Raw genomic sequence first — 144,179 nt, forward strand, 5'->3', positions numbered from 1 at the left:
AATTCAAATTAATAACATTAATCGATAAATTATATACATTTAATTTATGTCTACAATTATTCATTAATTATCTCATACTTTAAATCAACTTGATAATTAATAACAATAAGCAATATTTCAAATCTTGTATTTAATTGTACTCATACCTTATTTCACTATCTCAATTCCATTGGATTTTTCACATCTCATTCTAATAGTTCATTTCAATTCATATACAATTCATTCAATTTATCATTATATTGAATATCAATTCTATTGCAATTTGTACTCATTAATATCATATAACTAAAATTTATTCTTAATCACATCATGAACTTTGGGTTCATATATTCAAATCTCATATCTCGATTTCCTATTCACATATCAATTCACAATTTCACTTTCTCATTTCTTTCCATAGCTCAATCAATCACACTTATTCAAATATTCTCATTTCAATTATTTACCCCTATTAACAAGACTCAGACCTTGGCGGATACACGGATCCAACCAAACACACCAGAATGGCACTTAGTGCCTCATCGGATAGTTCGAAGCAATAAAGTGACACCCAGTGTCTCATCAGCAGAGCCGAAGAAAGTTGGTACCCAATGCCTCATCGAATCTATCCGAAGTAACAGTATGACACCCAGTGTCTCATAAACTAAAAGTCGAAGTATCCCTGAACACTTCCAATCCTATGGCATGCCAACTATATCTGACTCAGCCCGACTAGTTAATAGGGTATTCAAATCATTTTTTTTTCTATTTCAAATTCACTTTCGATTCAATCACAATTCATTTCAAATTCACTTTTCACTTTCTAATCAATATACAATTCAATACCAATACATTTTTCCACTTTCCAATCAATGTACCATCAAATGCTCATATATATTCATACTTCATTTCAATTTCATTCAATTCACAATTTCTCATGTTCACAATTCAAATAAATTTCTCAATCCAATATGCATTTCAATATCACATTAATTCTTTTAATTCAAATCATATTACTAGTATTTTCCATTCAATTCACATACAATTCAATATCATTTAACTCAATATCGATATTCACCTTATTTTTATTTACTAAACATATTATTCAAAATTCAACAATTGCTATTAATAAATTCAATACCAAAACGTATTTATCATTCAATTCAATATTGATACTTACCTCAATTTGCTTATCATGTATATTAATTTAAATTTTAACAGTTAATAATTAAATTTGAATTATGGTAATGCTAACCGAAATTTCTCTCGAGTCACTCATTATTCACCTTCTCCTTTCCTTTCTCAAAAAATGACTCTTACACGACATTAGCTACGTAATTAAACAATTAAAAATCATTAATACACAAGTTCATCAAAATATTTCCATTTATACCTAAACTTTACCTAAATTCTAATTTAATCCCTTATCAATACTAATTTTATTTTCCCCATCTAACTCCATATTCTCTCTTAATTTTTACTATAAACTCATTTTAACTCTTCAATTTCACCATAAATCCTTAATTTCGAGATTCTTTCAATTTAGACCCTACTATTCAAAACTTACACTTTATTTTACAATTAAATCCTTTACTAACTTCTAACTTGAAATTAATTTAATTTAACCCCCAATTCATCATCTTTCCAAACATGAACCATATCTAAAAAAAATCTAATATCTTACAAAATTTCAACAAAAATCCAAAAATACTTTGTTCTAGGATTCTAAAAACATCAAAACTAAGAGAAAAGAGACTCATTTTAAGCTTGAAGCTCAAAAACCCTATTTTTCCTTTTTCTTTTCTTTCTTTCTTTTTCCTTCTTTCCTTTCTTTGTTTCGTTTGCCTATTCTGTTCTATTTCTCTTTTTCTATTGTTTTATTTCTATTATATTTTATATTAAAATAATAATAACATAATAATAATATAATAGTTTTACTTAAATAATAAGTAAATACATAATAATCACAAATATATGTTTTTTATTTATACACTTGGATTTATTTCTACCACACGCTTGTCATAATTTTGGTTTATTTTACATAATATAATATAATATATTTTATAATTAAATAATATATTAATATATTTAAAACATAAAAATTTAAGATTTTTATCATACTTGTGCCGCCTCATTTATGGGACTTGGCATATTTACCTATTTAGTCCTTTTAACTTTTCTTTAATCTATTATTCAACTTTCACCCTTACTTCAATTTAGTCCTTTTTCACAATAACTCCTAATTAAGTCAAATTGACCTAATTAATTACACAACTTACTTCGTAAATATTTATAATAAATATTTATGAGTTCGATTTACCGCAACGGAGTCCCGGGAATACATTTTTCTCAATTTTTATCCTTTTTAATTAATTGACCATCGAAATGTTAAATTTTCTTAACGAAACTTTAATACTACCCTAATGACACTCCATAAATATTTATAAAATCTTTACAGCTCATTTTATAATATCGAGGTCTCAATACCTCGTTTTCGAACAAATTTACCTAATGATTTCTTTTAAATCACAAAATTCACTAATTCAAAAATATTTCTAAAATCACCTTAACTTATATTTATTAATTAATAAATTTTTCTAACTTTTTTCATCGGATTTAGTGATCTCAAATCACTGTTCTGACACTACTGAAAATTGGGCTGTTACATTTTAGTTAAGTTTTTATAGTTTAGTTTAAATCGAATAAAAAAAGTTTATTTGGAGTCTTTTATTGACCTAAGGAGCCGAATGAGGCTTAAAGGTGAGGTAATGTACTTAGTAAGTGTGTAGGAGACCATTAGATGACGTACAAACTTAATAATGGACACTACGTTACAACACAGAAAGTTTGATGTTGCAACATAGGGAGCAAAATGTAAGAATCTCGAAGCTACCTTTGGTGTCGAGACACAGCCATTGGATGTCTCGACACACCTTTGAATCTACCCTGAACCTGAGTATATTGCCTTCGGTTCACGACATAGGCACTAGAGTGTCGCGACATCGGTTATGAACGAGAAACACTTACGTTAGGGGTGTTTTGGTCTGCACAATTAAAAGTTAATATGAGAGCGTCAACTAACCTAGTGTTGAGGACGACGGTAACCCTAACTCTATAAATAGGCTCTTAAACACGTGTTAAAGAACATCTTGTGATATTTAAAGTTTTTTTTTGTAATTTAGTTTTCAATTTTTTTCTTTCTCTCAGGTTTTAGATTTCTTTTCAGTTATTTTCATTCATGTTTTTTGGAGAACTTGATTTGTAGACGCAATCAAACTATTGTGGATTTCTGTGCTTTCACCAATCAAATACAATCATGAATCTCTTAAACCTTATTCTTAATTTATTCTTTATGCATATCTTATTTATCAAGTTTATTATGTTTATGGATTCCATGAGGAACTAATCCTTTTATGGGGGATTAACGAGCGAATGTGTGATTAACTGATTATTATGTAGGGATTTCTTAACGGATAAACTTTTTGGGAAAGGAAAAACTTAAACCCTAGGCTTGACAACCCTAGGAAGTTATTTAGATGGGAATTAACCCAAAATTAGTATGACCTATCCATTTACACCTTAACACCAAACAGATCTGGACTATGAGTTTGAAAGATAGGTAGTTCTTGTCGACTCGTTATTTTAGTAGACGTATCAGAAGATGCTGCTAGGGTAACGACTAGTTGATTGAATAGAAACTTGAAATAAGAATTAATTATGATCACCAAAGCAAGCTAATCACTCATCTCTTCATTTGATTGAGTTTAGAAATTAGTTTTTCGAAGTCCATTTTATTTATGTAGTTTTTAATTCTTTATTTATAAAAACCCCAAAATTCTTTCCTTTATGTTTTATTGTAATATAATTTATTTAAACTACTAATTAATTCTATTTGCATTAGGTTAACTTTAATTTAGTACTCACCTCTTTTGGGTACGATCCTCGAAATACTTACCTACTTCATTCTAAAACTATATTACAACTTGACCCGTATACTTGTGGACACCACCTCAAATATATATATTTAATTAAAATATTCACACTCTAGATGTTAGTCCGGAGGCAGTCAATTCTGTCACTAACTGTTGATATTTGTCATCCTCTTAGACAGCTTTCACTGTATATAGTCTCTAGTTGTATGTTTATCGTTCAGTTGGCCACTGGCAGTAATTCATCGCCATATTTTCTATTAATTCGTACGCATCATCGTACATTTGATTCATTAAGGCACCTCATGTCGCTCAATTTGATCCTGACCTTGAGTATACATCCAACCCATTGTAAAAAAAATTACAGGCGTAACCACTCGGGTAATCAATGATGTAAGCATTTCTAAATCAGTGTCTTAAAACGCTCCCAAGCTTCGTAAAAACTTTCTCCCTTTAACTGTTTAAACATAGAAACCTCCCTTGTTAGCTGGACTTTCTTGCTAATGGGAAAAACTTTTGTAGGAACTTTCCTGCAAGTTCGTACCATGTTGTAATAGATCCTGGTGCCTGCGAATCTAACCAAGAAAAGGCGTTATCAATTAATGAAAATGGGAATAATCAAATACGAATAGCACCATTAGTGACCCCATTATATTTAAAAGTGTCATAAAGTTGGTGGAATCGTTTTAAATGCTAACTCAGATCTTCTATCATTGTTTCTCGAAATTGTGAATTATTCTAAACCATTTGGATTATAACTGGTTTCATCTCAAAGTTATTGGCCATGATAGTTGGCCTCGTTATACTCTTTTGACCCATATCAATATTTGGTAGCGCATACTCCCTCAGAGTCATTTCCTTTCGCTCCATATTAATGTTTGCTGGTAGTTGTGGTGGTAGTGGTGGGTCTTCTAAGTTATTGTTAGCCTCATTGAATATTGAATTTTCTCGTGATGGTAAATTACCTGCAGTAGGTGGTTGGTTCTACATTTGTTGTTGCTATTGTTGTTGTCGACGATTCCTACGAAATATTTCTTTCTGGATTTGTGACTGGCTCTATAGGTGTTCCTTTACTACGAGTCATACACTAAATCCAAAAAGAAGAAATTAGTAAAAATACAAAAATAAAATCATATCTATAATCTAAGAATTTCCTAATTATTCTATCAATATGCAAAAATTAAAATTAAATTAGTGACATTGCCTCTCCAGCAACGGCGCCAACTTAACCGCCTTTGGACGTACCAAAGTTCAGAGTAGAAATCCTATATAAAATATGTGAAAAGCGGTGTCCACAAGTGTATGGGTCAAGTTGTAATATAGTTACAATGGAGGAGATGAGTATTACGAGGATCATACCCAAGAGAGGCAAACACTAAATTAATTCTAATCTAAGCATAAATAGATCTAATCAGTACTTTAGATAAATTATATTACGAGTGAATAAAAAGAAAGGTTTTTAAGATTCTTAATTATAATAAAAAGAAAAAGAAAAGAAATAATGAGAAATCAAATAACAGAATGTGTCAAATCTAAGCATGGGTGATTAGCTTGCTTTGGTAATCGTAACCAACTTCCGCTTCGATTTTTGTTATTCAATCAACTAGTCAATATGCCAGCAAAATCTTTCAAACTTCCACTAGAATAACGTGTCAAAAAGAACTACTTATCTCTCGACCTCACAGACCAGACCGATTCAGGGTTAAGGTGCTCACGAATAGACTATACCAAATTTGGGTTAATTCTCACCTTAATGACTTTCTATGGTGGTCAGGCCTAGGGTTTAGGTTCCTCCTTTTTTGGACAGCTGATCCGTTAAGAGAACCCTACAAAATAGTTAATTAATCATACCTCCACTCGCTAATCTCCCATAGGAGGATTAGTTTCTCATGGATCTTGTAAACAATATAAATTTGATAGAAAGAGTAGACATGAATAGTAATTCAAGAATATAAGGTTTAGAAAAAGCTTGATTTTTATTAATAGAAAATGTTGAATCCTCACAGAATTTGATCATGTATCACAAATCTGATTTCTTTCACAAAGTAAAGAACGAAAACTAAAATAAACCTAAAGTCTAAGAAAAGAGAAAGACTAAAGGACTAAAACAAGAAAGAAAATTATACAATGTAAAAACTATCTATAACATGTGTTAAATTAGCCTATTTATAGACTTTAGAGTAGTCGTCATCCTTAACCCTAAGTCAGTTGTTGTTCTTGTGCTTAAAGTTTGATTGTACGGATAAAAATGCCATTGGCACGTAATTATTTCCCGTATAGAGGTGATGTCATGACACACTAGGTCCTATGTTACGACATCGAAGGCTGTATGCTCATCTTTAACGTGCCTTCAAGGGTGTGTCGCGACATCGTTAGGCTGTGTTGCGACACCGAAGGTAGTCTTGAAATTCTTTTATTCTGCTCTCTATGTTGCGACATTCAGTGCTCCGTGTTGCAACACAGTAATTAGTATCGAGTTAGCATATATTTTAATGGTCTCCTGTACACTCACAAAGTATATTAGCCCTCTAAGGTCAATAAAATATTCAGATTACACACTTTGTTTGATTTATCTAAAATTGCGAAAATGTAATCAAAACTTAACCAAAACGTTTGTGTTCAAGCTCCTAAAGTAAAAAAAACTAGTTTAATCGGCTACATTGAATTATGATAGGTCCTCTGCCAAGATCATTCCTCTCTAAAGGAAAAACTACTGTAAGGGTATTTGTAACATCCTGATTTAGGGCCTAGTCAGAACAGTGGTTTCGGGACCACAAAATCGATGAGGAAAATTTTATTTTTACTATATTTTTATGGCCTACAATTTCACAGAAAGATTTCGTGAAAATTTCGTTCAAAAATTTTGACGTTTGGGCACTCAATTTAGTCAAAAGGACTAAATTGTAAAATGTGTAAAAGTTGAGTTTTATATGTTAAAGGTATTTAATTGTTATGGAAATATAAATTAGGGGTCCTTATAAGGTAATTATACCATTAGTTAGTGATGGAAAAAAATGGACATGAGATAAGTGAAATAAGATTTTTTTTAAGTAAGAGCATTTTAGTCATTTAGTAAATAAATAGAATTAAAAGGGCAAAAGATGTAAAAATTGTGTTCATCATCCTTGCTTGCTGCCAAAACTTTAAGGAAGCCATAGCTAGGGTTTCTTCACTTTCTCAAGCTCATAGTAAGTGATTCCAAGCCCCGTTTTTAATATTTTTTACGTTTTGAAATCTCGGTAGCTTAATTTAGCTTATTTTAGCAATAATTTAACCTAGGGTTCATATTTGGAAAAATACCCATAGGTGAAATATGTTTATTTTGATGTTTTATGGTATAATATGAAGCTAGGAATTATGTTAAACAACTTTTTCTAGTCGATTTTTAGTGAAAACGAGTATTGACATTATCGGTAAAAATACCTAATGTTCATAAGTAAGTGTTAGAGTAAGAATTTGATGTTGTCATAGAAGGAAAAAATGTTAAGCATGTTCTAAAACATAATAATGAGAGATGAAGTTTAATTTACGAGCTTTAGGGCAAAAGTGTAAATATGCACAAGTTTAGGGGCAAAACTATAATTTTGCCAAAATTGAGTCAAGGACTGTTTTGATGAATGTGAGTATTAAATAAGCTAAATTTGCTATTATAGATAAAAAAGAATGTAATTTGAAGCTAGACCGAGGAAAGAAAAAGATTGAGGATTAAAGTGTTAGATTTGATCACATTTTTGCACCGAGATAAGTTTACGGTAAATAAATGCAATATTTTAATAATAATTATTAATTTTGTTATTTTCCAGCAATTATATATTTATTTCATGAATTTATTTAATGTTGACTCAAGTATGAGATGACAGACAATCAGTGTTAAAAAGTCCCGTTGAAACATAAGAAATGTATCGGATACAAATGTCATTACATTTGGGTAAAGAGGTCCCATGTAAGACCATGTCTAGGACATGGCTTTGGCACCGAGATAAGAGGTCCTATGTGAGACCATGTTTGGGACATGGCATTGGCACCGAGATGAGAGGTCCCATGTAAGACCATGTCTGGGACATGGTGTTGGCACCAAGATGAGAGGTCCCCCGTAAGACCATGTCTGGGACATGGCATTGGCACCGATATGAGAACTCCCATGTAAGAATATATTTGGGATATGACATTGGTAGTATAAGAAACATCCTATGTAAGACCATGTCTGGGACTTGGCTTTGGCATGTTATTATCAGAAAAGAGACCCAAGTATCATTATTATTCCAATGTGGCTCAACGGGCTAGAAAACAGATTATGTTCTATGGAAGTTCAAGTAAAAATATAATTAGCAACTTTAGGTGAGTTATAAGAGTTAAGAATATGTTATGATATCAGTGAGGACCAATATTTTAGCAAGAAAATAGTAAGTTGTAATCTTAAGCTATCTAAATAGGCAAGTAAATAAACAAGTAAATGAGAGTAAGTAAAGAGGAAACTTAAGAACATGATACTTGCATATCATTATTTGTGTTAAATGTTGTTATTTATTTACTTGTAAACTTACTAAGCTTTATGCTTACTTCTTTTATTTCTTTTTCTTTCATATAGTATTATCAAGCATAGTCGGGATTTTGAAGACGTCGAAGAGCGTTCACACTATCAACCACCACAACTTGGTATTTTAAGACGATAAATGTTTCGAGCTATGGCATGTATAGGGACTTAGTCATTTCGATTGTATATTCTTAAATTATGACCAAAAGATGATATATAAATATTTGATTATGAATAGTTATTAAAATGGCTAAGTATGAAGGTGCTTTTTGTTATAAATGTCTAGGTGATAAATTATGCATATAAATATTGAAAAAGTACAAATTGGTAGTGAAACAGTTTTGGGACAACAGTAGTGACGTGATTTTGAAAAATCACCAAAGATAGTATAAAATGAATTAGAGAGTGAATGATATATATAATTAAATATTATTGAGTCTATTTTCATAGAAAAATAATAGTGTAGACAAAGGATTTATGTATTTTGAGATATTTTCCTTTTAGTTAGACAAGGTCAAAGTGGTTTTCAGAATCCCCAATTCTGACTTTGGTAAATCATTAAAAAATTTTAAAAAATATTTATGAGTTGAAATTTATATGTATAGATTCCTTATTGAGTCTATTTTCTTTAAAAACAAGTGAGAACACCATATGAAGTCTTTACAATGAGATAATTAAATTTTAGTGATGAGAGGCCAGGACAGTCAATCAGTGAAACAGGGGAGACTTGAACTAATAAACTGTACTAATTGGCTGAACCAAAAATTCTGAAAATTTTATGGTAAAAATATATATGAGTCTGGTTTCAAGGAAAATTTACAAATCTAAATTTCAAGTTTTTTATCTCGAGTTATAATTAATTTAGTAACTTCTGCGCAGGTGGACAACTTTATTGTGAATAGTGAAATTAATTTCAAAAGTAAAATTTTATGCCCCGAACTTTTAAGTTAAGTAAAGTAACACCTCATGCTCGATTCCGGAAATAGTCTTGGGTAAGGGGTGTTACATTTTATTGGTATCAGAGCAGGTTTAGTCGGTTCTCGAAATATTCAGTATGAATAAGAGTCCAGCTATACATGCCAAACTTATATATTTTGATAGTGTGACGACTCCTGACGATTTTGAAATGTTTTCTTTTATAGTTATGGATCCCGAACGAGCTGGTACAGATGAAGTAAAGAGTAATGCGCCCGCTCCTACAGAATGGATGGTGCCACCAGATGTTAATGTTATTGAAAGGCCCATTTCAGTTAGTCAGTGCGGAGGGGCTCGGGAAGCCTTTTTCTAAGCTATGAATGATTGGTTTACCTAGTTCGTTCACACAAATCCAGCTGTTAGACCTCCACCCCCTCATGATTCTCAGGTTCCCCATGTAGCTTCTCCAGCCGTAGGTATAGTTATCAGGGAAAGGCCACCAGTTGATAAGATCAAAAAATAAGGGGTTGAAGAATTTCGGGCTACTAAAAACGATGAAGCAAAGAAAGCAGAATTTTGGCTCCAGAATACTATCATAGTTTTTGATGAATTATCTTGTACACCTGAAGAATGTATGAAGTGTGTTGTCTCACTTTTCAGAGATTCGGCTTATCATTGGTGGAAGACTCTTGTGTTAGTGGTACCGAGTGAGAGAATTATTTGGAATTTCTTTCAGGAGGAGTTCCGTATGAAGTACATCAGTCAGAGATTTATAGATCAGAAAAGAAAAGAGTTCATTGAGTTAAAACAAGGTAAGATGACTGTGACCGAGTATGAACGCCAATTTTGTTAGATTTAGTAAATATGCTTGGGAGCTTGTGTCCACTGAAGCTAACATGTGCAAGAGATTTGAAGACGGGCTCAATGATGACATTCGACTGTCAGTGGGTGTTTTAGAAATCAGAGAGTTTGTTGTTTTGGTTGATAGAGCCTATAAAGCAGAGGATTTGTTAAAAGAAAAAAATGGGCAAAGCTGAAATTGAAGCGCAAGACACGAAGAAAAGGCAGATGAGCAGATCATTTCAGTCTACTTTCAAGAGGCCTAGAGAGTTCCCTAGTGGATCAAATTTTCCAACCAGATATTCTAGCGGAAGTAGAGGCAGAAGATTTGAGGGTTCTAGAGCTCAAACTACTATAGTTGCAAGTATGGGTAGTACTCGACCCACTAGGCCAGAATGTGCCTAATGCGATAGACGTCATCCTGGAGAGTGTAGAGCAAATGCAAATGCCTGTTTCAGATGTGGTGCACCAGACCACTTTATTCGGGCTTGTCCCGAAACAACTAAAAGAGAAGTAATATTGAGTGCGAGATCAGGAAATGCTCCTACTAGAGGCAGATCACAGAGGAACCCAGGAGTTGGAGCAAGTAACAGGGGTATGTTTAGAGACTCAGTAGGTAGATAAGATGTTAGAACACCGGCAAGAACATATGCTATTCGTGCTCGAGAAGAGGTATTCTCCCCTGATGTGATTACGAGTACATTTTCTCTCTATGATACTAATGTTATTGCTTTAATTGATTCAGGTTCGACTCATTTTTATGTTTGTATGAGATTGATGCCTAGTATGAACATGCCTATAGAATCCACTGAATTTGTAATTAAAGTATCAAATCCATTAGGCCAGTATGTGTTAGTAGATAAAGTATGTAAGAGTTGCCATTTGATGATTAGAGGTCACTGTTTTTCGGCCGATCTCATGCTATTGCCGTTTGATGTGATTCTTGGTATAGATTGGTTGACTGCCCATGATGTGATAGTAAATTGCGGAAAGAAATACATTGAGTTGAAATGTGAAAATGGTGATATTATCTGAGTTGATTCAGATGGTTCTCTCTCTATGATTTCTATTATGTCTGCTCAGAAATGTTTGAGAAAAGGGTGTGAAGCTTATCTTGCTTTTGTATTGAACATTAAAGATCCAGAGTTGAAAATTGAATCAGTGCCAGTGGTACGTGAGTATTTAGATGTGTTCCTAGAAAAATTGCCAGGTTTGCCTCCTGTTAGAGAAGTTGAATTTGGTATTGAGTTGATTCCAGGTACAACTCCTATTTCTATTTCTCCTTATAGAATGGCTCCGTTGGAATTGAAAGAATTGAAAGCTCAGTTGCAGGAATTAACTGATAAAGGTTTTGCAAGGCCTAGTTGTTTTCCATGGGGCGTACCAGTGCTTTTTATGAAAAAAAAGATGGTTCAATGAGATTATGCATAGATTACCGGCAGCTTAATAAGGTAACTATAAAGAACAAATATCCACTACCTAGAATTGATGATCTGTTTGACCAATTGAAAGGAGCTATTGTGTTTTCCAATATAGACTTGAGATTCAGTTATTATCAGTTGAGGGTTAAAGAGTTAGATGTTCCGAAGACTGCTTTCCGGACTAGGTATGGTGACTATGAGTTTCTTGTGATGCCATTTGGATTGACTAATGCTCTTAATGTTTTTATGGACTTAATGAATCGAATTTTCAGACCTTACTTAGATAAATTTGTAGTTGTGTTCATTGATGATATTCTGATTTATTATCGTGATGAGATTGAACATGCCGAGCATTTAAGAACCGTTTTACAGATTTTGAGAGATAATAAGCTTTATACCAAGTTTAGTAAAAGTGATTTCTGGCTTCGGGAAGTTGGATTCCTTGGACACATTGTCTCAGGCGATGGTATTAAAGTTGATCCAAGTAAAATTTCAGCAATTGTTAATTGGAAGCCTCCTAAAAATGTATCAGAGGTCAGAAGCTTTCTTGGAATAGTTGGTTATTACCAACGATTTGTAAAGGGATTTTCCATGATAGCTACCCCATTAACAAGGTTGTTGCAGAAAGATTTCAAGTTTGAATGGACTAAAAAGTGTCAGCAGAGTTTTGACAATTTAAAGGCACTATTGACTGAAGCTCCTGTTTTAGTACAGCTAGAACTGGGTAAAGAATTTGTGATTTACAGTTATGCATCCTTGAACGGATTGGGTTGTGGACTTATGCAGGAAGGTAAAGTAATCGCATATGCATCCAGACAGTTAAAGCCACATGAGAAAAACTATCCGACACATGATTTAGAGCTGACTGCATTGTATTTGCGTTGAAGATTTGGAGACATTACTTGTATGGTGAGAAACGTCGAATATTTACTGATCATAAAAGCTTGAAGTACTTGATGTCTCAGAAAGATTTGAACTTGAGGCAAAGAAGATGGCTAGAGTTGAATAAAGATTATAAGTTAGTGATTGACTATCACCCGGGTATCCGGGTAAGGCAAATGTTGTTGCTGATGCCTTAAGTAGAAAATCTTTATTTGCATTGAGAGCTTTGAATACCAGTTTGGCTTTATCAGATGGTGGTTCCATTTTAGCTGAGTTGAGGGCTAAACCGATATTTCTTGAAGAAATCTATGAAGGTAAAAAAAATGACAGTGAGTTGCAAGTTAAAAGAGCTCAATACGAATCGGGTGTAGAGTCAGATTTTTAGATTGGATCTAACGATTGTTTAATGTATAGAGACAGAGTATGTGTGCCAAAGAATGATGATCTTATTCGGAAGATCTTACAGGAAGCAGATAGCCGTTCTTTGTCTATTCATCCAGGTAGTACAAAGATGTATAATGATCTGAAGATAATGTATTGGTGGGCAGGAATGAAAAGAGATATTTTAGAATTTGTTTCTAGATGCTTGATCTGTCAACAGGTAAAGGCCAGGTACCTTCAGGTTTAGTGCAGCCTGTGTTAGTTCCTGAGTGGAAATGGGACCGAGTTACCACGGATTTTGTAGCAGGGTTACCGTTGACACCGAAAAAGAAAGATGCAGTATGGGTTGTAATTGATAAGCTAACGAAGTCAGCTCATTTTATTCCGGTTCGTATGGATTATTCACTTGACAAGTTGGTTGAATTGTATGTTTCAGAGATAGTTAGACTACATGGGGTACCGTTATCGATTATCTCAAACAGAGATCCGATATTTACATCGCGGTTTTGGAGGAAATTGTAGGAAGCTTTGGGTACAAAGTTGAATTTTAGTATACCTTTCCATTCTCAAACCAATGGTCATTCAGAGAGAGTTATTCAACTACTTGAAGTTATGCTCAAACGTTGTGTTTTAGAATTTCAAAGAAGTTGGGAGAAATATTTGTCATTGGTAGAGTTTGCCTATAATAATAGTTATCAGTCGAGTTTGAAGATGGCTCCTTATGAAGTTGTGTATGGACGTAAGTGTCGTACGCCTTTTTATTGGATAGAGCTTAAGGAAAATCAGATTTACGGGGTTGATTTAGTCAAAGAAACGGAAGAGAAAGTAAAAGTTATCAGAGATTGTGTAAAAGCAGCTTCAGACAGACAAAAGTCTTATGCAGATTTAAAAAGTATGCAGATTTAAAAAGAAAAGAGATCAAGTATCAAGTTGGTGACAAAATGTTTTTGAAAGTATCCCCGTGGAAGAAAATTTTAAAATTTGGCAAGAAAGGCAAACTAAGTCCACGTTTCATTGGACCGTTCGAGGTGACTGAAAGAATTGGGCCCTTAGTATATCGGTTAGCTTTACCAACTGAGTTAGAGAAGATTCATAATGTATTCCATGTGTCTATGTTACGTCGTTACCGTTCTGATCCGTCACATGTGATCTCACCGACAGAGGTTAAGATTCGACCAGACATGACTTATGTTGAAGAACCGATAAAAATTCTTGATCGAGAGATAAGCAACTGAGGAACAAAAGTATTACACTTGTGAAAGTATTATGGAATAAGCATGGAGTTGATGAGGCTACATGGGAGCCTGAGGAGGCCATGCGAAAATAGTACCCAAATCTCTTCACAGGTAAGATTTTTGGGGACGAAAATCCCTAAAAGGGGGGAGAATAAGCTCATGTAACAAGAATTATACTTACCTAATATTTTTAATACAATGCAATAAACATTCATACACCCATTCAATACATTATTCCCCTATCATGCACAAACTCAAAATTCAAATTAGTCCAACAATTTCCATGTATCAATAATATATACCATGATTGATGAGCTCATCAATTCCATGATTTCCATTCCCTTGTCCCTTTTTATTTTTCCATATTTATCCCGTTGAACTACTTGGAATTTCGATGGATTTTTAGGGGTACACCTAAGTGTACAGATCCGGGTCCGTCAATTCATATTCATGTGCGCACATTTCCATTTCAGATAGCACACTCCCGCGAACCTCATCCTTACAGCGGGATTACCAGTCCCTGCTAAATCCCCTGTAATATAAACTCATAGAGTATTGTCGGGATTACCAGTCCAGGCTAAGTCCCCTGCAATGACAATTACTCTAATGAGCTTGGATCTGAATTACCAGTCCAGGCTAAATTCAGACCCTAATTCGGATTACCCGTCCGGGCTAAATCCATTTTCCACATATTCTTCGAGAGGGCTATATCAGAATAGGATCACCCGTCCGGGCTAGATCCTTTTTACTGTCAATTCCTTTTCAGAGATCCATTGAATTTTCTTTCCATTCAACCGGGATTTATTTTCTCTTTACATCAAGAATATCAATACTTCATCAATTATCATACAATAAACATCCAAATCATATTCACATCAAGAAAAATATATTTCAAGCATTTAAGAATATAATTCAAGTTACACGAACTTACTAAGCACAAAGTGCTTACCCTGTTTCCTTTTCCCCTGTTTTGTAGTGTTAAGAGCTCGGAGGTCAGATTTGGTCGGAGATGCATCACACTATCAACTTCAAGATCTCGGTATATAAAGAAACTTTATTTTGGAAATCAATGACATATATAATCTAGTAAAGTAAATGTTAATGTGAAATGAATGTATGGTTAGCCATTGATATGGCTAACAAATTTTGGTTTTGGTATGTGATGAGGTTATCTTATGAATATATTAAATCTATCTTGAAAATATGTTGAAATGGCTTGGTTGTGTTGGATTAGTCTCGGTTTAAAATTACAGGGAAGGTTAGAAATTTATAAAGGGGTTATATTGAGTTCATAAAAAAAACTTTGAGATTTTGCGAAAAATTTGTTATGGTTTCAATTTAATCCCAGTTTGGTCCCGATGTATGTTTTGGGCTTCGGAGGCCCAACCAAAGGACGTCATAACATGTTTCGAGAAATGAATAGTATTTAATTCGTAATAATGGAAAATTAATTCGGTAAATCTGGTAATGCCTCATACCCTATTCCGGTGACGAATACGGGTAGGGGGTATTACAGTATCAGCCAAATTGCTTGTTCCATAGGAACCAGAGGGTAAGGAAGAGAACTCGAGAACCTAGATGGTCACTTAGTGACAGTGACTAAGTATTTTAGGCTATGGTGGTTTGTAATAGAAGGTTATACTATGCTTAAGAGGAAGGTAACACGATTAATACGGATTACAATTTAGTAATCTGGCCACGAATTAAATCAAGTAAGGTGTGGTCTGCCAGAATGGCATGGAACCTGGTTAGTCATACCAATGAAAGAAAGGTGAATAAGTCATACAAGGTTAAGATGAAGACGGAGTCTGCCACGGACTAAATAGATTGAGAATACTCACCAAAAGCCTTTGGAATGGTAAGCTGGAATGCCACATTAATAAGGCATGAAGGTGGAAAGAAAAAAATCACATTAGGAATAAATGGAAGAAGAATTTAAGTAAAGAAAAGAATAGAGTCCGCAGAGATGGAGAGACGTTAATAATGATTGTCAAGGCCAAATGAAGGATGATAACATGGTGGGATGGAAATTTTCTCAATGAGCTATTCACTCGTGGATAGGATTGAGATTAAGATGGTCCGCTACAACGGGTTCAAGAGACATGTTTTAAGATTAGGGGGTTTTTTGTTTCTATTATCATTTATTTAATTGAACCCCGATATGGTGGGGTATGTATCTATTAATGAAGAAACTCATTAAGTTCATTTGTACTTACAAACGATTTGACATGTGGATGCAAGATTTGCAGAACAAAAAACTTAAGGAGGGATCGAGCTATATCGTGATAAGTCAAGGGGCATCACAGAGAAATGTCATACACATAGGGTAGGGGTCACCTTTAAGGACTTCGTCAAGTGGGTGAGCGATAATGTTGTATTTATTTAGATTCTTAAAAGTCTAGAGATTGGATAATAAACTTTGCCATTAAGATTTAGACATGGTTGTAAATTTATTAATAGGTAACACAACTCCTTTTAAATTAGTAAGATCATAGAATAAACGATAACCAAGTCCCATTTTGATGCCTGCACTCGGATCCAGTGAACGGGTTGGACGAGGGTGTTACATTCCTTATTTTCAAGCATCTAGCTCAATCATTCCTACTTTTTCCCAAGGGTTAGCCAAAAAGAAGTGAAGACACCATTGAGGCGACAAACCCACTTGGCGAATAATAATGCTTATTTCCTGTTGTATATTTACTTTAATGAATTTTTTCCCCAAAAACTTGTACTTCCAATCACTATATTGCTTAAGTACACTCTCTTTGTATCTTTTTCTGATTTGCCTGTTTCGAGTATCATCTCCATCTGCCAATTTAGGTGAATATATCTACATTCAGCACATAGTAACTTTACATCATAGGGACTCGAGGGGCTTAGCTAGATCGAATGTCATGCACCTAAGGGGTACTATTTCCAATTCCTAGGTCCAAAGGACCAACTAAACCGTGCTCTAATACCATAAAATTTGTAACACCCTTACCCGACTCAATGCCGAATGCGGGTATAGAGTGTCACAACTGAATCAGGTTGGTTCTTACCATAAATTTAAAACCTAACTATTTTAGGGATAGATTTTATTACTTTTATTATTATTTCTTACAACAAAGCCTTAAATTGAAATAAGAGTTTACTAACTCAAAAATCTCTAACTCTGAGGAATTATTTAGTTACAATATTTTGACCCTAAAGCAAGGCCTTAGATGGTACCCCCTTCTTATGTGCATGCCACTATACTAATAATGATCCTTGATCTAACTCAATCTGGCTTGGTCCCTCCTTGCAAGGCCCTTATTCCGTGAACCATGCAAGACACAAACCAAACTTTGGTAAGTTCAATAAACTTAGTAAGTTTCTTTGAATACATACATAAATCATAACTAAACCCTATCTTGCTAAGGATTTCAACTAAAAGGGAATAAATATGCTATTCCTTGTTTGGTTTAGATGTTCATGTTACATCCAGAATGGCAAACTCTAAGAAAATTCTCATATTTCCTTTTTGACAGATCGATCGATTAATGATTTTTACATAATTAAGCCTATGACAAGCTGTCATGCTATGGTGCATCCCAAACCTTTTGTCATACTAGTGGATTCTCCGCATTTCTATTTATTTCGCATTCCTAATTGAATTCCCATTTCGTGGCATATGTTCTGCTGGTTCCTTCATATCATGGTATTTTGGCATATTCGCGGTCAGTCCCCTACTGAGACTACTAAAACAAATCTACGTCCCTTAGGTGGACTTAACACCCTTCTATCTTCCCATATTTACCCTTTATTCGATTTGAATTATCGTTGGATTACTTCCTTGTAATCTGTTTTATTTGCGTTCCTTGCTTTTAGGATATACCTTGTATGTTTGCTTTGAATCACTTGAGCCTCCAGTCTCCAGTAGACTTTTATTTGAACCATCGTTCGAGTTTATAATTTCTTTACGTGATAGTTTTCCTATAGAACTAACTCTAGGATAATTATACTTGTGACATACTTTTGTAACTTTAACAAGCAAAGCCTCGTTTGGAACTATTTGTAACTTATCAAGTAATTAATTAACCACTATCAATGTTAGGGAGGTGATGCGATTCCACTCACATCATGTTACGAAGCCATTCAGAGATATCGAGATTGGCCCAAACACAAGAGGCCTAAGTGCAAAATGAAACATCTCACATGCTTGATTGATTATTGGGCTAACTATTTCAAGGACTTTTTTTTATTTTAATAAGTTGCATTTTAATTTAATCCACAAATTTTATCTTGCACTATATTTAATATGTTGTATGAGTTATTTATGTTTATGCATAAGTTTGAGTCATATGTCCATATTATATGTGTGTGGTAGCATGTTGCATGTTAAGATATATATATGTTGGTAGCATATTTAAGTCATTACTCGTAAATGTTAGATGTATGCGTGTGTGTTTTGTGTTCATATGATATAAGCGTATGAGTCAAGTGTCTAATCATTTAGTTATTTGTCTTTGTCGAATATGCTTGTGAGAGATGCAAGTGATTGATGCCTATTTATACTTGTGCAGGTATCTATTCGTACGGCCCTTAAGTGACTACCTATTTCCAAATACATGCACATAAGAAACTTCTAGAATATTCAAGATTCAAGCTTTCAATGCTGGTACATGTGACCATTCACATAGAGAGACCACATTCATGATACATACACTTGCTAGGTGAATGAACATAAAAATGCATGCAACTATCCATGCATATGCAAAGTATTAATGCAAGATTTAATAAAGAATGCATGATCCTTACTAGTTCATGTACGGCTAGGGGGAAAGCTTGCATTAATGTGGCAGCATTAAAAGTGATCACACATGCATATACATAAAGGGAATGAATTTGCTCATACATGTACTTGCAAAGAGGGACGAAGTAGCTTCTTCATGCATCTAAGACATTCATGAACGTCCATGGAAGATGAATATGACCTTAAGGTCATTCCATGCATCCAACCATCCATGTATTCCTTATACATTGTACGACACATATTCATGTATGCTTTAATGGCTGAATGTGGCCCTCTAAGTACCTTGTCCTATAAATAGCTTGTAATTGAACATTTGAGGTTAGACATTTTTTAATCAAAAACTTATTTTGTGAGAATTGCTTCTCTCTTAGTTCTTAACAGAACTTACCGAACTTATCAAACTTAGTTAACTTTATGGCATTCTTCGTCTTATCACTTCGATTTCTTATCCCGAAGTGTGGCAACTTCCTTATTCCAAGTTTCAAGTAATTCATCAAATTTAAGCGGGTCGGGTTCCATTATAACTAAGGTTCCTTAAAGCATTCGAGTATTTCGGGTCAAGGTTTCCACCCCGATTTGAACCTATTCAAGACGATCTATCCTTCAAGCAATTTTTTGAACATTCCAAGTCTCGGGAAATTGCATCAGAATTATTTTGATTATGTTTGATCGTATTAAGTGCAGATTCGATCTAGGGTAATCTAGATCTATAGTGGGGAAGTGCAGACTTTTTTCATATTAATGCTACGGATTTGCGGTTTTAAGGTGTGAGACTTAATTATTTGTAAACCCTATATGTGTGACTTAAATAATGTTATTTGTGTATGTCCTAACCATGATGCTTGTGGTAGCCAAAAATAGGATGGCTATTTTAGGGCATAACCGAATGTAAAGGTGGTTGTCTAATTAGCCAATTGTGAAATGTTGGTTGTGTTTACTTACATGGCCACCTTTTTGCCTCATTGTATGCCTAATAAGCCTGTTGTTATTTTCTTTATCTTTTGTTTACATGATTGTAAAACATGCCACTGTTCTGAATTATTGATTGCATGATATAAGGTATTTTTGTACTACACCATATTTGATTATGCTATTATGATAAAAAAAAAGACATTATGCATTGCATCGGGATTGGGTTAATCAAATATATAAGAGATCTGTGGAGTTCTGAAGGTATATCCATAATTTATTGGAGTTATTACGGTAAATTCGTAATTTTAGACTTTTATTCAGAGTTTTGGCGATTCGTCTGCATATTGTTTTGGCAGTTTGTCCGCAACATTGTTCTGGTGGTTTAACCACAAAATCTAATTAGTAGTATAACTGCAATTATTTTTTTTATTACTGGTGGTTTAACCATAATGAGCTAAGGCTCATTCTGATATGGTGTGTAGCGGATTAATGGGTAGGAAAACTTCATTGAAATTCATGTACATGTGCATAAATTTTGGGATATGGTATACTCTGATAATATGGTGATTGGTGGTATTGTTGTATCTAATATTTTTGTGTTCATAAATGATTTTATGGTCTTTGGTTTCATTGATTTCACACTGAGCTTAGTAGCTCACCCTGTTAGTTTAACATCTTTCAGGTAATCCGCAATGTTAGGGCTCGGACTCAGCATTCGGAGGTCTCATATTGGTTTTTGCTAAATAAAATATCTTTAATTTTATAATTTTATATTTGTTTGGGACTGTAATTATTTTTATATGAATTGTGGCATGTGATTTGATTTTGGGATATTTTTAGTATTTGCATGCATGAATGTTAAACAACTGGACTGATTTAATAACAGGTCATGTTTAAATTATAAATTATCGATTTACTAACAAATTAAACATGGCAATTTTTTCACTGCAAAACTGGTTTTCGAAACTTGGAATGTTCTTGGAAGAGAAAGATGAAGACTTTCTCATCTTTTCTTCCTTATTCTACACTTTTCTTAATAAAAATCTCATGATTTTTACTAAAAAATGGCTAAATTGCTACCTAATCCTTCAACCTCTCATCTTTACAATTTACCCCAAATCATTTTCCATAAAAATATTACTTTTTCTAATTACTATTTTAACCTCTATCGTCTTTACAATTCCCATGCATGAATCACATTTTATTTGGTAAAATTTCTTCCTAATCCTTCATTGTTTTCCATCTACTCCTATGTTATTAACTTAACTTTTAATTTTTACACTTTTGCCCCACTACTTTTCATTTTCCTACAATTTAGTCATTAACTCAAATCAAATTTTCCTATTCCGAAAATATTTCTAATTTCTATCAGCTCTAATTACTTTCTATACTTTTACTCTCAAATTCCTTTTTAATCTATTTTCGAAAATTCTCTAATTTTCCTGACCCGACATGTCACTGAACCATACCCTCTATACTTTGAGGATGTTACAAAGGACTTGGTTTATTTGGTGACAAAGATTATGTTTCTACAGTGAAGAATATGAGAACAGAGAAAAATAAAGGGGAAGAAGAAAAGGAAAATAAAAAAAATAAATTGTTCAAAAAAAAGTATAAAGACTAGTTTGAACAAATAGAAAACATAGAAAAACTACGTTAAAAGAAATTGATAAAGGAGAAAAACAGAGGAAGAAGGAGAAGAATGGAAAATAAAGAAAAAAAAAGGAAAGTTCAAAGAACATAAAAGAAAAAATTAAATTGTTCAAAACGAAAAAAATATAAGGACCAATTGTATAATTTAACCTACAATTTTCGCTTAAAATGATGATTTAACGTGTCATGTCAACTTACCGTTACATTGTTAACGACAAATAACGCTCAGTGATTAAAATGTTGCAACACAATAACGTAAGTGACTAAAACATAACATTTCAAACATAAGTAACTAAAATGTAACCTGAGACAAAAAAAATGACTATTTTAATAGTATACCAAAAAAGAATACCTAAAAAATAAGGGGACAATGTTGAAGACAATGTTGAAAAATCTAAAGGAGAGAAAAATTAAAACAGAGAAAGCCGAAGACAATGTTGAAGCAAAGATTCATACCTGAAATCGGCCTCCGATGAAGACAATGTTGAGGATTTGTTATGAAAGCAGAAGAAATGAGGACAGATCTGCAATACCGATGGAAGAAGAAGCAGAAATCTATGAGGGCGGAAAAAGGAAACGAAAATAAGAAATGGATAAGGATTCTCTAATCGACGCTGGATGGGGGGAATACTTATTACGGGACCGGGTGTAATAGGGAAAGAACAAATTTGGGACGTAATGGCAATACAACCAACCAAACAACGGATTAAAAGGGGATTAAGTGGGGCCCACCGATTAGGAGCCAATACACCAAACCAAATATGGTGTTAATGTTTAGGCTAATTTACATGGTAATTATCCAAAGCTGTCATTTTTATAAAGTTCTATTAAAAGAAATTTCTATATTTTAAAATTCAAAACAAAAACAAACGGGAGCGTCTTGCTTTCCCTCCCTCTTTTTATAAAGTTTGAAATTCAAACGAAGGGCCAGACCAAAGCAGATCAGATCCCTTCTCTTTTTCCTCTCTGAAACAACGTATCGATTTGTGGATTGCGGTTCAGTGGTTTTAACCCTAAAATCAACACCAAAACTCAAAATGGAAAAGTACGAGAAGCTGGAGAAGGTAGGGGAGGGTACCTACGGCAAGGTTTACAAGGCCAAAGACAAGGCAAGCGGCCAGTTGGTGGCCCTCAAGAAGACTCGTCTTGAGATGGACGAGGAAGGCGTCCCTCCCACTGCTCTCCGTGAGGTCTCCCTCCTCCAAATGCTTTCCCAGTCTCTCTACATTGTTCGTCTCCTTTGCGTCGAGCACGTCGACACCAACAAGAACGGCGGCTCTAAGGCCAATCTCTACTTGGTTTTTGAGTACCTTGATACCGATCTCAAGAAGTTCATGGATTCCCATCGCAAGGGTCCTAACCCCAGGCCCCTTCCTCCTTCCCTCATTCAGTCCTTTCTCTTCCAGCTTTGCAAAGGTGTCGCCCACTGCCACAGCCACGGCGTCCTCCATCGCGATCTCAAGCCCCAGAATCTTCTCCTCGACAAGGAAAAGGGTATCCTCAAAATTGCAGATCTGGGTCTTGGCCGTGCTTTCACTGTTCCTCTCAAAAGCTATACTCATGAGATCGTAACGCTCTGGTACAGGGCCCCTGAGGTTCTGCTTGGCTCTACTCACTACTCCACCGCCGTCGACATGTGGTCTGTTGGATGCATCTTCGCCGAAATGGTTAGAAGGCAAGCATTGTTCCCGGGGGATTCTGAATTCCAGCAATTGCTCCACATTTTCAGGTATATTTGTTTCTTCCCAATGTATCTCTTCCTAGCAACCACCCTTTTTCTCGTTCTTTTTTCTTAATTGGGTGAAAATTGAAAAGGTTACTGGGCACCCCAACTGAGAAGCAATGGCCTGGGGTTACCTCTCTAAGGGATTGGCACGTGTACCCACGGTGGGAGCCTCAGAACTTGGAACGCGCTGTTCCTTCCCTTTCTCCTGAAGGGGTTGATCTCCTCTCTGTAAGTCCTCATTCTTTTACTAAACATTAACAAACTGTTCAAATCAAAGCATCATAATATAGTCATGTTTTCTAATGTAGATTTATTCTTCCTTTGTTTCAAACAAATACCCGTTGATATAGTCTCATTTCAGCATCAACCATTCTACATATTATAGTTTAAGAAGAAAATTAAGTACCGTTAATTTTTTTTGTACTTCTATTAAGCTGCCAACAAGCAAACTCCCAAAATGTTCAAATTATAGTCATGGATTAATTAAAAAAATCCAAAATGATTGTCAAAAGATTTGTTGGTTTACAATCATGGTAAATTAAATACATTACAATAGTATGAATAATTCATATGTTTCTCAAAATGCATGAAAGAAATTTAGGAAAAAAAAAACTAAGCATATTTGAGTCGGACAATACTTGTATTCGACACTTATCCAAGTGCAGGTCGTCTTCAACTCACAATTGCAGTCTTGGCACGGGGAAGAATTTTGAGAGAAAAAAAAAATAAAGTCTAGCATGATTAACATTTAGGCCATGTGAATAGGACCAAGAGGGTAGAGAATACAGATAGAAAAAGCATCGAAGCTATTTAGAATTCACTTGGAATTTCGTTGCATGTTATACTAGGATTATAGCAATGGTCAGAGTGATTCAAGTCATTAAAAGCTTTTTAATCTATGATCATATGTTCAAAGTCAAATATTTAAAGAATAGAAAGGAACAAGTAGCGATATACATGAAATTTATCAGTTCTATATGTCCACTAATCTTTATGCATAGGTATATGCACAGCAAAGAAGGAACTGAAAATAGTCTGTTTGGTGCCTTTTACTCTTTTAATTCCTATTTCCTTAGCCTTTTTGCAAGGATGCCAATTTCAAGTCATACACCATGATCATTGCCAAATAATTTCGTAACGATATAACACATAAAAAGTGTTTACCGTCTGTGACAATGACAGCATTTAGTTCCTGCTCATGATTTACTGATTTACTTTTCTATTACTTGCACATTTTGGAGGCTAATAGCTCTTGTTTTTGGTTATTGCAGAAGATGCTTAAATATGACCCTGCAGAGAGGATATCAGCAAAAGCAGCTATGGATCATCCTTATTTTGACAGCCTTGATAAGTCCCAATTCTGAATTTGCATTGTATGGTTATAGTATTATATGGATTTTTTTCTTTTCTCGCTTAGAATGGTATATTGCTTTTCATTAGGTGCTCGCTTCCTTGAGCCTAAACTCTAAAGCACCAACTTCTGAGCTTCAAAATATGTGTCGGGAGATTAGTTGTCATCAACTAGGTGATCCAGACAGTCTCTGACAAGTTGCTTTTTTATTCGTGTGTAACCTTTTATAAGTTTGTAATGATACAGATATCAACCAGTTCACTTTGAAACTTCTCTTGATATCTAATTTAATGCGGTTTTAATTTTTTCATTGAGCATCTTTGGGTAACTTCAAATGTCTTTCAGGCAGTGAATTGCTTTTATTCACTTTTGTTGCAGTGACTCAGTAAAAGTTTTGGTTCGATTGCATGTGTAGATGTCTAATTGATTAATACTAGCAAAATAGTGGCAATGGTAAAGAACTGCCTTGTATTTCCAACTGTCTGAATGTGTTGCAGTTGCCGATGGAGTAATTAATTGTGCAATTGCAGGCCATAGGACACCAGGTAGGTAGATTAGTTGATCTGAAGCTTGTTCTGTGGCATAATAACATATATGCCTTAAATGGCATGTTCAGTTTTGTTTGCTAGTAAATTTAAGACGAAACCTTCAAATTAAGTCGAGATAAATCTTTTTTGTATTTTTTTAGGTGGTGGATCTTAAATTTCAGAGAAGAATTGGTGTCGGATTCAAGTCTATAAAATACTGTATTGTTATGTGTCAATGTCTTGGTAATGGGTTACATGTATCCTTGTCCTAGTGAGTCCATTGTTGTGAGATCATTGGCGTTTCAACTTCAACATGAATGCTTATTGTAAAATCTTTACTCTGTTACTAGGTCTTTGCCACTTTGGGGCGTTAGAACTAGTTTGGTGTTAAAATGGGGAAAAATTAGTGATATATGCTAAATTTAAAATAAAATTAGGGATATAAATCATTTTTGTCGAAAGCTAGGGTTCAAACCCTAGTTGCAAATTGATCCCAATGCGGTTAGGTGAAGTTTTAAAATTGAGCAAAACGGAGCTTTGGACTTCAAATTGGGATTAAAATGATTAGGCTATGGTAAATGTGGACTAGCAAAATAATAAAAAAACATGGGCTCCTTTTCTGTAACATAAAAATGGGTTGCACACTAAAATGGGCTCAAAGTTTGAAACATTGATTTCAGGCCTTATATTTAAAAAAAATTTGGGTTTAATCAACAGAATTTTAAAAATTTTAATACGGTGGATTGAGTTGGGCTTGTGTTTAGTATTTTTAATTTGGATCGGGTTCTTACAGAATTTTAAGTTTATATTTTGGGTCGATTAGGTTCGGACCTTAAATTTTGTATTGGCTCAGCTCAAACCCATGATTAGGTTTAGTCAAGATCAATCTTTTCTGACATTTTGAAATTATGTTTCATACTCGAAGGTAGAGTCTTTTATAAAATGAGATTGATATAAAGATGTTTTCTTAATTAAATTTTGACCAGAAAAATTTCATAAGGAGAATATAGTTTGATGTTGAAAATTTGAAGTTCAAAAACCGATACAATAAAGTAAATTAGTTCAAGTATCATTTGAATTTGGTTAATTAGTGCTTACTTTTTGTATAATGTTTTTGTTTTTAACATGTGAAATCGTTTTTTTTTACGAAAATGAGTAGATGAATTAGAGTCGTTATTTATTACGACCTTTAAATTTGTGAAACTGAAATTAGGACCGTTTTTGTATCAACCCAAGCTATAGAATTGACTTTCAACTGGAGCATAAAATTGAACGAGCTTTGATCAAGAATGAGAAGGAAAGCTTCGACTTCAAGCTAGAGGAGAATTTCGAGCTTGAAATATAGTTAATTAACGTCAATAAACCTTGTTAGATATGATACATTTGAGCTCAAAAGCGACATGGATGTCGAAGCAATGCTCGATATGCATACGTCTAGTGGAATTGTTATACTAGAGTTAAATGCCCAATTTGTCGATGTCGAGGAAGGTGGTCCGAGTTCAGCAACAGTTCTATCGGGAACAGGAAGCAGAAAGTCCAATCACAAGGTTGTGTGATTGTTTCATGGCTTTGTTATAAAGCATATACCAGGAAATGTCAGAATCATCAGTGGAAAGGCATTCCTTGGTTATAACCCTCGATTTCAACTTTGGCTTACAATCGGGGTTAGTTAGCAACCCGAACTTGGAGACCTTGGCACGACATTTTATGAGTGTTTTTTTATTTTAACTTCGGAGCATCGATGTTCTATGTTGGAAATATTTGTGTGGGCATGTCATCAAGTTACACCGGTTGGCAATCGACAAGTAATATTGGCTTTAACGTAGGTTGGCGAGAACGAATGATGTACTCTACAACCTACATCGGCGAAGGGACATCCAACCTTGGACATGCAATTGGGGTTGAGAATGAAGAGGAAGCTAAAACCAATAATGATCCAATCTGGGGGTCTAGGTCAGATGGTTTAGAAATTGTATTATTTTCTAAACTAAAGGTTGTTACTACTTAACTACAATGGAGTGGTTTTAAAAATGAAGGTTCGGATAATGTTGGAGGAACCCATCTAGATTTTACGACATATAAACCTCCACCTCACATGTTTAATGTAGACCTTGATGATGAAGATAGGTTAGAATTTTTAGAACTTCCTTCTAAAATATCGAGATATACGAGTTCTTTTACAAATTTCAATGATTTACAAGTTGGGATAGAGTTTTCCTCCAAATATGTTGTTGCTGCTGCAGTAAAGCAATTAGCATAAAGTATGGGGTCAACTTTCATGTTACAAAATCGTGAGCAGTTAATATGAGGCAAAGTGCGCATTGCTTGATAGCAAATGTCCATGAAAAATCATGGCATCTGTAAGAAAGAAAATGAGATTTTGGACAATTAATAAATATGAAGATCTACATACTTGTATTGTTGTAGGCATGTTACAAGATCATTCGAAATTGGATTATGACCTTATATCTAATAATATCTTATGTACGGTGAAATACTTATGTTGTTGCAGGTATGTCACAAGACCATCCAAAATTGGATTCTGACCTAATCTCTGACATTGTCTTATGGTTAGAATTTTCATTGTTGATATTTATAGTGAGTACGATTACACCGTTTCGTACCTCAAGGCATGAGTTGCAAAATAGAAGACAATAGAAAATGTGCATAACGGGTAGGGTAAATCATATAATGATTTGTGTAATGGTTGAAGGTACTAAATTATTATGTCCTAGGTATCGTCTGTCGAAACCAACTTTTATTTTGGAAAAAAACAAAAATTAGTTGTCGACTTTAAAAAAACAAAAATTGGGAGTTGCCACCAATCTTTTATTGAGGTGTGATTGGATCACCTAAAAAATAGCTTTGGTCTACGAGTTTTAGAAAAATGGATCCGGGAGTCGGTTACGTACGAGGAAGGATTAGCACCCTCGTAACGCCCAAAATTGGTACCTAGTTAATTAATTAGTGTCTTAATGTCAAAAATTTAAAAATATGATCCTTAATAAAAACTTAAAAAAACGTTACTTATTAATACTCTTATCATTTCGGAGAAAGAAAATGTCACACCCAATGCGTTAGGGCACGGCATTCTAATTCCTAAAAAATGAATTAGTCCAAAATACTCGTGTAATAAAATTTAAAAGAATATTCATTTGTTTAAGATTTATAAAGAAATCGCGGCCCAATACGTTAGGACACAATTTCTCAAAATCCTAAACTTGGAATATTTTCTTTGTTATTATTATTTTTTTAAAATCTTTGTCTCGAGAAATCAATACGTCACATTCAATACGTTAGGATACAACATATTAAATTCCCGACAACAAGCTTTTCATTTTATTTTTTGATTAATGAGTAATTCTCGATTGTTAGATTTAACGAAGAAAATTGGAACCCAATACGTTAGGGCTCAATTTCCTTGAAAATCCTAAATATGAGTATTATCTCAATTTTGAAAATTTTAAAATCGAGTAAAAAAATGATGTAATGCTACATTAAGTGTAAAATACAATAATAAATACAACAATGGCATAGAAATAAGCGAAATTAATGTACATAAAAAACAACGACATGTAAAGTATCAAATGAACAAAATATAAATGAAAACATAAATCAATAAGCAAATGAAGGAAATAAACAAAAAAATATAAAGAGAAAAACAGGTACAAAATATATACATGAAATTATAAAGAATAAAAGACATACACATGAGTTTACATATAAAATTTTGGACTATAGAATTTATAACAATATATATATAATGTATTTATGAAAATAAAGAAAAATATATAAATATACATATATATATTATAACATATGTGTTGAAAATATAAGTTTGTATTTAAGCAAATAAAAAACATAGACATGTGTGTATATATATATATAAAATATTCATTAGAAAAATATATAAATACATACATGTACATATATACAAAAGTAAAAAAAAATTGAAACTAAATATAAAAGTATATATATGTATATAAAAGTTAGGAAGTAAAATAAAAATAAAAACATATGTATAAAATATATATAAGCATACGTATACTATATATAAAACAATATATATTACATAAAAACGATGCATGCGCATGAATATAAAAATAATAATAATAAATAATAATGATACAAGATTAATGATGCCACATAATAGTATTAATAATATTAAAATAATTAATTTAATAATAAAAAAACTAAAATAACAAATAGAGGATTAAATAGCATCAATAATCAAAGACCAATGAATTTAAAACAAAGAGTATAAAATAAAAAAATATAAGGCCAAATAAAATGTAAACAAATTTGAAAATAATGAATTTGAAAATGAATAATAAGGGAAAAAGAGATTTGAAATCAACAATATACAAATCAATAAATAAATTATACACAAATCAACAAAATAAGAACGTAAGAGAGAGAGAGAAATTTGAGTAAATACTCTTAAGAATTATTATTACTCCCCACTTCCGCCCTTTACAATGAAGGGAGAGGCATCTATTTATAGTTGAGCCTCCCCAAATCCAACGGTACAGATTAATTACATCAACGGCTAAGATTAAAAGGTATCTACAAATTAAATCTCTAAGATTACAAAATCATATCTTTTAAGATTGCATATCATATCTAAGATTACATATCATATCTAAGATTGCATATCGTACCTAAGATTACATATCATATATAAGATTGCATATCATTGAAGATTATGTTTCCATATGCATCAAGCTTGTAGATAGACCTTCAACCTTTTCAAGTAATGGGCCATCCCGATCGGGCCAAATGATATAATTTTGGACTTTGTTTTATTATTCTAGGTTTATTATTTTTTTATGAGCCCGGGCTAAATTGGCCTATTACATCGTCATCGTGCTAAACCATAATCTTTTTTGGACATTCAAGCCATGCATTGAAGCATTTTAGTACTGTAAACCAGTAGTCAAAATTGACGGCACGTTCATGTACGGGAGATATGAACATCACTTGTTGTTGATTGTTGTATAGAATAATAATCGAAAAATCCTGCGAATAATTTTTACAATTGTTGAACAAGAAATTGTTGATGCTTGAGACTTCTTCTTAACTAACTTGAAAAGGCATGTTGTGTCGCAACCTGAGATATGTATCATTTTTTAAAAGGCACCCGGAATACAGGCTAGAAATGATCAATGTGGAAGCTTATGGGACCATGCACACTATAGATGTTGTATACATCATATTGGGTCAAATTACATAGCCTGATTTCACAAGGATTATGAGAAACGATATGTTATTAACTTGGGTATGTAGTAAATATTATTTTTTTGTATAACTCTTTAACACATTATTTACATTCATGGATATACTATTTATTATTTTTCGAAAGGGTATGAGCTCCTCCAGCATCAATTCTATGAATGTTAGAGAATTTGAGAGCAATAAACAAATTTGGTGTTGAATACCTTGATGAGATATCCAAGGAACAATGGACTCAATCTTATGATGGAGCTTTACGGTACGGGCACATGACAACGAATCTAGCGGAATGTATAAATTTCATATTGAATGGGATGCGTTATTTACCGATAGCATCGGTGGTCAAAGAAACATATTTATATTTATTAGCCTTGTTTCCGAAGCATACAGAAAAATATGTTGGAAAGATAACGAGTAGACACATTTGGTGCGAAGAATTGATTAAAGATATTATAGAAAATGCACAAAGAGAGAACTCTATGTTTGCAATGTGTCACTCGTGTCCAAAGAAAATGTTTTGGGTTACGGAGTTTTATAGACTCAAAGAAGGTATTATTAGGGGACCTTGTCGTCTATACTTGAGATAAGAGACCTCAAATGTTGAAGATATGAAGCACTTCGTTTTTCATGTGTACATGCAATTGCTACATGTGCCTCGGCACATTTGGATCGCATGAAGTATGTTAATGAAGTGTACAAACTAAAATGGATATATAAAGTGTAGAAGTCTTATAACGCCCCAAACCCAACTCGATTCACCAAGTCTGGATTTCGGGTGTTACTACACAATGTTAAACCATTCACAAAAACAATTTACAATTTCTTATTTCTTTAAGCATGTTATTTGACATTTTAATTAGAAACTTATTGTTTGAAAAAAAGTGAAGTAATTTAAAATACTCTTATTACAACATACTCGATACAAATCCTTACCAAATATAAGTTTATTTAATATAGACTTAAAAGGCGTATTCCTAGACTAAGCCATATCTCTATTGTATGCATAATAGCCCACTCTGCCACCAACTTGGCGTACTCCTAACGTCGTCCCTCTAGGAGAAGTCTCTTCTCAAGTACCTGAAAAGAAATAACAAATATTGTAAGTACAAGAGTACTTAGTGAGCTCATTATAATAATACCTTGATGGATACTATGCAATCTCGTAGGAACTACTATGTGCCAATTATTCTGTATCATTTATTTTGGCGGATACCACCCCAGTTTACCATTCTCTTATATACCAGCTATCATTCTCTTGTCATACTCAGTCTTCCTTATGTAATTAATTGAGGAATCATTCTAAACATTTCATATGTCCCACAACAATTTCTTAACATTACATACCCTCAGAAATCACTTCCAACAATCCATGCCTTAACTTATACTCTTATTTCAAATAGTTATTTATTGACATTTATCATGTGCGGATACATATATGTTTGACAAATACTTATGCAAAATTTAAAACCATCAATTCGTAAACATATCTACCCTGATTCAATACCACACATGTCCATACTGTTAAATCACTGTATAGACCATTTTGGCAAATTCCATATCATGTTATATTAGACTCCCATAACTTAGTATCACATTAACTCAGATTCAGAATAATTTTAAAAGACGACACAATACCAGTCACTTTCCATTTTTATAGATCATTATGATGGATACCCTTCTTAACATACAAATACACATATATTTTTCACGGAAACCCTTAAGATTTATTCACTCTATGCCCAGAACATATCCATACCTCATCTTAGCCTTACTTAATATAAAAATAAAAGACTTTACTCGTATTTTACAATAAAGATAGACATTCAGATTCAACCTTTACTAGACATTCCTAATAGTTTACATCACGTAGACCTAATAGAGCACTCCATGCAGGCAATCATATAGAATCTCTTATTTACTGTCACGACAGGCTTCACAGAACACATCAGAGGCCAACAAATGATATATCGGATGTGCCATAATTCCTTATTATAGAATGCACTCTAAAGCAATCTAATTAGAATACGCCACAAAGGCGATCCATAAAGAGTATGTCACAAAGGCGATACATTAATAGTACACCACAAAGGCTGACAAGATGTCACATAGGTATCCCAAAACTATCATGTTTGCAATATAGATTTTCCTAAACTCACATTGAGTGAGGTTTGCCCATCATCGCCCAGGGACACACTGAGAACCCCGTTAGATAAAATGTTATTCATTAGTTCTTTTTTAGAGTATGCCATGGGCATGGAATTTTTCCTTCAAAGTTTCATATTAGAGTTCATGTTTACAGTCCCAACGGACTTCCTTATTTACCACCGCGGTGACCCGACTCACTTTACAAACTCTACGAACTAGATACATTCTAGACCCAAGATTTTGTAATTCCATAACACTTTTCATATATCCCATAGAACTTATTTTCAAGTAGGCTAACTTATATCTTAATCTAATCATAACTTTATTCTTATAGTTGTATAAGTATCATATTCATGCTATACTATCCATGATTTCAGTTTCCATTTTGATCACTTTCATATAGATATACTTCAGTATGAACAATATACATGCAAGAGTCAAATTAGAGACTCACTTGATTCTCACTCACTATAGTTCAAAATTCCAGATCCAAATATTCATCTCAAACCATCAGCAACCACTGCTTAGATACATAACGTCACTATTACTACTCTTATACATACAAATTACTTATCATATTTATCGCTGACAATCTCTTGCAGAAATCTTATACCTATAGTCTTACTGTCCAATCACCACATACAGATTTACTCATTCAGAACTTATCATGCAAAGCTGAAATACTCACATTGATGCGAAGTAACCACTGATCATAAAAGAACCATAGCTTCTAGATCATCGATGTAAGATACATTCAGGTTTAAAGAAGGTATCAGTAAATACCACTTAAGGAAGAGGAAGAAGAAAGAATAACCCTTTCAGAAATCGTCTCTCACATATAAATATGACTCAACTTACTTAAATAATTTAACAAGTGTATACATTTCAGAACTTGCCTTCCTAATGGCCTACAATTTTTTAGATAAATATCAATAAATACCTTGTGATCACAATTATCCAGTTTGGTTGTTTAGTTGATTTCTAACCAAATTGCTTAAAATCTAACTAGTACAGTATTCCAGACGAATCAGGTGTACTATACCTTTGGCGAATACACATTTCATACTTACCATTTATCTCTTAATACGAACATCTCCTTAATATATGAGAATATCATGAAGTTAAATTCTTACTAACTCACGTGGTAGTTACTATACGCCTACACGTATACGCCAAAATAATCTTTTGGATGGACAACATTACTCCAAATAGACTATTTATTGCTATACGCCCAAGTCTTTAGACTCGCTAGATCTGGGGTGTTATAACTATGAATTCCAACCGGTCCCCAATGAAAGTATATGGTCGCCTATTTTGAGCACTCCATTTGAATTGCTACCGAATACTGAGTTGCGTTGCAAGCCAAAAGGTCGATCAAAACCTAGTCGGATACGTGAAAATATAGATATTTAGGAAAAGATAGACCAACGAGGTTATACAGTTATTGTAAGAACTCAAGACATATTAAGACAATATGTCCACATTTTGGGGCAACATTGAGGCGAGGATCAAATTTAAAAAATTTATTCATTTTTTATAAACATACAAAAAAAAGAATTTATTCATTTTTTGATAAAATATAAATAAGTCTATTATTCATGTAAAAATACAATACAGTACAATACAAACAATTTATTCACTTTTTTATAAATTGTAAATAAGTAAATTATTAATGTGAAAATACAATAAAATACAATTTATTCATTTTTGGTAAATTATAAATAAGCTGATTATTAATGTCAAATTACAATACAATACAAAGAATTTTTTTCATTTTTTTTATAAACATACAAAAAAAAACAAATGTGAATAAGTAGATTAGAGATGTAAAAATTTAATACAATACAACTTAAAAATTAACAAACTAAATGATAATGTACATGACAAAAATTTAAAATAAAAAAATCATCTCCGTCGTTAGTGCGAATGTGTGTCATAGCCCGATGGGTGCCAATGACAAAGAGACTTTCGTCGTTGTTGGGATTCTAACTTTTTATCTTCATCTTCTTCATTTTCATCTCCAAAATTATCTTTATTTTCATCTTATTCTTCCGTGCTAGGCTACATTTGCATCTTAGATTGTCGTTGTATATCGTCGGTTGTATTAATAAGTGGTTGCAAAGATGACCTACCTCTGAAGAATAGTGATTCTGGAGTGTTTGGGACATTATCAGTCAAGAAGTATAAGGTGTCAAATAACTGAATTGTGCATAGAATGTTGGAATTGTAGGCGATGGTGGATACATTGGTGTTGTTGATGACGGTGGCGTGTAATATGCTCCTACAGATAGAGGTGATGCAAAAAATATTCCTAAAGAAGGTGTTGATGCATGGTATGATGGTGCATAATGTGGTGCTTGTGTGAAATGTTGGATTTGGTGCCCTAAGTGTAGTATTTTTGTCTATGTACACTTTTAACTTTTTTCGAATAGATTGGTTAATAAAATAAATCGTAGATTACATTAATATACTTTTTACAGTGACCTCATCTTGTTTTTTATAATTGTATTAATAAGTGTGTTGGGTATACGATTTCTGCAGTATGTAGCACCATTCAAAATAGTGGAATTCAAAGCCCAATACATGGGTAAATTATATTCTCTCAATGGCATTACATGATAGATGAAAAGTAAACATGACCATGGGTAGTTAGCCTTTGTGATGAATGACGTGATTTATCCCAAAGATGTAATGACTACCATGAGATAAAATATGATCATAATAGGAGAGCGGATTTGTCCCAAAGAGATTAAGGATATCCTATGAGGGTAACTCACTTATGATAAGGTCATTGGAAGAGTACTAATCGAATTGCTTTTGCAATGGTATGTCATTAAGGAGAGATCAGTCACGAGACAATAGTGTAATGACTTAATGATTAAATGAGTTTATAATTAATAGGCAAAAAGTTTGAACTTAATCATAAATCATTTGAGCCATAATCACATATGTCTAATCGGTCTCTCCTTTAGCTCGTTGAAACCGTAAATGAATTGCATGTTGAATCAAATGAATAGAAATGGTAAACTTGGAGAAATGAGAAACATTTGGAAATGAATGTGGTTTTATCACTAACTGAAAATGACTTAGAAAATTAATTTCTGGTTTTTCAAATTATTATATAATTAATTAAATAATTGAAGTTAAAAATGAGATTAAATTAATTTATCATAGTGAATCCGTTGAATGTAAAAACATTAAACATCTATTTTTATAGATTCTTTTACGGTAAAGTCCTCATGAATACAATGAAATTAAAATCGGGCTAAGAAAATTATTTACTTAGAAAATTAATTAATTAAAATTAATTTATGATGTTTATTTTGGAAAATAGAAAAACATGTATTGGGTTGAATTGAATTATAAAGTATTGAGTTAAAAGTTCAAGAAGTACTTGTAATTGAACCCGATACAAGAGAGACCCAAATGGCCCTCATACTAATACATGAAACGGTAAACCCTAGTATATTTAACTAGGGTTGTCGGCCCTCTCAATCCTTGTTAGACTAGGATTTTATTTCTCTATTGAAATAGACTTCTATTAATTCAACAAGGGTTTTACTTCTTCTTATTATAAATAGATGGCATCGATAGGGCTAAAAACACAACTTTGTTATTCTGCTGAAAAGTAGTGATGATTTATCTTCTAAGTATAAATTCTATTTTTGAGAATAACAATTTTACCTGTTTTTATTAAAGAGAGATTTGTTTTCCCACTGAAAGTAAACTAAATAGTTTCTAGTTCTGTATTTGATTCAAGTTCGTTCGAGCCCACACTTGAAACAATTCATGATACGAGAATAACGTAGAAGGCGGTTTGATGTCGGGAACGACAATGATCCGTCTAATCGAAAACACATGTGTGATTTGGGTAAAGGGTTTATTGTTATAAATATCATAAACTAACTCAAAATTAAATATTTTAATTTTTTGTTGTGCAAAAAAACTATTTTTGAATCAGATTTTTTTCAACAATTGGCATTAGAGCAAAGTTATGCTATGTTTATAGTATAAACCGATATCAAATTTTTTTTTGTCTTCTTCATGTGTTATTAATTTTGATAAGATGTGGTATTCTTGTAATTATATGCATGTTTAGGGGAATGTATACAATTAAATGTATGTTATTATTTTATTATTGTGTATGATAAAGTAATTTTGCCAAAATTGTGATTCCTAGAAAATTAAATGTAATTATTATTAATTTTTGGGAATGTATAATTAGATCGTGGACTATCATCTCCACGCAGTTTTTTTAATTTTATTATTTTAGAATAAATTATGTGAGCGGGAAATGGATATAGGATCTTTGTAAACCTACACTTTTTGGCGGAACCCGATGAACCGAGACACATCCAGGCTGATCGAGATGGCGCAAACTTGACCTAGCCAAACCGTAAAAACATCAACGATTTTTCAGTAGCAAGAGGTTGTTGGTGGTTCAACGATGATGGTCGTTGACGTTGGCCAATGACGGTGGATGGTGGTGGTCAGCGATGGTTAGCGGTAGAGATTTATTCGAAAATCAAGTTTGAAAAATGTAGTGAAAAATAGGTTTAAGGGAAAACCAAAAAAAGGGCTAGGTTGTGTTATCTAAAGTAATAAATCTTAATCAAAATCGTACCTTTATGATTTGTCTAGGATGAATGCTTCGTCCAAGTAGTCTTCGTCGCCATCCTCAAGCTCATGTCTGCTGAGTATAGACTCACTTCTAATCACTAGTGGGGTAATTTCATAATTTCTCTAAATTTTTTGGGGTCATTTTGTAAATAACAAGAATATCTCTAGAAATTTTCTAAAATAATTTCTTCAGAGAATTTTCTTTCTACAACTTTTCTTGAATTCAAGTGTATGAGAACAATGACTCATGCTCTCTTTATATAAAGAGAGTTTACAAAGAGTTCAAAATTGGATTAGAATTAATCACATTAATATTAAATTAATAAAATATTATCTTGATAAATATTAAATTAAATTTCATATTAAATTCATTAAAACAATATTACCTTTAGAAAAGTTAATTTGAAATCAAGTTACTCGGTAGAATCCCACTAGGAGTTTAATTTTTCCATTGCTCTACCACCAAAAAATCACCATCGCCGACCATTCATTAGTCGTTGGATCGTCGACCATCTGATCATCGACCGCCGAAAAATCACCATTCGATCACGGGTTTTGGTTCTTACGTTCAATTTTTTTTTATTTTGGGTCCAATTTTCAAATTCAATTACTCATCGAGCCAATTGTCTGACTTGAAAATTAATATAAAAAATATCATTTTTATTTTAATTAATTTGATTAATTTAATTTTACTTGATTAAAATTAATTTCCCCAAAAATAATTTAGATTTTCAAATTAATTTTTCAAGAAAATTCTTTAATCAAATTTCCTAATTGAACAATTCTCATGATCACTTAATTTAATTCCACATCGAATAAATTGACTCAATTAAATTATTTCTAAAGTCGTAGAATTTTTGTAACACCCCTAACCCGTGTCCGTCACCGAATTAGGGTTGTGAGGCATTACCAATCAAAATACAACTCAGAACAGACATTCATTTCAATTCAAGTACCAAATAATATAATCATTTCAATTTTATTCATATAGTGTAATTTTAAACCAAACTAACGTGCTTCGATTCTATAATTCATACTCTACCCAAATTAATATTCAAACATTATAACAAATGAATCATGGCAATCGAATACTTAACTTATAACCAAGTATAAATATTTTTCTTTCATATACCGATCATATATGAAGATATCCATTCATATAAATCTATTTCATTAACTACTTTCCAAAAATGCTATTTATAATTATGCACTTCTTCACATTTTACTAAGTCAAGCCAAACCACATGATTTATTAAACGTTAATATATATATACACGACATTAACAACTTCACATAATGGTCAAGTATAAAATTTGGTTTTACCATATTATGAACATTTTACCAAAATAATAACTACCAATTTTATATATAAAAGAGCCAAATCAAATCACACCATAATTACAATACCCCTTGACTAATAAATATCCAAAATACCTATGTATCATTTGCCAAATTCATAAATCACATATATGGCACATTGTAAACTGAAGCATTTAACTTAACAACTTAACCATTAATTACCAAAATCACGAACAAAACATATCATAGGCATGGATAAGTATATTTTTCCTATTGTTACCCAAATATAAATACACACCTTTTACCATTTCCAAAATACATATGCACAATCGATCTTTTAACCATATATTCAGTCATAAAATTTATCCTCCGATAATCTAACCAATTTCACAATTCGAATCAAAGCTAATTGTACCATTTATAACCGTACCTAAATGACCATCAAATAAATTACAATATATGTTCATATTTTTACTATCACGAACTGTACTTTAACAATCAATATGCAAACTATCACACATACATAACTTAACTTATGTGAGCATGTGTATTATGTCAAAAACACATCATTTACCACTTTCAAACTTTTACACAAGACAAATTATACATCCAAAATGAGCTACTTTCATGGCCGATTATACATCATCATTAACATTTCTCATTGCCGAATCATATAACCAACATCACAATCATATTTAACATGAAACATACCTCCAAATTAAGCTTATAACATGACCAAATATATATATACCAACATTAGTATCATGATCAAGCCATTTTCGCATGGTTATATACATATATACAAATTTCAAAACCAAACATATCAAAACTAGCCTATACATGCCACATAACCAAAAACTCAAAGCTTATATTTACCGAAGCGATAAATGGATAGTGTGATGAGGTCTCCTATGACTTTCAACCCGAGCAAGTCTCTGAAACTCTATAAACATAGAAAGAAAACACACAAAGTAAGCTTAGAAAGCTTAGTAAGCCATAAGCAAATAAATCATCTCAATGATATTTATAATTCAATTTAACTAGGCCGAATTTAGAAAATCTCAACCACATATACATCCATCATACTCGTAAATTCTTATGACCACATTAAGTAACTTCACTTATCTTATTATCAATGAACATATAAACCATGCTTTCAAATTCGAATAGCAACCGTTAGCTTAATCATATAAATTAAATTTGCACATATTAATTACATAACCAACCAGAACAAGTCATGTTTTACTAGCCATTTCACATATATGTTAACCATGCATCATAACACCACCATCTCGATATCAATTATCTAATCCAAATTTCAAACCAAATTAGCATACCTCAACACCATGTTTCATGTTTCATAATTCCCATGTTCGAACATATGACCACAATTTCATATAACGAGCATATGTAACACAATGTTTATTTGTATACATTCATTTCATTCATTGTCATATATTTCACATATCGTCATTTTAAACATACTCACCTTTCAATTTTTGAATAACATATACACTTCGTATGTACCTGAATCAGATATACTTTCACATAGTCATCCATTTCTCGATATTGCCCGTTGAACCATTCGAAATCAATAAGGATACTCGGATAGCTCAAAAAGCTCATACAACGCCATATCCTAGATATGGTCTTACATGTTATCACATATCGATGCCACTGTCCCACACAGGGTCTTACACGAAATCATATACGATGCCGATGTCCCAGACATGGTCTTACACGTACATCACAAATCGATGCCAATATCCCAAACGTGGTCTTACACGATAACACATCTCGAAATCCTATGTCATGACATATGTATCATATAATATTCCTATAGTTCGTACGGGGCTTTCGGACATCATCATTCAATCAATTCCAGCTCGAAACACGTCATTCCATGCTCAATTCAATTCGGTAATATGTATATAAATACAATTCAATTTGGTAATATATAAAACATATACATTTGAATTCAAGAATATTTATTCACTTATGAACTTACCTCGTACGGACACGAATGAACTGGAACGATTATTCAATAACTTTCAACTTCTCCCGATCCAATTCTGATTTCTTCCTTTCTTGATCTTGATCAAAGATACAAGTGCCGAATGCATGAGAGCTCAAAAATGGTGTTTTCTTTCTTTAGAAATTTGGCATTCACCAAAAGGATGGACTAAAGTCATGTTTTGGTTTATTTAATTAACCATTATTTATTTAATTACCAAAATGTCCATTAATAAAACATAAATAAAACACTTAATGGTTGTCCATCTTTGTCCACCCAATTATTCAATGGTCAAATCACAACATAAGGACCACACCTTTAATTAACTAAAGCAAATAAGCACTTTAACTTATAGCATGCTACTTTTCAATTTTACGCGATTACGTCCTTTTTATCGAATTAACCACTCAAATGGTAAAATTTCTTTACAAAATTTTCACATAAACATCCTATCATACTATAAACATTAATAAAATAATAAAATAATTATTTTTACCTCAGATTGTGGTCTCAAAACCACTGTTTTGACTAACCCTAAAAGCAGGCTGTTACAATTTTCTTATGATTCAAATGCAGTCCGATTGAGCTTTTGTTGAGCTAGCGGAGGCACCAATCGGACATATACAATTAGGCTCAAGTAAATTACAATTATGTCTAGAAGCATCATTCCGATAATTCGCAATTACTTAATCATGAAGCCAGTCCATAAGAAGTACCATGATTGAAAATTCCTTATTGTATACTCTTTACGAAAGCAATTCATCTAACTGTTTTGTCAAGTAACCTTGTCATGTGTGTGTTGTCCTCATATGATATCCTTAATTCCTTTGAGTTAAATACGTTCACTCAATACAATCCTATTTTATCTCATTGTCACCATTGTGTCTTCTTAATGATTAATATGATCACTGTCAACTAATGACTTTGATAAATTGCTCGTTTGAGAATAAGCAACCTGTGACCACATTCCATATTTATCAATCCACATACTACCAATGAGAGGATATCATTAACTCTTTAATCAAGATATTTATCCTATTTTTTCTAGTAAAACCATGCCATACACAAGTCATGTACCCAACATACCAGCTATCGGCTCAATCATATTTAGAGCATAAGCCTCCATTTATATCAAAGCACATGAGTTACATATTAGATCATGGTCAGTGACTAACTCAGGATTTAGGTAAGTTACACCATGAAAGTCACAAGTGAATTAGTTCACAAGCGGATTCAGAATTAATTCAACTTGGGTCCAGTCTAATGTATCATCCTTCTAATGAATACATCTATGTCTCTACCCATGGAGTCAATTGCTCCGATAGCCAAGACTAGTCATCTCCCTAATTAGAATTGTAGACGACATAATAATTCTTCTGAGTATTTTAATCAAATGCTTACTTTGATTATTTTATGACATTACAGACTTGATTAGGTCATCTACTGAAGTAAGTTGACTTTCTCTCAATGTAAATGTTCTTAGAATGCCACTTATCATCAGTTTGAACTTAGACAATCAACGAGCTAACATTTGTTTGTCACAATTTTGCTATGTATGTAAAACATGAAAGACAGAAACACAAAAGATATAATAGTGAAATGTGAAATTAACTTTATTTATTTATTCATCATTCAAATACATAGAAATAGTTACATATTTACTAAAATATGGGCACATTTCCCAATAATTTAACGGTGGATAGGCAACAGTGACAATGACACAAAAATTGCAGAGAAAAAACGGTGATGATAGTAGCGTGAACCAATTCCGCAGTGAAAGTCCGTAGTGGCAAAATAGAAGACTCAAAGTATGTTTTAGGGTGAAATTTGTAATTTTATGTTTTTATATGTGATAGCATGATGATATTTATTTGACTACGAATGTATATTCATGTATATGTATGATAAGCATGCCATATAGTTTAGCGAAAGAATGTCACATGTACTTATACATATATTGATCATTCATGATTGAAACCAGACATTAAAAATCTTGCATGTATTTTAAAATATTGAGTGAGAGCATGTCCCTAAACAAGACCTACAACCTCCATCAATGGTCTTTTACAATGGCATGAAAATTAAACTACCCCACTGTAAGATTGTCATGTGGACCTTACTGAGGAGATTTCCTAAAAATAAGAAAAATTATCTTGTAATCATATGATGGTTGGCTAACCCAGTTGTAGGTATTATCATGCAATATAACAAGAAGTTTCTCTTCAAGGAAGACAACTAGTCACAACATGTTACTAGGTGGGATTGTCCCATGATGACTCATTTGTGGTATATAATTTGATAGGTGTTGAGTTGATGTTTATACACTTAAGATCTTACTTAACTTCCCACGAAGCTCTACTTAAGTTAGAATGATTGTCAAACGTTACACAATTATTAGTACCTGTGAAGGCCTGAGGAATTAGGTTCTTGTACTAATTGGATTGAAATTCATGTTCTTACTAGTTGGTTAAGATTGCCCCAAGGTGTCTTGATTCAATGAGTGTAGGAATTATCGTTGCCACGGCTTACAAATGCTTTCAAGGTTTAATGTAAGACACAAGCATCATCTTAATGCATATTGTAAGTTGTAAAATATTTTCAAATATTTGTTTGACATAAAGATATTAATGAATGAATATTTTAGTTTCAGTTCGAAAATGACATCTACTCCTTTATTAAATATACTCACTAAGAACAAACTAAATGAAAACAACTATAAGGAATAGAAAAGGAATCTGATGATTATCCTAAGTTGTAAGAAACTAAAGACAGCCCTTGATAATAAATGCCCTCCTGCCACTCAAGTTGAGGCTAGAAAACGCTAAGAGGAGTCTAAGAAGATGGCTCGTTGCTATATGTTGACAAGCTTGACCAACTCCCTTTATAAGCAACTGGAAAGCTGTAAGATTGTCAAAGCGATTTTAGACAAACTAGAAGATATGTTTGAAGACCAAGTTGTCTTGGCTCGACAATCTGTTATTACTAGTTCGATGAATGTCCAGCAAAATCTCGGTACTCCAGTCAAAGACCATGTAATCTCTTTTATGAGATACTTTGTTGAGATCGCAGATAATGAGGTCAATCTAGACCAAAACACACAGATTAAGATGGTGTTCAAAAGCTTTTCCAATGGTTTTGCAGACTTTCGAACCGCATATAACCTTGGGAACAAGAATCTGACACTTATGAAACTTATGAAGGAATTACAATCCTATGAGATGATATTGAATGACAATTAGCCAGTCCAAAAAATAGAAGCTAACTTAGCTATTACTTCTTCCTTTAAAGGGAAGGGAAAGAACGCTAAGAGAAGCAAGACTCAGTTCTCTAGGCCACCTTAAGTGGAAAGGAAGAGAACCAAGAGACCTAAAAACTTATCTACGTCTAAGTGTTTCTTCTGCAGTAAGAAATGACATTTCAAGGCGAACTGCAAAGAGTGGAAGGATTTCTTGGCCACTAAAGGAAAAGGTATAGAACTCTTTATGATAGAAGCTTGTTTAGTGGAAGATTCAATAAACCACTAGGTTATTAATTTGATAGCCACTAATAATGTGTGTGTTTCGCTAAAGGGGTTCAAGGAGACGAAAGATCTTAAAGATAAGAGTCTATCGTTTTGGATCGAAAATAGGATAATTGTGGCAACTGAAGTTGTGGGAGAGAGATTTACATCTTTATTTTGATAATTTTAGGAAGATTATTTTGAAAGACGTTTTCTATGTACCAAGTTTCAAAAGGTTATACTCAGAAATAATATATTGATTTCTATGTGGTTTTCTCACTAAATGGAAATGACCTAGAAAATCAATTTATGGTTTTTCGAATTATTATTTAATTAATTAAATTTTAAAAATTTGATTAAATTAATTGGTCATAGTGAATTCGTTGAATATAGAAATATTAAATATATTTTCTCATAAATTCTTTTATGGTAAAGTCGTCATGATTTTAACGAAATTAGCATCGAGTTGAGAAAATTATTTAATTGAGAAATTAATTAATTTAAATTAATTTATGATGTTTATTTTTGGAAAATAGAAAAAAGTATGGAGTTGGATTGAATTATAAATTACTAGGTTAAAAGTCCAAAAAGTACTTATAATTGGACTCGATATTGGAGAGGCCCAAAAGGCCTCTCATGCTAGTGTACGGGATGGCAAACCCTAGTATATTTAACTAGGGTTGCCACTCCTCTCAATCCTAGTTAGAGTAGGATTTTGTTTTTCTATTGAAATAAACTTCTATTAATTCAACAAGGGTTTTACTTCTTCTCCCTATAAATAGATGGCACCAGTAGGGCTAAAAACACAATTTTGAGTGTTGGAAAAGGTTTGGAAAATGCAGCAGAATATTAAATTTAGGAAAAAACCAAAGTTTTAATTTTTTTTCCAAAACAAAAACTTGGTTGTGATATCTAAAGTAGTAAACATTTAATCAAAATTTTACATTTTCAATTCGTCTAGGATGAATGCTTCGAACGAGTAATCTTCTCCGCTATCCTTAAGCTCATGTCTGCCGAGTGTGAACTCACTTCGAATCAGAAAATTTTTCACAAAAATTATCAGTGGGATAATTTCGCAATTTCTCTAAACTTTTGGGCCAAATTAAAAATAAGAAAAATATCTCTAAAAATTTTCTGAAATAATTTCTTCCGAGAATTTTCTCTTTACGACTTTCTCTTGAATTCAAGTGTGTGTAAATAATGACCCAATGCTCTCTTTATATAATGAGAGTTTAGAGAGTTTAAAGAGTTCAACTATAATTAAACTTAATTACTTTAATATTAAATTAATAAAATACTATTAAGATAAGAATTTAATTTAATTTAATATTAAAACAATTAAAATAATATTATTTTTGGAATAGTTAATCTAAAATCAAATTCTCTAGTAGAGTCTTAATATGAGTGTAATTCTTCCACTGCTCAACCACCGAAGACCCACCGCCACCGACCATTTTTCAGTCACCGGAATGCCACCGTCACAGCTGCCAGCACCCTGAGCTGGTCCAATTTCTACCGGTTTGGTCTGGGCCAATGACGGTCCGACAAGTTCAATCCAACCATCGTTTGGATCGTTGGCCCAATTTCACATGCCAAGTCCGGTTCAACTAGTTTTTGGGTCTTGGTCTCGATTTTGGGCTCTCGAGCCTAATTTACAATCTCAAGTTAATTTTCAAGTTCAATTACCCATTGGACCAATTGTCTTACTTAAAAACTAATTTCCAAAAATATCATATTAATTTTTATTAATTTGATTAATTTAATTTTACTTGATCAAAATTAATTTTCCCAAAAATCACTTAGATTTTTAAAATTAATTTTTCAAGAAAATTCTTTAATCAAATTATCTAGTTGAACAATTCTTACGACTATCAAATTTAATTTCACATCGAATAAACTGAGTCAATTAAATTATTTTCAAAGTCGTAGAATTTTCTTCTGATTCAAATGCAGTCCAATCAAGTTTTTGTTAAGCTAGCGGAGGGACCAATCAGACATATACAATTAGGCTTGAGTAAATTACAAATATGTCCAGAAGCATCGTTCTGATAATTCGCAATTACTTAATCATGAAGCCAGTCCATAAGAAGTACCATGATTGAAAATTCCTTATTGTATACTCTTTACGAAAGTAATTCGTCCAACTGTTTTGTTCAATAACCTCCTTAGGTGTGTATTACCCTTATATGATATCATTAATTTCTTTGAGTTAAATTCGTTCACTTAATACAGTCCTATTTTATCTCATTGTCACCATTGTATCTTCTTAATGATTAATATGATCATTGTCAACTAATGACTGTGTTAAATTGCTCGTTTGAGAACGAGCAACCCGTGGTCATGTTCCATATTTATCAATCTACACAATGCCAATGAAAGGATATCGTTAACTCTTTAATCGAGCTATGAATCTCATTGTTTCTAGTAAAACCATGTCATACACAAGTCATGTACCCAACATACCAGTTATCAGCTCGATCATCTTTAGAGCATAAGCCTCCATTTATATCAAAGCACATGAGTTACATACGCATGGTCAATGACTAACTCAGGATTTACGTAAGTCACACCATGAACGTCATAAGTGAATTAATTCACAAACGAGGTCAAAACTAATTCAACTTGGGTTCGGTCCAATGTATCATCCTTGCAATGAATACATCTATGTCTCTACCCATGGAGTCAATTGATCCGATATCCAAGACTAGCCATCTCCTTAATTGGAATTTTAGACGACATAATAATCCTTCTAAGTATTCTTCTAAGTATTTAAATCAAATGTTCACTTTGATTCTTTTATGGGATTACGGGCTCATTTAGATCATCTACTGAAGTAAGTTATCTTTCTCGCAATGTAAACGTTCTTACAATGCCACTTATCATCAATTTTAACTTAGACAATCAATGAGGTAATATTTGTTTGTCACAATTTCGCTATACATACAAAATATGAAAGACAGAAATACAAAAGATATAATAGTAAACTATGAAATTTATTTATTCATTGTTCAAATGCATAGAAAACAATTACATGTTTACTACAATATGGGCACATTTCCCAATATTAAGATATTGTTATTCTGCTCGAAAATAGTGAGAATTCATTTTCCAAGTATAAATTCTATTTTTCGGAAAAAATAATTTATCGATTTCTATTGGAAAGAGATTTTTTTCATTGAAAGTAAAGTAAGTAGTTTTTGGTTCTGTGTTTGATTCAAATTCGTTAGAGGCCACACTCAAAATAGTTTGTGGTACAAGAATAACAGAGAAGGTTGTTTAGTTGAAAGCCAGAAACGAAAAGGATCCATCTAGATGAAAACATAGGTGCGATTTTGGTAAAAGGTTTATTGCTATAAATATCACAAACCGACTCGATTTTCAAAATTTTAATTTTCTGCTGTGCAAAAAAATCGTTTTTGAATCAGATTTTTTCCAACATGAAAAACATGAGGTTAGTAAAAGCACCAAATGTAACAGCCCAATATTAGTGGTGTCGAAAATAGTGGTTTTGGGACCACAATTCTGACGAGTGAGTAAATGTTTTAATATTTATTTAATGTCTATAGGGTTAATTTAAGGTAGTTTTAATTTTTTGTTTAGAAATTTTGAAGTTTAAATGGTTAATTAGGTAAAAAGGACTAAATTGAAAAAGGTGCAAAAGTTGAATTCTATTAGTTAAAAGGACTAAATGGCTATGGAAAGGAAAGCTAATGGACTTAGATGGTATTTATTCTATATAAAAAGTTAATGGACAATTTTAGTTTATTTTTGTCATTTTGTAAACTAATAAACTAAGGGTAAATTAGTAATTTAATAAATAAATCTTAAATTAAAATAAAACAAACTAGTATCATCTTTATTAGTTTTCTTCTCCACCAAAAATTGAAGAGATAAAATACCATTTTTATAGCTTTAAGGTTCGGCCAATTCAAGAGCTTGCATGGTAAAATTTTGTGACCTGTTATTTTTATGTTTTTGAGCTCATTTTAGCTTAAACTACTTAGCCCAATGGTTAATTTTCAAAATTGTTAAAGGTTGAATGACTTGCCATGATTGTTTTTGAATGTGTTTTGATGTTTGTTGATAGATTATTAAACTTGGTTGTTAAACAAACTTGTTTTGTTAAGTGATTTTTAGTGAATTTAGGGTTTAAAGATTAAATTGTTTAAATGGTAAATTCCTCGAATTTTGAGTGAAATGAGTAAAAATGTGGTCGATATAAGTATAGGAAAGAATCGGGTAACATGTATAGGACCTTTTTATAATGAATTTCTTTGAGTATGATAATGATCATTTTGGGATGAATATGACTTTAGAGTATGTATTTTGGTATGTTAGACCTATAATGCTTAGCCAAGTTTAAGTTTTTTGGACATTTTTAAGTGCTTGTAATATATGGACCTTATGTTGTGTTTATGATAATATGTGAATGGTTGAAATTGATGTCATTAGGTAGTTAAATGAAATAGGTTTTTTGTTTAAAGAATGGCAATATAGCCTTGTATGATTGAAGTGGTTTTGGTATAAATGTGGTGCCTTTGAATGGCATATTGGTTAGATGAAACAAGTTGTTTGAATTGGTATGTTAAATGTGTTTTGAAAGATGTTTAGGTCTATTAAATGTATGCACAAATGGTATGGATGATTGGATTTGTTTTGGTCTTCAAATGGCTTGTTTTTAGGGTCAAATTATGAAGCATATAGCATGGTATACGAGCTGTCGCACGGCCGTGTGTCACAAGTCAGAGAGTTACACGGTCTAACACACGGCCTGCGACACGGCCGTGTGACCTAACTTAGTGAGTTACACGACTTAAGGCACGGGCTAGGACACGGTCGTGTGTCCCTTTGTTCAACTGTTACACGATCTGGACTAGGTCACACGACCTGGCCACACGGCCGTGTGACCCCTGTTTTCAAAATTTTAACTTTTTCCCAAATTTTCTAATTTGTTTTAATTTAGTCCCAGATTGATCCCGAACTATTTTTAGGGCCTCGAAGGCCCGATTTAAGGCTCAAATGTATAAATTTTTGCTAGGTTTGAGATGAATTTTTAAGTAATTATGTTTTGAAGTTAATTGTTCGGATTTGCATAGTAAGGATTTGTAACCCTAATTCGACGACTAAGACGGGTTAAGGGTGTTACACCAAAAAAAATATAAACCATACTGATCAAGAGGTGGTGCATCCATCGATATAGAATCCGGGGTTGGAGTTTATGATGAACTTAATTCAAATACTCCCGATTGCAGCCTCAAGTGGGGTATTGTTGGCCTTCTATGACAAATTTTTCTACTCTTTTCCTTTTCCGACAATGGATATAACTTACCATGAAGTCTAAACTGTGTCATGTAATCCGAAGATGTCGTCAAATCCAGTTTTCATTGGTGCTCCCCCACAAGTCAATCTTGTGAAGTTCATCGAGCTCTTGGGGTGAGGACAGAATATTTTGCACAAACCCAAACTAGCGCATCACTCGGTAAGATTCGTTCATCTCAACCATTGCAAAAACTATCAATGGCTATTCAACATACCAAATATTGTGATTCGTCAAAAATTCAGCCAAGATGCATTCTAGAATTCTCGAATTAGAGTATGACATCCATTCAAACTACAGTACAAAATTATAAATTTTATTACATAACTAATATTAAATTTCAAATCCTTATGTAATTATTATATAATTGAATATTTCAAAAACTAACCTCGACTTCTAACCATTGATCTAACGATAACTGGATATCTTCAAACTCATTCGGTATATCCACATAACTCACGTCATTGTTCTACCTATTCAAATAATATGTTATTCCAAAAATATAATAATGAAAATAAATAATATGATAAGTATATTATTAAATGAATATTACCTTATTACGAGTGAGAATTGATAAAGGAATTTTATTCATAGATGTAAAAAATGGTAAATTTACCATGCTCAAGACTGAAAAATGAGTATACAACCACCGATTTTAATTTTCTATACTTTAGTTCCTCAACACATCTCTTGGTATAATGTAGCTAAGACAACTGATCCCCAACTAAGTCGTTTGACTTCTTTTAAGTCAATTAGTTATAGGAACCACCTTAAATGTACCAGATTTTGAGATTTATCTGGTATTAGAAGACCCCCGATCAACCTCAGTATGAATGCTCAAGCGAATTGTTATCTTTAAACCGCATTAAAAGAGTTATTGAGATGTTAAAATTTATCTTCTAGCCATTTCATATCTATCCAGCTATCACTAAACTTGTTTAGCACCTTGCCTAATAGTTGGTGGCAAATTGCACTCTAATCACCAACGTGCACTACTCTTATAACAATTGACCCATCAATCGGTAAACTGACTTGTAATGCCGCATCCTCGATTGTAATCGTACACTCACCGCATGGAAGATAGAATGTGTGTGTCTCAGGTCTCCATCTTTCCAGCAAAGCACTGATAAATGCAGACTCCAAGTTTGTCTTGCCAATCATACGAAACACATGCAAGAATCCAGCCTCTTCCAAGTGTTATTCAATAATACGAGCTACTCTCACACTTAAATTATGTATATAAGCTTCAATAATCTGATATTCGTCCTAGTTATATAAATATAAAAAAATATTAACAACTTAATAATTATATTAATTAAAATAAAAATATATATAATAACATTTTCTTACCATTTGTAATTGGACGTCGAAAATGTGTTTATGATCCAAATGAGTTAGAGGCATTGACATTTTTAAAAAAATTTAAAATGATTAAAATCGAATAAATGAGAAGAAAATTTTGAGAGATTAGAATAAAAATTAAGAACAAAAAAGTTGAGAGAATAGATGAATAGGATTGAATGAAAAAATTTGAAAATGAACGGGGTATATATAGGGAAAAAAGGCACCATTGGGTTGAAAAAATATGGTTATTGGTCTCAACAGTTTATATATATTATTTTTATTTAAAAAAAAGTTTTGGCACGGGGTAGGCCACGTGGCGCTACCCCGTCCCAAAATCAACCTATTTCCCTAATTTTCAACAAAAATGGTTTAAATTCCTGATTTTGTTTTAAAATTGGCATATTTGCCTAATTTTACCATTAAAATGAGTATTATTATCTTTTTTAAGGTTGTTAGGAAAAGGTTAAACATACATTTTGGTATTTAAATGTGGTTTCAAGGTTCAAATTGGCATTTGAGGGGTTTTTTTTGTCCAATTAGGTACTTGAGCTTGGCTATAAAATTCAACTTGGTACTTAAAGTTTATTTTGGTTCAATTAGGTACATAAACTTAGTTTCTTAGTTCAAATTGGTATTTGAACTTGACTTTTTTTATCCAAATTAGTACTTACGGTAAATGAATCATTTGAACCAATTTGAATTATGACGCCAAGTTCAGATATTAATTTAAACCAAAAAAGTTAAGTTTAGGCACCTAATTGGACAAAAAAAAGATTAGGTACCAAATTGAACATCGAGGCCAAGTTTAGAAACCTAATTGGACAAAAAAAAGCTTTAGATACCAATTTGAACCTCGAAGCCAAATTCAAGTACCAAAATATATATTTACCCTAAGGAAAATAAAGTGCGAAAAGCAACATATATATAACCACGTTTAAGGAAATGATGAGTTATAGGAAGCTAACATGATTGACATATTAGGCGGATACCAAGATCATGAAGACAGCGTAGGTGTGTCTTCAAGGGCTAGTTGCTTGAGGATTCTTAGTTGCATTTGCAGCCATAAACAAGAGCAACTTCTTAAATAATTATAATTATTTATCCAATGAATTGAATATATATTATGGTATTAATAGGCGTATAATCAATTAAAGAAAACATTAAATCAGTTAAATGAAGAAAAAGATTATCTACCTACCTCTCTATATTACATTCGTGCATGGTCACATCGCATGTTTTGCAGGTCCACACATATTTTTCTTCAACATGTATTCTTAAATTATAATTATAAAACATATAAAAGGAAGTGAAATATTTCAATAAGCAAACAGAATTCCTAGGCCAATTTCACTGAAAAAGCTGTTCACTTCTTAACAGGGTAACTAGTATCCATTGCAATACCACAAAGACCCCTTTTATCAGAGACTCCACGTTCCATCCTTACATAGCCAGCTTCACCCCATTCAGTACCCCATGAATTTTTCACTATCCAGTACTTTTTATTAAGAACTTCTCCATAGCCAACTATTGCAACTCCATGGTTGAGTTCATTTCCACAATCTCCAGTGAACACACCTCCGAAATAGAATTGAAATTGGAGCCCTGCTGCATCGATGGCGACCGATACAGGTTGCTGGGAAACTGCTATTTGCAGAGCTGTCTCATTGTTGGTAGGTAATCTCTTATACCCACTAATTGTTACTGCATGGTTTTTAGCTTGTGTCCGCTTGCAGGTGTCATCTCTTCCCGTGTATGGATAGTCTTTCTCAGTGGTGATTCCACCGTTCTTTATAATAAATTCATACGCTTGGACCATGTGTCCACCGTTGCAGCCTTGGTCGATAGAGTCGGTGTCGCAATCGATGAGCTCTTGTTCCGAAAGAGATGTCAAGTTCCCTGTTTTAATTTGATTGATCCCTTCTATGGCTGCCACTGCTGAGAATGCCCAACAACTCCCTGTATATCATTAAAAGGTAAGTGATGTTAAATTCATGCTTGATTAAAGAGAACAATTCATTAACTACGCAAGTGAGGCATACCACATTGGCCTTGATTCTTGATTGGAGCGACAGCACCTTTCTTTCTCCAATCTATGCTTTTTGGCAAATTGTGATATTTGTCATATGCGAAGCCTTTGCTGTTGCTCTCACATGGAGATCTTATGCTTTGGTAACCCAAATACATAGCTCTGAACTCATCATTTGTCATGTCTGCGAATTCGTTATCGGTCAACTTGAATGATAGGTTCTGTGAATTGACACAATCAATGAACTGAGAATTGGATTTGTATATCCCGAACCGCAATGCCCATTCGTTCTTGCTCTTGTACTTTCGGCCATGTCGGGCCACCCATCGTTGGTATCGTTCTTGCATATCATGGGGATCGTACTTTTCGGGGCAGTTGTATTTGCATTGTACCACTGAGGACATGCACAAGGCACAGACAAGTAAAAGAGTGAAACTAGGATTCTCCATCACCACTGCAGTTTGCCAACTTTGATCCCAAAGCTGGATATTCAAGATAGAGAAGAGGAATTTCTTTTGTGCTTATAAATAAACAAAATTTATAATTGTTTTCGATACGCATTTGGGTTCATTTATTATGTGCTTATAAGAATATATATGCTTTTGCTTCACGAATTTCAGTTACGTTTTTTTGCTGTTTATTCATGTTTTTTGCGCTTGTGGATTTCAATGGGGCAAGTCTTGTATGGATTTACCGTCAAGCAATTCCGGATGGATTGCATAGTATAGTAGTCCACTTAGTTATACAGATTTTTATGTTTGTTTGTATTATTGGGTTAACGTTTCTGTTAAGTTGCAACTTCTTTGGAAAGAATACAAATTTAAATTTTAGAGATAATATTACTACATAAACTAAAATACTATTATGAAAATACCAACATGAAAGATAAAAAGTGATTTTAGACGTAATAGAAATTCAACCGCTTCTTAACAATAGGTAAGGGAGAACCTTTTGCATCAGAGACTATTCCATCATGGTTAGGATTAGTGATTACTCCTTTTTGTTTTTATTTATGAATTTCTTGGCTTCCTTCCAACTCATTACACTATAAATAAATTGGAGACCTTGATCACCATTTTCAAGATGTGCAAAGTTGTTTTCTCACTTTAGTATAATTTTTTTTGAATTTTTTTTAACACAAATCATTAGTTGTGAGAAATAGATCTAATCATAGGTCGGATTATCCGTTCAGTTTCGAAGGTTTGTCCAAAAAGTGAGAGTTTAGACAAAAATATAGACTCAAAACATGAGCTTGAATAAAAAATAAGTCACGTTTCTAAAGGGTTGGGTCACAGGTAAGAATTTTTTAACCTGAGCTCTGCCCAACTCGAATTTGGCTAAAAAAAATTTCCCTACTATCGTTTTGTTGTTGTTTGTTGCTATTTTGTTATTATATTGCTATTATTTTGTTGTTATTGTTTGGATATTGTATAACTCTTATTTTATTGTTAATTTTACCACTATTTTAGAGGCTTTTACTTGCTAAGTTGTAACTATCTTGATGGTATTTAGGTATAAATTTTTTTTAATGTATTTCAATTTGTTGGAAAACATTTATTTTAACATTTTTAATGTATTTGATGTATTATATTTTTTAATTTTGTTTTTATATAATAATAATATAAAAAATTAATACGAGTAGATCTGGCTAGACTCGAGTTTAGCATTTTTTTTATTTGAGCTGGACTTGGACAAAATTTTGGGCCATTTTTTGGATTGGACTGGACACGAACTTAGAAAGCGAGCCTAAAATTTTGTATCAATCCGGCCCAAACTCGACTCATGATCATGTATAACGAGAAATATATTGGATACACTGTGGCGGTGGAAGCTGGTTGGATGCTTAATTGGTATAGGTTATCAAGTTTTGGGATATCTTGTAACTTGTTTGAATGCTTACTTGGTATGGACTTTTTATAAGTTAGAGATGTCAAGAGTCTTAAAATGTAAGATTAAAAATGATTAATTTATTTGAATTAAGTTAACATAACTATGTAATTTTTATTTTAATTTAATTATATTTAGTTTTTCTAAAATTAAGGTTATTGGTCCCAACATCAATTATCAAAGTTGAAGCACTCAATTTGCAAGTATGAACCACGTTATAAAATATTTTTATTATAAGAGTAAAAAATATAAGTAAACAAGGAGTACCGCACTTCTGTTTCTTTCAATAAGTAAAATAAAAATTTCATAATTTATGTCAATTTTTTACGTAATCAAATTGTTGGAATCTTGTCAAAGCACAAATATATTAAGTTATGCTATAAAAAAAAATAATAATAATAATAGCCATTGTTGTTTCTTTGGCAATTACACAGACAAAACATGAACTCCTCTTTGCCCCTTATTATTGTCATAAAAAAGATAATGTCGTTCATATTCTATAAATAAATTGTGGGGACAAATATTGAACCCAACCCCGCCTATAGTTACAAAATTATAGTATGTTAGGAGAAGACTCAATTTTTGGCCTTTTTACTCATGGCTTTGCGCTTGTTTACATCCAGATATCTCTTCCTTAATCGGATGGCCTTTGGTGTAACCTGCATCTCAATTAACCATTATTATATCAGATATCAGATATCAAAAGCTTTCATGACCAGCATGCTTTAGCTATGGAAACCACTAGCAATGGCAATCAATGCATTTAGCCCCACATAAACACTTTCTCTCTCTGTGTATACATATAATATAAATCTTTTCTGTTTCGAAATCCTGAAAATTTTTGAAATCTGTAATAACTCTAAGAATTCCAGAAAGAAGCACATTATTTGATGTAGGGATCGATAACTCAAGAATTAGAATAATACAAGACTAGAGAAATATTCTATGATGAATCCAAAAATGGAAAGCACAAATCAACAGTAACTTACCTCTATAAGCTCATCAGAAGCAACATAACCAATAGCTTCTTCAAGAGTCATCTGCACACAAGCACAATTAGTTCTCACGAGTCAAATGCAAAGTTGAAATGATGTTTGATTTATCTAGTTCCAAATGCTTTTAAATTGCTCATTTTCAATATTTGGTCCTTAAAATCTTCCTTGCAAGTATAGTGTAGTGTGATGTGTCAACAATCAACACATTAAAAGCTGAAACAAACTTAAAGAGGAAATAAACCAAGTATTTTTTATGGTATAGAAAGACATACAAGTTTTGGCGGAGATAGTTTCACATTTTCATCTTTGCCAGCTGCACGCATATTTGACAGTTCTTTACTCCTTACTGGATTCACCTGCGATAAGAAAGACATTGCACAAAGGTCAGCCATACTTGAAAAAAATAAGGCCTGCTTGCAGGGGCACTAGATTTTATTCTTACATCAAGATCTGTATCACGTGAATGCTCACCAACTATCATGCCATCGTATGTCTGAGAGCCAACAAATAAACAACAATTAGACTTTTAAAGAGGTAGACCTCGTCTTAACCTGAACAAGACCAGCAAAACTCACACAACCAGAACTTGATTCAACCCATTTTTAATTTAAAAGTTAACCACCCAAATCCAGAACTTAAGCCAAGAGTATATTATTCTATTATTGTACACGTCAATGTCAATAAAAAATAAACAATACAATAGTATAGTATAACTTATTATTTTTAAAATGAGATAAAGCTGATTTGAACTAATTTGAAAAGTAGATGGCCTGAACTAACCAGATTTTATACTTGAAGTAACTAGAACCTAAAATGACTCATACCTGAAGTGACTCTAAACTGAAATGAAATTCATAATCTGACCCAATACACCTAATTGCTACCCCTATACAGACGAAACCAGATTTATTTAATAATTTGGCCAATAAAGCGTGCCTCATTCAATTAACCAAAAAATAATGCATTGGTTGTAGATGTCCTAGTATCACGAAATGATATAGCTAACAGTAGAGACAAAAACTATCGTGGCATCCTTAAATATAAAAGGCAAGTCCTATATTTACCAAGTGCATCACCACCAAGGTATCTCATATCTCATACAAATAATTTTTAAGTGTGTGTTATGGACTTGCCAACTTGAAGATTATTAAACCCACAAGAGTTCATTAAGAATAACATAGCCCGCACCCAAATAGTTACCAGATTCTCAAAATAAATGGTCCTGGCTTCAACCATTGTTATAGAGGGTGAGGGGACTGAATGTTAGTATCATTGGTTGCATAATCCTACCTATTCATTTTTCAGAACATAATATTAAGATTAAGATTAAATAACCCATTTGAAAGCTAAGAACTTAAGAATTAGAGGCATGCATAAGCAAATAAACAAGTAATGAAATTATTAATCTTAACATGGAAACTACCTCCATCCCAGGGGTCACGAAAAGAGTTCCACGAGCTTCCAAACTCATCAATGCATAAGCTGTGATTGTACCATAACCCATTGATACCTGTTCAGAGTAAACGATACGTACATTGTGGCAAGGATTAAGCAGCAATTATATACATTTAGGTGTATAAAATATTCAAAGAAGTAAAAGTTTATGGATCATTATGGAAATTCTACTCATGCCAGAGTGTTCCTTATGAGCAGTGTCATCTATAGCTAGTGCAGAGCAAGGAGTAAGCAAGGTTTGCTGCAACAGCACCCAAGTGTAGTACAAGAGTATACTGCATACCTCTAGTATGTTGAATCTAACTAATCTAAACGTGTTCAAATTGTATCTCAGAACAAGCAAGACTAACATCTATCTCCAATGCTAAAAAAATTTGAAATCTTGAACATGTGAAAGAATGTCTTCATCTTGAACTTTTTGCTTTCACCAATCATTTATATTGATAGAAAAAAATGTCATTTAAAGAAGCTCTCATTTATGTGTCTAAACAAAAAGTACAGGATAATAATTATATTACATGCACAGAAATAACATAGTAATTAAGTCACAAGAAAGCATTAGGCAAGCATACCAACACTCCTTTCCTGACATTTCCAAGAGGGCCTCGATGCTTCTCATACGCTGCAAAAGGAACAGATCCCAGAGAGGGTTAACAAGACTAGGAACATTATCTTGTAAACTGGCTATATAGAGTTTTTAAACTTCACAATCAGTTGATCTCAGAGGAAATTATCTTATACACTGATAAAGAAGTTAAAAGCTCCATAAGTGGTATTAAAAAGTTGACAATTGACACTTATCTCACAAAGTATATTTATAAGAACTAATAAATAAATAAATTATTGAATGGATGCAAAAAACCCATCTAACCCATATCATGGTGCTTGAGAATTCCATCATCAATAGATAGAAGGAAAATTCTAAAAAGAGCTCCTTTATATGAGTTTTTCATCAGCTCCAACGTTCCATAAAACATTGCAAAAGATGTAATGATTTGTGTAATTTGTGCTACCCAAAACATTTCGATAAATAATTTGTAATGTTTTGTGTAATTTGTTGTAATAATCTGTGTAATTGGATAATATTTTGTGTAATTACACACAACATTACGAAAGTTGTAATGTTTTGCATAATTGAGAAACATTGTGTGTCTTAGGTAATGTTTTATGTAGTTAGAGACGATGAGAAGCTTATTTTAGAAAGCTCACCCTAGAACTTCTCTATATGGAATAAGCAGACTACAACAATCATTTTATACACAACCAATGGAGTTTTTAAACTTGACAAGTGAGAGGGTTGACTTATGTCTCATTAGAATACATTTATCAAAATTAATAATTAATCAATCATTAAATGGATATATGAAAACCATCTAACTACCAGTTGCAAGCAAGGTTTTCAGAACCAAACCGGTGGTGAAACTGGTCAGACCACCGGTTTCCAGTCCAACCAATTCAACCGGTTTGTCTGGTTCAATTGAATAAATTACTAAAAAGTCATAAAATTTTGAAAAATAGAGAAATTGGTTCAACCGATTTTTAGCCCGGTTCAACCAGTTTGCGAGTCAACCGGTCCAACCCTTTATTTTGGCTTGGTACCCCGGCCGGTAACCGGTCTGACCGACCAGTCTGGTCCAGTTTTGAAAACAATGCTTGCAAGTTTAAAATTCCACAGTCGATGTATAGTACTATAAAAAACCCATTAATTGTCTCAAAAAGAATTTTTAACATTGTGTGAACCATGGCATGCAGGTTGAAACCTTTTCTTGATTTTTTTTTACAACACAAACCTATAAATAGAGAAAGCACAAGTTCATTCAATATGCTATCATCGATGGAAAAAAACTAAGGAACGGATAATCTCTATTTCCAAGAAACCAAAAGATTCAGCTTCCAGAGGATAATGACCTGACAACAAGATGCAATGCACATGGAAAACAAGACCAAAAAATAAGTATAACAGGTAGAAAAACATACATTGAAAAGCACGATGCATAAATCCAGTTCCACGAGTATCACTGCTGAACACACTTCTGTAACCAACCAGGCCCCTGATATACAAAATAGAAGAATAACTTTCCTCTGATTCTTATAATAAAATCGGCCCAACAAACGAAACAGCATTCTCATAAAATTTTCATGAAAGAAACAACCACATCATTGCTGCACACGCACACGCGCGCGCACACACACACACGTGTATATATATATGCTTCCTTTGAGTGGTTCTTACAATTTGCTCAACTACTCCATACCATCATCTATTAGATAAATTAAGCTAGAATTTAATCACCATCCCCACCTAGTCAATACTAATTTAACAAACGTGCGTTAATGTGCCTTCTCTATGAAATGATATCCAGAAACAAGATCCACCTAGCACCCTAACTATTACAAGTTATTTGTCATTCTGTTATCTTCTGCTGCACATTACAAGGATTAGACCACAAGTTATCACACTGCACCTCTCACAGTGGAGAGTGTCCAATCAAGGGAAAAGCCCAATGGCTAAACTTCTATATCGCATGATGTACTATGAAAGATCATGCAAGTCTCTAACTGCCACAAATGAATTGTTTCGAAACTTCATTATTTAACTTTTGGCTGTAAGAGAAACTGTTACTTTATCATCAGTACAGAAAATCTATAACCATTTTAATCCATTCCACAAGCACAATGGAGAAACTCAGGCTACATGGTAACAATTTTATTCTGGTTTCCAATTATTTATTAATGTCAACTCTTCCTTTGTAGTATTTTCTTTTTTTTTTTTTTTTACACTCGTGTTGATATGGGACAGATTTGGCAAATTCTGCCACTTGGTGTTAAAGCTGCACTAATGTTGAAACATTAGAGCTTTTGGTTTGGGGCTACAGTAGATATTAGGACGGTGGTCCTGGAATCACTAAGGGTTTGCGGAAAAGGAGATTATATCTCAAAAGAACATTGAAACTGAAGAAAAGGTCGACAAAAGTTTTAGGGCAGAAAAAGTATCATAGCATCTTTAGTTAGGAGGAATAGAATAGCCATTCCCCCCATTCAGTGATGAACAGTGGTTCATTGGTTAGGTTGGTAGAATCACCCATTCAATGGAAAGGCCATTTCTTCCCTATCTAGAGCCCTCCTGTAATAGCTATTCTTTAGTGATACCGAGGACGATATATCCCATGCAACACTGAACAACCAAAAAAATAATGCAATTTTCAAATATGCCCTTTAAGGACTGAATTTGGAAGAGACAAGGGGAAGAAGGGAGGGTGGGTGGGTGAGACAGGAAGTCGCATAGTTGCTGGCATGAAAGCCTGCCAGCCAGCCAGCCACTGCAAGACCAGTCGGAAAGAGAATATAAGAAAATAAATAAATACCAGAGGAAATCACAAAAAACAAAACTAAACATAATATCTCTTTTGTATTTAAATATTATTTATTTTTATATCTCAATAAAATTCTAATTAAATATAATTCAATCAAATAATCTATCTAAACCTGATATGATTGGATTTCAAAATCAATAAATTCAAAACGAACCAAATTCGAATTGAGTTTCAAACTTAAATAACCCAAACCAGAGGTACCTAGAATCCAAATAACCCGAACCTGAAATAACCATTAACTCAATACAAAATAACTAGAACACAAAATTGACCCAAAATTTTAAGATCCAAGTTGACCCAACCCGAATAGACCTAACCGAAACTCAAGTTAGGCTGTTACAGTTGCCTTTATAGGCAAGACAAATCATAGGTGTGAAAAATGGTAAGACAAATAAGTTTATTTTAGTAATATTTTTAATTAGAATAACTTATTTTAGGATGTTTCCCATTAGATTAAAAGTCTTAAATTTTTGTATAATTTTAGTTTCCTGTTCTAAAGAATAAACCTATGCAACCTCTATTTAAGGGGGATGATCCTGAGAAGAATTTTTATATAAAAAAAAAGGCTAAAAGATTTGGGTCTCTATTTAATGAGTCTTAAGGTTTCAGACTCCGTTTGATCTGAAAGGTTCCGGTTTCCTTTTAATGAGCTAAACAAATAATCTCAAACATACAATAGTAACATAGGCCTAGAAACTTAGTCAACAAATTAACCAATATAGAAATGGCCTACTCAAATGTCACCTTCAGTTAGACCCAAAGTTCATCTAAGCCTTTCGTTCCCAAAGTGGAAAAACTTCACCTAACCAGCCTATTGATGTGCCATCGTGAATGTGCCAGTTTTCAACATTTTTTAGGGGGAACTAAGTACTAGTACTTTATTCCTCCAATGACTTAATATTCTTTTGATCAATGATTCTCACTTGTATTTAAATCCACAGCCAATTCTTTGCTAATTTATGGTACATATTGATAGAAGTTGCTAAAAGAAATAATTGAGGCCCTGCCATTCCAACTTCGAGCCCAAAAGGAGAAGAAGGCACATGCACAAATTCTAGGCTCATGAAGAAATCATCAATCAAAAGACATTCTGGGTTGAAGAAGAATCTCACTTTCCAAAAGAAAATTCTCCCTTTAGCACTATTTCCACACCCCCTTCTCAAAGAAAAAAAAATCATTTTTGCAGCCAAACGAGAATGTTCACAAGACACAATAAATAAATAAATAAATAAAACAAAACTAACCTACCTTGATGGACAGGTCAATGACAATCTAGTTCTACCAACATTTCCAGGAACAGGACCCATATCAGCAACCTCAGCTCGCCTATGAGATAGAGCTTCCATAACTAATCCTACATGCTCATCATTCACCTGTAGTAACAGATTATTGTGCCAAGTCCACAAGTATATAATGGAAGGAAACAAATTACTATGTCTGAATCTGCAATACTTACCTCAATGGTCACTTCCTCAATAGGCTCCAGCTTTTGACCTTTCTCAACTTTATACCTGATGTTACACAAGAATTTCCAGGAAAAGAATATATTATTTGCAAATAAAAAGTGCATGGAAATAAGTGGATCTAGATAGAACACAGAGAACTTGGAAAGGCATCTATAGAACATGGACTTAAGGTAAAAAGATCCATTCAAGTGAATTTCTTATCATTTTGGCTGTCAGCTGGCCATGAAGGTTCAATCAGTGGCCATGTCTTAAAATCAATAGAGGCATCGTCTCAATTTTGTATGAAAACCAACAAATTATTATCATAAATGTCAATAATTAGTATCATGCCAAACCTTATTTAGCTTTCCAAAATCACAACCTATGAGTAGACCAATCACAGTTTTTAGAAATTGTCACAGAAAAATTGGTTCAAATTTGTATCAAGGCCTTCAAATTTCAATATCATACATGTCAACAGCTAACACCATGCCAAAGCTGTACTAGGCACTGTATCTTAAGCGCCAAACACCAAAAGCACCTCATGACCTTTTGAACAAGGCACGTTTGATCAAAAGCACACTATACGCAACTAGACACGCTTTTCTGAAAGCTGTAGGCATTCTTTTTTTTTTAAATCTCGCATAATTGAAGTTCTCTTTAATTTTTTCATTACCTCAGTTAATGAAAAAACATGGGACAACAATAAGCTCCCTACTTCTTAGTGTTCGAGTATTCATTAACAAAGGGGCCATTAGGAAATCATGCATGTAGGCCAACAAAAGAAATAGAATATTTTGTATATTCTTTTATGATAAACTAGACCACTTTTTAGAGTTTATTATCACAATTATATATCTTACGCATGTTATATTTACACATACACGTATATACATGTATATCTGTTGTGCCTTAGGCAAGTGCTTTTTTTGCCTTACACCTCAAGCACTAAAATGGCTCTAGCCAAAACAGCACAGTGCACCTTCAACAACACTAAGTCTAAGGCTTAGTTCTCTGTTACTTTGGCTTTTGAAAAATGTGACAGGAAAGTGCTGTGAAAAAGTATGATTTGTTAATTTCAAGTGTTCAGTATTGCTGTCAAAGATTACGGTGGAAAGTTAAAATGTCATTTTCAGTCATGATGTTGAAAAGTAAAAAATTAGTTAATTTAAATGATATTTAAATAATTTAATATAATCATATATGATACATAGCTTTTAAATGCTTTTAAGTAATTAATATAAATTATTTGTAAAATTAATGATACAAGATATTTTAAAATTTAAATACAATGATAAATGATATTTAAATAATTTAATATAATGATATTTGTGAATAATATTTAAATAATTTTTTAAATACTTTTAAACAGTTAATATAAATATAAGCATTTTGATAATTTTACTTCAAAATACAAAAATCAAAAGCCAAAATCATCTAAATCCCAGCTTTTGTGATTCAGTGGAAAAGAACTTTTTAACATCACTTTTGTGATTCGGTTGAAAAGTGCTTTTGGAACCCCAAAAGCAACGGAGAACGGGGCCTAAGACTAATAAAACAAAGGCCTCATAGAAGATTTGTAGAAAACTCACATCACTTTCGGTGGTGAAACGGACAGCTCAAATCCTTCACGTCTCATATTCTCAATCAAGATACCTGTTACACATGTCAACAAATAAATCCCACAGGAAAATTAGAAGATGCAGAGCACTCTATGCTAATAGTAATTAAACCATAGGAAACAAAAGCACAGTGCAAAGTTTGGTAAACAAACCCAGCTGCAGTTCTCCCCTCCCCTGAACCTCGAAAGTATCTGCTATGCCTGGAAGCACATTTATGGCGAGATTTGTTTCAGATTCAGCCATTAGTCGATCACCAATTTTTCCTCCGGTCAACTGCAGTATTTATCAGCACACATATCACCTCATGTTGATTGGATATGAGTTGCAGCATAATTCTAAATTTAAGTATAGGTTTCAGTCTAAGCAGAGCATATAGGCATATTGTACTGAGGCAAATGAATTTCAAGGTTCAACAAGAAGGTGGAAACAATAAGCCTTAAAATTGGAAATGCTGCAAAATAACAACATAAATATGATTTCAAACATTAATAGTATCACAGTCACCTTTACATTTCTAACCATGTTCTACAGATATTTTTTCATCTAAAATAATTGAAGTTACAAATATAAGAAAGAACAAAAGTTCTCGATTAATATTATTGTTGTAAGCAAACAAAGATTTGATACCTAAATATGAATTGTCTTTGTAGAATAATTACAGAATAAAGCTGTAAATTAATAAGATTTCAATACTAATAGGTCATTTCATTCTTTTACTGCAAAAATTGAATGGTAATAAGCATTTACAAAAGTTTAACCATAAATTTGAATACCAAACACAAAAGTGATGTTTATTTTCCGGAAAAAAATAGCTTAGCTAACAGAAAATGACTTACTGGTCAACAGAAAATAAGTCTATTTTTTCTGAAAACTTTTCCCTTTTGAAAAGTGCAAGTCATTTTCCGAAACACAGTTCCCTATGAGTAACTTGATCTTTATATAAAATTTAACTTAAATATAACCAAATTACATTAATATTTTAATAATAACTATATATTACAATTTATAATTATTAATATTATTTATTATTTTAATAAAATTATTTAGTATTACAATTTTATTTTAATAATAATTTTAAATTTTAAGTAATATACTTAATATTTTATGGAAAATTTTTATATTAATATTCTAATATAATATATATTACTATTTATAAATATTTAGTAATAAATGTTTTATAATATAAAAAACGAATATGTTAATAATAAAAATAAGAGTATTTGTTTAAATTCTACTTAATTTCCTTTATCTCTTCCAACTACAATGTGCCATCATCCGCTCTCATATATATAACATATGCAACTTCAATTTGAGTTTTAGTTATATATCAGCTATTATTAAGTTTATATAAAATATTATTTATTATAAAATAAATTTCAATTGTCAAAGGAAAATGCTTCTATTATATTTTGCAACAAATATAATTTATGTTGTGTTTGATTAACTGAAAACAAGTTTCAAAAAGAAATTCAAGAAAATTTGTCAAACACTAGAAAATATCAATTTTTCCACAAAATCAATCTATTTTCTAGAAATCATTTTTCGACAGGCTATTTTTAATGAAACAAACACAGCAAAATGGTGTTTATTTTCCAGAAAAACTGAGAAAGGGAGTGTTGCAAATTTTACCAGAACAAAAAATCCATAAAATTAGAAGAACACCAAAAAGCCAATAGCAAAATATATTGACAATGAAGGCAGGCAGGTATACAACTTACATGGGTACCATCACGACCTGCTAAAGGAGAATCATTGACACCAAAAGTCATGGAAATGGTTGGGGGGTCCAACTCAACGGTTGGCAATGCAGCCATAACCTAACAAATGTAAGAACAATCCATTTTATGTATAGATCCAACCTGCCAATTCAATTTATGCATAGATACAATCCAATTAATGCCCAAGAAAAAAACAGTTTCTTTCTTGGGTGTTAATAAAAAACACAGCAAAAGAACCCTGGATCAATGCCTTCGCCCATTCGTGATTAGTTTTAGTTTCCACCATATTCAAATCCATTCACAAACAAAACAATTCATGTCCTTGGGCAAAAGACAAAACCCAAATAAAGCTTAAAGAAGCGTTTGATAACAAATTGGGCAAACTTAAAAACGCACGTTCATGGTTGACTAACAGCAGCTAATTGAGTTAAAGATGACGGTGTTGATCATCATCATCTGTTGCTCAGAACCAATAACACTATAGTAGTTGGAATAAAATCAAACGAAAACCCATCAGTATGCTGCTTATATAAGCTTGAAAATCAAGAATGTCACCTTAGGTTTCCATGCTAGCTACCAACAAAGTAGATGATGCTACAGGTGTAGACAAATCAAGAAGACTTAAAAGCAGTAAGCAAGGAATTTGTATGAGGACCTGTAAGGGGGGGGGGGGTTGAAGCGAGAAAGCAACAGGAGGGGAGGGATGAAGAGAAGTAAGAAGTGGGGCCAGAGAATTTTGGGGAAGGACAAGAGAAGAAAAAAGAGATAATGTAACCATGGGGAGAAGATTGCAGTGGAGGCCAAAATAAGGTAGGGCAAGTTGACAGAGGGAGGATGCAGTGATAGCAGTAGAATTGCGTTCGTCATAGTCATTAGAAGAAAACAAAGAGACGGGGTTTCAGGGAAGTGTCTTTGGATCAAGGCAATTTCTAAAACTTTGAACTTCTCATTAACTGAAAATTTTTATAAATAAAAAAGGGTTAATTGACCTAACACTTTTTTTACTAACAAAACATCAAAAAATGAGGGAAACAACTTTTCAAGGTACAATTGGTACGCCCCAAATCCCAGAGAGGTGACACCAAATTGCAGGTAAGTACACTACATAGAAGGCTGTACACCACAAGCAATCAACATGGATGAACATGGAAGTGAGTCCCATCATGTATCATCACATGCACTTGAAAACTGTACATAATGGCACATAACAACCTAAATAGATCACATTGGCAGATTATATCTTGCAGAACATAACTAACAAGATTAACACCAAAATTGCTAGTTTACACTAAAACTACTGAAGTCAACACAAGCACTCAGCTTTATAACAAGATAAAAGCATACCTCTGTATTTGCCACTGTATGGCCAATTGATGGACTACCCAGCCCAGCCATTGATATAATATCACCAGCTCCTGCACTATCAATAAGAACCATGCTTGTACCCTTCTTTTTCATTAGCTTCACAACCTACAAGACAAACATTGCATTAAATATTGGCATCACTCAAGTATCACTCAGAAGATCAGTTTATAAAGACTAAACAGAACTTATGCCGAGAAAGATAAATGACACTGTTGAAGTTCACCTACACTAATTTCAGATGGGTATTCAAAAATTTCATTGAACTTTAAATTGCAAGATTAAAAAGCAAGAAACCAAATTTGCTTTGGTAATTTAGAAAGGAGTGATTCAGGTAAATATTTTGAATTTGAAATAACATTTCCAACCTCAAAACATTGTACCACAACCTTTTGAAAATCTGAAATTTCAATGAAACCATAACATCCATTACTCTCAAACTAAATGCCTAAAACCTTCTATTGACACCATTCAACAATTTCTATGACCACTAAAGCCACATCTTGAGGTTTTGGAAGCTAGAGATCAAAAAATGAGTTGCGTATTAGGGAAAATAAAGAGTATTGGAGAGATGGAAGAAGGGATAAGCAAACATCAGCAGCACAGACCTCAGCAATAAAGGAGAAGACTGAGGGTGGTCTTGATGCTAGGCTACTTGATTAGAAAACAGAGGGAGAGAGAATAAGGAACACCGAGGGCATAGACAAAATAAAATTGTGGATGATGCTAGCCCTATTCAGGTCACAGATAATTTGGCCTTTAAATACTCTTCACAAATACCAGGACAGGTTTAAATTTTCTTTAATTTGCCTACTTCACACAGACTCTTCATTCTCCCTAAAGTACTGGTTCCCAAACTTGACCAACACATTCGACCATGGGTATGGGGGTATGATCCTCCAAATATATGGAAAAATCTGAGTCAAACACATACCCATATCCGATACTTGCCTCCTGCCCTCCCAGTCCAGGTAATGCAGAAGTTCTCAACAGTTAGCAATTGAAGTTCCCTTTCACAATCCCTCATTCATATGCACAGGAAATACTAACTGGGAAAAAATTTTCTAACATGCATTTTAGTAATTCCATGCATCTAATGCAAAATACTCTAAGAAAGCATGTTTTTCAAGATCCCTATTGGATTTGCATATTCAGTTAATAGTGATTTGTCCTTGCAAAATGTTACAGATTTAAATGGAAACTTGGGTACCAGATCCATTCACTATCACCTTCAAGAAAGTAGAGGTAGAAGAAAACGCCAAATAAACCACAATTATACAATAGAAAGCAGTAGAAAAGTATTAAACCAGAGTTTTAGTATGTAAAACAATGCTTTCTGGTAAATTGTAATGTACCGCAGAAACCAAATTTTTCAGCATATTTTAATTCCAACCTGCAAACCAGGATTCAGGTAGACAATGAGCACTGGATTGCATTATTAACCACAAAAACATCAATGGCAAGCAAAAGTTTTATGTCGGTGACGATATTAAGTCAAAGTTTTCCTCTACTTCCAATCAAAATCAGGCTATGTCAAGCTACAAACCTTTCCTTCTTCAATTTTCTCAATGCCAGATTCACTGCTTCGCAAGCCATGTATTTTATCACCAACACGAACAATTCCAGATGAAACACGCCCAGTTAAAATTCGCCCAAGATAAAAGTCTTTTTCCATCATGGAAACCTGACATGCTTATTATGTAAATAAGAAATTTATAACATGAAAGAAATGCGAAAAGGACAAAAATAACTAGGTACAAAAGTAGAACACCCGGACGGGGGCACACTCCCCCCTTCCCATCCCTTTCTCCAGTTGCAGACATAAAGACACGTTTTAATTGATTAATCAGCACTGAGTACCAACCAGCATTTGGAAAGGTCCATCAAGGTTTGCTTTTGGTGGAGGAACATGCCTTACAATGGCATCAAGCAATTGTGACATATTCCTTGCACCAGCAGGAGGATCTTTAGTAAAGGTTGAAGATGCCCATCCTTCTTTAGCAGAAGCATAGAGAACTGGAAAGTCAAGCTGTTCCTCTAAAATGAAAATATGAGAAAATTTATTAAAAGTATACCGGTATTCAGGTTAGGAATGAGGAAAGTCAAAAAATCTGAAATGGGTTAATCATCGAACTTTCTAATTATTCTATATTGCTTCACCTGTAGCACCGAGATTTGCAAAAAGATCAAAAACTAGGCTCTCAACTTCATTACATCTCTCCTCTGATACTGCATCATTAACAGCTAGACATAAGGTCTAAAAATTCTTTCGGTGCACAAGAAATAATTAAGGGACAAAAAAAAAATCAAGAATAAGTAATTTCCCACCAACAGGTAAACATTCTTGCAATAAAAAAAAATCATGAAATAACATTTCGGTTTCAGTAAATCAAAACATGAACCAAAAATAACTATAAATTTTATACCAGAAGGTCGGTCTACTTTGTTCAATAGAAGAAGAGGGCGCAGCCCGTACTTCAAGGCTTTGGCAAGAACAAATTTTGTTTGTGCAAGCGGCCCCTCACCAGCATCAACAACTAATACTGCTCCTTCAACCATGCCAACAACCCGTTCAACCTAAAAATTCAGCAATACGGACAAGCACAAACCAGTAAGTTGCATGTTTTAGTTTTCAAAAGAGTGCAAATTATGCCCACTATTTGCATTGTCAGCCAACACCTTGTTGCTTTTCACTAAATCACTTTTGAATGATAATCTAAAGAACAGAAAGAGTGTTTGCATTGATGATTAGGGTGATATCGAATCAAGCTACAAACTTTTTTCTAGCTAAATATGTAACTTGCAGCTTACCTCACCACCAAAATCAGCATGACCAGGCGTATCGACCATGTTTAACTCGTTTTCTTTCCATGAAACACTAGTGACCTGCAATTGTTCGATTGTATCATTGAATGAACCAATCAATATGCTACTTAACATAACTTCTTTTGGAATCATGTAGAGAGTAAAGAAGAAGAAGACCTTAGAGGCGATGGTAATGCCACGCTCCCGCTCAAGGCTGATGGAATCCATGGCTCTCTCGTGGGGGATGTCGGCTCCACACTGCCTCAGTAGCCGGTCCATAAGCGTGGTTTTCCCGTGGTCCACGTGCGCAATCACCGCCACGTTCCGCAGTCTACCAGGATCCAAATACGCACTCGGATATGTTGTGGCAGCGGCGGCAGCACTGGCAGGGCCGGAGGAGAAGCAGCGGGAGAAGCGGGGGAGTGGAGCCAAGTGAGAGGAAAAGGATTTTAGAGTGGAGGCGGACAAAAGAGAGCGAAGGAGCAAAGGACCCGCCATTTTCTGGACTCAGCTTGAGCGTTGGAAATGGGTCCGCCAACCAAGTACCAAGGGTTTAAGCTCCGCAGCCGGGAGCTGTTTGGGGTTTTAACTTAATAAGACGAAGCCAAGGGTGGGATGGTTTTTGCCTTTTAGGCCCTCTGTGTTTTTTGTTTTTTATTTTTTGATATCTTTTGTTTTAAGTTTTTTTAAGACTGCACTAGCAAGGAAGTCACGTCAGTTTTATTTAAGGAATACTAAATAATTAAAATTTTAAGAATTATTCTATTCCTGATATTAAAATTTTATAAAGTTCTAATTGGATTTTTTCTTTTATTTAAACCTAAAACAATATTATAGGATATTTTTATTCTTTAATACTATCATTTAGTGAATGATTAAATCGATGTCACCAACCAAATTTTAAAATAACTAATAGATATTATAATAGATATTTTTTTTATATTTATATTTATATAAAAACATAATTTAAATTCAAAATAAAAACATCAAACTTTACAAACCCTCAATTTTAACATTTTTATCAAAATTCCTTTCTTATTTTATATATACTTTTTACCTACAACTTTTTTCACTCAAAGTTGGCAATTTATCATAATTTAATATTTAGTTATACTTAATGCCCCATAAGTTTATACCACTAACTCATTTAAAACTATATATAAACTCAATTATAAAATTATATTAATAATTTATTTTTATTTAAAAATTACATCCAAATCCAGTAACTTTCAAAATCTTATAATAAGTTATCAAATCAATAAAATATGATTAAATTTTGTTATTAATCTCTATACTTTGCAAAAATTGTAAATTTAATCCTCTTATTTCAATTTGATCATTTATAGTTTTTGTACTTCTCAAATTTTAAATTTCCAATTATCATCAAACAATAGCTATTAAATTCATTAAATCATGTTATTTCCAAAATTTGATATGCCAAACATGATATTATCATGTGTAATGTCATATCAGTTTATTATTTCCACATATTACTCACTAAAAATTCATTTAGTAGATTAACTATTCTCATTTGCATTGACATTAAAATTTCAAATTTCAAAAAGTAGACATAAAATGATTCCATTGAATAATATGAATCAAATCTATAACTATACACAACGTACAAGACTAATAATTGAATTTAACTAACTAGATTTAGTTGTTATTAGGTTAGGATTAAAATTTTAAAATTCAAAATGCATATGAACTAAAATTGACCAATTCAAAAAATATAAAAACTTAAAAACAAAAAAAATTCATGAAAATTTAAGGCTAATGCCAAAATGAACCTCGTGTGTTGGTCTAATGACTAGGATGTTAGCCACCTCAAGTATGACCTGAATTCAAATCGTGCTAGTAGCACTACTGTTATATCTTTGCCCTCCTCTTGTAATTCAAAAAAAAATACTAGTACCACAATTTAACCATAAAATATCTATTACTTATCCGTTATTATTTTTATTTTTTATAAAACAACGTACGTACAATTAATTTACTTTTACCTTTTCTAGGGTAATTTACTTTTTACTTTTTGAGGGTATTTTCTTCTTTGACCGTAGAGGTATGGTGAAGTAATACAATACAAACAAATAAAAGTAGAAAATGTCATGCAAGGATTTGAGCTTTGATTTCTCCTAATTCTACATAAAATCTATCAAGACGATAGCAGAGACCTTGGAAATTGGTCTTCATCTCACTATATAAATTATCAAATAAACAATTTCATGGTTTCAATTATAGATCTGCTTCATCGCCCTTCCTTCACACAGCCTTTAGTTTGACTTCAAAACAACAGGGAACCATTTAATTTAGTACATAAAACTAAGAAATGTGTAATGCAAAATGCACATATATTACCAAAACCAGCATATTGTTCTATTTCATGACACAAATTGCATGTTTGTCTGATGCCAACTGCTTTCTTAGATGATGAATGTGAAAAGAGAAAGAACCGCCACAGCGTTTATATCACAAAAAAAGACCAACCATTCCTGTAAATAAAAATGACCTCAAAGGGGTCGGAAAGTGAATACAAACAATATCCCTGTTACCGTCTAGTGATAAAGCCAAATAAGACAGCAACGAGGACAGATATTATCGATACAAAATGTAATTACAACTCAACATTGCTGCCCGTAAAGAATATTAGACCACTAAAGCTAGCTACTCTCAACAAGTTAACTAGTTAACAAAGAGAGGCAGTCCTCAAATATACATTCTACACAAATCTTTCAATAACAAGGTTTCTAACTCAGCTGCACAGTGAATGTACCATGTACCTTACTTGTTAAAGAATAAACCTCTCTTCTTTCCTTTTCTTCTCTCACCAGCCTGCAAAAGCTAATAAGAGATGTCTCTTGTGAACACAAGGGTTTTTAAATAACGCGAGGATCACAAAATTTTACCCCACAAACTTTAGTCTTACAGCACTGCAAATAAATGCTTCAAATATGCACTGATCGGTTTCTTATATTATATTATCTACTTATTTAACTGAAAGCTAAAAATATTCAAGTGAGCCCACAGCTCATAGTTCTCTATCTTTAACCACAACCAAACTTATGACTCAATGCAAAAAAAGGAAACACTGCCAAACTCATATACACAGTTCTCTATCTTCAGTCTTACAGCACTTAAAATATTCCTCTTCATTTTGTGTAACAGATAGGTCAAAAATCAATAGCATCGAGTGAAACTCACACTTGATTATACATGCCAAAATCTCAGATTATAATTATGCAGAGAATGTAAAGATATTCACAAAGTAAACTTGGTTAGATGCATGACAAAACCATACCAAGTTTACAAAATTGATTCCCATCATTCAAAAAAAAAAATTTCAACAAACCAAAAAATAAGATAAAAAATTTTCCGGTCCAAGCTCCATATGTCTACCTTGCGAGCTAATATCAAGGATAAAAGCTATCACATGTCAAATTTGAGCCAAAAAAGAAAAGGAGGAAAAAGCAAAAGCATCATTCCTTGGGCATCCAAAAGAAACAATAACACATGACTGAAACCAGTGCAATTTTTTCAGGCATGGACTTAGAAGCTTTCAATCTTCAATTTAGGAGTAGAATAACAGCCAACCAGTCCAGAATGATGGAGTATGTAACAAAAGTAAAATTTTAGATGAAGTAAATGACAAGGCACTTTTCAAGAACATATGTATGCAACTGAAGCTGAAAATAAGAAATTCTATGTTAGGAATTTTGAAAAACTAGGAAAATCATCTTTGGATCCCCAAATAGCACTGCCGATATGATTCTTTCTAAAAATATGAGATAGATATCAGAAGCTTTTATTTAAAATTGAAGTATCAAAATAGAAGCCAGTACAACAAAACTTGGGTTTTCACACTTGAAGGTCAGAAAGTAGATCTACAGATCCAGTATTTCAAAAGACGGATGGTATGAACCTCTTATTCAGTTTTATGTTTCTATGTAGATGTGTGCATGTGAGCATAACAAAGTCGCACAATTCTCAGAGTACAAAGAGAAAAAAAATGTACAGAAAGAGGAGAGTAATACCCGTAAGATGAATAATCTCAAGGTGAGCACAATTGTATCTCTTGAGCTGCACAAATGAAATGCAAGTATAAATAAACTTAAACCCCTACACAGCCACTTGACTGAAAAATAAACCCAATAAAACTTGTCTAAAATATAGATGAAAACAATCTTGAAAATTAAAATAGGATAGATGTAATTTTTGTAATGTCCTATAAAAAGACATGAAACAAAAGTATGGAAGCATTGCTCCTTTGGTTGTTATGAAGTCAGGATTAAGAAAGTCACAAGTTTTTACCATAAATGACACCAAGTTGGCATGCACCAATTTCAACAATTGGCATTAATATATTAGAAAAGAAGCATTCTCACAGCCGAAACAATGTCCAGAAAGCAAAAAAACACCATTGTAGATTTTTCATTTTTTACCGTGACAACAGATATAAACGCCACTTTTGGGCATCTACTGCTCCTTACTCTGTAAATAAAATCTGGAGTGGCATGCAGAAGCAGGTTTTGAAGGGCCTTTCAAAGGTTTGCCAAAGCTTGATCTTAGCACCAGGATTTAATTAAGTACATTTCTAAAATAAAAAGTGGTTAAAGAGTTTCAATAGTTCATAGTACACAAATGAGTCCTATCTATACATAATCTAACTTTACAATAAAATTTAGCAGTGTTAGTTGTATTGCTTTTGTCTTTGAAAAGTCAATGATCTATTGGCAGTTTGCTGAGAAAGATCAGTGTACCTTTCTTTCATTTATATATCAAGCCTTGCTATACTTTTAGGCCCTCCATTCAAGGTGTGTTTAGTGTTAGGTGTTAATAAGATAGATCTTTGTGTTCTAGGAGTGCTAAGATTCCATTCGGATAAAATATTTTAGAGCTCCACATCTTCAAAGGCTTTTTCAGTGGGCTGTGATTGCCATTATAATTTCATAATGAAATAACCATAGGAATCACATCCATGAAAACTACATGGGATTCAATTCTTATTTTCTTTCTCTTGCTTTGCAATCCAGATCCGTAACCAGTTCTTGTTGATTCCACACTTGGCAAAAGGCTCTCATTTATTTCTTTAAATCTTAGATCAAGCCTTTTTCAATCGATCACCAAGCCAGCATTACCTAACAATAGTTTTTTAACCACAAAAATCCAATTGCATTAAATAAGATACTTTTCACAACCCTATCGACAGTTTTCGTAAGTAATTTTTCTTGACCAGCTAAGCAACCAAATTTTATGTTACAATATTCACACCAAAACTGTTGCATACTTTTAACCTCACAAAACAATATTAACCATCCCCAAAGCCTCCGACAAAACATACCCCACTGCTGTTCTACCTCAATATTATTTCCAAATTTCTCAACCAAGATCTCTGTTTCAGTATCACTTTCTTCCACTATGATTCCCCCCCCCCTTTTTCAATTCTCTCATCGTCTATTCATCTCAGTTAACTACATAATAGCAGCAGACTGCCAAAGTTTGGTCTACTATAGCTACCCAATAAATCCATCCCATAGACTATTTTATTACAAATCAAAGTTTCTTCAGTTTTGTGATAACTATATAAATAGATAGATTCATACCTGTCAAACAATTACCAATATAATTATTACACATAGAGATAGATTTAATAAGTAATCAGTTGCAGTGATTATTTGATATCATTCAGTTCAAGAGGAGTACGTTGAGGGTTTTACCCAGTGAACTCAGATTGCAGAATACCAGTGAGAGAGAAACAGTAAACATGAGTAGCTTAAATAGGGGATTTGATCTTGCATGATGTATGCAAACAGACACAAATAGAGAAAAGAGGTCGGAGAAGAGAGACAGAGAACCTTCTAGAATTTGGGAATAACATCCATTTTCAATTCTTCATAATTCAAAGCAGCAGAGGAGCAAAGAGTCAGACATGGGATTAATTTTACATAAAGTTAAGCCTATCAGTGCCGTCAGAGCCTCTATTGATAGTATATATCAGAGTTCACCCTTGGGGAGTACGAGTCATATACGAACATCTTCCAGATTTATTAAAGTTATTGGTCTTTGATGCAACTCTCAAAATAGAAAGCAAAAATATCAACAGTATTAAGCATTGGGATGCAAAAAGGGATGTAATCCCCTCCACCCAAACCAGTGCATAAACTATCAGGATAAAACATCAAGTCCTAAATATTGAGGTGTCCCCTTGGGACTATATGAAAATACTTGCCTGCTCTTAGTAGAATAGTATTAATTTTGTCAACTTTTCAGATGTTATTCTCAAATGTACTACGGTTACAGTAGCATAATCAACAATTGTCTATTTAACCACAAGAGAAACTTTGAACTTACCAGCTAATATCTTGAGAGTTGTTATCTGCTCGTAACACACGCTGCACACCATTTGATCCAAAAATTGTAAACTCTGTAGGCTCTTCGAATGTTATTTTAATCTAGAGAGAACAATGAATAATAAATACACAAAAAGATGCCAATATAAATATATAGAGAATACAAATCTAGGAGAAAACAATACATCAAAAGCAGCCAAAATCAGGTAACTATTTAATTATTTCCACCAGAAATCTATACATGGGCACAAATATATTGAGGCAATTTTTTACTGCATGAAAGGATTACTGACAAGAAATAAAGCATATGATGTGATACTTCACGGGGCAAATATTCATTATAACTAGGATCAGAAAATTTATCTCCATGTCCATATGTTTAAGCTTAGAATTATCCTGGATCCCCATGATTATAACAATAAGATCTGTGCTGCATTTGGTTTCCTGCAATAACCCTCTACAGTGCTAGATTCATTTATTGTGAACATCTTAAAAACATGTTTAAGTCAGGTTAGTATTACTTTGAAAAATTAATTAAGAAAAGAAACCAGGGAAAGCCAACACTTTCTTTGGCACATAAAGTGAAAAAAGGAAAACTCATACGCTGAAACAGTTTAAAATGACGTATTTAGGTCTATGCTGATGTGCATTGCAATCTTAACGGAATGCTACTACACATGATGCCTAGAGCAACTCATTTTCTCCGGCAGTTCTACCATGAGCTTCAGCTTAGAAAAAGCTTTTACCAAAATATTTTGGTAAATCCTTAAATATTTTGGTAAAGTCTTAGAAATTTTGGTGAATCCTTAGAAATATTGGTAAATCCTTGGATATTTTGGTAAAAGCTTTTCCTAAGCTTTTTTTTGTGGAGCTCGCCCTAGAATTTCCCCCTTTTCTCTCCAAGGAGGAAAGTCTCTCAAAGTTCCCTGATCATGAACCTTGCTTGTCCAAAACGATTGGAGTGGAATTATAGGAATAAAAGGACTATAGAGCATAAATCTTGTCCAGAAACAGAGCATTAGAGGTAAAGCTTAATGTTATGAAGGCTAACCATCAATCCAAAAAGAGGTGTGAAGTTTTAGAGTTCTTTTTTCGTCTTCTCCTTTCATCATTCAATGTCTCTATTTATCTCAATAACTATAATCAATTCAGATCAGAAAATTGCTATAAAATCTTAACCTTCTAGCTGCCTTATATCACTCTTACAGGATCTCAAAAGAATAAGCAAGTTATAGCTGTACCTGAGTGGTTGGGTAAAACTTTTCAGTGACCACAGGACCATTGGGTCCACTACACTTGATACTGTAACCATCCCTCTTAACGGCCAAAGTAGCCGGTTCCCATATATCAAGAAATCCTGCCTGTAATATAGAAGAGTTAGAAGTAAGGACATTGTAATTAAATAAAGTTAATAAGCACTAGAAAACGAAATGGAAGTGCCATCACCCAATGGGGTAGTATATGCAACCATACAAGTGCAGAAGTCATACCATGGATAGAACTTTATATGAAGCATGACCACTATAAAGAGTCTTCTCTATGTGGCCTTGCATCTCAGGATCTGTTAAAAGTAAAGGGAAAAACGAGAAGAGAATAAGTAGAATATAAGTATTAATATGTGGTGCTAGAAAATTAGTAAACAAGTTAACAAGGGACTGGATGGAGATTATAACTATCTCAAATGATAAAAGGTGCAGAAATTGTTCAAGGAAAAACCAACATAGACTTATTCTGGTAAGTAGAAAAGACAATCTAACCAAAGCATATAGTATAAATTTCTCCCTTATGAGAAGAAAAGGAAAAAGGAAAAGATAATGGGGATACAGGCAGAGACCCCTCTGTCATTAATTTCCAACACACATGGTATCGCCGTTTTATCTGTGGGACTCAGTTATCAGCTATGGATCCCCCATATGCAATGGTCATGACAAGTGTATTGCAAAATTTGGACAAAAGTGTAATGGAGGGGCACCAAACCATGGATATTTTCATCAACAAACCATCAATCTGACAAAAGGGTTGACGAATCCGCCTTTGTCTATTCAGCATTCTTTAAGTACAGTATGCAAGAACTATAGTTGCTGTTACAATCAGCTAGATATTACTAAGGGCCAGTTCTTCATTGCTTAAAAAAAACAATTCTGACTCCAAAAGCACTTTTGAAAGAAAAGCTGTGAAGAACAAGTTGCTCTTGACTGAAATTTTTAGCTTTTCAAAATTTCTGAAAAGAAGCTGAAAAGGAGAAGTTAAAAATTTTAGTTTTTCCTCTCCTAAAAGCATTTTTAGTGCTTAATTATTTTTTCACCCCTCCAATAATATAATATTTTTCTTTTTTTTTCTTGGTGCTTAATTACAATTGTGTTAAAATCATTAATTAAAAATAAAAAAATATTTTTTAAAATATTAATTACAAATATTTAATGGTTATATTCAAATATTTAAAATATAATTTATATATTCTAATTAAATTTTATAAATAATTAACATTTATTGCTTAAAAATATTTAAAATTTATATTTCATATATTAAAATATTAACAAGTTATAATAATTTTTTTATATTCTTACTAAAATATAATAATATTAACTAATTTAAATATTATTTAAATGTATATTTGTTACTTGATAATAACATGCCTAAAATGGACATTTTATTTCTCAAAAGCACTTTTTGACAGCAATGCTAAACACTCAAATTTTAAACCAAACTTTTCAAAAGCACTTCTCAAAAGCACTTTTCCACAGCACTTTTCAAAAGCAATGAAAAACTGGCCCTAAGTCTTTCTCTGATTTCAAAAAATCTCATTTCCATTCATTACAAATAGAAGGTATGCTGCAGAAACATAAAGTATTAGTACCACCTACCACATGTGATCTTCTTGTGGTAATTAGCAAAGACCTTCACCAGCTCTCCCTGAATTGAGATGCAAAACAAGTTATTCAAACCAGCAACAATACCAAGCAGATATTTTCCCTAGTGCAAAGCAAGTGGTGCCTAGAGTATATTTGACGACTGCAGGGTACATTATTCCCCAAAAAATGATCGCAAAATTTACAACAATCATCATATTCATCTTTATAGACACTAATCACCCTTCAATTAGTTGGCACCTCCTAATGCCGTATGAGCATGGGGAAATTTAAGCATTTATACCAAGATTAATGGCAGGGTAAGGAGCCCTATGAGACAAGAAATAAAAAAAAAAGGCACATACAATAATGGAAAGACTTCATGAAAGATAGAAATGAAGTGATGACACAACCAAGTCTGGAATACATGGTCTTCAATTGACAATGAAATATGCTCAATTTGTCTCCATTTGAAGGTTCATACTTGAAATGCAAAAAATTTAAGAAATGTTGACTTTTGATTCTTTGTTCCTAGAAAATATTATCTCAGGCTACAAAACAGGAAGTAGCCCTCTCCCATTCCATAATTCTACCCCTCCCTTCCAAAGACTCAAACCAAAAGCCCCAAGCTGAAATCTCAGCCTCTCAGGTTCTAGAACACTAGCATGTCCTTGTGGACAGAAGTTTTGACTTCGATGATTGCACACATTCAGTTCCCCATCAGCTAAAGTTTTTTACTTCAGGTATTATTAGTAAATAAAAGGATATAAGGAATTTTCATCATAAAAATGAATCTACTTTCGGAAAATGGAGATTAAGACTGAGGATTATTGTTAGAGAGTGGTTGATCCTTTTGGTCAAGAAATAGCATTGTGAGAGGTCCATAGACACATGTTAAACACTACTTAAACCCAAAAGCCTAAGCTAATGGGTTCTCAGAGCCTTCAAGTGCATATGTCACTTTTACATCTCACTTTCATCAATGATGGGAAAACTGCAATTCCAGTGGCAACCTCAGCAAAATTCCTCTTCAGATGTGAGTCGTGATTAAGCTACCTTGGATGAGTGAACAACACAATTCTCAATGCTGAAACTCTTTGTGCCCCATAATTTCTATGCCAACCCCATAACCCTATTACAGGCCTCGCCATAGATGAAAATGATCCACAGGCAAATAACAATTACTTTGAGTGCAGAAGACATAAGCACCAAGTCATCATTAGCTTCAGCAATTTCTTTTAGCTTATCTGAGGTTACAACTGATACACATGTAAAACATGGATAAAACATTATAACTTCAGAATGCAAAACTAGAAAATACATGAATCAACATGTTTTCTACTGTTAAATGGATCTTCCCTGGTTAAAACTTCAGACTTACCTTGTACCAAATTCCTAGGCAAAGAGAGAAAAGCGAAGGACAACAAACCACACATGAAAATACAAGATTCCAAGTAAGGGAAATAGCATTGTAAAGTCAATACCTTGCGTTTCCTGTTATCTAGAGGTTGAACTTCAATAGCAAGGTATGTATCAACATCATCAGCAGTAACAAGATAGTTTGGTTGCTTTGCTCCTGTTTTTCAGAACTCCTTTAGAAACATATTTGATAAATAACAGGGATTACATTTTGAAGGGAAATTAGAAACCCTCAAGAAGATAAAAGATGAAACTACCTTCTATGTAATTAACAGATCCATCTTCCATGTGGCGCACCCACTGTCATTGCAAGCACATTACAGCATTACAAATACACATCTTGGAATCATGAAAAATGCTAACTATTACAAGGCATCTTCAAATACAGCCAAGAGATAACAGTACCCAAAATCCCAAATTTTCAAAATAGAGGGTAGAAAGATATCCTGAAAAAGCACCTCGAAATTACAGCTGGTTGTTCCATTAATAGAATATCCACACGCCTGTAGCTCCCTTCCTGGATAAGCTTCCCCTGAAATTTGGAGACCTTCTATAGCTGGAAGCGGATCATCTTCTGCAGCTGCAGAAAGCAATACATAACATAAGATGGTCAATCTTGATTCTTACAACCAATAAAGCACAGTTAACACCTTACCCTCAGAAAAAGAAGATGAAGGCTCTTCAAGTACTGATGGTAGATAAGGAGGATAGGAGGAACTGGGATCATCCTGTGCAGGTGTATAAGGCGAGTTTCCTGAACGCCAATTGGAGGGAAGTTCTCTTTCAATCTGCTGTCCCTCAGCATCAGGATAATCCATCTCGCTATTGCTGACAGGGACAAGAAATTTAACTTGTTTATTTATAGTCTCTTCACCATATCGCACAGTGTTCGTGTCACCTTGAGTTCCTGCCAGCTGTGTGGGTATCTCAATGGCAGTAGAAGTCCTGGCAACCATTTAAGATAAACTTATTTTTCAGTTTCACACACATGAATGCTGAAATGCCCTTGTAAAAAAAACCTCAGCATCTGTCACTAGAAAATTCACGTGTCATTCTTCAAACACATCTACAAGAGATTGTATATAAAATTTTTGCCCCCCAAAAAACTGTTTATATAGACTATCAACTATAGTATCCTAATTTGACTATTTCTCCAAAATGTGGAAGCAGTATAGTGTCACAAAGGAAGGCTCATATTGGCTCATCCTGAAAATCTAGCTTTTGAAATGACTTATGCATACAACGCACCAAAAGGAATTCAATGAAAACAGAACCCACCAACAAATGCAGATGGTTGTAATTTGTACATTCAGTTCACAATAGCAGTCTCCATTTGACCAGGCTCACCTGCTTGCTATGGGTGAATATCTCCACAAATCATCAGGTTCCAAATTTTTTGAGACAATACCACCACCTGAGCCGCCTTGGTATTGACCAGGTAGATCCCAATTTGAATGTGTTTGAGCATCAGAGACTATCTGTGTCTTTCCATGGGAAAAAACCGGCTGTGGCATCAATTCAAGACCATTTTTGCTCTGAGAGAAAGCATAGGAATAAGAATGCTATAGGGTACAGAAGTAAAGATCAAAAGAATATATTATAATCATACCGAAGCTGTCAATGTTGGACCAAGGGAATGAGATGGAGATTGGGGGGTGAAATTGGAATGATTGACATCCGACCGCCAAGGTGCCAACCGATACTGCGAGTCTTTTAGCTTTGACTGAGGCCAGGAAAAGAAAATATAAACATAATTAAGTTTTACAAGATCAACATGAAGTTCAAAATCTCAAACCATAATCAACACAGGTGAACTCAATCAGAACTGGAAGAGAAAGATGCCTCCAGTTATTACAAACAATTCAGTCCATGCAGCATACCTCGGTGATAATAAGCTTCTCCTGCAGATGTTTAAATAGAACCTGCACGAGTCCAGAAGTAACTTCATGCCTCTGATTTAAAGAGAAGATACAGATACATTCTGAATAATTCAAAATAATTGTTCGTTCTTATGTTTTGTGTCCTCATCTAATATATATGTGTGATTTTTCTACACCAACTCTCTTCAGAAATATCAAGGACAAAACTGGATAGAAATTAGGTACATTATATACTGTGCTACAAGTACACCAACCTAGAAAAGGAGATTCTGAAAAGGAGAAAATGAAAAGAATGTACGAAAACGTAAAAGCATATCTTGTTTGCCTAATGATTACAGTGGCAATAAAACTCATAAGGCAAGCATTTTTTTTATTGAACTTTTTAAGAATCTCACATTTGTCTTTCTATTTTATCATATTCATCAGAAGTTAGCCTAACTACTGTCAAGATGACCCAGTCAAATTACATGCATCATCATAATTAGAGATTTGACAGAACAGAGATACCAAAGCAAAGACCACTCGATTAGTTATTCGGAGATATAAGAAGCTCATACCAATTATGGCCATTTTTATAAATAGCAGTGAAGTATGGGCCTCACACTATGATATCATTTTTGATAGGATTGAGAAGAACACTTTCATTTGAGTTAAAGAAAAAATTCATATCCATAGAGATACATAATAATACAGACAAATTCCTGATTTTCTTGCACATCGATAAAGGGTTTGCATAAAAAAAATATTCTATGAGTATAATTATATCAACAAATCGGACAGCACTCCGAGACTGACCTTGACATAGCTTACAATGGATTGAGCATCGGGTACTGGTGGCTGCAGGGAATACTCTGCCAAAAGAGGAAGCAAAGATGATACAAAAGTTGTTCTTTCTTGCTGTGCAGCCTGAAAAAGAGGACCATGCATTGAACATTGAAATGTACATCTTTAATAAATTAATAAATAAACCTAATCATGATCATCATAACAATATACAATATTACAATATATTGACAAAAATGCATAAGTTCATTGTCATGACAATATTTTTTAAACGTCAATTGAAGTGAATAAAGAAAAAAATGATTTCACAGCTGAAATAATTTGAGCATTAATGGCCAGAAGTTTAAACATAAGAGAAAACATGGTTAATTACCCAAACAGAATACAGAAACATTGCATCCTACAGAAATTGAGAGGACAAGTATCAATGTGAAAAGGAAAAGAAAAATATTAACCCTCAAGGTGAAAACTAATAACACTAAGAAATGAAAATACCTGTAATTGATATGTTAAGCGAATATTTTCCTCAATTATATCTTGCCTATAAGAGAGAGCTTTTGAGGCAGCATCGACAAGGTCCTGTTGTTGCTGATCAAAGGCCTGATGACAATAACTCAAAGGATTTTATTAATTATATTTCCATTCATGAACAAGAAGCTGAACGAAGAAGAATGAAATGAGGCATTCTGCAAACGGAAGGAAATACTAAGTTAGTGCCTACCAGACGCATGTGGGCAATGCGCTTTTCAAGAACATATTTTTCATTACGAATTTGTGCTTCCTGCCAGTGTAACCATGAATAATTATAAATCCAGAACTAACAAGAATGAAAACAGAGGGAGAAAAGAAGCAAGACATAAACCTTGATAGAAAATTCAGCAAGCTGTTTGCGCAACTGCAAAATCTCTTCTTCATGTTCCCGAATCTTGATGGGAACATCCTGGAGAAAAATAGAAGCTCGCAGTCTATAAAAGAATCTAAAAGAAGAGAATCCAACAGCATAGTTAAAAGGGCATGAAGGAACCTGTTTCCAAATGGAATTGGAATTATTTACTTGAGGCACTGGCATAAGACCCTGTGGCAATCGAGAACTGTATTCTCCTTCTAACTGATACCTACCATATTAAAACAATAGAAGAAGAAAAATTTCATGTTTGATGTTCGTACAGTGTGAGGAGTAACGCAATGTAATAAGAAGAACCTGGTGGGCGAAAAAGAGGTAGCCGTGGAGGGTGAAGAGAAATGAGAAAGAGCAGGGCCCGTGTTATTATCAGAAGCAGCAGCAGCAGCAGAAAATGCATTCAAAGTACCATTTAAAATGGTATTGGTAGCTTCCTTTGCAGAAGCATTTGGATTGCTAACACTTTCTACTTTCTGCTTTCCATAAAAATATAAATAAATTCGAGCATGAATAAAGCACAACGAAAATATAGAACTTCACTGATAACTAGAATGCAAAAGGTTAATTGTCCTACACATTTTTCAAGTAGCTCAAGTTTCTTCTGGAGTTCGGACCTCAATCGACTATTCTCTTCTTCCTGAGAATAGATGCAAAAAAATTACTCTTTTTTTATCATCACAACTAAAGATGGAGGAGAAGAAGAAGAAGAAGAAGAAGAAGAAGAAGAAGAAAACCTGTTGTTGGATGACGGCTTCGGCGGCCTCAATGGCTTTCACGGCCCGAGACAAGCTATCGTCGTTGTTGTTGCCGTGGTTGTCGTTCAGGGCCAATCCAGATAGCTTTTCAGCCAATTTCCCATCGTGACCGTTCTCCATGCCCCCTACCTTCAACCCTCCCCTGATTTATGGATTCTTAAGAATCAAAATCTCAAACCCAATCTCGATGATGGAGATGGCGATGGATGCAAAATATTCTGGGCCAAAAAACCCCTAACCTAATGATCTATAATTTAAAATATAAGATGGGGGTATCTGAAATGAGTAAGAGTTGGAGTGGGGAACGGGAAGGGGAAGAAAGGGAAGGGACAAAGTGTGCGTGTTTACTAAGACAGATTCACCGGCCAATTATTTCCCCTTATTATTACAAAATTACAACTTTATCGCTCATTTTTTTTAATCAAAGATACTTTCACTATTTCAAATCATAAACATGGTAAAAATATTACCTTCTAAAGTATTTTAAGTTTCCCTTGGATTATCTATAAAAATTATAATTATAATTATTTTTAAAAGAGTTTAAAAATATAAATCAATAAGACACCTATCACCATTTCAACCCACTTATAAAATTTTTATTTTACAAACTATGGCACAAATATCATTTCAGACAAGCAAATAACAACCACAAAAGTTTCAAAAACTAATAAAATTTGCATCACCTTAATTAACCATCAAGTAATTTTAAAAATAAACTCTGACTTATTCTCAATGTCTCAAAAAATATCCATTACACGAAAATGATTTATGATTATCATCATTAATAAAGATAAAATTACACTTTGACCTTATTAAAATAATAAAAATTTAATTTAATTCTTTAAAAATTATAAATTATTAAATTATTAAAATAATAAATTTTATATTTTTACCATCATAAATATTACAATTTAATTTTAAACTCCCTAAAAAAATTTTAACTTCACGACTGCTCACGCAAGATAAATAAAATTCATATGATCAAAATCTAAATTAGATTTACGGGAGAGTCAACTTGAAAGAAAACTGAAAGTAAACCACTCCAGCTTTCCTATTGGATTTTCTTCACTATGAAAACGGAGTTAATATCACAAATTTTAAATACGACAAATTACTAGTAATCTAATGCCACCATGTTGTAATAATAATTACAAAGGAAGCCTACATTACATAGCTAATCTAATAATGATTTAAAAATAAAAATGCATGTGGGGCTGACTTTTTCCTCTTCTTGTCGCTTCCAGCCTCACCTACTTCTTTTTTTAAATTTAATAACAACTAATGCTATATGTAACCTATCGCAAAATTAGACCACAAAATATGTATATTATCCATTAAATATGAGATTAGTAATGCATTTAGATGTGTTATATTTTTACAAATATAATTTTCTTTTCTTTTCTCTTTTTAAATTCGACTTCTATTATGTACAAATATCATAACATTAGTTTCTTCTATATATAAACTCTTGTCGTGTTTGGTTTTTGTTTAATTCTTTTATTTAAATTTAAATATATTTCAATTCTTAGTATATTTTATTTTAATTAATGAAACATGTGTTATATGTGAATTGTACATATAATTATATTTGTAAAACTCCTTGAAAAATAAAATCAAATTTAATCTTTAAATTAATTTAATTATCACTACTAAACTATAATCAGTTTACTGAACATTCTACAAAAACTTGTATATAAAAATTTTAATATAGTTTAGACTAGTCGGCAAGAACTACTTATCTCTCGATCTTATAGTTTAGACCAGGTAGGGTAAGGTTTTCACGGTAGACTATACCGATTTCGGGTTCATATCTACTTAAATAACTTCCTAGGGTCGTCAATCCTAGGGTTTAAGTTATTCCCTTCCCAACCAACTAACCCGTTAAGTGATATCCAGTAGACTATTTTAGGTTCATATCTACCTAAATGAATTCATAGGGTCGTCAATCATAGGATTTAATTGCACTCAACCAAACCCAACCAATCCAAATTAAACTCTACATTTCAATCAATTAATTAGGTTAATACAGTTGAAACTTGCAAAATATGTATAAAGCATAAATTGATTCTAATCTTTATACAATCATTCAATTAACAATGTTAAAGAAAGAGATATAAAGAATAAAATAAAAGAAAAATATGCTCATGGATTTATCGATAAAAGCGTGGCTCCGGAATAATCTCCGCTTACGAAAGTCTCACTTCAGAATAGAATATTCCGGTTGCAAGAACATAATGTAAACTAAGTAAAAACTAATAACAAAACAAAAACCTAATAATTTTTCCCCTCCATCTGTTTATAATGTTGTATTCACAAGACTAAAATGCCACTTTGTTTATAATGTAACTTAGGATTTTAGGTTGTAAAAAAACCCCTAACTGCACCTAATAATCTCAATCAATGCGTGCAGGGATTTTGGGTTGTGCAGAAGTCGTGTTGCAACACAGCAGGCGGATGTTGCAACATAGGTCGGTGTCGTGACACAGCAGGCAGTTTCGTTAAGGACTTGGCTTTGTTTTTGTCTTCAGTGTTGTGACATCGGTATCTTGGTTTCGCGACATGGGTAATAGTTTTGACCTGAATGTGCATTTTTAGCTCTCGATTTAACCTACATAGCCCCATAACCTTATTTAGCTATCTAAGATGTAATAAAAACTACTAAAAATCATAAATTACTACTTCAAGCATGAAAACATAAATATATACTAAGATGCTTTGATTTAACTATTAAACAAGCTAAAGTTATGTGTAAAAAATGATGTAAATAATAGTATAATTCGTGGCAGATCACAATTTAAGATGGCTCAACAAGAGCAATAATCTATTAGTGAGGGCATATCTATATTGAGATCTAGTGCCCTTAATGTAGTATTTTCATTTATATGTACTTGTATTTTTTGAACAACTTGGTTTAGTAAAATATCCATCAATTTCACTAATATTTTTGTATATTGTCCTCAACGATTTTTGCACACAAAGCAAAATAAAAGTAAATATCGGATCACTGATTATGTAATGTTTAACTAATATTAAGTGACATTGTGTAGTCAGATTGTAATATAGAAAGACAACTTATATTAGTAGATAGTCTAAACACATCCTTAGTCTAATCAATATTGATCAAATCAATTGAAAGATTAATATATTGTTTATGAAGTCCAATTGAAAGATACATTGTATTGGGTATCAGAGTGGATAACTCCCACTATATAAAAATATAGATATGAGTGACTAGATTGACAATACATCGAATAAAAACCAAGAAGAATAGATCATAGATTCGTTTATGATTTATTCATTTGTGATGATCATAATGTGGCATACTGTTAAGCTCAATAAACACCAATAGGGGGTGATGTTGAATCTGGTGCCCTAAGTTTGGTATTTTTATCTATGTACACTTGTAATTTTTTTAACAGATTGATTAATAAAATTATTCATAAATTACATTAATACCCTTTGTATATTGTCTTTACGTGATTTTTGTATTTAAAGCAAAATAGAAACAAATATTAGTTCAATGATTGTTTGATGTTTAAACTAATATTAAGCAATATTACATGGTTGAATCGTAATACAAAAAGACAACTTATATTAGTAGACGAATATAAACATGTCCTTAGTTTAATCGAAAATAAACAAATCGATTGAAACACTAATATGCCATCTATCAAGTCCAATTAGGGAGATAACCTGTCTTGGATATTGAAGAGGATGACTCCTAGAAGATAAAGACATAGATGTGACTGATTGGACTGACAATATGTCAAATTAGACCCAAAGAGAATAGATCTAGAATTTATTTATGAATTTATTCACTTGTGACGTTCATAGTGTGACATACCTTAATCCCGAGTGAATGACAGACTATATATGTTTGACTCGTATAGTTTGATGTAAGTAAAAGCCTGAGTTAAAATAAATAAGGAATCTAAAGTTGGTGCGTTGGGTATATGACATCTACAGTATGTAGCGTCATTTACAATAGTGGAATTCATAGGCCGAGATATGCGTAAATGATATCCTCTCATTGGTATTACATGGTAGATGAAAAGTAAACGTAACCACGGGTTATTCATCTTTGTGATGAATAACTTGATTACTATTTTTTAGTAATTGACTTTTCATGAATGAAGATGTAATGGTTACTGTGAGATAAAATAAGATCATAATGGGAGAACGGATTTATCCTAAAGAGATTAAGGATATTCTATGAGGGTAATACACTTAAAACAATCATTTATTAAATAACTTTCGTAACGATATGTAATTAGGGGTAGCTTAGTCATGATACTATATTAGAATGACTTAATTTTAAATTATTTGAGTTGTAATTATATATGTCTAATCAATCCTCCGATTAGTTCATTGAAATCAGAAATAAACTATATGTATAATCAAATGAACAAAAATGAATGGAAATGATTAAATTAAAGAATTATGCCACGTTCACAAATAAATATGTTTTCTCTATCTATATAAAAATGAATTGAAAATTAATTTAAAATTTTCAATACTATTTGTGTATAACCCTTCTTACTGCAACTTCGAATACTCTATGTCGATAACAACATCAACGTTAACATCAACCACAACCTAATAATACAGTAGCATCAGCTAACCAATATGTCCTCCACAATCAGTTATGCTTCAACACATGCTTATTGCTCGTTGCTTGCCTCCACCCAACATCACCTAACAACTTAAAACTACCTCAAAGCTTAAATTACCTCAATAATTTAAAACCAACTTTTGTCTAAAACCACTTGAATTTATAAATGAATTGTTTCTTTTAACATTAATCTCATTGTAGGTTCTTATCATATATTCTATTTTTTATATAATGCTTAGAACTACTCATAACCCCTTTCCGACCCTTCAATTTATCTTTTAAATTTTCTAGTTGCATCAAATGTATCAAACCTTTTATGATCCTCCATGACTGGTTATGGCGTTTCCACTTGGTTGTAGAAAGAGGTTAGAGTGCTATAGCGGGAGGTTTCTAAGATCCGTGGTGAACTTACACAATGGGACACCAAACTAGAAACCAGATTCAATGAGTTTAAGGATGAATTCAAGGGCGAGTTACGTTCTAAGCTTCACTCTTTGTTTGGATAATACCTTGGGCACCCCAATCCTACTCCTAACAATGTAAAAGCCAAAGGTAAAGAAATTTTGGAAGGGCACCCCCTAGATTCGTTCCTCAAAATCCTCTAGAGGTTCACATAAGAGGTAAGTCCATGCTATAGTAGCACTCATTCTCTTCCAAAATTGAGTATTGTCCATCTCAAGTCTCATCCTGGTTCAATGGATGGTTCTAGTAAATACCATAGGCTCGATTATCCTAGATTTGATAAAAAGGATTTTTGAGGTTGGTGGTCCAAGCTCGAGTAGTTCTTTGAGGTAAAGGGCATCCTAGATAATACTAAATTTTACACAGTGATGCTTCACTTGGAGGGGAGAGCGCTAGACTAGCATCATTTCTACACCCAAAGGAAATTGAGGCATTCACATTGAATTGACCTTGTTATGCTAGAAGTTTACATGAGAGATTTGAAGCTAGCTTATTTTGTGATCCAATGGCTGATTTGGTTACTCTAACACAACAAGGGACATTTGAATAGTATCATGATGTATTTGTCAATCTCTTGAATTAGTTGCACCTGCTTGAGCCATATGCCTTCAATATTTTCATCAGCAACCTGAATGTGAAGATTGGTCAATATCTCAAATGGCTCAAACCTACATCCTTAGTTGAAGGTTTCCAATTTGTTGGACAAGTGGAGACTATTTTCATGCACTCTCAAAATAGGATTTTATTTCCTATTGTTGGGAGTTATACTCAATCTTTCACTGCACCACCTGTTGTGTCTGACCATTCTGATGTGTCTTTCAATTCTACTACTACTAGTAAGACTATCATCTCACCTTATTCCAGCTCAACACCTATTGGTCCTGGTTCTAACGCATCTTTCAAGGGCATAACACCAATTGTGATGGTTGAGAGGAAGCAGAAAAAGTTGTGTTTCTAGTGTGGTATTAAGTACTATGCAGGCCACAAGTGTGTAAATCACAATTGTATCAGTTTTTGTTAAAGCCACAGTTTTATAGGGAAGGGGAGGATTTTCAAGAATGTGTCGAACAACTAGAAGACACCCCCTGAAAGAGATTTTACCTCAATCACCTATACTATCCTCACATGCTTTTCAAGGTTCGCAAGGCTATAACACAATGCGCATTGCAATAAGGATTGGCTCTGTATGGGCCATTATATTGGTAGACTCATGTAGCACAAACAATTTCATTAATGCCAACTTGGTAAGCAGGTTCTCTTTACCTGTGCAATAACAACATCAGTTGAAAGTGACAATGGCCAATGGAGGGTGTTTATTCACTAGAAGAACATGTAAAGGAGTCCACTAGGAACCTCAGGGCTTTAAATTCATCAATGACTTCACGATTCAGCCTTTAAAGGGATGTGATGTTTTTTTGGGAATTCAATGGCTACTTTCTCTAAGGTGGGTTCATTATTTAGAATTTTAGGTCCCTAACCACACAGTTTTTGATTGAAGGAGAACATTGCATCTTCCAAGGGATTGCTCTTGTATCCATAAACTTTTTGGATGTTGACCAGCCTTCTAAGTGCTTTGTTGTAGTAGGATAAGAACTACTGCCTCTATCACCGGACCAACGTCGACAGTTGTGTTTCCTCCCTTTTTGTTCATCATTTTTCAACCTACATAATTTCTTTTATTAAATAAAATTCTGCACTATTTATTTCACTTAGTTTCTTAAATTATAAGTCTTTAATTTATAAATTTACTATTAATCAACCCCTCTTTTTAGATCATTCAATTTTCCCAAATCAAAATCAAGACGATCCACTAATCTCTCTTTTTTGACCCAGATAGAGTAAGTATAAGGGTTGAATGAGAACCACTCATTCCTCACTATTTCCCTCTTGATCGACTATTCATAAGATTTATGGTGAATTTTTCCATCATTTATTAACTTTTAATTATGATGTCTTTTTGAAGGGTCGATCAACATCGACACAAAAAATTCTTAATTCACAAGGGTAAGTGTCAAATGGGAGATTCGTTTAATAAACTTATCTCTTATGGTGACATGGTAAACTTTAACGAAGGATTATCATTTGTGTGACTAGGTGATCCATTAGATAGATCCAAGTGTAGGCATCTTAGAGAGTTGTAACACATAGGATTTACAATTAGGTGTGGGTTCCACATTAATTAAAAAAATGAAAATATGTTTCATGTTGTTAAAATTTTATTAGTGTAATTAAATGGTGTTTATCAAGAAAACTATATATTTTCGAAAAGAGGAATAAAAACCCATTGAATTGGAATATCCAAGTAAGTGAAACTAAACCATTGTTTTTGTGATTTGTATGATAGGAGATCTTGATTGTTATCATTGATATAAAATGTATGAAAACCTCATTCTCATATTATGTGATGTTATGGCATATGTGAGTTTTGCATGATTTATGAAATGTGAAATATTATGTGATTAGCATGTTAAGCATGCCTATGTGATTTTAAGTGATAAGTGATATAATGAGCATGTCTAACATGCCAATGAGAAAAATTGATTTTAAAGTGAAAAATTATTTTTTGTGGTCATATCACATGCATGAGGTGGGATATGTAAAAGGAGGAAGATGTGGCAATTTATCTGCAAAAGTGGTGGCTTGTCCACAGTATTATAAAGTGGCAAATTATCTGCATTACTGTGACGTTGTTCACAAATTAGAGTTTTTGGGTGGACGAGTTTTGGAGAACTCGATTGTGGTATGTAGCTGTGATAGGTAGGATGTTTTAAATAAATTTGCATAAATGTTTTATAAAACAACATCACCATGATCATGTGCATAAAGTGAAATATTTACTTGGTTGATGATTATGTGTTTATTCATATTTATTTGTTAAAAGACCCACACTAGGCTTTAAAAGCTGACCCATTTAGTGTTATAACCTTTCAAGTAATACTCGAACATAGAGCTTGGATTCAACATTCAGTGGAACCTCTCAGATGATTTATTTTATGGATTTTTAATAATAGAATTTTATGTGGCTTTGTTTGCGGACTTTGGACACTTCTTTTATTTTGGATTGTTGGTTATTTTATAACTTAGAATTGCTATGCATGCATGAAAATTTTATGTGATTTCAAGTATTTTGAAGTATGGGGTTTATTTAAACTATTTACAATTTTACGTGGTTTAAAACAAAATTATAATTTGTAATTTTCTAAGTAGATTTATGAAAGTCCACTACGAATTTTTTTTACCCAAAACCTTTTTAATAAATAATTATAATACAAAATATTTATTTTCAAATAACTTAAAATGACATTATAATATAATCTCACACTTTACTTTCAAAAGATTATATTTTTAATAAGTATTTTTTTCAAGGAAACAAAATCATTAAATATTCAAAATTTTAAGTTTTCACACAACACCTCGACCTTAATCAATTTCAAAAAGTAAATAATTTCAAGCGTTGTTAATGTAACTTCCTAGATCCGGCCATAACGTTTAAGTCGGGTTTGTGGCGTTTCAGATTGAGTGTTGTATAGAGTCAAACATAGAGCTAAGTGGTATCGCAAGGTGGTACTGCAACGTAAGATCGCAATGCAGTGTTACGAGGTGAGATCGCAAGGTGGTGTTGCGAGGTCAGATTTCGTTATGGGGATCCAAAGTCGCAATACCCCTGATAGTGTTGGAATGAAAAGAATGGAGACCACCAACAGTGATATTACAATGCCAACCATAGGGCATCACGATACCCAAGCTCCCAAATGACCCCTATTTCAAAATTGACAAAGATATCACGATACCGAACCATGCGTATCGTGATATTAGTATCAAAAGAGACAAAAAATTTACCGTAGGGGTAGTCATTCTCCAACATGTCCCCCCAAAAAAAATTAGACGTCTAGGGGTAATTTGGTCCAAAATTTTGGGTTGCATTTACATTAAAAAGTCACTTTTGGCTGAGGAGAAGGGAAAGCTTTTTAGTTTAGGGTTTCTTCTATCTTTTAGTTTAGGTTTAGGGTAGTTTTCTTCTCCATACCTGTAGGATTTAGTTTTTCTGTAACTTCTTTGTTTTCCTTGCATTTTTTTAGTTAGTTAAGTTAGTTTGTAATGTAGCTTAGGTTCATTTATATGTTCAGCACCTTAAACTCTTTTGTAGTTACATTTTAGTTCTCATTTAATAACGATCATTTTTTTTCTTTATTTTCACTTATTAAAAATCATAGCTTTAGTATTTTTATTCATCTATCTTGCTTTGATTGTTGTACTCTCTAAGCTTTGCAAGAAAGCTTAGGTTTTTATTCACTTCTCTTTAAGTTAATACTTTCATTGCTTGAATTTTTGCTTGTTGTTGGCTTAGAAATATGTAGGAGTTGCTAAACCTTAGGTAGTTGGTTAATGGAAGTGTTGCTTGGTTAATTTTTGGTACAAAGACTAAATCGTAAAAATTTGACTAAACTGAATTGACTTAAAAACTTAGGAGTAATGCTCCTAAGGGAAAACCAAGATAAGTGAGATTGAGAGGAGATCTTATTGGGCACCAATTTGTTAGTCTCAGGTTAGTTGATGAGGTCTAGAGATAAATTGGAATAATTTGTCTAAGTTGGTAAAGTTGAGGTCGAGAGGTAATGTAACTCACTAAACTTGGCCTAGACGTTATGATTGAATCTCGAAGATCACATTAGCTATGACAATAGCGTAGTAAAAACATTTAGAAGTTTTTCTCTTTTAAAAACTACCTTCACAAAACGTCTTTCAGTATTGTTTTAAGTAAAACCAAAATTTAGTTGATATCGTTTAACTTTAGAAAAACTCAAGTATTGAGAGTGTTTTAGGAAAACGTCGTAATTCAATTTAACTATCGCAGCAGACAAATTTCTATATCTAAAACTCATTTGTCATTTGAAAACACTGATTAACATACATCTCGTAAAATATTAGTTTCGTGAACACGTTGTGTCGTGTAATGAAAACTTAGTATTGAAATTTTGGAAACATCATTATTGAGCTTTTTATTATTTTAAATAAAATCCATCTTAAGTTGTTAATTTTGCAAATCATTTATATGATAGTTTTTAAAACATAAACCATGCAGAAAATCCCAGTCCAAAATCCAAAGTCCAAAAAAAACCAAAGTCCAAGTCCAAAAAAAAAACCAAACTCCAAATCCAAAGTAATAAAACAAATCCCAGACTATCAAATACCAATAAATATAAAGTTTATTGAAAAATAATCGAAAGTACCTTCGTAGCCAAGCCCATCCTAACCTCGATTATCTGAAAAATCAGAATTTAAAGGGGTGAGCTTAAAAAGCCTAGTGTAGGTTACCAATAATAACAATAACATAATTTAACTCATAACAACATTAATTTAAGCATATCATAACATGTCAAATATTCATTCACAGAATCAGATATGGCAGAATGCACAATGATGATGTCAATGCAATGTTTTTAAGAAAACAAAGCAAATTTTTAGAAAATAGATACTACCCAACTTCGTTACACACCATAAAGAGTTCCCTAGAGCTCATCCATCCAATAACACACCAATAATGTGGACTAGTCACCAGATACTGCAATCGAGCTGTCAAAAACAAAATAATGTGGTTGAACCACCAGATATTGCAGATTTACTGCTAGATACAAAACATTATGGATAAGCCACCAGATAATGCAGATTTATTGTCAGATACTTCCTCCATACATATTTTCCCAACCTCATGCATGTGATATGACATATAAACAGATTTTCAATAGGCACGCTTTACATGCGAATTAGAGTATCGGAATATGGCATGCTTAATATGCGGATCAGATCTCGTATATATTTTATCACAATGGCATGCTTAACATGTTAATCAAAACCAGAAATATGGCATGCTTAACATGCTAATTAGAAAAATTAGAATAGTAACATATTTTTCATGCGAATCAGAACATCAATAATCATATTTTCACATCATTTGCACATATATAATCCAATAGCCATAAATCACATGTCATGAGTAACAGAAATCATATGATTACATATTTTACAAAAATCGCCAAATCACAATCATTATCACAATTCTAAAGTTTCGGGAACTTACTTGGTATCCTCTTTTATTGAATCTTAAATCAATCCTTAAGAACACTTTCGTGTTCACCTAATATTTCATTATTCAAAGAATAATATTAACAATAATATTTTATTGCTTATTAAATTATTTTTATCAATATCATCATCAACCATCATTATTAAAGTAAATTCCCACACCTTGTAAATCTCGATTCCACTTCGAAAGGGGAGAGTTCGATTCTTGAGTCACAACGGTTTTGACCAAATACTCATGTTAGTATGGATTTAATAAATAAATAAACAACCTTTGATTAAAAAACAATTGTGATTTAGTTAGACTTACGCAATTGATCATCAAATTGCACACTTTTACGAATGAAATATGTTTCTCGGATTTTTGAATGACACTTCATGAAGGTATGGTAAACAAAGTGTTAGTAACATCCTAATCAAAATAATAGTGTGAAAGAAAGTCATTAACCGGAGGATCTTCCATACTTACGTAATAACAGAGGAAAAGGCTCAACATTTTCCAAAAAGCCGACTGAAGAGGTGGATTCGGCACTAAAACGCACAAAATAACGTGTTAGAAAGATAAAATAAGAAGTGGTCTTTTAATAAATAAAAATTAGAATTGAGAGATTACATATATGAGTTTTGAAAAGAGAAGAAGAAAATAAGAAAAATGGAGAATTTTGGTGGTGGCACGACAGTGACGAAGGAAATATGGTGGTGTGGTGGTGTAATATCCCGATTTTGGGCCTAGTCGAAACAGTGGTTTCGGGACCACAAATCCGATGAGGAAAAATTTATTTTTACTATACTTTTATGGCCTATAATTTCACTGAATGATTTCGTGAAAATTTCATTCAAAAATTTCGACATTTGGGCATTCAATTTAGTCAAAAGGACTAAATTGTAAAAAGTGCAAAAGTTGAGTTCTACATGTTAGAGGTGTTCAATTATTATGAAATTTTAAATTGGAGGTCTTTATATGGTAATTAGGTCATTAGTTAGTGATGGAAAAAATGAACATGAAATAAGTGAAATAAGATTTTTTTAGTAAGGGCATTTTAGTCATTTAGTAAATAAATGAATTAAAAATGGAAAAAGATGTGAAAATTTTGTGTTCATCATCTTTGCTTGTTGCCAAATTTGAAAGAAGCCATAGCTAGGGTTTCTTCACTTTCTCAAGCTCATAATCAAGAAGAACGGAATCTGAGGTTAGACAAAGGAAAGAATAAGGTTGAAGACTAAGTGGGTGGATTTGGCTATATTTTGTACCGAGGCAAGTTTACCGTAAATAAATGCAATATTTCAATAATTATTATTAATGCTGTTATTTTCCAGCAATTATGTAATTACTTAATGAAATTATTTAATGTTGACTCAAGTATGAGATGATAGAGAATTAGTGATACAAGCCCCGTTGAAACATTAGGAATGTATTGGATACAATTGTCATGACATTTAGGTAAAGAGATTCCATGTAAGACCATGTCTGGGACATGGCATTGGCATCATTGAGACTATGAGAGGTCTCATGTAAGACCATGCCTGGGACATGGCGTTGGCACCGAGATGAGAGGTCCCCCGTAAGACCATGTCTGGGACATGGCATGGGCACCGATATGAGAACTCCCATGTAAGACCATATCTGGGATATGGCATTGGCAGTACAAGAAATATCCCATGTAAGACCATGTCTGGGACATGGCTTTGGCATGTTATTATCAGAAAAGAGACCCAAGTATCCTTATTATTCCAATGCGGCTTAACGGGCTAGTAAACAAATTATGTTCCATGAAAGTTCAGGTAAAAGCATAAATAGCAAATTTAGGTGAGTTATAAGAGTTAAGAACATATTATGTTATCAATTGAGAACCAACATTTCAGCAAGAGAAGAGTAAGTTATAATCATGAGTTAGCTAAGTAAACAAGCAAGAAAACGAGTAAGAGATTAAGTAAAGAGGAAATTAGGGATCATGTTACTTGAGTATAATTATTTGTGTTAAGTGTTGTTATTTATTTACTTGTAAAATTACTAAGCTTTATGCATACTTCTTTTATTTTTCTTTCTTTTATAGTATTGCAAAGCTACTTCAGGGATCTTAAATACGTCGGAGAGCGTCCACACTATCAACCACAACAAATCAGTATTTTATGATGATCAATGTTGAACTATGGCATGTATAGGGACTTAGTCATTTTGAATGTATGTCCTTATGATAATGCTAAAGGATGATGTGTAAATATGTGATAATGTTTAGCTATTAAAATGGCTAAGTAAGAATATGTTTGGTATTATGAATGCCTAGGTGATAGTTTATACCTAGAAATTGTGAAAAAGTAAAAATTTGCAATGAAACAGATTTTAGACAACAACAGTTATGTGGCTTTGAAAATTTACCAAGGATAGTATAAAATGAATTAGAGGGTGAATGATATATATAATTAAAGCTTATTGAGTGTAGAAAAAGGAATTTTATATTCTGAGATATGTGGATTTTAGTTAGATATGGTAAGAACTATTTTTGGAGTCCCCTGTTCTGACTTTAAAAAATCATTAAAAATTGTAAAAAAATATTTATGAGTTGTAATTTATATGTCTAGATTCCTTAATGAGTATATTTTCCGTAGAAACAAGTGAGAACACCATATTAAAATCATACAATGATAAAATTGAATTTTAGTGACGAGAGGTCAGGACAGTTGAACAGTGAAACATAGAAGACTTTAACTAATAAATTGTACTAATTGGCTGAACCAAAAATTCTGAAAATTTTATGGTAAGAAGATATATGAGTCTAGTTTCAGGTAAAATTTACAAATCTAAATTTTGAGTTTCTTAGCTCGAGTTATAATTAATTTAGTAACTGCTACGCGATTGGACAGCTTTGTTGTAAATAGTGAAATTAATTTTAAAAGTAATTTTTTATGCCTCAAACTAGTAAGTTAAGTCAAGTAACGCCTCATGTTCAACTCCGAAAACGGTCTCGGGTAAGGGGTGTTGAAGGTGGAGGTGCGACGGCCTTGCGTGGTGGTAGAGTGGAAGAGAAATGAGGAAAATGAGACTTTTAAGTTGGTAAAAAAAAAGAAAATGAGTGAAAAATTGATGAGCAAAGTGGTGGTGCGACTAAAGGAGATGAGAAGAGAAAAATGGAGAAAATAAAAATGAAATGGGGAGTGTCTAAGTTCAATGGTCAACCAAGTTAAGGTAAGGGAGAGGTTTTGGCAAGTTGAGGGGACAATGACACCAAAAGTGGATCATGGGAGTGAAAATGGGAGAACTTTGGGAAGGTTGACCTTACAATTAAGGAAATAATCTTCCCTTGTATGGCAATATGTGTTGGACGGCAAGAGTGGTCACATTAGCTCAAAACTTTAAAAAGTATTTAATTAAAAAAAGATGTGCTAATGAGGGCTTAAACTTGAGACATTATGGAAACAATTAACACACTTAACTATTAGACCATTAATTCCCTTGTGACATAAACTTGCGTCCATAAAAAAATAAAATCTAGCGCGTGGCAGGTAAAATGGAATAAATTTAGGAGTTTAAGTGGTTTAGATCCCTAATCCAAAGATTAATTAGCAACATGGAAGTCAACCGAATGTTGCCCGTTATTAGTTTGTTAATTTCATATTTTTTGTTAAACTAAGCTTTATTTGATAATATGTTTCAATATAACAAATCAAAGTGTTTTTGAATAAAAGTTAAAGTTCAACAAATTTGACAAAATGATTTATTAAATGAAATCTAAGAGATAAAATTTTGAATCATTACTTTGAACTATTAGAAAATTTTTAATCAACTTTAAAATCAACTTAAAATGATTTTAATCAAGTAAGAATTCTTTCAACTAGACAAACTGTTTTTAAAACTTGTCAGTATAGCTTCAGGCCAAAATATATTGATACTTTTTGGCAAAGTATCGATAGTTTTAAAGATATTAATACAACTTCTAAAAATAGTACCAATTTGACATTATGTTTTTCACAAATTCAGCTAAGTATTGATCCATTATCGATACTTTTCATATGGTATTGATAAAATTTGTCTGGTATCGGTATCTTCAACTCCAACGGTTACTGAATTCTGCATTTAATGAAAAAATTATTGATACATTTTTAGTCGGTATCGATACTCACTGTTGCAGGTGAATTAAATGCATTGATTTTCACATCCCCAACGACTTTATTCATATCTCCAACAACCACAATGGTTGGAAATTAATTAGCAGGTATAAATACCAGCTTCCAAAGATCCTATAATAACAAGAGAGATAATTCAAGCCTAAAAGATCAATCAATCAACCATTGTGCTCAACTTTCATACTTTTATTGTACACACTTGTGAGCTTTTATTGTTATTCTTTTAGCTCAAGTGTTTTCTTGTTTATTAGTGCTTAATTGGCAAATAATTCAAGTTTGTAAGGATTTATTCGTAGTTTGCTATTCGTGTTTACTCTTTGAGAGGGTTTGCATCTTAATGTTTGGGTAGAAACCTTAAGGGAGTTTGTAAGGTTAAAAATTGTCCTCGAAGGTTATCAAAGTAGTGAATTTGATAAAATTCTTAATTGTGGAAAACTAAGATAGTGGAGTAGGCAATTGGGACCGAACCACTATAAATCTAAATGTTTTTTTGTCTTTATCTTTTTCTTAGCAATTACAAATTTTTAAGAGGTCAATTCACCCCCTCTCGATGATTTTGAGTTGAATTATCGAGCTAATAATTTTGATTATTTTGCAATTTAGTCCTTTTTAGCATTAAATATCTAATTAGCCTAATTAACTTCAAATTATACGTTGTTGTAATATAGAAAGTAGTGAGTAGCTAGCTAGACTCCTTCATTGCATGCTTGTCGAGTAGGCACCATTAAATTACTGAATCATCTGGGTTCGACCCCTTTGAATACTCTGGTGTTCCATCGGACACTATAAATATTACAGCTGACCTTTAACACTTGCAGTAAAGTCGCAGTAGTTATATTTGTTGTAGTGTTGATTCTCAGCCCCGGTGCACGCATGTTGGAGCGTGTCTGAATGTTAAATTGTGGGTCAAGGATGCCTCACTTGTCAAATGTGCAAAAATGAGAATGTGGCTTCACTTGGTCTGCTATAGCCATTACCAATTCCAGACAGAGTTTGGGTTGTCATTAGTCTTGACTTCATTGAGGGCCTCATCACCTTAAAGGGAAAGATGTGGTTTTGGTAGTGGCAAATCACTTACAGACACTTCTTGGCCCTATCTCACTCGTTTATAGCCAAAACAATAGCACAATAATATTTGGCTCACGTGTATTAACTCCACAGTATGGCTGATACTATCATTTTATATAGAGATTGGATTTTTGTGAGTGTTTTTTGGCAAGAGCTCTTTAGGAGGGCAGGAACCAAACTCCTACTGTCCATAGCCTATCACCCTCAAAATGATGGCCAATTTAAAGTTTTAAACTACTGCATTGACGATTACCTCAGGTGTATAATAGGGGAGAGGCTTGTTGATTACCTTTGGCTAAATGGTGGTACAATTTGACATTCTATTCAGCCATTCAACTTACCTCCTATAAGGCCTTATATGGGTAGACACCATTACAACATTTGTCGTACCTTGCTGGGATTTCACCTGTGGCCAGTGTGGATTGAAGCTTGCAGGCTCAAGAAGCTACAAGGAAAATATTGCAATTTCATCTAAAACAAGCACAATCGAGGATGAAGCAGTTAGCTGACAGACACAGGATTGATAGATAATTCCAAATGGGAGAATTACTTTACTTGAAGTTGCAGCCATATAGGAAATAATAAATTAGCATGGCTCTTAACCATAAATTATCTTCCAAATATTTTAGCCCTTTTCCTATCATGGCCAAGGTTGGACAAGTGGCTTATAGGCTATAGTTACCTTCAGGATCACACATCCATTCTACATTACATGTTTCTCAGCTGAAGAAACATGTTGGAGCAGCACCAGTCTAAGCTTAATTGCCATTATTGGATGCACATGAGGCCTTGCTTAAGGAGCCAGTCAGAATTTGTGAGCACAAAAATGGTTAAGAAAAATTAATCAAGTGGTCATCGAGGTGCTTGTGGAATGGGCAGACACTTTCCCTTAAGATGCTACCTAAGAACCACTGCAACAGTTGTGTGTCACCTTTCCTCATTTTAATCATCGAGGACAAGGATCTGTTTTGGCAGGTAGTACTTGTTACGAGGTAAAACTTGAATTAGAAAAATAAAGATAGGTTAAGTAAAAAGGGTGTAAAACAAGGTGTTTTGTTTTAGTTAAACGGTGCAGATAATAATTTAATGAAAACGGTATGCATAAAGGGAAGACAACGGCCTGAGCTATTAATAGGCCAACTAACTTTTCAAACGGCTAATTACTTTTCTTTTAAGCATACCATTATCATTGAGCAGTTTCAGTATTTCTTCCTTCTCGATTTTCTTCTCTTCCTTTTTACTTATGAATTTTCTCTCTTGAATTTTCTAATTGCGTCATAAAAATATATAATTTTTTAAGTTAAACAATGAGGACTCAATACATTTGAAGTAAAGTTAGAGTTTAAGCCTTGTAAAAAATAAAATAATACTAAGAGAATTTATATTAGCTCGAATTTAAATTTTATTAAGAGCAAATGTAATTAAAGGGGCGAAAAATATCCAATCTCACTTATAAACGAAATAGCAACGGGTAGGGTATTTGACTTGGTCAATATGGTTGATGTGACTTTATACAATACAAGTGGACAGCATTGTCATAGTTTAGGGCGGAAAACGGGAAAGAACTTTCGATTTTTTTTGTGTGTGTTTTTGGCGTTTGGGGGAAAAAACTTGTAAAAAGGTTGAAAATGGTAGAAAATTTTCTTTTTTGGAGGAATGGCGCCAACATTTTTTTCCAAAACCAGTGTTCCCGCCTTTCTTTGCTTTTCCCCTTCATTTATTTATAATGTTCAGTGTTTCTTCCCTTTCTATTCATCTTCACTAAACACTGTTCTCACTGAACGAAGCCAAACATCAAAGAAACAGTGAGTTTAGAGCTAAGGTTTCCGTCTCTTCTCCAAGTCATGGGATCTGTCGCTCTTTTGGATTCTAATTCCCCTTCAGGTTTTCCTTTTTTTATTTTATTTTAATCTCTTAAACTGAATTATTGATTCCATATATTCATTCCCGATTGTTGATTTTTGATTTGCTGCTCACCGAAGAAAAGAAAAAAAAGGGGGGGGGGCTGGGCCCATGTCTATATTAATTTATATTTATCATTTTTTACGCATTTAATTTTATGTATAAGAGAGACGAAACTGTAGACTTACTGTTTAAGACAGGTCATCTAGTCTGAGCTAAGCCAATCAGGTGATGGCAGTTTGTTTTAATTACATGTTCAACAAAAATCCCTTTTTTGTTTTGGTTTTGTGATTTTCATTGCAATTATCGAAGGTTGCAGCTTGAATATGAAAATCCAAGTTTGGTTGTTATTTAGATGGGGTCTTTTGATTATTTTCTAGGATTTTCTTGTTTCTGCATGTTGATCCCTTGTGCTTTAACCTTCATGCACTTTGTTTTATTTTAATGGGGCTAGTCCCGTTTGAGTTTCTTCTGTGTCCTTTTTTTTCTGGTGGATTTGATCTTTGGGACCTGTTCTTTTTTTCTATAAAACCTTTGGTTTGATAAACTTGTTACATTAGATTTGCATTTGTATTTCCCTGTGAGTTTATGCTAAACATCTCTAGGTTCTACTTACATTTGGCTTTGCAAAATGTTTTAGCAAAACAAGATTGTGTGGTGTCTGTGTGTGGACTTGATCTTTGGGACCTGTTCTTTTTTTTTTCTATAAAACCTATGGTTTGATCAACTTGTTTGATTAGATTTGCATTTGTATTTCCCTGTGAGTTTGTGCTAAACATTTCAAGGTTCTGCTTACATTTGACTTATCAAAATGTTTTAGCAAAACAAGATTGCGTGTGTGCGTGAAGAATCTTGTTAATACATTTCTTTACAAAGTAAAAATTACCTAGTCTTATGCTTTACTGCAAGATCTTTTTTTTCTTTTCTTTTTTTTGCTTAGCCGTTTCAGTTATCTGTGTGATCGTGCTAGCATATTATTTTCTTATATTTTTGTTTATTTATTTTTCATCATGCAGTGATATAGAAGAGGCATGTTGTGTTTATGCTATACCATTTATTTATATTTTTGTTTCTGATGGTTTTTTAAAGTGCCTAAACTCAAGTTCACAAGATCTTTTTTTTTGGCATTTAGGAATGAAGAAGAATAAGAAAGGCAAGAATAAATCTGCTAAATCTTCCACCAAGAAAGAGATGGAAACTGATAAAAAAGTACAGAAGCGCAATAGTGCTCAGGAAAATGGGGAGCCAGTCCCTTCAAAAAGGCCAAAGAGAGCTGGTGCCTGCACTGATTTTAAGGAGAAAGCAGTTTGCATATCTGAAAAGGATTCAGTTGTTGAGACAAAGAAGGATATGGTAGTAGAAGATGAAATCCTAGCTGTAGCGCTGACTTGTGAAAAAGATGATGGTCGGCCTAATAGGAGGCTAACTGATTTTGTATTGCATAATTCAGAAGGTCTTCCACAACCCTTTGAGATGTTGGAAGTCATTGACATGTTCATAACTGGTTTGATATTGCCGCTTGAAGAAAATTCTGACAAGGAAAAAGTAAAGGAGAAGAGTGTTAGATGTGAAGGATTTGGACATGTTGAGTCTTGGGACATCTCTGGTTATGAAGATGGTTGTCCAGTGATATGGCTTTCAACTGATGTAGCTGATTACACCTGCTGTAAGCCAAGTGGCAGCTATAAAAAATATTATGAACATTTCTTTGAAAAAGCTCGAGCTTGTGTAGAGGTTTATAAAAAACTTTCAAAGCCTTCTGGTGGAAATCCTGACTTAAGTCTTGATGAATTGCTTGCTGGTGTTGTTCGGTCCATGAGTGGAAGCAAGAGCTTCTCTCGTGGGGCATCAATTCGGGATTTTGTTATTTCCCAGGGAGAATTTATTTATAATCAACTGATTGGTTTGGATGCAACTTCGAGGGTAAATGACCAGGTATTTGCTGGATTGCCTGTTCTTACTGCCCTCAAAGATGAGAGCAACATAGCACTGTTTTCTGGTGGTGCTCTGACTATTGGTAAAAAAGGAGAGGGGGAAAGTAAATTGGATGAGACATATTCATCTACTTTTACAGCTGAGGAAGATGAGGATGCAAAGTTGGCAAAACTGTTGCAAGAGGAAGAATACTGGAAATCTATGAAACAGAAGAGGAACCAAGGCTCAGCTTCTATGTCAAACAAATTCTATATCAAAATCAATGAAGATGAGATTGCAAATGATTATCCTCTTCCAGCATACTACAAGAATTCTAATGAAGAAACTGATGAACTTGTAGTTTTTGAAAGTGACTTTGATGTGTGTGATCCTGAGGAACTCCCTCGAAGCGTGCTCCACAACTGGTCATTTTACAATTCAGACTCAAGGCTGATTTCCTTGGAGCTGCTTCCTATGAAACCATGTGCTGACATTGATGTTACCATTTTTGGTTCTGGGGTTATGACTGCTGATGATGGAATCGGATTCTGTCTTGACAATGACCTTAGTCAGTCTACTTCAGGTTCTTCGAGTGTGCTGAATGCTGATGGAATTCCAATTTTTTTGAGTGCTATTAAGGAATGGATGATTGAATTTGGATCATCAATGATATTCATCTCAATCAGGACAGACATGGCCTGGTATTGTCTCATGTTTCTTGATTAGGATTCTGTTGCTATAATATTTTTGCTAACTCATGTTTGATCTACAATGCCTGCAGAAAAGTTTCTAAAAAGTAAAAAAAAAAAAACCATAGTTCTTTGCAATTATCTACTAATATGCAAAACAACCAGATTTTCATATTCATTAAATAATTAGTTTTAACTGTGACAAGTTTTTATTTTCTCTCCATTTTTCAGGTATAGACTTGGCAAACCATCAAAGCAATATCTTCCATGGTATGAACCAGTACTCAAAACAGCAAGGGTTGCGATAAGCATTATTACATTGTTGAAGGAGCAAACACGAGTATCACGCCTCTCTTTCAATGATGTAATTAAGAGGGTGTCTGAGTTCAAGAAGGATAATCGTGCTTTTATATCTTCTGATCCAGCAGCTGTTGAGAGATATATTGTTGTGCATGGACAGATAATACTACAACTCTTTGCAGAGTTTCCTGATGAAAAGATTAAAAAGTGTGCATTTGTGGTTGGCCTTGCAAATAAAATGGAAGAGAGACACCATACAAAATGGTTAGTCAAGAAGAAGAAAGTTGTACACAAGAATGAACCAAATTTAAATCCTCGAGCAGCAATGATGCCTATAGCTTCTATAAGAAAGGCTATGCAGGCGACCACAACAAGGCTAATCAATAGGATTTGGGGGGAATACTATTCAAACTACTCTCCAGAAGATTCAAAGGAGGAAACTAATTGTGAGGTGAAAGATGAAGATGAAAATGAGGAACAAGAAGAAAATGAAGATGATGATGGTGATGCTAATGCTAATGCTGAAGCTGAAGCTGATGCTAATGCTAATGCTGAAGATAAACCGATTCCAATGGAGACTCAGAAGTCTCCTTCAGTATCAAAGCAACCTAGACAGTGTTCTACTGAGGAAGTAAGCTGGGATGGAGAGCCTGTAAGCAAAACAAGCTCTGATAAGCCTCTTTATAAACGAGCCATTGTACATGGAGAAGTAGTTGTGGTCGGAAGTGCTGTTTCTGTTGAAGTTGATTTGTATGAACTTCCTGCAATCTATTTTGTGGAGTACATGTTTGAAACTTCAAAGGGGAGAAAAATGTTTCATGGACGAATGATGCAGAGAGGATCTGAAACTGTACTTGGCAATGCAGCTAATGAGAGAGAGGTGTTCCTAACAAATAACTGTGGAGATTTTGAATTGGAGGATGTGAAACAGACTGTGGTGGTAGATATTCAATTAAGACCTTGGGGATATCAGCATAGGAAAGATAATGCCAACATGGACAAACTTGATAGAGCAGAAGCAGAGGAGAGGAAGAGAAAAGGACTTCCAATGGAGTATTATTGTAAAAGCTTGTATTGGCCTGAGAGGGGTGCCTTCTATACGCTCCCCATTGATTCTTTGGGTTTGGGTTCTGGTTGCTGCCATTCTTGCCAAGTTAAGGATGCTGGGAGGGCCAAAGAAGTGTTCAAAGTGAATTCATCAAATACAGGCTTTGTATACAAGGGAACTGAGTACTCTCTCCATGATTATGTCTATGTCAGTCCACATCAATTTACAGTAGAAAGGGCTGAGACTGAAAACTTTAAAGCTGGGAGGAATATAGGCTTGAAGCCTTATGTTGTGTGCCAAGTGCTAGAGATTATTGTCCCAAAGGGGCAGAAAAAAGTTTGTGAAGAGTCCACCCAAGTTAAAGTCAGGAGATTTTTCCGACCGGAGGACATTTCAGCTGAAAAGGCTTACAGTTCTGATATAAGAGAGGTAGGTGCTATCCTAAAATACAATGACAGTTATAAACTTCATATTGTCATAGTTTTAGTTACACTTTTCTATGGTAAATTTATATGTTTTTTTTATTTATTTAAATTTTCAGGTCTATTATAGTGAAGAAACAGACATTTTGTTTGTTGAGGCAATAGAAGGCAAATGTGAAGTCAGAAAGAAGAATGACCTTCCAGCATGCAATTCTGCAGTAATATTTCATCATGTCTTCTTTTGCGATCGCATATATGACCCTTCCAATGGATCTCTCAAGCAGGTGATTCCCTTTTGCTTCCTTTGCTGTAATGCTTGTTGGGAATGATACTTCCATAATCATTTTCATGGTAATTTTTGTTTGCATTTATAATTTGTACCTTTGGAGGATAACTAACTTCCCCCTTTTCTGGTTGGCAAACAGTTACCAGCTCAAGTAAAACTAAGGTACTCAACTGGAATTGTGGATAATGAAATTGCATACCAAAAGAAAAAGGGTAAGGGTAAACAGGAAGAAAGTGAATTAGAAGTTGAGAAACAGCAAGAAGCATATCAGGAGAACCGCTTGGCTACGTTAGACATATTTGCAGGTTGTGGAGGTCTGTCAGAGGGGTTGCACCAATCTGGTACTGTCTACCTTTCTGTCTATTTCATCAATTTTTATGTGCTTAGCCATATTTATTTCTTAGGCACTTTATGTCCAACCATCTTTTGTTATTACTGGTGTAGGTGTATCATTAACTAAATGGGCAATTGAATATGAAGAGCCTGCTGGAGATGCATTCAAACTCAATCATCCTGAGTCATTGGTCTTCATTAAAAACTGCAATGTCATTCTTAGGTCCGTATGACAAGTTTGCTCTCCTCTATTCCTCTTTAAATTGCTAATAACTAAAAGCAAGTTATAATACAGGGCTATTATGGAGAAGTGTGGGGATGTAGATGACTGCATCTCCACTTCTGAGGCAGCTGAATTTGCGGCATCACTTGATGAGAAAGAGATTAATGATTTGCCATTACCGGGGCAAGTAGATTTCATCAATGGAGGCCCTCCATGCCAGGTATTATAGATTATAGTTTTCCTTTGTTATCTAATCTCTGGAGTAATTAATAAATGATTCATTAAGACAAAGCTGTTTTACTTTGCAGGGTTTCTCTGGAATGAATAGATTTAACCATAGTACATGGAGTAAAGTACAATGTGAGATGATTTTAGCTTTCTTATCATTTGCTGATTACTTCCGGCCAAGGTATTTCCTCTTAGAGAATGTGAGGAACTTCGTGTCTTTCAATAAAGGACAGACGTTTAAGTTAACTCTGGCTTCACTTCTTGAAATGGGTTATCAGGTAGATATTCCTTTCACCTAACAGCAATTTCTGTAGTATACTTGTTATAAGAATACAAATATAAGTACATGTGTGGTTGTGTATGATATTCTGGTTTTGCCCGTTTAGGTGAGGTTTGGTATTTTGGAAGCTGGAGCCTATGGAGTTTCTCAGTCAAGAAAACGAGCATTCATATGGGCAGCCTCCCCTGAAGAGACTCTTCCTGAATGGCCAGAGCCAATGCATGTCTTTGCTGTTCCAGAGTTGAAAGTTACATTATCACATAATTTGCAGTATGCAGCTGTGAGGAGTACTGCAAGTGGAGCCCCTTTCCGTGCAATTACCGTGCGAGATACAATTGGTGATCTACCAGCTGTAGGAAATGGGGCCTCAAAGACAAATTTGGAGGTAACTATATTGAAATTATTTCCAAAATTGCTTCATTCTATAAAAGGTTGTAAGAGCATATTCAATTTACAATGTTTTGTTTCCACAGTATCAAAGTGAAGCCGTCTCATGGTTTCAGAAGAAAATTCGAGGAAACATGGCTGTCCTTACTGATCATATATCAAAGGAAATGAATGAGCTTAACCTGATTCGGTGTCAAAAGATTCCAAAGCGACCAGGTGCAGATTGGCATGATCTTCCAGACGAGAAGGTACATAATTGGCTTCTGTTCTTTGCATCTGTTTTTAAATCTGATCAGAATGAAATTGTTGAGCTGCTGGGTTGTTTGTTTCCTTAAAAATTGCAGGTTAAACTCTCTACTGGACAATTGGTAGATTTAATACCCTGGTGTCTGCCAAATACAGCCAAAAGGCACAATCAATGGAAAGGGCTATTTGGAAGGCTGGATTGGGAAGGGAACTTCCCAACTTCCATCACTGACCCTCAACCAATGGGCAAGGTTGGAATGTGCTTTCATCCAGAACAGGACAGGATTCTGACGGTTCGGGAATGTGCTCGGTCTCAAGTAAGTCGTTAAACTTACTGAACATTCATTGCTATTTGGTTTGTGAAAGCTTGGGTAGAATGAAGTAGAAAACATTGGTATAAGCTCAATGGATATTGTTTGTCTGCCAAAACAGGGTTTCCCAGACATCTACAAGTTTGCTGGTAACATTCAACACAAGCACCGGCAGATAGGAAATGCGGTTCCACCTCCATTGGCATTTGCATTGGGAAGGAAACTACAGGAAGCATTAGACAGTAAAAAGTGAATGTAATTTGAATTTTTAGTTGATGGGATTTTGTTAAAGACTCCTCCATTTTACCTTAGACAAAAGGCCCTTAATTCATTTATAAAAATTTGTTGTCTTGCTTTTTTTTTTAAAATATTTTTTTGCGCTGTCTCCCTTCCTATATATATATTGATTACAATTGATCAGTTCAATTGGAAATTGGTTGGTTCAGATCAATCTAATATAATTGCTTTTGATAGAAACTTTGAATTAGTAAAAATCTAGTTTCCATACTCGATGTATGGGTTAATTGTACATATAAACTTATATGTGTTAAATAATTTAATAATTTCTTGTAAATTTTATGAACAATTTGATAAGTATCTATATTTTATGTTAAAAGTAATTGGGTAAGGTTTTGTTTACAATTTTAAAAATATTAATAAACGCAAATTTGAACAAATACAAATCAAAATAATAAATTTGGCATATATTAAAAAAAAATTGAATAATGAGAATAGACCTAGGTATTTGAAGGTTTTATCACAATAATGAAATTCTTTCATTATTAATATATAAAGTAATTTGTAAAATGAAAACAATGAGTTTGTACCTAAATTAATATGTACATAATTTTTAAAGTAAAAAAAAAAGAAATAAAGTAATTTGTGAAGTAAAAACAATAATAAAATCAATATGTACTTAAACTAATAAAAAAAAATTCAATAACCACTGCATGAAAAAAAAATGACTACAAAGTATGTTAAATATAATTTGAATATAAAAAAAATTGAATATATATATATATATATCTAATTTGGTGATTATATTATCTTGTATGTTCAATCATGAATAATGATTGCAATAGAAATTTAAAATTAATATACACAGAAATTTTTTAAAATTAATAAGAATAGTCTTAGCATACAAAAATTTTCGACTATGATTGATAATTATAAGTTTAAAATATTAATTATGATTAATAAATTATTAATTACTTCATAACATTGTTTATTTTGAAAAGTATAAGAAGTTAGATTTTGAGAAATTTTAAATAATTTTTCTAAAAGTATTTTCAAATTTAATATATATAATATAACAATTTAAAGTTACAATTATGGGAAGCAATTTAATATGGTATATAGTTAAAATTTAGCCATTTGTTATCATAAACTGTCAACATGTGGCAGATTACCATATTTAATCTTAAATTATACCTTTCTAATTTAATTACCTAAAATAATATGAAGAGAATGATTCCCTTCCAATTTTACTCTACAATTTTTAATAGAAAACTTGAATAATAATGAAATTTACTAAATTTAACTAACTAAATTTAGGAAACAAATATTTGAAATAATATAATTATAATTCAGGTGATTTACATCATTACTACTCAAGAAATTAATTCCGAAAAAATTAATAGCATATAATGTGAATTATTGATATATATTAAAATATTAATAATAAAAAACACATTTTAATGGATAATTATCTAAGAATTTTCTGATATTTTTTTCCTAACAAATATTACTATTTAGCTTTTTGAATCCTAACAATTTTTTACTCACAAATTTTTTTATACAAACTCTAATAATTTTTTTTTCAAATTACTTTACAGATATTTCTTAAATATTAGTTCTAAATTTTAGGCACATATCTTTTTGATGTATATTTAGGTAGTGTTTGGAAAACCGCTTAATAATTGAATCTTGGTGTAATTGATTGTAATTACACCGAGTTGACATGTTTGGGTAACTATTGTAATTGGTGAGTTTTACTGAATTGGATATAATTAGAGTATTCTGATTACACTTTCTAATTCTTAGGGAAAAGTAAGGATAAGAGTAATTGCGCATGTAATCAAATTTAAATTTTAAAAAATATTTTCTATATAAGTTTAAGTTATAAATTTTTATATTGCAAGTGTGAAAACGTATAAGTGTTTGAGATGATTATAGCCAAAGATTTATTATATTATAAATCCTAAAAAAATATTATTTAAATCTTAATTATTTTTAAAAGTTATAGCCAAAAAATTTATTATAAAAAAATTACATGTTAGAGAAGTTTTATAATTTATTTAGTTATAAAAAAGTTATAATCAAGAAGTATAGATGTAACACCCCTAACCCATATCTATTGTCAGAATAGGGTTATAGAGCATTACCGGAGTTTACAAATTAATTTAAAGACATTTCATTTCATCAAGCATTCATATTTAAAACCAAACAAAATCAAAACATTAATGAAGTAACGTTGGCCAATTTAACTTATACATGCCATTCAATGCATTATTCCCCTAACATGTACAAACTTAACATTCAAGTTAGTTCAATAATTTCTATGTATCAATAATATATGTAGCAGGCCCAATTAGCCCATACAAAATAAAAAAACACTGCAGGCTCAATTACCCATTTACAAGCTTAGCCCAATAGTATTGACCCAAACCAAACGTAGCCCAAAAACAAAAAAACACAGAAACCCTAAAGAGCCTCCCTCTCCAGCCGCCGCAAGCTTCGGAGCCAGCCTCCTCCACGTGCGCCACTCCTCCATGAGCGCCATGCCTTGCGCTCCGCACCTGCACAACAAACAGAAACAAAACAGCAACAAAAAGGAAGATAATAGCAAGCAAAATAGAATTTATTTATATTATTTTCGGCTATAAAAGGCCAATATTTTCAGTATAAAAGGGGGGATTTTTCAGTGTAAAGGGGATCGAGAATAGAGAAAAAAAAAGCAGTGAAAAACTTATTTTTTAAAGGTGATTTCCTTTTCGTTATTGACAGTGTCTATCGTTTTATAGATGTTTTTCATTTTCTTTTACTTTTCATTTTGTTTCATTTAAAATAACAAAGAAAAAGAAAAAGAAAAAGAAAACTTACCTGAGTTGGGGTCGGAATCGGTGCCGGAATTCGGACCGACCGAATCGCTGGAGAGGCGGCGCGAGGATGCTAGGGTTCCAAACCCTAGCAGAGCAAAAAGAGTGGCAACAATTTTTTTTTTTACTATTTTTATGATGAAAATGGTTTTTTTTGAAATATTTTTCATTTAAATACTGATTTGAAAACGGCACCGTTTTGGGGGTGAAGGATCAGCGCGTTTTGTTAAATGGGGAATTTGCGCAATTGGCCCCTCCCTCTTGCAGCGTGTTTCAGTTAAATCCTGTTTTTCTTTCTTTTAAATTGGGTCGCAGATTTTAATTTTGCTACAATTTGATACTTCACTGCGTGGTGTTTTGGGAGGGAAGGAATAATCTCCTTTTTAGTCCCCCATTGTTGCTCGCGCTTTCGAATTGACCCTTTTTTTAATATTATTCTAAATTCGCCCTATTTTTTTCGTTTTTAATTTAATTCAACCCATTTTTTAGTTTTTATCACAATTACGCCATACTATTATTTTGTTTTATTTTATTTATTACTATAATATTGTATATTATTATTATGCCTACATACATGCGCATGCTCTCTGTATAATATATATGCATGTTTTAATATATTTTCTAAGCTTTCTACGCATATATTACATATATACATACTCTTTTTGTTTTTATTTTACTTTCCTTTTTTTTATACTTTATACTATATATACATATACGCTTTATAGCATGGGCACATTTTAAATATATTTATGCTCCCATTTTAAAAATCATTATAAATTTTTTTTATTATTTCACATATTCTATTATCTTTTGTATATTATACGTATATATTTTCAAGTTTCACCAATACACGTATGTTTTTTTATATTTCTGTAAATATATACATATGCATACTTTTATACTTTTATTTTATTTTTAATACATGTATTTCTATTTGTTTTTATTTGATGTATTTCATTCCTTCTTTTTGTTTGCAAATTTACTTGTATATTGTACTTGTATATATAATTGTAAAGATTTATTCATATATGTTTGAAATTAAAGTTGTGTTTCATATTATACATTAACTTTTAACATACCTTTCGGGAAATATATTTTGATTTTATCGAAGCATTAAAATCATCATATTTTTACAAATTTCCAAAATATTTGGCATTCATGATTCTCGGGAAAGGTTGTGTCCTAACTTACTGGATTGCGATTATTTTTCGATGAATTTAGAAAGCCAAGTATTTGTTTTGCAATAAATTCGCAAATTTTAAATAAAAGCTTATTCTCGGGAATTCAAAATGTTGGGTCCTAACTTACTGGTCATGACATTTTCTTCTCGAAATAAGAATTTTCAAAAGCAAAAGGCAATATTCGGGTATTTTGAAGATTTAAAAACATTGTGCCCTAACTCACTGGATGCGGTGTTTTATTTCTTTGAAATAAGAATGTCTTATCATTTTTCATGAAATAAAAAGTTTCCTTTTAAAATCTTTTCAAATTTTCGACACCAAGGCATTAAAAAAAATCAAATTGGTACCAATTTTGGGTGTTACGAGGGTGCTAATCCTTCCTCGTGCATAACTGACTCCCGAACCTGTTTTCTCAAATTTTGCAGACCAAAATTGTTTTTAAGGTGAGCCGATCACACCCCAATCAAGGATCGGTGGCAACTCCAATTTTTATTTTTAAAGTCGATAACCAAAATTTTTGTTTTCAAAAAACGGTTTCGACACTTTCTATTTTATTTTATTATTTTATTTATAATAAAAAGGGAAAGAAGGAGAAAGGATCTTACCTGGTGCCGTCGTGGTGTCACCTCTCCGTTGCAATCGGAGGCCGGGGTGCCGTCGGAGGCCAAGGGACGACCTAGTGGTGGCAGTGCAAAAAAAAAGGTTCAAAAACCCTAAAAAGTTCTTACAGAAAAAGAAAGAATTGGAAGCTTTCTTTTAGTTTTAATTTTGTTTCTTTTAAATTTTAAAAGCAAAGATGAAATGGTGCCGTTTGGGGAAAGGGGGGTCCGCGCGTCAAACCTTAAATGGTCTATTTACGCATTCGGTCCCCCTATTCTAGCAGTGCGCTTAAATTAAATTTCCGATTTCTTTTAAATTTTCCCGCATGTTTTATTTTTGTTCCATTTTGGCCCATCGTTGCGCAGCGTTTTGGGAAGACGGGAATAATTTCCATTTTGGTCCCCCACTATTATGCGCGCATTTAAGTTGGTCCTACCTTCCAATTTATTTCAAATCTGCCCCACTTTTTTGTCTTTAAGCTCAATTTAATCCATTTTTTAAGGAAAAACTATTATTTTATTTAATTATTTTTTCTTAAAAAAACATTATTATTATATTATGCATTATAGTTATCATTATATATTTTCTATACATTCACATTCACATATTTTACACATATGCATATTTAATATATATAATTTGAGTTTTTTTACATGCATACATATATTTCTCTCGCACATTTTTTTATATATAGTTTTTTTATTTTAACTTTCACATGCCTTATATTTTATACATACTTACCCAATTTTTATTATATATATATATACATAATTTTGTATTTTTATTTTGTTGATTTTCACATGTACATATTTTTATATTTTTATCCTATTTTCATAAATTTCGCATACATATATATACATGCATATTTTCTTAGGAATTATAATAGGTTTTTGTTTTGTTTTATATATTTCATTTATTTTTTTATTTTATATACGTATACTTATATATACCTATTTTAATATATGCTTATACACGTTTTCAAAATTTATTTATGTCTCATACTTATATTTTGAAAATACATATATACATATATTTTAAATTAAAGTATTTGTATCATATTGTACATTAACTTTTCAACATACCCTTTTGAAAATATATTTTGGTTTTAACCATATATCAAAATCATTGTCTCTTGATTCAAAGGTTTTTTTGAATAAAAGTAATATTCGAAGTTTGGGATTTTCAAGGAAAATTGAGCCCTAACGTATTGGGTTCTGATTTTTTTTGTTAATATTAAATAACCGAGGATATTCTTTATTCAAAATGCATGAGTATAAAAATCATTTTTGAGAACTTAACTTGCCGTGCCCTAACGTATTGGGTGTGGCATGTTACTTTCTCGAAATGAAGATTTTTGCATAAAATAAAAGTGATATTCAAAGTTCGGGGATTACGAGGAATTGCACCCTAACGTATTGGGACTCGATTTCTTTATATGACTTGAACAATTGATTATCCTTTTTCAAATTTCATCATTCGAGTTGATTTTAAAATCTTTTTAACCTTCGACACTAAGACATTAAATGATCAATTTGGTACCGATTTTGGGCGTTACGAGGGTGCTAACTCTTCCTCGTGCGTAACTGACTCCCGGACTCATTTTCTCAAAATTCGTAGACCAAAATAGGGTGAGCCGATCACACCTTAATAAAGGATCGGTGGCGACTCCAGTTTAATTTTTAAAGTCAACAACTAAATTTTGTTTTAAAAAAAAAACAGATTCGACAATATATATACCATGATTGATGAGCTCATCAATACCATGATTTCCATTTCCTTGTTATTTTTCCATCTTTATCCCGTTGAATTTCTCGAAATTTCAATGGATTTTCAGGGGTACACTTTAGTGTACAAATTCGGGTCCGTCAATTCATATTCATGTGCATACATTTCCATTTCAGAGAGCACACTCTCGCGAACCTTATCCTTACAACGGGATTACCAGTCCAGGCTAAATCCCCTATAATATAAACTCATAGAGTATTGTCGGGATTACCAGTCCAGGCTAAATCCCCTGCAATGACAATTACTCTAATGAGCTTGGATCTGAATTATCAGTCCAGGCTAAATTCAGACCATAATTCGGATTACCCGTCCGGCTAAATCCATTTTCCACATATTCTTCGGGAGGGCTATATCAGAATAGGATCACCCGTTCGGGCTAGATCCTTTTTACTGTCAATTCCTTTTCAGAGATGCATCGAATTTTCCTTCCATTCAACCGGGATTTCTTCCCCTTTTTATCAAATATATCAATGTTTCATCAATTTTCATACAATTAACATTCAAATCATATTCACATCAATAACAAACATTTCAAGCATTTAAGAATGTAATTCAAGTTACACGAACTTACCAGGCTAAATTGCAGAAATACCAAAATTCAGGGATATTTTGGTAATTTCTCATTTTCCTTGAGTTTCCACCCAATCTTGATCTAAATTAATATTTCATTCAATTTATTAATTTAAATAATAAAATAATTCATTTCATGTAATTTGGTCATTTTTGACATTTTTACAAAATTACCCTTAAAATTGTACTTTTATTCAATTTAGTCCCTGAACCTAAAACATGTAAATTAGCTATTTTAAAATAAACTCATATTAGCTGAATATTTACATATATTTTTCCTCCTCCTCCTCCTCCTCCACTCCATTCCACATCCTTGATATATACATAATACCACTATTTACTTGTTTACTCATAATAAGCTGTTCACTTGAGTCATAGTCACTAAATTAATTATATCTTAAGCTACAGAACTCTGAATTGAGATCCGTAAACTCCGAATTGAGATCCGAAAACTTTATATGAAACTAGACTCACATATCTTCTTACCATAAAATTTTCATAATTTTTGGTTTAGCCAATAAGTACATTTATTCTTTAAAGTTTCCCCTGTTTCACTGTTTGACAGTTCCGACCCCTCTTCACTAAAAATTAATTATATATTTGTAAAGAATTTGGATGATGTTCCCGTTTGTTTTTATTGAAAACATACTAATTTATGATTTTAAAAATATTAATTTAAGCCCCTAATCATTTTTATCCAATTTTTTATGATTTTCCAAAGTCAGAATAGGGGAACCCAAAATCATTCTAACCTTATCTCACAAAATTTATTATAACTCATGATTTATAATTCCATTGCTTACACCGTTTCTTCTATGAGAAACTAGACTCAATAGGCTTTAATTACATATTTTTTTCATCCTCTAATTCAATTTACACGATTTATGGTGATTTTTCAAAGTTAACCTACCGCTGCTGTCCAAAACTGTTTTAGTGCAAGATGTTGATAATCAAATTTATAACACCTCCTTTCCTTTCTCTACAATATTTTCTATCAATTCCTCTTGTTTCCCTTCACTAACATATCAAGAACATAGAACCTTATATAATAAAACTCTACATTAACATCAATTTCATACTTTTTCAATAATATCAAACTCAAAAATATATTGAAATCTTGATGTTCTTACCTTGCTCTATTGATTTCAATCTTTAACTTGATTTTCTCTCTTCTCCAGCCTCTATTTCTTGAATCTAACTTGATATTATAGCTCCCCATGGTCTTCTTATCAATTTTCTCTCTTGGTGGCTATGGAAATTTCTTTGATTTCTAAGTGAAAATGGTGAATTTTTAGTGAGAGGACCAAATTGTAAAGAAAAGAAAGTTTCTTTCTTTCTTTTCTCTTCATACGTTGGAATGCATGGGAGAAGATGATGATTCTTCATCTTTTCTTCCATATATATACTAAATAAAATAATAATAAAATGATAAAATGTCATTGAAAAATCAAATTAAAATATTAGTAAACTAATATTTATTTATTTATTTAATCTAAAATATCTCCAACATCATCATTATTTTCTAGATTTCTCTTTCTTCTAATTGACCATTTTTCCCTTTAGTTCTTTTAAAATTCCATCCTTGAGTCATCACTTAATTTGGTAAAATTATGATTTAATCCCTCACAATTCTTCATCTATTCAATTTGGTCCCAATTCATCCATTTTCATTAGTTTCTAGATTATTCCACCCTTAAAATATTTACAATATTGGTCCTTCAACTTTTTCATATTTACACTCTAACCCCTTAAATTTTGAGTATTTACTCTTGAGTAACAAAACTTTTCTCACTTTTGCAATTTAATTCTTTCTTTAATTAATATGTCATAATATACTTCCCAATGTTGTCATAACTCAAAATTCTCCTTTTTGTCATTTTATTTCCTTACTATATCAAAGATAATATCTTACTGTAAAAATTTTCGGGGTATTACAATTAGACATAACTCATTTATGTGCCTATGTTATTTATTTTAAAAATAATATACTTATTTGTAAAAACAGGGTTATAAATTTTTTTATCATAACTTAATTGTAAAAAAAAATAATTTTCTAAAGTTAAGACAACAAGTTATATTATTTATAAGAAGTGTTATGAAAGTGATTGACCACTTTATAGATTTTTTTATTATATAAAAGTTATATATTATAAATTGAGAATTACTTATATTAAGATGATTCTAAAAAGTTTAGTTTTTAGGCACTAATAAAATTAAGCCATGTCATCAATTTTAAAGAGATAAAAATATAAATATACACATCTATAGATAATCTCTTCCCTAACTCAATTTAACTTTAATTAAATTATTTAAAAGGTAAATAATATCACATAATACAACAATATTTTTCATGTCTTATTTTGTTTTAAGCTTAAATTAGTGAATAAAATGAAGACAATATCTTTTTTTTTTCACTATACGCAATTGTTTCGGCTTTTAAAATCTGCTACAAACTTTGTTGAAGTTTCATGAAGAAAAGGATATTAAGAAGTGAAAAACAAAAGTTGCACTTTTTTACAAAAAGTGATGGGTGCGACACCCTTCAACTACATAAGAGAACTGTTTAGGCTCTGAAAACAATTATAAAAACATTAACAACGAAAGTCATAAAAACATGAGTTCATTGATTTAATAGTATTTTGTGGATCAAAATTCCAAAACAATAAATATTATTCTCAAGAATTCAGAGAAACATGAGAGGGTTGCAAGAGGAAAGGAATCGTTTTTGCTATGAATTTAATTCCTAATTAAGTTTGACTATTTATTTTTAAAAAAATTTAATTAAAGTAAATTAAGTTAGTGAAGAGATTGTGTATGGATGTGTATATATTTATTGATTTTATTTTAATCTATTAGTAGTTGCTACTGTTGGTTTAGGTAGGATCATTGGAACCGAAACTCAAAGTTGATGTGAAGGTGAGTTTTAGGTGAGTCTTTATCCTGACTCATGTATAATAATTTACAATGGTTATTTGTATGTTGATGTCTTCTCAGATAACTGGTGAGGGTATGTGTGTGTGAAGTATCGTAAAGTTTCTGCATGTTTACAAATGAGGTATATAATGTGTTGCATTAATAAGATGATGTGTGGTATGTGTGCATGTGAGATTTGATATTGGAGAGTATGAGTTTGTTGGAAGTGTGAATGAAATCTAGTTAAGTGTGTTCTGTGTTAAATGAGTAATGCATCTGTATGTGTTGCCTCCAGTAGAGTAGGTACATTGCTCGGATTGGCAGATCACATAACAAAATGTATAAGACCATGTAGTAGAGACATATGGAATTTTATGACAATGAGGATGTTCATGGTGTAGCCTCCGGTGGTTGTAAGCTGGATTGGCAGATCACGACATGAAGAAATGTGTAAGACCATGTGGGTGAGGCCCATGGCATTAACTGAGATAAGGTCCGCTAGACAATAAATTGGCAAGTTCTTTGAAAGGCCTTAGTGGCTAGTATTATGTGATGCCTTTGTGGCATATTTTGTGACGCCTAAGTGGCTAGTAATTGATAACCGCCATCGTGGTGAGGTCTGGATATTCATTTAAAGTAGTTTTGAAGGAGTTTGTTTTACGGTGTTCTGTTCTATGAGTTCGTTACAGTATCCATCAAAATATGGAATTTAGTGTACTCAAGATTAAGGGTGATGTGAGTGTCCGTCAAGTCTGAGCAAATCCACATTATGTATAGAAGTTAACTAAATTCTATGGTATTCGCGAAATCTGAATATTTACACGCTATAAATAAAGGTTATCTATATTCTACGTTGTCCGCCAAACTTGGACGTTGTATCGTCGTATGATTACGTGCATGTGTACACGGTTGTACAAGTCATAAGTACTACGTAAAAGAGTTATTATCTCCATAGGGACTGTGCGATAATTAGTTGCAAAGTTAATTTTCAATCAATTTGGTTAAACAAGATAAAAAAGATTAATTTTGAAGGAATTTTGCAATTTAAATTAAAGAATTAAATCAGTGTTCAAATACCTACAAAAAAAACAATATACATTGCAGAAATGATCACAACGGGAAATCAACACAAGGTATAAAATAACATAACATGAATAGACTAAATTACACTCTAACAAGGATTCATTATAAATCATAAAAAGAATATTATGAGAGATTCGTGGCAATATGAACATTCATTAAACTTATTTTAATTAAAACATAGGCTTCTCCTGAAGTCCTTATTATGTCCCTAAGTTAATTGGCATATCCCTATGTCAAAAAATTAACTCATAAATCACCTTCTCGGGCACTTACACAGTTTATGCATACAATAATTATCTTCCGAAATCGACATGATATGCACCATTTAGATTTTATGTCTATTAACTATTACCTCTTCCCAGATTAAATAGTTAATTCAATAACTTACAAATTTTGGCCATACATTCACAAGTGTAAACATGCTTTAAACGTAAATGAATGAAATAATCATTTGCACATAATATTCAAGAAACAAATATCTAATGAACTCAAATTAATATTCATATCTATTTTAAATAAACAAAATTAAGCCATGTCATATTAAATTGAAAATATAAAGATGAGACGCAATCTTGTCTTCTGACATAGAAAACAATAATTTAACAGAAAGAGAAGGATAAGAAAGAGTAGTCAAGGGGGCTATCCATGACCATTTCACAATGCGAAAAGTAAACAGCTGAGTGTAAGGGGCTATTTGCGGTTGCTCCTTGCGGCTTCCCATGGTGGCTTTCCTCATCATCTTTAGGTTAAAAATCACCTAAACACCTTCAAGTTGATCTCTTAGTGGCTTTCATTTCGGCAAAGTGATTGCCTTATTTTGTGGACTAAGTGTCTAGCAAGCCATGAGAAAGGCAGAAAACATTTAATAATGATGAGAGTGAATTTGTGTATCTCAAGATGTGTTGTTGCTGTTGTGTGCTTTTGATGGATGGATGGGTGCCCTATTTAAAACTGTCAAAACCATGCCAAAAATATAAAATTCAACTCCCTTAATCTCCCATGCTTGTGTTGTCCCTTCTATGGTGGAAGACTAAGTCTTCCTTGCTAAATTTAGCAAGGAAGGTTGCTTGAATCCTTCTCCTAGTGGTTGCAGGCCCTTGTGTCGAGGAAGAATAACCCTTCATTGTTATTTTTAGCAAGGAAGTTACCTTTGTTCTCTTTATGCATGGCTGATCACATGTGGTCAAGTGTGGTGGTCTTTGACTGCTATTTTTACCAGTAGTAGAATGGTTGAAGGCTTGATTAAAGAATATATTGTGTTGAATGTATTTTGTCTAATGTTGGTTAAGGATTGCTAATTTTAGCAGTGGATAATTGCCAACTTGTTTTCTTGGTAAAATGGGTAGGTAAGGAATAGTTTTGGGCATGTGGACATTCGATGTGAGGCACACGGCCGTGTCCCAGCCCGTATCCAAATTATGGTGGTTACTGACTTGGGTCACACGGCCAAGCCACACGCCCGTATGCTAGGCCGTGTGAGCATACTAACTTGCATAATTAAGGTGCAGGATTCACACGGCCAAGTCACAAGCCTGTGTGCTAGACCATGTGACAAACACAACTGAGACACACACCCGTGTCTCTGTCCGTGTAAAAATACATGAATATTCTATTTTGAAATTTTAAAGATACAGGGGACACACGGCTAAACCACACGTCCGTGCGCATGGCCGTGTGTCACACATGATTGAGACACACGCTCGTGTCTCCACTCGTGTGGATGAAATAAGGCCATTTCCAGGGCCACATGTCTCACCCAGCTTGGCATCAACCTAACTAACCAATTTTGCACCGTTACAAGTCACGATAAGACCTTCAATTCAAGCCAATTTTAAGCTTAACACATGTCATAACATCCCATATTTCCAAGTAATTAATCTTACTTAATTGGCCATATAAACATATAAGTATATTTTACCAATTCATACAATCCTTAACATATTTATGTAACTTCCATCATTCAACCATTTCAATTTACACATCAAGCATGATAAGGCCTTATATAATTACAACAAAATATGTCTAACATTAGCCATTCCAATGACTAGTTACAACCAAAAAATTATCATGCCAACATTGGCTAAATAACCTATACATGCCATTATAACTTAATTTAGTTTTCTAGTTGTACCAAAATGAGCCGATGGATAGTGTGATGATGCTCCGACCAGCTTCTAACCTTTACGAGCTTCCAAGTACTATAAAACAGAGGAAATAAAATAAAGCAAGCTTATAAAGCTTAGTAAGTTCGTATAACAAGAAATTAACTTACCATTCATTTTCATTAAATTAAATACATAATTGGCATCCAAGCAATTTGGCTAAAAGCCTAAAACACATAACTTCACTAATCATGTTAGTCAAGTAATTCACATAGATACCAAGAACATGAATGAGCTCATCATATAATATCTTTCATATACATATGCTTTCCATATTTTATTTCCATATAATATGTACATTTCCATGACAAATCATCTCAAGTTTAGTTTTGCCCATGTTAGAACATTACCCGTTAAATTTATTTGAAATATCGATGGATACACATGTAGTACACTCGAAGTGTACAAAACTGTAATCCGTCAATTTGTATTCGGGGGTACTCATTAGAGCACATAATCAGAAAACATTCTCTCGAGCCATATAACAGGAAGCTCATGTGAGCCATGTAATGATAAACTTATCCGAGCTATAACAAGAAGCTCATAAGAGCCATATTCAGGTAGCTCATGCCAGCCAATAACGAGTAGCTCTGAGGAGCCATTAATCAAGAAGTCCGGATAGCCATATACCGAGAAGTTCAAGCGAGCTATAACGGGTAGCTCACGAAGATCCATATACAGGGACGCTCTTAAAGAGTTGCGGTATATCCGCAATACATGCAGGATCACTACCGATCATTAACAGGACGTTCGCAAAGAGCTGCGGTATGTCCGCAACACATGAAGGATCAATACCGACTGGGATGGTCACAAGAACCATGTAACAGGAAGCTCGAGAAGGCTTATAACGGGACACTCGTAAGAGCTATGGTGTGTCTGCAACATATGCAAAATCACAACCAACCGGGAATCTTGTATCCATCAAATTCCATGTATTCAAACTGGACTTAACATTTACGGACATTGTCGAATATGTAATTAATTTCATTTACATAGTAATTATAAAATTTACATATACAACATTGAATTCAATCATATAAATGTACACAATTTAGTTACACAAACTTACCTCGACACTTGCTCGTATTAGAAAATCTACTAATCCGACACTTTTTCTTTTCCTCGATCTAACTCTTTATTTGATCTTTCCGGATCTATATAAATGAATTTAACATTAATTTAATACATTTCATATTCAATTCAATTCGATTCCCATCTTAGGAAAAAGTACCAATTTGCCCCTATACTTTTGATTAATTTCAATTTCGTCCCTAGGCTCGGAAAATGATATTCATGCAATTTAATCCTTATTCCAAGCCTAGCAAAATTTTTCATATAACATTTACGGTCCATGTATTTCTCAAAATTCAAAAATTTCCATGTATTTTTCATCTTTACAATTTAGTCCTAAAATCATAATTTCATCAAAATTAACTTTACAAAAGTTGTTTATCTATCAACAACCTTTCATTTTCTATCATAAATTTCATAATTCATGCATATTAATCCATGGCAAAACTTTAATACTTTAATAAATTTACAAATTAATCCCCAAAATAGCTAGACTAGGTTATTACGATATCGAAAATATAAAAATTTCTAAAAACGAGACAAGATTACTTACCCAATTAAACTTGCTTGAATTCTTTTCTCTTAGCTAGGGTTTCCATGTATTTTAATTTGGGGAAGATGATGAAATAAATTGATATTAGATTATTATCATATTTAATTATTTTAATTTCTAATTTAGTCATTTTTTATTTAATTTTCCATGGATGAATTATCATACTTATCTTCTAACTCCACTTAATGATCTATTTTCTATATAAGGACCTCAAGCTTTGAATTCCATAACTATTTGATCCTTTTAGCTACTAGAATTGAACTTTTACACTTTATGCAATTTAGTCATTTTTAACAATTAAACGTGAAACCGGTAAAATTTTCTTAACGAAATTTTCAGCCGCCATTCCTATCATAATGCAGACTATGTAATAATATTAAAATAATTTTTCTTTTTGACTCAGATTTGTGGTCCTGAAACTACTGTTCCGATTTCACTAAAAACAAGCTGTTACAACTCTCCTCCTGTTTCGATTTGTGGTCCTCGAAAATCTTACCTGTAAAGAGGTTCGGATATTGCTTTCTCATTATTTCTTCCAGTTTCCAAGTAGATTCTTCTATCCCGTATCGTTGCTAAAGAACTTTTACTAAAGCTACCTTTTGTCTCACGTGCCAAAATTTTGATCGGTTTCTCACTGTAAGTCATTTCAGGCTGAATCTCAACTTCTGTAGGAGAAATAACATGTGAAGGATCTGACCGATACTGTCGCAACATAGACATATGGAAAACATTATGAATTCTGTCAAGTTCTGGTGGTAATGCTAATCGGTACGCAGCAGGTCTGATTCTTTCAATGATCTCATATGGTTCGATGAACCATGGGCTCAATTTTCCTTTACAACCGAATCGAAGTATTTTCTTCCAAAGCGATACTTTCAAGAATACTTTGTCGCCAACTTGAAATTCTATCTTTTTTCGTTTAAGATCAGCATAAGATTTTTGACGATTAGAGGCTGCTTTCAAGCTATCTCGAATCACTTTCACCTTTTCTTCAGTTTCATGGATCAAATCAACTCTGTATATTTTTTTCTCAGTAAGTTCAGTCCAATACGACGAAGTTCTGCATTTACGACCATACAGAGCCTTATACGGTGCCATTTGAATCTTGGATTGATAACTATTATTTTATGCAAATTCAACTAGAGGCAGATACTTTTCCCAATTACCTTCAAATTCTAAAACACAACACCGAAGCATATCTTCTAAAATCTGTATTACACGTTCGGATTGTCCATCAGTCTGAGGATGGAATGCGGTACTGAAATGTAGTTGTGTACCCAAAGCTTCTTGTGACTTATTCCAGAATTGAGATATAAATCGAGGATCCTTGTCTGAAATAATGGTGACCGACACTCCATGTAGTCTGACAATCTCAGGAACATATAAATCTGCTAAGCTATCCAAGGAGAAATCTATACGTACCAGAATAAAATGTGCGGACTTCGTTAAACGGTCAACAATTACCCAAATGTCATCTTTCTTTTTTAGAAATAGGGTAATCCCGATACAAAGTCTATAGTAACTGTTTCCCATTTCTATTTCGATATCGTTACTGGCTATAATAATCCCGAAGGCACCTGATGTTTAGCTTTAACTTGCTGACATATCAAACATTTAGATACAAATTCAGAAATATGACGGTTCATTCCCGACCATCAGTACATCTTTTTCAAATCATTATACATTTTGTTACTTCCCGGATGAACAGACATAGTACAATCATGAGCTTCATTCAAAATCTTCTGTACAAGTTTTGAATTCTTTGGTACACATACTCTACCTCTGAATAGTAGACAATCATTGGAACTAATCTGAAATTCTGAATCAGAAACCGAACCACACTGCACCCGTTTAACTCATAATTCATCATCATTTTTCTGAACCATCATCTGATAATGACAATCGGGTATTCATTACTCGCAAGGCAAACAAAGATTTTCTACTTAAAGTATATGCAAGCACATTGGCTTTTCCCGGATGATAATCGATAACCAGATCATAATCTTTCAATAATTCAAGCCACCTACGTTGTCTCAAGTTCAATTATTTTTGTGACATTAGATATTGTAAACTCTTGTGATTAGTGAATATATTAAAATTTTCACCAAATAGATAGTGTCGTTAAATTTTCAGTGCAAAAAAAATGGCTGCCAATTCTAGATCATGTATCGGGTAATTCTTTTCATGTGGTTTTAGCTGTCTAGAAGCATAGACTATTACTTTACCTTCTTTCATCAAAACACAACCCAAACTATTCAATGACGCGTCGTTGTAAATTATAAATTCTTTACCCAATTTAGGCTGAACTAGCACTGGTGCTTCAGTCAACAAGGTTTTTAATCTTTCAAAACTCTGCTGACATTTATCAGTCCATTCAAACTTCACATATTTCTGTAACAATGTGTCATCAGAGAAGCTATCATAGAAAATCCTTTTACAAATCTCCGATAGTAACCAGCTAATCCCAAAAACTTCTGACTTTTGATACATTTTTCGGTGGTTTCCAGTGAACAATTTCTAAAATTTTATTCGGGTCAACCGTAATACCTTCAGCCGATACTATATGCCCAAGAAAACCAACTTCTCGAAGCTAGAATTCACATTTACTGAATTTAGCATACAACTATTTCTCACGCAGTTTTTGCAGAACGATTCTCAAATGATCGGCATGCTCATTTTCATCTCGAGAATATACCATAATATCATCAATAAATACCACCACAAATCTATCCAAATACGGTCTAAAAACTCTATTCATCAGATCTATAAATACCGCAGGTGCATTAGTCATGCCAAACGACATCACCAGAAATTCATAGTGTCTATACCTAGTTCTGAATGCTGTTTTTAGTACGTCTGAGTCTTTCACTCGTAATTGATAGTAATCAGAACGAAGATCAACCTTTGAAAACATAACAACGCCTTTCAACTGATCGAACAAGTCATCAATACGAGGTAGTTGATACTTATTCTTAATAGTGACTTTGTTGAGCTGTCGGTAATCAATATATAATCTCAATGATCCGTCATTTTTCTTAACAAACAGAACCGGTGCACCTTAGGGTGAAGAACTGGGTCGAGCAATGCCTCTATTAGTTAGTTCTTGTAATTGTGCTTTCAACTCCTTTAATTCAGTAGGAGTCATTCTATAAGGTGCTATAGATATCGGTGTTGTCCCTGTACAGAATCTATAGAAAATTCAACTTCTCTGTCCGGTGGTAATTCGGGTAACTCCTCCGGAAACACATCAGGATATTCACATACAACTAACACTGATTTAATCTTTGATTCAGACACTTTAGTATCCAACACATAGGCAAGGTAAACAGCATACCCTTTCCTGACATATTTCTGTGCTGATATAGCTGAAATCACATTAGACAACCTATCCAGTTTATCAAATTCAATACGTTCTGACACTTTAATGCAATATACTTCTGTTTACAATTTACCACAATATTATGCTGAGTCAACCAGTCCATACCCAGAATTACATCAAATTCATCAAATGGCAACAACATCAAATCAACTAAAAAATAATAACCCCATACCATTAATGGATAATTTTTACAAACTTTATCCACCGTCACATACTGGCCAGGTGGTTTGAAACTTTAACCACAAATTCAGTGGATTCAACAGATAAATTTTTAATAAACGCTAAATTCGTGCAAATGTTGAATGTGTTGAGCAAGGATCAATCAAAGCAGTAATATCAGTATCAAGAAGAGAAAAAGTACCAGTAATAACACCGGATACAGAGGCATCCTCACGTGCAAATGTTCTTGCCGGTGCTCGTGCTTCAGATTTGGCAATTGAATTTTTTCTTGTTCCTCGGCTATCACTCGTATTACCGGGGTTACAAGATGGTCTACCTCTCGAGGCGGGGTTGCTCGGCCTTGAAGTCTAAACAATATCTTTTTCAAGCTTTTTCGGGCAGTCTCTGAGATAGTGGTCAAGAGAACCGCATCTAAAATATGCTCCACTTCTCATGTTGCATTCACTAAAATAAAATCTATTACAATGTTTGCATCTAGGTTTGGGGTTTCCAACACTTCTTGCACTTGTTACAGATGAGACCGGAGATATTAGATTAGAGCGTTGAGTATTTCGGTCTCTTCCAAAGTACCCTATAGATGTGACAAAACGATCATGATATTTCTTCGATTTTTTTAAAGCTGACGATTGTGGCTTTCCCATAAATATTTTACTCGAGGTTCAGACTTTCATTTCTACCTGTCTATTTTCTTTACTTAGTTTTTCAGCTTTATGTTCTCGGTCAACCAGTACTACAAATTCTTTTAGTTCCAGAATCCCAACTAATAACTTGATATCTTTATTTAATCCCTCTTCAAACCATTTGCACATGGCAATTTCAGTTGGAATACACTCTCTGGCATATTTGCTTAATCTGACAAATTCTCGCTCGTACTCAGATACAGTCATATTCCTCTGTTTGAGTTCTAAAAATTCTTTCCTTTTCTGATCAAGGAATCTCTAACTGATATACTTTTTTTTGAATTCATTTTGGAAATATTCCCATGTGACACTTTCCCTCGGTACAACAGAAGTTAGTGTGTTCCACCACTGATAGGCTAAGTCTTTTAACAGAGATACATCACATTTCAAACACTCAGCCGGTGTGCAAGATAATTCATCCAGAACCCTGATGGTATTTTTTAGCCAGAATTAAGCCCTTTCTGGATCGTCTTCAGCAGTAGCTTTAAATTCTTCTGTCCTATATTTATGAATTTTATCTACTAGAGGCTTACCAGATATAATAGGTTCAACACCTTATGACATATCAGGAACCGATTGAGGAGCAGGAGGGGGAGGTTGTTGTACAGTAGGATTTGTTCTTAAAAATTCTTTGAACCATTCATTCATCATTTGGAAAAAGACTTCTCTAGCCTCTTCCCTTTGTCCCTCAGATACGGGCCTTCTACTACTTGAAGTAGCTCTTTGAACTGAAGCTTGAGCAGCTTCCTCAGATTCAGCTCTGTTGGAAGACATTACTATATGAAAAACATGTTTAAAATGGTCAGGAGATAGCACACTATCATAGATTATATAATGGCATGTGCAGCTAAACCCATACTTGCTACGTTAGTCCAAAAATTGACTAAACCGTAGTTCTGATACCAATAAATGTAACACCCCTAACCCATAATCATCGCCGAAACAGGGTTACAGAGCATTACCAGAGTTTACCGAACAAAAAATAATTATTTCATAAAATTTACTATTCATATCAGAAATCAATCATATTTAATCATAATGTCCCTTATATGGGCCCCTGAGGCCCATGATATGCATTAGAAACAAGTCAGGACTAATTTGAAAACTCAGAGAATTTTTTGTAACATTTCAAAATTTTGCCTAGGTGTAGGGGACACACACTTGTGTGGGCATTTGATGTGAGCAACACAGTCGTGTCTCAGCCTGTATCCAAATTATGGTGGTTACTGACTTGGGTCATATGGCCAAGCCACACGCCAAGCATGATAAGACCTTATATAATTACAACAAAATATGTCTAACACTAGCCATTCCAACGACTAGTTACAATCAAAACATTATCATGCCAACATTGGCTAAATAACCTATACATGCCATTATAACTTAATTTAGTTTTCTAGTTTTACCAAAATGAGCCGATGGATAATGTGATGATGCTCCAACCAGCTTCTAACCTTTACAAGCTTCCAAGTACTATAAAATATAGGAAATAAAATGAAGTAAGCTTATAATGCTTAGTAAGTTCGTATAACAAGAAATTAACTTACCATTCATTTTCATTAAATTAAACACACAATTGGCATCCAAGCAATTTGGCTAAAAGCCTAAAACACACAACTTTACTAATCATGTTAGTCAAGTAATTCACATAGATACCAAGAACATGAATAAGCTCATCATATAATATCTTTCATATACACATGCTTTCTATATCATATTTCCATATAATATGTACATTTCTATGACAAATCATCTCAAGTTTAGTTTTGCCCATGTAAGAACATTGCCCGTTGAATTTATTTGAAATATCGATGGATACACATGTAGTACACTCGAAGTGTACAAAACTGTAATCCATCAATTTGTATTCGGGGGTACTCATTAGAGCACATAATCAGAAAGCACTTTCTCGAGCCATATAACAGGAAGCTCATGTGAGCCATGTAACATGAAACTTATCCGAGCTATAACAGGAAGCTCATAAGAGCCATATTCAGGTAGCTCATGTGAGCCAATAACGGGTAGCTTCGAAGAGCTATTAATCAGGAAGCTCCGGATAGCCATATATCGGGAAGTTCAAGCGAGCCATAATGGGTAACTCACGAAGATCCATATATCAGGACGCTTTTAAAGAGCTACGGTATATCCGTAATACATGCAGGATCACTACCGATTATATAACAGGACGCTCACAAAGAGCTCCGGTATGTCCGCAACACATTCAGGATCAATACCGATCGAGATGGTCGCAGGAACCATGTAACAGGAAGCTCGAGAAGGCTTATAATGGGACACTCGTAAGAGCTATGGTATGTCTGCAAAATATGCAGAACCATAACCAATCGGGAATCTTGTATCCATTGAATTCCATGTATTCAAACGGGAGTTAACATTTATCGAACATTGTCGAATATGTAATTAATTTCATTTACATAGTAATTATACAATTTACATATACAACATTGAATTCAATCATATAAATGTACACAATTTAGTTACACGAACTTAACTCGACACTAGCTCGTATTCGAAAATCTACTAATCCGACACTTTTTCTTTTCCTCGATTTAACTCTTTATTTGATCTTTTTGGATCTATATAAATGAATTTAACATTAATTTAATACATTTCATATTCAATTCAATCCAATTCTCATCTTAGGTAAAAGTACCTTTTTGCCCATATACTTTTGGTTAATTCCAATTTCGTCCTTAGGCTCGGAAAATAAAATTCATGCAATTTAATCCTTATCCTAAGCCTAGCCAAAATTTTCATATAACATTTACAGTCCATCTATTTCCCAAAATTCATAACTTTCCATGTATTTTACATCTTTACAATTTAGTCCTAAAATCATAATTTCATCAAAATTCACTTTACAAAAGTTGTTTATCTATCAACAACCTTTCATTTTCTGTCATAAATTTCATAATTCATGCATATTAATCCATGTAAAAAATTTAATACTTTAATAACTTTACAAATTAATCCCTAAAATAGCTAGATTAGGTTATTACGATATCGGAAATATAAAATTTCTAAAAACATGACAAGATTCCTTACCTGATTAAGCTTGCTTGACTTCTTTTCTCTTAGATATGGTTTCCATGTATTTTAATTTGGGGAAGATGATAAAATAAGATGATATTAGATTATTATCATCTTTAATAATTTCAATTTCCAATTTAGTCTTTTTCTTTATTTAATTTTCTATGGATGAATCATCATACTTATCTACTAACTCCACTTAATAGTCTATTTGCTATATAATGACCTCAAGTTTTGAATTCCATAGCTATTTGATCCTTTAATTTACTAGAATTAAACTTTTACACTTTATGCAATTTGGTCCCTTTTTAACAATTGAATGTGAAATCAATAAAATTTTCTTAACAAAATTTTCATGCATCATTCCTATCATAATGCAGACCATGCAATAATATTAAAATAATTTTTCTTTCTGACTCGAATTTGTGGTCCCGAAACCACTGTTCCGATTTCAGTGAAAATGGGCTGTTACTTAACTTGTACCTGTCTACGACCCAAATAAGATAAAAAATCTACCAACCTTTCCCTTAGCCCAATTATCCCAAAAAATAACAAAATCAAATGCATTTAACATAAAATTCATGATCTGAACACATTCCATAGAAATAATAAAATATAATGAAATCTAGTATAAAACCATAGCAAGTGTTGTATTTGTACTCAAAATTAGTGTAATTTATAAATAAAAAGTGCTTAAATATGTATATATTTTGGAGTTTACAGACGTCTTCATGATTTGAAGTATGGTTGTCTGGGATTCCCTAGGATGACTAGGAATGTTTCATCCATTAAAATGAGTTGTGGTCTAATATGATTTAAGATATGATTTGGCTGGTATCCTAAGAGTTACCAAATTCAATATGAGAATTCGCCAGAAGTAGGATCTGTAGAAGTTCACCTTAAAAGATTAATTAGTATAAATATTCGCCAAGAATAATATCGGAGAGTGCACCATCCTGGGTGAAGTGTTCAACATCTATCTGTATGAGAAACTGTCGAAAGTAGATTTTGTATGAACATCCTTCTAAAGAATGCATTCGCTTTTGAAAAGGAAATGAGATTTGTATTGAGTGGTGTAATCAATAATCTGCCTAATGAGTGAATTGTGTATGTGGTGATCAAGTATGACAGTCAGCGTATATGTAAGTGCCAGTATTAGTATAAGTATCTGCCAAATACTGAAAAGAGATTCAGAATATTCAAGTTGTAGAAATCAACAGTAAACGTTCAAAGGTAACTTGAATTAAAATTCACTAAGTTTGTTGAACTTTTTAGCGTCTGTTGTGGTGCAGGTTTTGATTGAAGAGTTGGTACGCCAGGAGGGACCAAGCCAGGAAGGAATGTGCCAGGGTAGTAGTTCGAGTTGCGTTAATATACATATAGGGGACACCTTATGTATATGACGCTTTGTACTCCATGCCATGAAAAGTCTATTTTTAACAAAATTTTAAGTTGTAACGTCATATGCCGTTTTTGAAAATCTGATGTAATTATTAGGCATCCTCTTTCATTAATATTTTGTTCTAGTTCGATTTGCAATATTATGCATATAGGGGACACCTTAGGAATATGGCGCTTATTACTCCATGCCATAAAAAGTCTATTTTTAACAAAGTTTTAAGTTGTAACGTCATATGCCGTTCTTGAAAATCTGATGTAATTATTAGACATTCTCTTTCATTAATATTTTGTTCTAAGAATAGTAAATAAAAGAATAAGAAACATGTTTTAGATTAACTTTACGCCTGTAGTAAATTTTTTGTTGAATGTTTAAGTTTTGTAATAGTCGATATTCAGATTCGGTAATTTGGGTCGGGTATAGGATGTTACAATATAAGTTTGTATAATTAAAGCTATAGACTATTTGCACCATGAACCCAGTAAAATTTTTGTTAAATGTTTAAGTTTTCTAACAGTTGATATTCGGATCCGGTAATTCGGGTCGGGTATAGGATGTTACAGTATAAGTTTGCATAATTAAAGCTATAGACTATTTGCACCATGAACACAAGTATTATATGGTAGATGTTAATTATGTAATTACAAAAGGTTTTCTTGTACTAAAGATAGCTCGTGAATTCTTTAATTTGAGACATTTAAGGTTCCAAAATGTGGTTGATAATATTTGTTATTGTAAAAAAAATATTTCTCATGTTAACAACATCACCTTAATATAACATTAAAAAAAATAAGGTTAGATTGTACTAGCATGTTGCATCCTTCATAACTTCATTTATAGGTGGATTTAGGATGACCCACACTTTGAAGAGTATATGGAAGAAAGAGGTTTTGATAATCTTAATGATGTAGATTCAGATGATGATGATGATGAAGTCAAGGACCAATATTTGACGAAAAGGAGCTTATGTTAAATATTAAAAAAAGGCATAACCCAACATTGCATAGGGGATTACTATGTAATTACACTCTTTCGGCCAAATACGTCCAAAAAATTATAATTCTTTATAATTACTAGTGTAGTAATTACACTTTCATTCAATTACCTTGTGCTGTTCAAACCGACCCTTAATTTAACTATTCTCATGAAATAATAGTAAATTAGTAATCAATGTTAAGTTAATTACTTAGATATAATAACACAATTATTATCATTATTTTATAAATAACACAATTAATATAAAAAATTAATTGTATAGTACTTTACAATAATGCATATATAGTTTTCTATATTTATTTACTATTTTCATTTAAAAGAAAAAAGAATTATAATATTTTTTAAAAATTATTTTTATGCTTACTTAATTAAAGAATAGTTTATACTATAAAACTTATACAAATAATCCTTTACCAAATATGCGCAATAATTAAAAAATTAATATAAGCACATCAAACCTAATTAATTTTTCCTAAAGAAATATACATACTTCAACATGTTTTTAAATTTCAAAGCAATGGAAAAAAGATAAAAATAAAAGTTTTTGGACAAGCTTTTGACAAATTTAGTGTTTCATTGATATCTAAATCTCTCACACTAGAAAAGATCACAACTTTCTAATTTTTTAAAAATCCATCTTTATATATTTTGATAGAAACAACATTAGGAATTTCATTTTTTTCCCGATTGCTTATAGAATCAAAAATGGTTTATGTTTGAAAATTTAATTTTTCATAAATAAATTGTTTGAGTTTATTTAAAAAATAAATAAATATTTTTTTTGTTGAAAACTTTCAAAGCACTAATATAAATTGATAGAAATTGTAGTTGTAACACCCTGACACCCGACTCGATAGTCAAAATCACGAACAATACCTAACTGTGCATGGAAAACAAAACTGTATGATGAGTATATCTCTCAGTAGTATTCCTATAATCTGACACAATATAAAGAGTTGGTATAATTCACAATACATAAAATCGCCATCTAAAAACCTAGTTCCTTATAACTCAAGCATGAAATATCATTCAATGTACATCCCTAAATCAAAAAATCACAAATTGTGTTACCCTTTAGTTAATATTCCGAGCTCACGAGTTCATGTTCAACTTACTTTAATCTGTCATCCCAGATTGCTCGACTACGATAACCAATCACCTCGAGTTGCCCGACAATGATGGTTTATTGATACAACTTTGTCATCTCAGATTGCCCAACAACGATCATATGCCACATCGGGTTGTTCGGCAACGATGGTTTACCACCCCAGATTGCCCGTCAAATATGGTTTATTATTACAATTTTGTCATCCTAGATTTCCTGGTAATGATGACATGCCACCCTGACAACGATGGCTTACCACCTCAGATTGCCCGACAATGATGGCTTCTCAATTCAAGTTTATCATTCGTCCTTTCCATCATTTCACACAGATCAGTTTATAGTTCACAAAACAAAATTCACCAGTTAACAAATCCTTCAATAAGCTTCAACTAATTTCTCATACAAATTATTGATATAGAGTTATATCTATAATTTCTACTTTATTCACTTTAGTCATTGTATCAACATTAACCTTAATGTACCTCAATATAATTCAATTCATCCTCGATTATTTAATAAGACAATTTACGGTGTAAAATAGCACAAAGATACGACATTTAATTAAGATTTAGACTATAGAAATACTTACTGAAAACTCCGAATTATTCGTCGACGGCTTTAACTTTTCCCTTCCCTTTCGCAGATTTCGAATTCATGTTAGCTATTGATTAATATATAGTTAATGTATAGTTATTTTCTGCAATAATATTTTGGTATGCATGGATTAGTAAAGTAAATTAATGATATTTGACAATTATATAATTAAATTTAATTAATTGATTCAAAATCCTTAAACTAATTTTTTAATATAATCAATAATTATATATAGAAAATTTTTTAATACATAAAATTTGTTTTTTTTTTAGAAATAAAAGTAGCAAAAATCGACTACATCAACATAGCTCTAATGGGAGTTCACCTTGGTTTAGAGTTGCTAAAGATTAGCCAACAACAATGCTCGAACACTCATTGGAGACTTTATAAAAGTACAAATCATGTTTAAATCTCTAGTAGTCATCTTCGCCAAGCAACCCACAACATTATTTTGTTCTATAGAATATGTTGGAATCTAACTTGTCAACCCTTCACAAGTAAAGAGTGGATGAATCATACCTCTGAAAGGCTATTATCCACTACATAACCATTGCTGATGATATCAATTAGAATGACATTATCACTTTCCACTTCAACCTGTCTGAACTTTTCTTTCCACATAATAGAAAGTCCCTCGTATAAATTGCCCTTGCCTCTGTTTGAAAAACTTCCGATTTACCAACTGTCATTACAAATCCGGGTAAACAATCTCCAACTTGATTTCGAAACACTCCTCCAACATAGGATTTTTGAGAAGAGAAGCCACCGTCAATGTTAATTTTCACCTAACCTATCAGTGGGGGTTGTTAGACACTTTTTGTACGTATGTTGCTGTGAAGACTAACTGCACTTTTAGTATTAGTAAAGCTTCTAGCCCAAGCTATACTAGTGGCAATCAAGGTAGTACTGTTGTAGCATGTATCTTTGAAAACAAAATCATTTAGCCAAGAAACAATTGTGGATAAAAATTGCATAGATTTGCATTAAGCCAGTCTTCCAAGGATGAGGAGAAATATAAATGCTAATCATTTTGACTTACCAACGATTTTCAAATGCCAGTCGCATATGAACAATCTCGAATAGCATGTAGAGCTATAATGTAAATATACGACAGGAACTAAAACATGGAATAATTGAAAAAAAAATTGAAAATTGGAATAATTTGTTGGTTTGAATCGATCTAATATATTGTTATGTTTTGGACTTAAATAAACAATTATCCCAGTCTGTTTTCTAATCCAAGTGCCTGAATGATTACACCCATTTAATATTAACCCTAACCTGACACTCATTACTTTCAGTTCTCAGTCTCACTCACCATTGATACGGCCTTTACCATTACATTAACAAAGGTGAGATCTAAGTATTAATTGAAAATTGAAATGTGTTTTATAGTTAACTCCAATGAACAATTGGTCTCAAAAAACCTTTTAATGATACAAGCTTGCTTGTGATTTAAGCTATGAGCAATGAAGTATATTTTGTTAATTAACGCATTGAGGACATTTGGTTGTAAAGTGTACGTGATTTTTTAAAGTGATGTTATGAAACAATTGCACCAAGTGATTCAGTAGATATGGCTTTTTACAAGCCAATGGAAGAAAGGTTTTGCAGAAGATGCTTAAAACACAAATAAATGCATTAATTAAGCTGATTTCTCTGTGCCAAAATGATCAAAACATATACACACGAAGTCAGATGACATAAAAAATTATATCCAATTTTCCAAGAATATATGAAAGTAGAAAGCTCAAGCAAGCTTGCTCTGCTCACTCTTTTTTACATACAAACCATATTTTCTACCCTTTCTGTCCTGCCTAACCACCCCTCTCTCACTTAGGTAATCTAAATAGAGAGAGAGTTCACAACTGTAGTTGATAAAAGAGGTAAAGAGAAAACCTATACTTCCATGGATTGCAGCAAAATCGTCACTTCATCTTCCAATGCCAATTAAGCTAAGCTGGATTGTACATGATCAAATAAAGATATATAAGGCTGCAATATCTAGTAGAATCATCAATATGAAAAACACCAACTTACAATGTTATTTGGAGGCTGCTTCCAATAGAATCCCTGTATAACGATTGGTATGAGATTGCAGGCTGCAAGGATGTATATCACCAATGCATGCTTCCCCATCCATTCCAATACCAATGTCATGCGTTGATATCCATAGATGTCAACCTGTTTCAAAGTTTCTTCAGTTTTAGAAGTTGGGGAAATGAAGCCACTTGTGTTTCTCCACCATTGCAGTTAGATGGAAAATACTGTCTTTCGTGATTAATCTAAATGGCTTTATACAAGTAAATCAGCAGAATTATAAGAGATGTGAAAAGGATTTGTTGATCTTACCAGTAGATAAATTCCGGCTAAGAGAAAGCCAGCGGCAGCGGCAGTAACACACATGTAACTGAATGTGTAAAGAGCCTTGTTAATGTGCATTCCTACAAGAAAGCAGATGACCTGATGATGAGACCACTAACAGTGTGCTACTACTGCAGGTTCTCAATGTTGTAAGAGTATTAAATAACTATTTACCGAAAATATCCAAGGCAAGGCCCAAGACTAGAAAAGCTGAAGATGGTATCAACCAGAGACGAATTCGGTCCGCATGATCCTGCATTTTAGACACTAATTCATTGATAAGATCCAGTGAGAGAATATAAAAGCAATACATGGAAAAGGAAATGTCACCTTAAAGTGAACAATTATATGCCCATACTGTAAACCAACCAAGCAGGTCACCATCGCCATCACTGAACTGCAACCAGAACATACAAGGTCTGTCCATAAGCATGCAACTAAAGCACACTGAAAATCAAAAGCGGTCCATATCTTGTTGACTTAAAGTTTGCTTATGTAATGTGGTCATACAGTAGTACACATAATAAATTGTTACTCTATCGATGACTACCTATCTGTACAAAAGGATAGAGTATTATCTTCATAAAGACATTTCAGAGGGTGAGGAAAGAAACTGTAAGCAAACCTCAGAAGTCCTTCAGGTTCAAAGGGGGCTTGACACCAAGCAGGGGCATCAGAAGGTAAAGGGCCATAATCAGGTGAGTTGATGCTGCATTGCTTTAGAAATGGATGGGGAGATGGTACAGAACAATGGAAATTAATGGGTTAAGGATGGAACATGATGCAAATAAGAAACCGAAACAAGCTTTTGAAGGAGAGCATACCTTTGTTCTTTCAAAGACCGGTTTCCTGTACAGATGTTGAATCCCCAGTATTTTACGATCAATCATTCCAACCACATTACAAGCTGGTCCAGTGTCACCACGTACTCCACATTTCACCTTTGAATGGAAAGGGAAAAGGCAAGCAAGCTGCTTAGTGACTTCTTTGTTTAGTGAAAGTCCACTATAGTTGAATGCAATTATTAACCTTGAAAGACAATTTCACAAGGAAAGAACTAACCGAAAAAGTCTTTGGTGCTGAGGAAGAAGTTGCATCTGGAATTTGATATTGCCAAGTGGGTACATACAGGCCATATAACAAGAAAATATATATGACAGTAAGAACAGAAGCAGCAAGCCTGGGAAAGAGAGAGATAGAGAGAGGGCACATCGGTAAACAATTTCAACAAAGAAAGAAATATGAGAATGCAAATTTAAAGAACATTGGTGAAAAGAAAAAAACTTTTGCATGGGAGACAAAAATGGAAAAGCAAAGATTTGAAGCATACCTTTCCACATATATTATGATAGAGGAAAAGATTAAACTTAAGTTCTTATAAAAGACTGCGTAATTAAGCTACACTACTCAGATACAAAATACAAATATAATAACTAAAATGAGTTATCGTGTGCTTGAAGAAAATACTTACAACTGAAATTGATACTTTCTCAGCAGAGCTAATTGTGATGTAACATGATCATCACCTTTCAGCCAAATCTCGCACAATGCTGCTACTAAATATGCTATGGCAATTCTCTGGGAAGGAGGGCAGGCAAAAAACAAAACAAGAACAATACGTTATCCTACTGTAAATAATTAATATGACTTAAAATTCCACAACTAAATCTCAAGCCCATTTCGTTCCTAAAACATTTCCACCTTAAACTTGCTAAGAAGTTTGAGAAATAATGGACTAATACTCTCATAGAACAACAGAAAGCCAACAAGTAAACTGTTCATTTGTTTAACCTACTCTACATTAGGGAGAAAGCAAGGAAGCTGCCTTAGAACACCTTCATTCGATTTTCTAACATTCATAATAAAAATTGGGTGTGAACTTGTAAGAAAGCACACCTGCAGTATTCCCATCAATCTCATTTGCTGAATATCCATCCCATAAGTTAAATTGTTGAGCCCATGGAAGAAGCCTCCTGTTAGTGATTAGAAATTACAAATGATGAGACAAAACAATAACCGAAGTTTGGACAATTAGTATCCATGTGATACATTTATCACTGAATTTAGACTACTTGAACGTTCAGCAATAATTTCATGTTAGAGGTCTGCCATATTAATGTTGTAAGAGAATGCATATATATCCATCAGCCAAGATAAGTTGTACAGGGTTAAAGAAATAAAGAGCCACCTTGTAGAAAAATGCCTAATATCAGAAGCTTTAGTGCCCGCAATATTGCTTTTCTAGTTGCAGTAACTCTGCAGGAAACTCTCTGTACAAAGAATCAAACAGTTAGAGAAAAACTCCTAAAAGAATCAGTGGTGATAACACTAGAGACATTTGAAACCAGTAGGATCATTAATGTATAACGTGATATAGAAGTATTTCTGCTTCCTAACAGAGCATAAAAAGGAGCAAGACCCATTGATTTCATTTTACTGGTACTGAAAGTTTTGCATTGAAAACAATACATTCGAGATGCAAGTGGTACCTTGTATGTCAGTCCTAGAGAAACACCAACAATGAAGAGAAAAAATGGCATGACATAATCTGCAAGGGTTAATCCATTCCATGGTGAATGATTGATGGCAGGAAGAATGCCACCAACATCATCTACAAGTATCATTAGCTGCATCAAAAATGAAAGAAGAAGAAAAAAAATAAAATAACTAGAGCAAGATACCTACTGATGAAACAACATAATGAAAATTTGTGCAAATACCGAAAAGCTTATAACAGATTTTGACATAAATTACATCTAGAGATAGAATATGCATCATGATTTTCAAGAATGGTCTAGATACTGGTTTCATTTTTAAGAAGGCAAACGTCTTATATAAATTAGCATTAGTCTGAAATTCAAACCTCCTACAGCCCCTAACCAAAATACTTCATCTTAATTCAAGTTTTTTATTGTTTCACATTGTTTAAGAGATAATTTGGTCAATAATTATCCAAAATACTTAAACCGATAGGAAATGCTAAAATTTCATATTTAATGAATCCAAGTATAGAATAAAATTGCCGAAGAAGGATTAAAGGGTATTGCATAAAAGATCCAGAGAATATGGTAGTGGATGGATGAAAAGAAATTACCAAAAATGTGGGAGGCTTTTAGGATTTAAATCTGAGATGGTGTACCTTGATCATCCCATGTTAACGACATTTATGTTCCAATCACAAACTTATGATTAAGTTGATAGCAGGCTTCAACTTTTATGCATTCAAGTTCGAATGCATTATGACCACTCTTGATAGTCAAAAGGGCCTATTCTAGAAAATATAGCTTTCTTTACCTAGAACTTCCACGAGATTGAAAAATAAAAAATCACGTGATAATTTTTTTATGAAACAGTTATGCAACCCAAACTTCTCAATTTTTCTGAAGTACTAGTGTTCAGCACATATTCTAAATAAACTTGGCATATGATCTTCTAAATATATCAAAACACCTTAAAAAATGTTCAGTATATTAATATTAGTGTTGGACATATCCATATTTAACACTCACTTCAAACAGGGGAATATGTGTGCAACGGATTTCAGAACTTCAAAAAGAAAAGAAAAATGTCTTCCAGGCTCCAAATCTATACATATTTACTTATACATACTCCTTAGTCCTTATTGCTTTTGGGCAACAAAATAACACTCTATGCAGTTTACGAGAAAGCTTGATTATTTCTTCTTCTTTCGGGTAAAAAGTGGAATTAACAATAAAATAGTAATAAAGAAAACAAGTATCTCAATGGCCAAGTCCCGCGAACTGATAGTTGGCCTATTACAATTATTAAGGCTTATGTCCAATGTGGGAGGTGGAAAAGTACTTCTACAAAGTTGTAAAAAAACATATACAATAAATAAGACAACCATCCCCGAACAGCTAGTATTAAAGAAAAAAAATATCTTGCTCCACATTAAAAGGAAAACTGATAATTAGTACTATGATATCTTCCAGCAAGAAAAATCTGCATGTTACAGATGCAAGCGGGACTGCACCCTTTACCTTATGACAATATTATGTTATGATTCATGCTTATTTTAACATGTAAATATTAATATACGATTATTCCCTACTGGAAAAGGAATCAGATTCAGACGGGAAAAGGGATGCTTCATTCAGACGATACGAAGGGATGGAAAGCAAGTTAATAAAGCAACCACTTGACAGAATCCAACCAATACGAGATCGTAATTGGGATTTGGGAGAACCATATCCCAAAATGATACGGCATCGGACCGCATGCCTTGCTTTATGGACTTGGAGGGAGGGAAAATATTTCATCCTAATATTTTATTTATACATATAATGAAAGTTGATAATTTCTGTATTTAATACATACTTATCAGTATTAACATTTTAATGAAGTTAAAAATTGGTCCTAAGCATTAATTAGAGAAATACTTTAAATTTGAACATATTTCAATCTTTGACTCCTGGAGCATAAAGCAAAATCTTTATCTATTTAGGAAACCGTAAATGTATTTGACTGCATTGATTATGATGGATGCCCTGAAATAATCAGATTGATGTAATTTCATGATGCATGCAAATTGAACTTTTTAATGCTAATTTTATGGTAACTGTTAAAATATTTGAGCCGTTTTATAAGGGAGGGATGGATTAAGGATCAAACTTAAGATGAAATAAGATTTCATTTTAACAAATAAACGAACAAAAATTTTATTTTAAAAAAAGTTTTTTTTTAATCATTTCATCACAAGCTATGATAATCACTAATTTATATTAAAAAAAATCAAACTTGCATATACCTGTGTTTATTTTCTTTCTAAATAAGTAAAATTTATCGATTGAGTTTTAATTCGATTAACCGTATTTTTATTGCAACAGAGAGAACTTACATTTGGTTGACATAAACACTTTTTTCCTACTGATTTAAGGGTTAACGGGTAAAAATAAATATAATATAAAAAAGTTAAAATATGTCATAAGCCGAATATTTGTAATTTAAACTGTTCTTTTATTTATAGGAATTTACTTTCATAAAAAATTCAGGTTTATATGTTAATACTATTTTAAAATTAAAAATTTTCAATTATCTAGTTAAAATAAATTAATTGTAGTGAACCTATCTTTAACAAAATTTAATAATTAGATCAGAAATTTGAAATTTAAAAGATTAGATTTCAATTTTTCAAAAATTACAGAGGTTATGAAATATTTTGACCTAGAAAAACTATATTTTCTTTTCAGAACTCTTTAATTTTGTAAGAAACCTAACCCTGGATAAGCATTCATGAAATCCAACTGCCCAAAAGAAATAATTAAAATCATATTTAACGGACGCACGCATTGATGGCAATATAATAATAACTAAAAATAATGATTTCCGTACTTTTCTATAAAAGAATTGCTACTGATTAGTTCTGTTTTAATTTAAAGCATTATTGGTATATTCAAACACTTGAAAATTAATATGAAAAAATAAATTCTTCAAGCTTTACTAAAAACTCTCAACACACCACATATTTAAATTTTTTAACAATTAGCCTCATGTAATTTATTTTCAATTTTTATATTTATAATTAACAATGCAGAAATGCAGTAATATTAATTTTTAATTATATTCTTTTACTGGCGTAACGGGTGTACCATAAAAAGCGAAAAGTCAGGCAGTAAAAATTGAGAACAGTCAACAGTGGAGTTATATTTTGAGATAGCTAGGTTAAAAAGAGAGAGGAGATTTTACCACAACGGTGAGCCCCCGGAAAACGTCCAAGGAAATGAGCCGGTGCTGCGGCGGCTGTTGGCCGTGGAGAGGAAGGTTTGTGGAGTTGGAAGCGGGAATGAAGGGGCTTTCTTCACCTTTGTTAGCAATGTTTGGGTCAGAGATCCGAAAAGCCAGCTGATTCAAATTCTTACTTTCATCATCATCTTGGATTTTCTCAGCATTGCCAATAATGTCAATATCAATGCTGAAATGCTTTTCTTGCGTATAAACAGAATCCTCTAAATCATCGGCATATGGCTTGATTGGTTCGTACTCCATCGCCATTTGCCACACACACACACACACACACACACTCTCTCTCTCTCTCTACAATCTTCTCTCTTTTTTCCCCCTCAATCAAACCAACATTCGCTGAACTGAAAATTAAAAAGAAAGAAAGAAAGGTTGTATGATAATATCAATGAGAAAAGAAGAAGAAAACAAGAAACAAAAGAAGAAGGAAAGAAGCTTAAAAGATAAACATCTAAGCTTGATTGTGTGTTATATTTGATAGGATTCAAGAAAAGAGGAAGCATAAATATCTTTGATTACAAGGATTTTAGGAAAGAGATTTCGAATTCTTTTTATAGGAATATTATTATATTATTACTATATCACTGTAAAC

At 32.9% G+C, this 144,179-nt stretch overlaps 6 protein-coding genes and 1 non-coding gene across 12 annotated transcripts in view; 3 read left to right on the top strand and 4 right to left on the bottom strand.

Moving 5' to 3' along the window:
- The first annotated feature begins 4,291 nt into the window (after positions 1 to 4,291).
- LOC121216451 (small nucleolar RNA R71) lies at positions 4,292 to 4,397 on the top strand. The gene has a single exon (XR_005912634.1). It is a non-coding gene; the product is annotated as a small nucleolar RNA R71 (small nucleolar RNA).
- Positions 4,398 to 22,297: 17,900 nt separating this feature from the next.
- Positions 22,298 to 24,842, top strand: LOC107934322 (cyclin-dependent kinase B1-2). The gene is made up of 3 exons (XM_016866726.2): positions 22,298 to 23,184; positions 23,271 to 23,409; positions 24,453 to 24,842. The coding sequence occupies exons 1-3, from the start codon at positions 22,493 to 22,495 to the stop codon at positions 24,543 to 24,545; spliced, it is 924 nt and encodes a 307-aa protein (XP_016722215.1). The 5' UTR covers positions 22,298 to 22,492; the 3' UTR covers positions 24,546 to 24,842.
- A 26,835-nt stretch (positions 24,843 to 51,677) lies between these two features.
- On the bottom strand, positions 51,678 to 53,083 carry LOC107934339 (ervatamin-B). Its single transcript, XM_016866744.2, has 2 exons — positions 52,569 to 53,083; positions 51,678 to 52,485 (listed from the first exon to the last, which is right to left on the bottom strand). The coding sequence occupies exons 1-2, from the start codon at positions 53,002 to 53,004 to the stop codon at positions 51,893 to 51,895; spliced, it is 1,029 nt and encodes a 342-aa protein (XP_016722233.1). The 5' UTR covers positions 53,005 to 53,083; the 3' UTR covers positions 51,678 to 51,892.
- A 1,713-nt stretch (positions 53,084 to 54,796) lies between these two features.
- Positions 54,797 to 69,912, bottom strand: LOC107934354 (50S ribosomal subunit assembly factor BipA). Its single transcript, XM_016866778.2, has 19 exons — positions 69,396 to 69,912; positions 69,225 to 69,299; positions 68,840 to 68,990; positions 68,574 to 68,642; positions 68,278 to 68,450; positions 67,960 to 68,097; positions 66,396 to 66,521; positions 65,052 to 65,150; positions 63,486 to 63,606; positions 63,304 to 63,367; positions 61,723 to 61,777; positions 61,515 to 61,639; positions 58,870 to 58,943; positions 57,465 to 57,514; positions 56,861 to 56,947; positions 55,880 to 55,930; positions 55,710 to 55,793; positions 55,432 to 55,482; positions 54,797 to 55,101 (listed from the first exon to the last, which is right to left on the bottom strand). Exons 1-19 carry the CDS (start codon positions 69,714 to 69,716, stop codon positions 55,018 to 55,020), a joined length of 1,998 nt encoding a protein of 665 aa, XP_016722267.1. The 5' UTR covers positions 69,717 to 69,912; the 3' UTR covers positions 54,797 to 55,017.
- A 1,773-nt stretch (positions 69,913 to 71,685) lies between these two features.
- Positions 71,686 to 84,515, bottom strand: LOC107934346 (uncharacterized). Of its 5 annotated transcripts, none has more exons than XM_041091834.1 (21): positions 84,132 to 84,515; positions 83,972 to 84,034; positions 83,698 to 83,870; positions 83,521 to 83,611; positions 83,359 to 83,436; positions 83,218 to 83,277; positions 82,992 to 83,096; positions 82,509 to 82,619; positions 81,714 to 81,755; positions 81,443 to 81,556; positions 81,181 to 81,368; positions 80,489 to 80,778; positions 80,292 to 80,413; positions 80,091 to 80,133; positions 79,899 to 79,990; positions 78,430 to 78,478; positions 77,056 to 77,126; positions 76,807 to 76,926; positions 75,567 to 75,667; positions 73,250 to 73,295; positions 71,686 to 72,050 (listed from the first exon to the last, which is right to left on the bottom strand). In XM_041091834.1, exons 1-21 carry the CDS (start codon positions 84,270 to 84,272, stop codon positions 72,000 to 72,002), a joined length of 2,151 nt encoding a protein of 716 aa, XP_040947768.1. In that variant the 5' UTR covers positions 84,273 to 84,515; the 3' UTR covers positions 71,686 to 71,999. The 5 variants fall into 5 exon arrangements, 4 of the variants coding, with proteins under 4 accessions (XP_040947768.1, XP_040947767.1, XP_040947770.1 ...); XM_041091833.1 differs by having other exon boundaries at positions 71,686 to 72,059; positions 84,132 to 84,514; XM_041091836.1 differs by having other exon boundaries at positions 81,181 to 81,338; positions 84,132 to 84,511.
- Positions 84,516 to 102,026: 17,511 nt separating this feature from the next.
- LOC107934345 (DNA (cytosine-5)-methyltransferase 1) lies at positions 102,027 to 109,434 on the top strand. The gene is made up of 12 exons (XM_016866755.2): positions 102,027 to 102,381; positions 103,532 to 105,014; positions 105,234 to 106,779; positions 106,892 to 107,056; positions 107,198 to 107,399; positions 107,503 to 107,614; positions 107,687 to 107,834; positions 107,923 to 108,120; positions 108,229 to 108,507; positions 108,596 to 108,757; positions 108,854 to 109,072; positions 109,188 to 109,434. The coding sequence occupies exons 1-12, from the start codon at positions 102,342 to 102,344 to the stop codon at positions 109,317 to 109,319; spliced, it is 4,686 nt and encodes a 1,561-aa protein (XP_016722244.1). The 5' UTR covers positions 102,027 to 102,341; the 3' UTR covers positions 109,320 to 109,434.
- A 27,666-nt stretch (positions 109,435 to 137,100) lies between these two features.
- Positions 137,101 to 144,179, bottom strand: part of LOC107934323 (heparan-alpha-glucosaminide N-acetyltransferase) — a 7,324-nt gene continuing 245 nt past the window's right edge. Inside the window, exons 1-13 of one of the 2 annotated variants that reach the window (XM_016866727.2) lie at positions 143,534 to 144,179; positions 140,317 to 140,454; positions 140,016 to 140,097; positions 139,724 to 139,800; positions 139,299 to 139,405; positions 138,890 to 139,007; positions 138,652 to 138,768; positions 138,453 to 138,544; positions 138,158 to 138,224; positions 138,002 to 138,080; positions 137,816 to 137,907; positions 137,504 to 137,647; positions 137,101 to 137,423 (exon numbers count right to left, since the gene is read on the bottom strand). The exon at positions 143,534 to 144,179 is cut by the window's right edge and continues 245 nt beyond it. In XM_016866727.2, the coding sequence (XP_016722216.1) occupies positions 137,397 to 137,423; positions 137,504 to 137,647; positions 137,816 to 137,907; positions 138,002 to 138,080; positions 138,158 to 138,224; positions 138,453 to 138,544; positions 138,652 to 138,768; positions 138,890 to 139,007; positions 139,299 to 139,405; positions 139,724 to 139,800; positions 140,016 to 140,097; positions 140,317 to 140,454; positions 143,534 to 143,839 (1,446 nt within the window). In that variant the 5' untranslated portion in view covers positions 143,840 to 144,179 and the 3' untranslated portion in view covers positions 137,101 to 137,396. Of the gene's footprint in view, positions 137,424 to 137,503; positions 137,648 to 137,815; positions 137,908 to 138,001; positions 138,081 to 138,157; positions 138,225 to 138,452; positions 138,545 to 138,651; positions 138,799 to 138,889; positions 139,008 to 139,298; positions 139,406 to 139,723; positions 139,801 to 140,015; positions 140,098 to 140,316; positions 140,455 to 143,533 lie in introns of both variants that reach the window. The other variant, XM_041091837.1, reaches the window with a different exon arrangement.

This window comes from Gossypium hirsutum, chromosome D04, assembly GCF_007990345.1.
Source record: "Gossypium hirsutum isolate 1008001.06 chromosome D04, Gossypium_hirsutum_v2.1, whole genome shotgun sequence".
Lineage (NCBI taxonomy): Eukaryota > Viridiplantae > Streptophyta > Magnoliopsida > Malvales > Malvaceae > Gossypium > Gossypium hirsutum.

Excerpts from the sequence above, each read along its gene's own strand:
- LOC107934322 (XM_016866726.2), top strand. The coding sequence starts at position 22,493 with ATGGAAAAGTACGAGAAGCTGGAGAAGGTAGGGGAGGGTACCTACGGC. Across the intron at positions 23,185-23,270 it reads CAATTGCTCCACATTTTCAG|GTTACTGGGCACCCCAACTG; the intron begins GTATATTTGTTT and ends AAAATTGAAAAG. Across the intron at positions 23,410-24,452 it reads AAGGGGTTGATCTCCTCTCT|AAGATGCTTAAATATGACCC; the intron begins GTAAGTCCTCAT and ends TGGTTATTGCAG.
- LOC107934339 (XM_016866744.2), bottom strand. The coding sequence starts at position 53,004 with ATGGAGAATCCTAGTTTCACTCTTTTACTTGTCTGTGCCTTGTGCATG. Across the intron at positions 52,486-52,568 it reads CAAGAATCAAGGCCAATGTG|GGAGTTGTTGGGCATTCTCA; the intron begins GTATGCCTCACT and ends AATGATATACAG.
- LOC107934346 (XM_041091833.1), bottom strand. The coding sequence starts at position 84,272 with ATGGAGAACGGTCACGATGGGAAATTGGCTGAAAAGCTATCTGGATTG. Across the intron at positions 83,871-83,971 it reads TTGAGCTACTTGAAAAATGT|AAAGTAGAAAGTGTTAGCAA; the intron begins GTAGGACAATTA and ends TATGGAAAGCAG. Across the intron at positions 79,991-80,090 it reads ATCTGTTAATTACATAGAAG|GAGCAAAGCAACCAAACTAT; the intron begins GTAGTTTCATCT and ends TCTGAAAAACAG.
- LOC107934345 (XM_016866755.2), top strand. The coding sequence starts at position 102,342 with ATGGGATCTGTCGCTCTTTTGGATTCTAATTCCCCTTCAG. Across the intron at positions 105,015-105,233 it reads ATCAGGACAGACATGGCCTG|GTATAGACTTGGCAAACCAT; the intron begins GTATTGTCTCAT and ends TCCATTTTTCAG. Across the intron at positions 107,835-107,922 it reads ATGGAGGCCCTCCATGCCAG|GGTTTCTCTGGAATGAATAG; the intron begins GTATTATAGATT and ends TTTACTTTGCAG.
- LOC107934354 (XM_016866778.2), bottom strand. The coding sequence starts at position 69,716 with ATGGCGGGTCCTTTGCTCCTTCGCTCTCTTTTGTCCGCCTCCACTCTA. Across the intron at positions 68,643-68,839 it reads CAAAGTAGACCGACCTTCTG|TATCAGAGGAGAGATGTAAT; the intron begins GTATAAAATTTA and ends TTAATGATGCAG. Across the intron at positions 65,151-66,395 it reads ATACAGTGGCAAATACAGAG|GTTATGGCTGCATTGCCAAC; the intron begins GTATGCTTTTAT and ends TACATTTGTTAG.